This window comes from Heloderma suspectum, chromosome 4 (assembly GCF_057233095.1).
Source record: "Heloderma suspectum isolate Gila_16-S chromosome 4, 16-S_ref, whole genome shotgun sequence".
NCBI lineage: Eukaryota > Metazoa > Chordata > Lepidosauria > Squamata > Helodermatidae > Heloderma > Heloderma suspectum.
The window spans coordinates 191776277-191920455 of NC_139461.1; the positions used below are offsets into that span (position 1 = coordinate 191776277).

A 144179-nucleotide genomic window follows, 5' to 3' on the forward strand; every position below is an offset into this window, starting at 1 on the left:
ACAGGAGCACAATTTTGTTTCCAAACGAGGTGCACATTCCCACCACACCTTGTTTTCAAGGGAAAAAATGCCACTTCTGTGCCACAGTCAATTTTTGGTGGCAAATTCGGTAGCAGGGATGCAGCCTGCAATGCCCAGAGGTTGCCCACCCCTGATGTAGATGTACAAACCGATTTATGCAGACAAGTAGATGTTAAGCATTCAGCATATAAACTGCATGTGTTAACATTTCTGCCAGTTTCATTTTTATATGGATAATAAGTGTGCATTTAATATATGAATCAGTTGTTTTACACAAACAGTTCGGACATATAACTACTGCTTCACTAATCGTAAGCCGCAGCCATGTTGTATATATCAATACAACAGTATTAAATTAGGAAGTGTTAATGCTTCTAAATGAGATTAATTAGGGTTCTGTTTTTCCTTGAGTGGGAGAAAACTAGTGTTTACAGTAAAAAATCAGGGTGTCTTTTTTCATCTGATAAAATACACCCTGGTAATATCCTGCCAACTGTGAGATAGGATGAGTAGAAGCTCAGTTTGTGAATTGATTTAATAGGGAAGCATTTTGAGTCAAGTTGATGTGATGAAATAACCGTTTTGTCTGAGATGGCTCTTTCAGACACAGAAGGAACGAGTTGCTGCTCCAGTCATCAGGTCTTGGACACAAACGTTTTGATTACATGGCAAAGATAAAGACAATTTCCCATATGAACTCACCTAATCTTGAAGATCTGCTCCAGAAGCCGTATGTTGGAGCCTGGTGGAGTATCTCTACACCTGCCTAAAATCCTGCATTTAAAATGGGACTTTCTGCTTCCATTTTAAATGCAGGATCACAACAACTCCTTTTTTCACCCGCTTCCTTTCCCCCCCTCTCCTTTCCCCCTCCTTCTCCCCATATCTGAGCCTTCCATTATCTTTCGTTGATCTTGCTCCTCTTCTTGCCGCTTTTCCTCTTTTCACAGAGGGAACTCAAGTGGAACATAACAGGGTAATTTGATAGCTCATTATCTGTGATCTAAAAATGGAACAAAGGGCATTTAGTGCAGGAGACACCTTGGACGTTGATGGCATCATGTAAAGAGCCTGCAAACTTCCATGAAGGAGCAATCTCAATTGCAAGGATAAAACCTCCATGTGAAGAAAGCCATGGTGGCCAGATTCAGGGCTTTTTCAGTGGCAGTGTCCTGTCTGTGGAGCCTGCTGGGTGGATCTGTCAAGTGTGTTTCCACAGACTTCCTCCTTTTCTCACCTCCAAATCTGTTCCAAGCCAGTTCTGTGTGTGTTCTACCAGGGAAAAAAATCTGTATGTATTTTATGTACATTTTTTTTTCAAATGGATGCATTAATGGATGCATGCCCGATTGAACAAAGCATATTTGTGCACATTTTAGAAAAGCAGGGTGTATCACAAGCCCAGAAATGTATGGATTTCCAACTGCAAGTTGCATCCTTTTCCATGTTCAGTTCTGAGATGTGTGGAATGGTTAAATCTGTAAAACAACAACAACAACTTAATGAAAATTTCTTACCCATCCCTACTTCACAGGCAGATTCATGAGGTGCTGTCATTACCATACCAACTTTCATATAGCAGGTTAAGGCCTTTCTTTTCTTTTCAATTCTCCAATACTTGTAATGGCGTAGGGATGTACGAAAGTCACTTACCTTTTACGAAATTTCATTCGCGGTGGGGGGCAGGCACTCCGTCCCTCCCGCCGAAATTCTGGCCGGGGGGGCACCCCGTCCCTCCCTCCTGAAATTCTGGCCGGGGGGAGGCGCCCCATCCCTCCCGCCGCAAATCCTGGCCGGCCGGGTCTGCAAATGGCAGCGGCCATAGCTGCCGCCGTTTGCGTCCCTGCAGTCAGCCGTGATAGGCTATGTAAATGCTTACGTAGCCTATCATGGCTGAGTTAAAAAAAAAAAAAAACAGCGCGTACGCAAATGGCGGCGCCCATGGGAGTCGCCATTTGCGTTCCTTATTTTGGCACGTCTAGTCTACGTAAACATTTACATAGACTACAGCAAAAATAAGGGGAACACAAATAGCGTAGACGCTACGCTATTTGCGTATTTGCGTACGCGCGTGTTTTGTTTTGTTTTTTTACTCAGCCGTGATAGGCTACGTAAAGATTTACGTAGCCTATCATGGTATTTTTTAAAAATCTAGCCGTGATAGGCTACGTAAATCTTTACGTAGCCTATCACGTTTTTTGTGTGTGTTTTTTTAACTTGGAAATGGCGGCGGCGGCAGCCGGTCGGAAGACCGGCCGCTGCAGCCGCCACCGCCGAGCCGCTGCCGAACCACCGCCGGAGCCGCCGCCACCAGGGAGATTCACCCAAGGTAAGTCCCATCCGGGGAGGGCAGACTGTTTCGCTACTGATTTTGGGGGGCCGAATGCACTGGCATTCGGCCTCCCCGAGATTGGTGGCGAAATTCTCTGACATCCATCCCTAGTAATGGGCAAGCCATGCTTTTTATTTCATTACAGCCTGGTTTTAACTGGATTTCTTAACAGTTCTGCTGACTGTAGCAGGCCCCTGCCTGCGTTGATTCTATTTGTATGCTTTTTCTTTTTTGAAATGAGACCAAATTTATTTTAGCCTAAGCCATTTTGGATAGTATTAACAGAAAAATCGTATAATCAGCTTTTGAACAAATATATTAAAATATTCTCTTAGAAAAAACAGGTTTGTTTTATATATATTTTTAAAGGTTATATACCACCCTTCAGACTTGCTTCTAGGACAGTTTTACATAAAATCCGACAGAATTAAAAATGCAATGAGGAAAAGAAAAACCCAGTCCAAACAGAAATGCACAAAACGCAGCAGCAACTAAAACACCTCAGGTTCAAAGGCCTGGAAGGATAAACATCTTTGCCTCATGCCAAAAAGCGAACAATGTTGACATCCAGCAAGGCTGCCCCAGTGAGGGAATTCCACAGGTGGCTGGCTGCCCACCACTGAGAATGTTCTCTCTGGCTGCCACCTGCCTCAGCTCACGTGGCAGGGGCACTAGGAGGAGAGCCTTCGAAAATGATCTCAGCACATGGACAGGTTGATCTGGAGGAAGGGTTCCTTTTCTCCCTTCATCAGTAACCATTGTAAATGACTGAACATTGTAAACAAACAAACAAACAAACAAACTGCACAACATGAACGGTGAGCAGTAAAAGCTGCAATTTTGCCAGGTTTTCTTAAAGATCAACATACAACTGGAATCGGCAGCTGCACAAAGGCAAGAATATTTCCTACTCAGCTCTGTTTCCTGTATGAAGTTGATCTTCAGCCCTGTTTCCTGTGGTTAAAGTGAATGTTCCGTCCTAGATTCCAATTCAATCGGCAAAAGGCTACTCTGTTTTCTACCTTGACGCAATTAAAGCACCTTATTGCAGCATTTATTTGGGAAATAAAACACGCAATTTTATTTACAGCACAATTAAACACCGGTGCAATTACCAAACTGGGGGAAGAAAGTTTCTCATTGATACTAAATTATTCCTAATAGACTTTGTTAGTCAGTAAATTGTTGTTAAGTGGGCAATGCACTTCATTTCAATTGCCATGATATGTAGATGTTCTCCATCTTTAATGTCTAGCTTGCACATATTTTTATACCAATAAAACATCCTCATATTTTCTATATATACACTTTTTTGGAGTGGTCGTGGGAAGCTGCTCCATTACAACCATCCACCAGGAAATTCACAGAGTTGGTATGGTATAGTGGATAGACTAGGAAAGTGGAGACCTAAGTTCAAATTTCCACTTACATAAAACTCACTGGGTGACCTTGGGTCAGCCACTATCTCTTACCTCACAAGGCTGCCGTGCGGCTAAAATGGGGTAGGGTCATTTATGCTGACTTGGGTTTCTTGGAGTTATTTTACTGCATTTATATCCTGAGGCAGGATATAAATAAAACAATAAGTCTGCTTATATTAATTAAACTCCCCTAAAGCTGCTTAGAAAAGCTTTATCTGCAGGGTCCTCTGCATGTGTCTTGATTTCTGGTTTAGGTTCAAATAGGTGGCAGTTCTATGAATCAAAGTGTGCTAACTTGAAAGGGGCAAATCTGGATTCCTGCATTGAGCAGGGGGTTGGACTTGATGGCCTTGTAGGCCCCTTCCAACCCTACTGTTCTATGATTCTGGATAAGACTCTACCTTCACATCATAATTCCCTTTATAGACACTTAAGATTTCCTTTGTGGAGCCCTTATACCTCTAAAGGCTCAATAAGTGTTCTGGAAACCCAGCTTATAGGTATTATTGCCAATAATGAGTGTATACACACCATCTGGGTGATATAAATGAAGGCATTCTTGCACACCTACACTCTAAATTAATTATCATTTCATTGATCTTCCTTCTGTTCCAGTCCACTTCTCACAAATGCCTCCAACAAACCAAGCTTGAACAACATCTTGATATCTCCAAGATACTGATTAATCTGAGTTATGATGTCTATGAAATTTTCTCCCCCTCACCCAACCACTGCCATTGCACCAGTGTGTGTGTGTGTGTGTGTGTGTGAATGAAGTAACCGAGTTTAAGTACAGCTAATTTCTCATGATTCAAATCCTGCTTCTTTCATCATGAGTTGCTTTCAGTTCTTATCTACTCCTTACCTTGTCTTATTGAACAGCTAGGATGACTATTATTGCCATCTTGGCAGGGCTGATCCTACTATTAGTCAGAGTGAGGTGTTCACCTTGGGCAGTAGATGATAGGAGGCAGCAGCAGAGCTCTGCTCCATGTGGCCTGTTCTGAACCTGCTAAGCTAGTTCGCTGTCCGAGTGTGGTGGGGGATGCTCTCCCATTATCAGTTGGAGGAAGATTCAACTGCCAGTCCTATCAGCTTTTGTACCCAAAATGGGAGGGGGATGTCATCTTGTTCTTTGGCTCAGTCAGCAACATGTCTTTGGACAGCCCTGCAACCTTGGCCATGTGTCATGTGGTTATAGTGCATTTCCAGTAAAAGGAGAAGGTAAGTGTGCTATTCTTCTGTTCCAGTCATGTCCAGCATCTCCTATCTACACAGTGGAGGATAGGTAAAAGGATCTAGATGGAGCGTGTCAGTAAGGCTGAAGACTGGAGCATACTATTGGTAGGGACAGCCAAAAGCTACTGTCACATTATGGCATTCTTAGGGCCAGAATTAAGATATTATTTATCACAGGAATAACACCTAAAATGGCTTCTGTGTGGAGAGCCATAAGAAAATGACTAATCACCTGAATCTCTACCATCGTATTATGAGACTTCATACTTGTTTCTATTGTTGTCTTTTCTAGAACTGGGCTGAAATCCCCACTACTACTTATGCAAAGCTTTTTTTTCCCCTCTGCAAAATTGTGGGATTTTAAAATTCTAGCTCTTTTCAGGGGTGGGTGGGGGCAACCACCTTTCCCCCCAACAATGCCCTAGGAACAATGCTACATCATGACATAGCATTGACAGGAACATAGGAAGCTGCCTTATACTGAGTCAAACCATTGGGCCATCTAGCCTAGTACTATCGACATTGACTGGCAGGGTTTCAGGCAGGATCCTTTCCTAGCCCTGGAGATGCCAGGGATTGAAGCTGGGACCTTCTGCATGCCAAGTAGGGGCTCTACCACTGAGTTATAGTCCCTCCTCAGTGGTGTGTGTGTGTGTCTGTGTGTGTGCGCGTAAAGCAGGTGTGGGCAACTTGTAGGACAAAACATCTGAAGGGCAACAACTCCCATCATCCTTCACCAAAAGGTACGCTGGCTAGGGATGATGGGAGTTGTAGGCTAAAACATCTGAAGAGCCATAAGTTGCCTGCCCCAGTGTAAAAGAAGGCCTTCTCTTGTTGGAACAGTAAGCCTTCTGCCTACTAGAATTCACAATCACTAGAATTCACCCCCCTTGGAAATAATGCGGGTATTTTAGCACCACATTTTCAGAACACCCCTCCCGCCAAAAGCCACTGAAAAAGCCTGGGTAAATAAGCATGTCTTAACCTGGCATCTAAGGGCTTGTGAAGCAAGCAGTAGCGCTAGGCAGACCTCCAAATCCAAGGTGCTACCACAGAAAAAGCCCTCTCCTTTGTAGTTATATAGTGCATGTCTGAAGGAAGGCAGTTGGATAACTGAGACTCATGACAAAATCTTGCAGGGTTGAGTGCTCCCTGTTCAGGATTCCAGCAACTCCAATGCATCCCACCCCCTTTCAGGTTCCTGTCCAACCCACTGACCCACCACAACCAGCAGTAGTTGGTCAGTGTTCTGTCGACACTGAACACATTTTCCTCACCTTAGGGGTCCCCCAAAGATTTTCTTGTACTTTTGTAAATCTTGGGTTTCCACAAGTTTGCTGATATCTCCCAGTTGTGCATGGATGGTACCATTTTGCTACATGAGGAGTCACACGCTGAGAATAATGTTAAGCATGTGCACCCCACATCCCAGTGGTGAGACATTCAGGAGTTCCAGCACTTACTCAGAGTTGAGTTTACTTAAAAGGAGGTCATTGGAGACTTATAGTGTTGTGGTTTGCACATAATGTTAACCCCTAGTTTATTTAACCCATAGTTAACCCATAGTTTCCCCTTCATGGATCACTGCCTTGTTGTGGAGAAGGGGCTTGCGTAACTCAGTGAAGCCATAAGCTATGCCGTGCAGGGCCACCCAAGACGGACAGGTCATGGCAGAGAGTTCTGACAAAATGTGGTCCACTGGAGAAGGAAATGGCAACCCACTCCGGTATTCTTGCCCAGAAAACCCCATGGAACGTATCACAAGGCTAAAAGAGATGACACCGGAAGATGAGCCCCTCAGGTCGGAAGGTGTCCAATATGCTACTGGGGAAGAGCAGAGGGTATTTCCAAGTAGCGCCAGAAAGAGTGAAGTGGCTGGGCCAAACCCGAAAGGACACTCAGCTGTGGATGTGTCTGGTGGTGAAAAGAAAATCCGATGCTGTAAAGAACAATATTGTTTAGGAACCTGGAATGTCAGATCAATGAATCAAGGTAAGCTGGAGGTGGTCAAACATGAGATGGCAAGATTGAACATCGACATCTTGGGAATCAGTGAACTCAAATGGACAGGCATGGGCGAATTTAATTCAGGTGACCATCATATCTACTATTGTGGGCAAGAATCCCTTAGAAGAAATGGAGTAGCACTCATAGTCAACAAAAGGGTGGGAAAAGCAGTACTGGGGTACAATCTTAAAAATGATAGAATGATCTCAGTACGAATCCAAGGCAAACCATTCAACATCACAGTAATTCAGGTCTATGCCCCAACCACTGAGGCCGAAGAAGCTGAGGTTGATCGGTTCTATGAAGACCTACAACACCTTCTAGAACTAACACCAAAAAAAGATGTCCTCTTCATCATAGGGGATTGGAATGCTAAAGTAGGAAGTCAAGAAATCACCGGGATAACAGGCAGGCATGGCCTTGGTGTACAAAATGAAGCAGGACAAAAGCTAATAGAGTTTTGCCAAGAGAACATGCTGATCATAGCAAACACTCTTTTCCAACAGCACAAGAGGCGACTCTACACATGGACGTCACCAGATGGTCAATATCGAAATCAGATTGATTATGTCCTTTGCAACCAAAGATGGAGAAGCTCCATACAGTCAGTAAAAACAAGACCTGGAGCTGACTGTGGCTCAGATCATGAGCTGCTTCTTGCAAAATTTCGGCTTAAATTGAAGAACATCAGGAAAACCACTAAACCATTCAGGTATGACCTAAATCATATCCCTGATGAATATACAGTGGAGGTGAGGAATAGATTTCAGGGATTAGACCTGATAGACAGAGTGCCTGAGGAACTATGGACGGAGGTCCGTAACATTGTTCAGGAGGCAGCAACTCAATCCATCCCAAAGAAAAAGAAATGCAAGAAAGCCAAGTGGCTGTCTGAGGAGGCTTTACAAGTAGCTGAGGAAAGAAGGGAAGCGAAAAGCAAGGGAGAAAGGGGAAGATATACCCAACTGAATGCAGAGTTCCAGAGAATAGCAAGGAGAGACAAGAAGGCCTTCTTAAATGAACGATGCAAAGAAATCGAGGAAAACAACAGAATGGGAAAGACTAGAGATCTCTTCAAGAAAATTGGAGATCTCAAGGGAACGTTTTGTGCAAAGACGGGCATGATAAAGGACAAAGAAGGCAGGGACCTAACAGAAGCAGATGAGATTAAGAAGAGGTGGCAAGAATACACAGAAGAACTATACAGGAAAGATCTGAATGTCCCTGATAGCCATGATAGTGCGCTCACTGAACTTGAGCCGGACATCCTCGAGAGTGAAGTCAAGTGGGCCTTAGGAAGCATTAGTAACAACAAAGCTAGCGGAGATGACAGTATTCCAGCTGAGCTATTTAAAATCCTAAAAGATGATGCTGTTAAAGTGCTGCATTCAATATGCCAACAAATCTGGAACACTCAACAGTGGCCATAAGACTGGAAAAGGTCAGTTTACATTCCAATTCCAAAGAAGGGCAACACCAAAGAGTGTTCAAACTACCGCACAATTGCGCTCATTTCACATGCCAGCAAGGTGATGCTCAAAATCCTACAAGCTAGGCTTCAGCAGTATGCGAACCGAGAACTACCGGAAGTACAAGCTGGGTTTCGAAGAGGCAGAGGAACTAGAGATCAAATCGCCAACATTCGCTGCATCATGGAGAAAGCAAGAGAATTCCAGAAAAACGTCTATTTCTGCTTCATTGACTACGCTAAAGCCGTTGATTGTGTGGATCACAACAAACTGTGTCAAATTCTGAAAGTGATGGGACTACCAGACCACCTTACCTGTCTCCTGAGAAACCTGTACGAGGGTCAAGAAGCAACAGTAAGAACCAGACATGGAACAACCGATTGGTTCAAAATTGGGAAAGGAGTACGACAAGGCTGCATATTGTCACCCTGCTTATTTAACTTATATGCAGAGTACATCATGAGAAATGCCGGGTTGGATGAATCAGAGGTCGGAATTAAGATTGCTGGGAGAATTATCAACAACCTCCGATATGCAGATGATACCACCCTAATGGCAGAAAGCGAAGAGGATCTCAAGAGCCTCTTGTTGAGGGTGAAAGAGGAGAGTGCAAAAGCTGGTTTGAAACTCAACATTAAAAAAACGAAGATCATGGCATCTGGCCCCATCACTTCCTGGCATATAGAATGGGAAGAAATGGAAGCAGTGACAGATTTTACTTTCTTGGGCTCCAAGATCACCGCAGACAGTGACTGTAGCCATGAAATTAAAAGACGCTTGCTCCTTGGGAGGAAAGCTATGGCAAAGCTAGACAGCATAGTAAGAAGCAGAGACATCACCTTGCCGACAAAGGTCCGTCTAATCAAAGCTATGGTTTTCCCAGTAGTAATGTATGGCTGTGAGAGCTGGACTATAAGGAAGGCTGAGCGCCGAAGAATTGATGCTTTCGAACTGTGGTGCTGGAGAAGACTCTTACGAGTGCCCTGGACTGCAAGGAGGTCAAATCAGTACATCCTAAAGGAAATCAACCCTGAGTGCTCATTGGAAGGACAGATAATGAAGCTGAAGCTCCAATATTTTGGCCACCTAATGCGAAGAGAAAACTCCCTGGAAAAGACCCTGATGCTGGGAAAGACTGAAGGCAAAAGGAGAAGGGGACGGCAGGGGATGAGATGGCTAGATAGCATCACGGATGCAATGAATATGAACTTGAGCACGCTCCGGGAGAGAGCGCAGGACAGGAAGGCCTGGCGTGCTATGGTCCATGGGGTCACGAAGAGTTGGACACGACTGAACGACTGAACAACAACAACAACCCATAGTTTGTTGCCCTTCCCAGGTCTTGTCCAGCAGATGATCAAACAAGCCATGATTTGTTTTCTCAATCCCCAGGTTGTTTCTTTCTTCCTTTGCCCACTCCTTCCCTATATCCCAAATGTCTTTGTGGTGCTGTAGTACTGGCATGTAAAGCAGCTGGGTTGATTTTTTGCCACTCTTGCCCCCCGCCTCTGTAGCCTGGTGAAACAACCCATGAAAAACCCATGATTTAAACAACCCAGAGTTCACAACCCAACAATAAACCATGGGTTCTCTTTCTGAGTTGTTTGTAGTTAACAAACCATGGTTTGTTAGTGCCATGTTCACACATCACAACAACCCAGAATTCAACAACCCATACCATGGGTTAGTGTTATATGTGAACCCAACCAGTATTTCTGTGGTATAATGTTTGTTTACACATATACTCACGCTAAGCTTAAGATGAGGGTGCACAGTCTTAACATTCTAACAGATTGCTGCTTCCCATCAGCTGTCTAGGAACCCATAGTCCCATAGGATTTCCTGCAGAGAGCAAAGTCAGCTCTTTACTTCCTTTCCAATTCCAGTCACACAGCACAGACTCTCCCTCTCTCTCACACACACACACAGAGAACATTTAGCTTGCTTCTACTGTTTTCACCCTAGGCTCAATTTGTACATTCCTTCGGGAGGGGAAAAGAAAAAGGTAAGTCCCCTTCCAGAATAGTCTTATCTCTGGCCATCTCTGAAGACCACCCCTCAGCTAATCATCACATAAGGAATCTGCCAAGCTAAACTTTCCCAATTAGTTTGACCCATTCTACAACCTCTTTTAACAACCAGACTCACAGACTTGGGTAGGGGATCCTTGAGAGATCATTCAGACTAACCCAAACCCATACCCATAAGCTTTATATCCTCAGAATGATTAGAGACAATAAAGGCACAATCCTATGAGGATAGACAGCTGCCTCCGAACTCAGAAGTGACCGCCTATCCAATGCGGGGCAGGAGAAGCATGGAGGTGATCATCTCCTCTGCGCTTCTCCTGCCCTGCATTCGCGGCTAGATAGCCGATTTTGGCTGTCTAGCCACAGGAAGGAGGAGTGGAGGAGGAGGCTGCCGGACAACACATAGGATGTGTCGTACCAGCATTTCTACCTTCCCTGCCCCAGCCTGCCCCTAGGAATGCTCCTTTTACACCACTCTGCGCTGCTCTTATGAGCACAGAGTGCAGGGCCATTCTGCACTGCCTATGAGGCAGCACGGGGAAGGTCAGAGCTTAGGGAACGGACCTCGGAGCGCAGGCTCCGAGATAGGTTCCCGGAAACTGACATATCCTATGGCCATCTAGCTGACTAGCGGCCATAGGATTGCTCCCTCCATGTATAAGAGAACTAAGGAAAAATGCTAGGCCAAAAAGTTAGAGAAAAACTGGAAGCTGGACTAAAAAAAACTAGAACTGGGCTAAAGAAAGATACTAAACACACAGAAACAAAGGTTTTATTTTCCCAGGAAAGCTTTATAAGCAGAAGGCTCAAGGCTGATCAGTTAAAAGGGGCCCTCAAAGGAGGACTACTGGAAGAGTTCCTCAAAATGGGTGCCTCAGAAATGAACATGCCCTAGGACTCCTAACCAAAGAGTGGGGAAATTGGAAATTTTAGTGAAGTTCAAATATTTGCAAAAATGATTTAGACTCTACGCTGAGTTAAACTGAGACATTTGGGAAATGGTTCTGCAATCCTAGGGCAGGACTAGCAGAGACTTACTGTCAAGATTTAGCCTGTTATGGTGAACTGACTAGTATGGTGTATGTCCACAAAAATATGAAATATAAAAAGAATTACAAACATCTGTGGAACTGAATCAGTATTGTGCGCTTGGCACAATAAGGGAAAATGTATTCTATGCATCCTGTTTTGTTCCAGGAAATGTTCCAGTTAGAAAAGGGTTTGATGATGATGAAGAAGAAGCAGCAGCAGAAGAAGAAGAAGCAGAAGAAGAAGCAGAAGAAGAAGAAGATGGTAAAGTCTTCAGTCCTTACTACTGGCAGAGAAACCTTTTTTAAAAAAAGTTAAAACCCAGCATTTTTACCTATTAACCTTCAACAGTGCTGGGTGGCTTTTGATTTCAAAATAATGTCACTCACATAGCGAAGGCATCATTTTTAAAAAAGGGAAAAAAAAACACTGCATCAGTATAATTCCATTGTATACACTGTATAATTTGTACCTGTGCTTACTTGAGGTAACTCATTCCAAAACAAGCTGCGTGTCTCTTTGTCACACAGACATTTCCTTTTCCCCCCAGAAATATTCAAGGACAGAAAGAACAAACAGTCGGCATGGTTTCCCCATCTGTCTATTTCCTAATCAAAGATCTTTGAAGGTCCTTTTTTATTTGATTTTTCACTTTGAAAGAGTATGTAGGTCTGCGTGTGTGAGAAAGATCCCACTGGGTTTGCCTGCGGGGGGGGGGGACCCTTGTAAAATGCAGGTATGCCTTTCACAGCTGTACAACAAGGGAAAAAATGAGGAAAATTTGCTTTAGCTTGAGTTTTGTATTTGTATTTTATCCTTTGCAAATTGCTTTTGGGGCCTTTTTGTTTGAAAGGCCGAGGAATACATTTATAACAAAATATCACTTTGGCATGTGAGGTTTTGTCAGTATGAAGTTAGAATCATAGAGTTGGAGGGGGCTTTGTGGACCATCTAAGTCCAACCCCCTGCTCAGTGCAGGAAAGCCAGAGCTAGAACACCCCAAAAAGGTGGCTTTCCAGCCTCTTCTTGAAGACCTCCAGCAAGGGAGAGCTAGGTAACTGGTTCCATTGTCAAACGTAAGAAGTTGCTCCTAATGTTCAATTGAAATTTACCCTCCTGTAACCTAAGCCTCTCAAATCTTGTCTCGTCCTGTGGGGCAGTTCTTGCTCTCTTGTTTGTGACAGCTCTTCAGGTATTTGAAGGGCAGTGCTGGAGTGGCAAATTTTGAAGTGCAGGTGCTCATCATGACAGCCCCCATAGCCACACCCCCAAGGAGAGGCCAAAAATATAGACAACTGGGCAGATCCATATCAACAAACAAGTTCTAGCTATTTTTAACTCTACCAGGAGAAGGTATTTTATAAAGCAACTGGGTCTTAATTGCCCATTCAAGACCAAGGCCACCCCACAAAATATGGTGCATTGCAACCAGAAAAAATATATTGTTACTGGGAAAATTCATTTCCCCCCAGCTATTGTAAGAATTGCAGCTAAGCTCAGAGGGAAAAGGGAATTCTGAGAAGGGGTGACAGATGAAGTTAGCATCCCTGCTAATAAAGAAGTGCAGATGCTGTGTCCTGTGAGCCCTGACTCCACTACACCACCACTGAAGGATGCTATGATGTCCTCCCCAGTGTTTCTTTCCCCAGACAGACCCACTTCCTTCAATCTTTCCTCACAGGACTAGTTTCCATAACTCCGACCATCTTTGTTGTCCTCCTCCAAACCCATTCCAATTCATCTACACGTTGAACTACTCACATGACCATAATGTGAATCTCCACCACAAAGAAACAATCATATCATGGTAGGAAAACCACTGCTTGAATTACAGGTCTGTTTAAAATTTCAAGGGAGTGGGGCTTAAAGAAAGTGTGCACATCAAGATTTTCAGTTTTAGGAGGGTTTAGGTCAGATCTTGGATACAATCAAGTTTATATTGCAGAAAAAAAGTAGTATGTATTAAGATAATATGTTGTTTACTTTTAAAATTTCTCCTAATATCTACAGCCAGTTTTAGGCAAAAGGATTTGTACCTATGGCATGTAGAGCTAATACATAGGATCATTTAATTGTTCCCAGAAATAATTGCTCTGAGTTCAGAATCTCTCTGGAAATATAGTGCTTCTGGGGTGGGATGGGATGGGAGAATCACATCAGCTGACACACAAGTTATATACTCCTGCTGTCATTTTTACTAGAAACAGTTCCCTACTTTTTGGTTCCTGCCCTTGGTATATCACTGTCCCACTTTTGCCTCTGGGGAATGCCTTGTCAAAAAGTTGTTAAGAGGAGTTGGTAGAGTCATTATCCTTCAAGGTCCAGCTCCCTCTGCAAGGTCTCTAGAAGTTGAGTCTCAGGGGTAGGGGATGATACATCCTACATAACAAGAGTGTTATCCTCTATAACATCCTATATATAACCTGCAGCCCTCCATGTGTAGTTAGACTACAACTCCCATCTTCTGCCCATTGGCCACATTGGCTGGGGCTGATGGTAGTTGATGTCCAACTACATTAGGAGGGCCACAAGTTCCCCATCCCTGATTTATACCAACAGCAAGCACAATTTGAGTGTTGCTTACCCGTCTTTTAACGAAAATGGCACCTTACACACTCACATACACACACACACACACACACACACACGAGGTAGTGCACTAGCAGCAGGCTCAGGTGACCTGAGTGCAAAAATCTTTAGGGAAATACTGTAAGTGAGAGGGACCCCTAAAAGCCCAGTGAGAACTGAGCATGCTCTGTGGGCACAAAACACTAAGTCTCAGTTCGGGGCAGTTAAGCAACGGGTTGGGGGAAAGGGAATGGAATGGTATATCCTGGAAAGGGGTCTGGCTGGCTGGCTGGAACCCTGAACAGAACATTTTGCTGCAGGTCCTACTTGTCTCTTCCCTAGCGTGCATGCATGTAAATGGCATACGGATGAACACTAAAGGACTTTGTAGGGCACCAGCCATTCCCTAGTCTCATTTTGTAATTGTTTCTAGGACAACTATGTTTTTCTAGCATATCTTTAACCAAATGGACAAACACTGCCTTGGCTTTTCGAAGAGTGCATTTCAGGATATTGAAGAGCAAATCCATGCAGGCACCAGATGGAACGGAACCTTCACAACCTGTAATATGCTGGGGTGGGGGGAAGCAAGCCTATCTGGTACAAGAACAGACATGCTACAAGAATGTCATGATTTTCATCCATCAAGTGCTGGAGGGTATGACGTGGTTTTGGGCTTATAGTCTTCAAAGCAGGAGATGTCAGGGACTTAGTGAGAAATGCAGGTGACAGGAGAGAATCAAAAGAGAATTGTGTGGGGCAACCATCAGTGCTGGCCCAAGACATTTTGCTGCCTGAAGCAGAACCCAAATCACACACACACACACACACACACACACACACTGATAGGGCCAACACTACAAAAGGCCTTGCTGCACACAAAGATGCCAATTCCTGCCTTCATCTGTTCCTAAATTGGCCACTTACGTATCACCCAAAAGGAGGAAATGCATCACCAGAAAGGATAACACCAATTTGTAGGGATGTCAGAGAATTCCGCAATGGATCTCGGTGAGGCCGAATGCCAGTGCATTCGGCCCCCCAAAATCCATCGCGGAATGGCCTGCCACCCCCCTGCCCCCCGCGGATCCCCCCCGGGATGAGACTTACCTGGGGCAGATGTTCCAGACAGCGGCAGCTGCGGCGGCAGCTGGTCTTCCGACCGGCTGCCGCCGCCGCCATTTGCAGTCTGGTCTTTTTCTCCCCCCCCCCCCATAGACACGATAGGCTATGTAAAGACTTACGTAGCCTATCATGTCTGAGTTTAAAAAAAAACAACCCTGCGTATGCAAATGGCAGCGGCTATGGCCACCGCCATTTGCGTTCCTTATTTTTCACTGTCTTAGTCTACGTCAATATTTACGTAGACTACGACAAAGAAAGGAAAGGAGAACGCAAATAGCGCCCACTATGCTATTTGTGTTCCCCTTTCTTTTCTTCGTCTTAGTCTATGTAAATATTGACGTAGACTAAGACGGCGAAAAATAAGGAACGCAAATTGCGTATGCTTTTTTTTTTTTTTTTTACCCAGAGCCCTCCGCGGCCAGAAATCCAGCTGCGGACGGCCCTGGCCTGGGCCTGGCCAGGTGCTCCGTGGAGCTGCCGCGGAGCACAGCCGGCCGTCGAGGATTCTGGGGAGGAGGACCGGATTGCCTCCCCCCCCGTCGAAGATTCCGGGGGGTGGGACGGAACGCCTCCCCCCCCACCATGAACAGAATCCGCAAAAAGGTAAGTGACTTTCGTACATCCCTACCAATTTGCCTATGCAAATTTATATGTATGGGTGAACATTTGGAAATAATAACTATTATTTAAATAGAAATATAAGACATCTCACCATAGTGGAGAAGACTGATGGGGGGGGGGGGAATCTGCATGACAATGGAATGAAAAGCTCATTGGAGTATTATCCGGATTTTCATGGAATCAGTTTTGGTCTTTCAGAGGCAATACACGAAGCAAGAAAAGCCAAGTGTACCATACCTTAAAAATCCACTTTTCACGGGTCACATAGCACTTGAAAACAACATATTTCCAAATTGGGTGGAGGGAGTAGAACTGAGTGTTATCAACTGGCAGGTGCTGCTCAACCAGTAAGAGAGGGTTGTTTCCTGCCCTGTCCAGGCTCCGCAGCTACCATGTTATTATCCCCAACAGCATCTGAAGGCTCCCCATGAGAGCACCCCACCAGTGCAATTTCACCCCATTTCAGCCAACAGTCCAGGAAGTTAGAGTTCCTACCCCCTTTCTCCTTTTCCAGGGAGTAAATATGGTGATCTAGCTGCTTCACCCATTCTCAGTCTGAAGCCTCTGTTGCCTGCTTTCCCCCCACTGAGAATCCCTAGTGTCTTTTTCTCATTGAAAAAAATCAGAGCCATGCTGTTTCAAGTACTAGCTATCTAGCGAGAGGAGGCAGCCAGAGGAGCAAGAGCCTGCAGCACCAATATTTTGCTGTATCGATATTGGTGTATCTTGACAAGGGTCAAGATACACCAATATTTTGCTGTATCTTCTTGACTCTTGTCAAGCTGCTGCCCCCGTGTAGCTGGCCTGGAATGAGAAGGGGATACTGGAATGATCTATGGACACATAGACTTATACGCAAGATTCATGGCTCTATTTTGAGTATAAGTCTATGGGCACATCCTGCTGATTGCCATTTTTTAAAGAAAAATGGTGATCAGTGCAGAGGTGAACAGGTCCAGGTAAGCCTCCCTAAAGCCGAGTGGCTCCACGGAATCCTTGTAGAGCCGCCCGGCTTGAGGGAGGAGTATACACTACCTAAAAACCCACTCTCACAGGTCAGACTGCAATCTCTGCATTTGAAACTGCCTTACTTCGGTGTTGGGTGGGTGGAATCCCGCCAATAAAACTGAATGTATTCAACCACATAGATGCTGCTCAGCAAAAGGGAGAGGGTTGTTCCTACTGCTGTCCATGGTCCCCTGCTCAGGAAAGTTTAATGGAAGAGATGAATTATGCCTCTCCCCTTGCATCCACAGTTTCTCTTCATAAGTGTGCTCCACTTCTAGGATGGTTACATTGATATGAAGCTGTGCACTGCATAGTACAAAGTAAAAAATAAACAGCAGAGAAGTGCTCTATACCAAAAGCACACCACTATGAAGCAGTGAGAGAGTGAAACAGTGCTATTGTGAAATAGTACTACTGTAAAGTAGCACACGGTAAAAATAAACAGCAGAGAAAGGAGCAACAGGAGAAAGTGCCACGTGCCCTACATCCAAAGCACACCACTGCAGAGTAATGAGAAAGTGAAACAACGCTTTTCTGAAGCAGTTCAATTGTGGAATAGTGCTACTGTGATATAGTGCAAACTAAAACTAAACAGGAGAAGGAAAGGAGAGTGCCAGTGGTGAAAGAGTGAACTGGTACTATTGCGAAATAGCACTACTGCAATATAGTGCAAACTAAAAATAAACAGAGAAGGAAAGGGTAGGGATGTATGAAAGTCACTTACTTTTTCGACGGGGTGATTCACGGTGGGGGGAGGCACTCTGCACCTCCCCCTGAAATTCTGATCTGGCTGGCTCCGCTCCATGGAGATTCCATGGAGCCACCGGCTGGGGCCGCCCACAGACAGACATCCAGCCACTGGGCAGCCTTCCAGGGGGGAAAAAACGTGGACGCAAATGGCGGCGGCTACGGCAGCTGCCATTTGCGTTCCCTTTTTTCCACTGTTTTAGACTACGTAAATATTTACGCAAGCTATTACGGCGAAAAAAAGGGGAATGCAAATAGCGTAGTGGGTGCTATTTGCGTTCCTTTTTTTCCCGCCGTTTTAGCCTACGTAAATACTTACGTAGGCTAAAACAGAAAAAAAAAGGGAACGCAAATGGCGGCCGCCGTAGCCACCACCATTTGCGTACGCTGTTTTGTTGTTGTTGTTGATAGGCTACATAGCCATTTGCGTGGCTGCCTTTGCCGTGATAGGCTACGTAAATACTTACGTAGCCTATCATGGCAGCCTGGCCAGACGCAAATGACAGCCGCTATGGCAGCCGCCATTTGAGTCCGCAGCAGCCGGCCAAGAGGCCAGCTGCTGCCGCTGCCACCAGAGCCGCCGCCACCAGAATATCCGCCCCAGGTAAGCTTCAACCTGGGGGGGGATTCCGCGGGGGGGCGGGGGGTGAAAGGCCATTCCACCATGGGTTTCAGGGGGCCAAATGTCTGTGCATTCGGCCTCACTGAAATCCGTGGCAGAATTCTCCACCATCCCTAGGAAAGGGGAGTGCCAGTGGTGATAGAGTGAAACAGCTCTATTCAAAATAGTGCTACTGCGAATTAGTGCTAACTGGTGGGAAAAGAACCCTAAGCCTGTGTCCAAAAAGTGTGCTATGGCCAATGGTGGAAAAAAAGGAATGTGGGGGGGGGAGGATGGCCCCACCCCTTGACCAGATCACAGCCAGGTCACAGACACATCCTTAGGCATGCCCAGGATGTAGGATTTAATTTGGGGGAATGGGGTGCACTGCAGTGGAACCACTCAGGAGCCACATTTAAGGAAAATAAAGATGCAGAAAAGTGACTTTCTGAAGATGCGCCATTTTCAGGGGAAGCTGTGGGGTTGCTGCAGAGTGGCGACAATGCCGTGTGTCATGAACAACCCTGATGTGCTCTCACTCCACACTAAATCACCCATGTAGATTGGGTCATAGAGTTTCTTGCATTTATCATGTTGGGTATTACCACATCTGGTTGTACTTTCAAGACACGAATGGTCCCACGCCAGCTCGAGACTTGTACTTATACTTGCCACAGCAAGTTTAGTTTGGTGTACATGTACCTACATTTTTAGTATATAGAAGTATTCTTATCCTCAATTTTATCTGCTTTTTGCAACAATTGTGGGTCCATTGGGGGCACATCATATGGAGACAGAGACTCCACAGTCACAGAGGGCACAGCTACAGCTGGAATGGAAACCAATCTGAGATTGGCACGATCAACAGAGCAACAATTCTATGCATTACAGCTCTCTTTCAGATCAGTGGCCAAATGGAGACTAAATGGAGACATTTAGATAAATGGGAGGCAAAAGAAAAAAAATGCTGGTGGCAAAGACTGTTTCATCAATAAAACAAATGGCACATACATTTGAGCGTTGCAACCATTTATTCTTTTGAAGGATTCTAAATTCTTCCAAGTCACTCAGAAATGATTCAGGAAAGCCAGACCAAGGGGAGACTTTTCTCTAGCTTGAATTATAATTTAGAACCCTCATGGATCGCAACATACGGGTCTTCAGCATAGTTGCTAATCTGAAAATGAGCAGTGCCGTCAGCATGGACTTCGATTTTAATTCCACTGCAGATGTTATCCTCTTTCTTCCCAGAAATGACATCACAGTAAGTGCCTGCAGGAAGGCCAGTTTGCAAAGTTTCAGACATGTTCCTATTAAAAAGAAGTGTAAAAGCAATGCAAATTTAAATAGAGATCTTTTATGATAAAGTTTTAGCTGCTACACTAATTTGGCTTATCTAGGGCAGAGGTGCAGAACCTCAGGCCTGGGGGCTGATTATGGTCAACCTGGGGGCCAAATATGGTCCTCTGGAGTTCCCAAGATGGCCCTACCCCCTTTCCCTTGACCAGCCCCAACCAGTGGTGGTTTCCCGGCTTTTCTGCAGTTTTTTTCCCCCCACTCTAAAAGGCAAACATGCCTCTCCCAAGGCTCAGTTACTGACAGTAAGGGCATTAAGTGAAAATATGCTAGCATGTTTTGATATTTTAGCCCCTCCCCTTTTGCCTTCGGACCCACCCACCAATGCAATGCGGTCCCTGAGAGCTTCTCCAGAATGGAATTTTGCCCTCAGGCTGAAAGAGGTTCAACACCCCAGATCTAGGACTATCATTCAGCTATGCACTGCTCAATACCAACTACCTTTTGAAATTCTCCACTTTACTTGTGGCCCACAATTTGGGAGACAATTTCACTGAATTTCTCCGAGGGGAGGAGAAATTCTCAACAGTTTCTCCCAGGTAGGTCTCCCCATTGGCAGTGGTTGTAGCACAGCTCTTCCTTTTTCCCATGGGTTTTGGGGGGTCTCATGCTACAACAGCATCAGCTGTCTTGCAGGCTGGGCCCCAGTTTGCATCCACCGCAATGCAGGTGGGGGCAGTGTGGTGTCCAGCTCCAAGGATGAGGTGGAGTTAGTGCTCTGCCAAAATCAGTCCTCCAATTTCCTGAACGTTTTCTCCCCTCACCCCATTCAAGAGGCTTCCATTGTTCTGCCTCATTTAGGGTGTTTTATAATTTGTTTTTGTGGTGTTTTTGAGTTTACCTAATCACAGGTAGCCTCTCAGGCTGCCTCCACATCCTGATCTGAAAAAGCCCTGTGGGAGGAATTACCTCATGGTGCCTTAAACTGGGCTTTAATTGAAGCGTAGGAAGCTGAGGCTGCCAGAGAGATGATTGTACAAACCTCCTAAGTAAGGTAAGCCCAAGAAACCCAAACCCAACCCATGAGAATTCCTCTGAAATTTCTTCACCATTGAATTTCTTTTCACTGAAGCAATTCCTCTTCTATAAAGTTGAATGAGAATGGTCGAAAAAATGTAGGAGAAATTTTCAGCACAGCACTAATACCAACATGAGATTTCAGTTTCTGAAAGAATGTGAGCCTGTCGCAACCATCCTAGCCTTCTTAATCACAGAACTAATTATGCGAAAATAGTCACTGCTGCCTGTCTATGGAAGGTTCTGTGATGCTGTGCAGCATTGGTTAAACTGTTATGCTTGATACGATATAGCTTCAGGTTCCAGCTAGATCGATGTATCTGAAAAATCTCTGCCAACTTACCTGTCATCATTATTAAAGACAATGAATCCTTTGTTGCCACGTCCAAATGCCACTTGATTGCTGTTATTATCCCACCAATTGGTAAATGGCTCTCCAGCCACAACATTGCGGAAAATAACCATGTTCCTTTGAGGAGAAATTGGGTCGAAAGGTAATTAAAAAACTGTAGTATAAAGTCTAAGACTGACTAAAATTAGAGCTGTGCAGAAATAGCCTCTCCAAATTCTCCAGCCTATTTGTGGGCAGAGAAATGGGGGGGTGGGATTTCACCAAATTCCTCCTAAGGGAAGAGAAATTTTCCCACAGTTTCTCACAGATAGGGCTCAATAATAACAGGAGTTGTAGCACAGGTCCTTTCTTTTTTCCTAAGGGTTTTTGGTTTATTGCACTTCTTCTGTAGGTAGCAACAGCATCAACTGTGATGAGGCTTCCACTTTTCTGAGGTAGAATTTTAAATTTCTTTTGGTGGTATTTTTGAGCTTACCTGATCACTGCCAGGTGGTCAAGGGTGCTGTGTGCCTTTTGTCACTCTATTACGCATCTTCCCATCGCTCTGCAGCCTCCCAGGCCACCTGCACTTTTTGAACTGAAAAATCCCCATGGGAGGAAATGCCTCATGAGGTCTTCCTCATGATGGCCTTAAGTGAAGTGCGAGAAGCTGAGGAGGCTACAGGCTGCCACAGAGATGACAGACAGGACACTCATGCACACTTCTCAGCCACCTCACAAGTAAGTTAAGCACAAGAACTCCAAACACAACCCATGAGAATTTCTCTGAAATTTCTCCTCTTTTGAATTTCTTCTTGAAAGCAATTTATTTTCTATCAAAGTGAATGAGAATGAGAATGGTAAAAAAAAAAAAAAGTGGGAGAAATTTTCAGCACAGCACTAACTAAAATCCGATGAATAGCTAAGCATGATTAGGGATGGACGAAAGGGACTTACCTGGTCCCGCAGCTTGCTTCGCGGTGGGGGGGAGGCGCTTCAGTTCTCCCCCCGAAGTTCAGGCGAGGGGGGGAGGCGCCCAGCCTCGCCCGGCCGAAATTCAGGCCGGGGGGGAGGCGCCCCATCCCTCGCCGCCGAAATTCAGGCTGGGGAGGAGCGCCCCATCTACCCGGCCGCGAAAAAAAAAGTAAAGTAAAAAAACAACAACACACACCCATGATAGGCTACGTAACGATTTACATAGCCTATCACGGCTAGATTTCCAAAGTCAGCTGTGATAGGCTATGTAAATTGTCACGTAGCCTATCACGGGTGACTTTGAAAAAAAAAAGTGCGTACGCAAATGGCAGCGCACATGGGGCGCCGCCATTTGCGTTCCTTAGTTTGGCACGAGTAGTCTACGTAAAGATTTACGTAGACTACGGCGAAAATAAGGGAACGCTATTTGCGTTGTCCTTATTTTCGCCATAGTCTACGTAAATCTTTATGTAGACTAGACGTGCCAAACTAAGGAATGCAAATGGCGGCGCCCCATGGGCGTCGCCATTTGCGTACGCGCTTTTTTTTTTCCAAAGTCACCCGTGATAGGCTACGTGACGATTTATGTAGCCTATCACGGCTGACTTTGGAAATCTAGCTGTGATAGGCTACGTAAATCGTTACGTAGCCTATCACGGGTGTGGTGTGTTTTTTTTTTACTTTCCTTTTTTATTTTGCAATGGTGGCGGCGGCGGCAGCTGGTCAGAAGACCGGCCGCTGCCCCCGCCCCCACCGAAACGCCGCCGGGACCCGCCACCAAGAGGGACATTCGCATGAGGTAAGTCCCATCCCGGGGGGGGGGGGGGCGGCGGAGAATTTCACCACCAATTTCGGGGGGCCGAATGCGTTGGCATTCGGCCTCCCAAAGATTCGTGGAGAAATTCTCCGCCATCCCTAAGCATGATTAAGGCAACTAAATGTAGCTATCTTAAGCATGCTTATCTTGGGGTTGGACTGGAGCCATTAAGAATGTACACTTTCCAACCTTATTTGACGCCACCGATGCTCACAGACCCAGTCATTGCCACAGGTAGTGTCTGGATTAATCGTAACAGCTTTAGTTGACCCGTCATCATTACTTGGAGGTCCAACCCAATCGTTAACATCCTAGTTGTTAAACGTGAATTGGTAAAAACATAAATATTAGACTACAGAGGTGAAAAAAAAAAAGCTGTAAACATAACACATTTCTTGGAACGTATAAACTAGCCAATCTGATTGGGAATGTATTATCAGTGCTCACCCTAAGGCCTGGCCAATTCATGTGACAGAATGAGGTGAGAAGAGATAGTCAAGTCCTGAAGTGGTAGAATCTGAGTAGATGGTACCATTTCAGATTGCAGTTAAGAACGAAAGAAGAGCCCTGCTGGATCAGACCAAGGGTCCCCCTAGTCCAGCATTCTGTTCACAGCGGCCAACCAGCTGCCTGTGGGAAGCCCACAAGTAGGACATGAGTGCAATAGCAGGTGGAGGATGATATTATGAATGCTCCCCTATGCCCTGCAATGAGAAAACTAGCATAGCAAGGAAGTGTCTGGGCTAAAATCTCTCTGTAATATGCTAGGGGTTTTTAATTCAGGCAATTTTGTACATGCAAAAGCATTCACAGATGGCATGCCCCACATAAGTAGTACAGTTAGTGAGTGAGGGGTGGCCAGTGGCAGACCGGTTGTGTGGGATCTGTTCCAGCTTCTTCCTTCTGATGAAGTGGACAAGGTGCTTTCACCTTTAAGGCTGACCACCTGCTTACTTGATCCTTGCCTATCTTGGCTCATTATGAGCTGCAGGGAGAGACTCAGGAAAGGGATCAGGGTGGTGGTGAATGCCTCCCTCAAGGATGGAGTGATGCCTTCAGCCCTCTAGGAGGCGGTGATAAGACCACTGTTAAAGAAGCTCTCCTTGGATCCCCAAGACTTGAAAAACTTTCAGCCGGTCTCGAATCTGCCGTTTGGGGGCAAGGTGATTGAGCGGGTGGTGGCGATGCTGTTGAAGACACACTTGGAAGAAGCCGATTATCTAGATCCATTTCAGTCGGGCTTCAGGCCTGGGCATGGGACAGAAATGGCCTTAGTCACCTTGGTGGATGATATGAGGAGGGCTCTGGATAGGGGTGAATGCTCCTTCCTTGTTCTCCTCTCAGTGGCTTTTGATACCGTTGACCATAGGGATGTCACCAGCATCCGGTTGGGGGGCTCAAAGCCTGGTGAGAAGCTGCCAGTTTGGCCCCCTGGACACCAGTTCGTGGACCTCAGCTCTTGCCTGACTTGTGGCACGCTGAGTCAGGCAAGAGCTCGGGCGCCCGCTCCCTCAGCAAGGAGAGGGGAAGAAGGCAGCGCCTCTCCTCCTTCCCCCATCCTTGCTACAGCGGCAGTGGTGGAGGAAAGGCTTGTCATTTTCTGTGAGTTTTCCTGGCCTTACAGAAAACGACCAGCTTGTCCCTAGCCGCCACTGCTGTAGCAGGTGGGGACAGAGGGAACAAGGAGGCACCTATCCTCTTCTCTCTGCCCCCTCCTGCTGGAGGCCAGGCCGAGTGGCTGGGGGTGGCTGCGCCAAGTCCCCTCTTCCCCGCGCTGGCCTTTGAAGGCCAGTGTGCAGAAGAGGGGCAGCCCGCACAGCTCGCAGGCAGGTGAGGAGAGCAGGGAAGCTCAGTGAGCAGGCCTGGGCTGCGCAAGCTGTGAGGGGGTAGTTTGTCAAGCTCCTCGATCCTGGACGGAGATGGGCTCGTCTATCCCTAGTGACCAGGGTATCCTCCTGGACCATCTGGAGGGGTTGGGCATAGGGGACACTATATTACGGTTGTTCTGTTCCTTCATCTCTGGTAGGTACTAGAGGGTAGCTCTGGGGGAGGAGACTTCAGACCCTTGGCTGCTCACTTGTAGGATGCCACAGGGTTCTATTCTCTCCTCAGTGTTATTTAACATCTATGTGAAGCCGCTAGGGGATATCATCAGGAAGTCTGGGGTGCAGTGTCACCAGTATGCGGATGACATGCAACTCTACCTCTCATTTAAATCCTCACCAAGGGTGGCTGTAGAAGCCCTGCCCAAGTGCCTGGAGTCAGTGAGTGGCTGGATAGGAAGGAATAAGCTGAAACTGAACCCCGACAAAACCGAAGAACTTTTGGTGGGAGACAAGGGGAGGTTGGGGGAGGCTGACGTGGTATTGAATAGTATCGAATGGTGACTGGTATTGCATGGGGGTGTGGCTGCCCCTGAAGGACCAGGTCCACAGCCTGGGGGTCATTTTAGACTCCCAGCTGTCCATGGAGGCTCAGGTGTTGGCCACGAGCCGGGTGGCGCTGTACCGACTCCATCTGATACAGCGGCTGTGCCTCTACCTCCCTAACCATCTGCTCCCATCAGTAGTTCATGCCCTGGCCTCCTCTCACCTAGACTACTGTAATGCACTCTATGTGGGGTTACCCTTGAAGACGGTTCAGAAGTTGCAGCTGGAGCAGAATGCAGCAGCCCACCTGATTAAAGGCAGCTGTCGGTGAGATCTCATCACTCCAGTGCTGAAGGAGTTGCACTGGTTACCAGTCGTTTTCTGGGCCCATTTCAAGGTATTGACCTTTAAAACCCTATACAGTTCCAGCCCAGTCTATCTTAAGGAGCGCCTTCAGCAACACCAGGGATGCCACTCAACGAGATCGGCCTAGGCTGGTGAGGACTAGGGAGAGGGCCTTTTCTGTGGTGGCCCCCACTTTGTGGAATTCCCTCTCTAGTGACCTCTGCCATGCTCCCTCTTTGATGAGCTTCCACCAGGCTTTGAAAACCTGGCTGTTCAGGTGGGCATTTGGGGTGGGTTAGGTTTTTTTTTTAAAGCAATGTTGTTTTGTTTAGTTGACTATGTTGTATTTTATGTTATTCATATTGTACACCACCTAGAGCAGCCAAGTAGCCAGCCAGATGGGCAGCTAATAAATCTAATGAATAAATAAAACATAAATAAATACAGTCCACTCTGCCACCTGCCCTGTCATTCCATTGAACATGTAGACCAGGTACATAATTTGGCTCATTTCTGGTGAAGGAGTTTCACAACTGTGGTACCAGCACCACTTTAATGATGGCTGTGAGTCTCAGTCAGGAGCAGAGTTCACACTTGTCTTGCTCATTTCATTCAAATTAAGTAAATAATATTAAGCCTGAGCCCTTTAATGTTAGAAGTACTATTTAGAAAGGGCAAGGCATTGCCCTGATCCAACTGTGCTTCAGCCCACACATGATTATTCTTCAGAGGCACACATGTCTAGTGGTTATGAAATAATCACAAGAAAGGTGGTGTTAGAATACCGTGGTTCTTTTTGGAGTCTAACAGCATAATCCTATGCATGTCTACACAGAGGTAAGTCTCACTGAGCTCAATAAGACTCACTCTCAAGTAAGTGTATATAGGATTGTAACGTAAGATATTCAGCAGCAGGCCTTTGAAGCTCTCTGTGATTCTTGCCCCTCAGTCCCACCAAAAGTATCTCCCCCACCACCACCCAATTTACTGCAACCTGCAACAGCCCTCTGGTATAAAGATTGTGGGCCTCCTTGAACTTGTGCAGGATGGGATACACCTCTTTTATACTAAATAAATAATACATAATAACTACTTTTTCATGTTATGTTATTATTACACAATAGCAATTGACTGACCTTTCCATTTTCAAAACGCCTTGGCCAGCGGAAACTTGACATTACACGGGTAAAACCATATGGGTGAGCAAGCATGAAACCAACTCCCATTTTATAGAGCCTGAACATATACAGAAAAAGAAAAGGAAGGGAGAATCAGAAACCAAGATTTACACTTCTCTCAGTTAGAGGGGAGAGAGGAGGAGTCAGTCAGACCTTTAAATGCATTATTCCTCACCTGGCATCCCAGAAAGTCAAAATGGAAGCACCGCCAGCACCATGCCCTCTCTGGTTATCATGATTATCTACAAAGACAACGGCTTTATCAGAAGGCATAAAACTCCAGCCTTCTCCCCAGTTCCTAAAGAAAATGGAGAAAAGGGTCAAATTAACTGATCACTGTATTTCAAGATGTGCAGGAATCTAAGGTTTGGGTTGCGGGATTTTTTTAAGGTATCTAAAATAAAATTACTTCAAATAAGCCATCTTTTCTCCGTTCCACTTGCGAATGACGGTCCCTAGTTTTGAACCATATTTGAATTCAGTTACCCGGCCATTTCCAAAGTAGTCACTGGATTTAATTGACTCTCCACCCAGATCAATCACCTGGTGAAAATTTAAAAAATCCATTATAGTATAGTAACCTCCGGGTGGAAAAGAAGTTATATATACAGAGAGAGAGATAATCAGCTCTACATAGGAAAAGTTGTCTTTTGATGTAGGAAAGCAATGAAAGGACTCAGAGATAATTTATTTGAATTTGTGGAGCAGAATCATCCTCCACACATTAATTGTGTCCACTCTGTGCCTACAGGCTAAATTACACACACACACACACACACACACACACTTCAGTATTGGCTGGTTCACACATACATACCCATCGAGTGGTGACTTGCAAGCGTGAATTGCTGTCAAAGATCACAGAATTGTTTCACATCACCTCTAACCAAATGCCTTTCAATGGTGTCAGGTTCACACATTCAGCTGTGAGCCAGCAAGTGTTGACTAAAGAAGTCATCTGCATGCACATGTGAATTGACCCTGTGCTACAAGCAAATAGCAGGAGCAAACAAGGTGGGTTGTGGGGGTGCAGTATAATAGAAGGGCTGGCAGACAAGAAACAAAACAGCCTAAATGGTGTGAGTGTATAAAGCCATGCCATGCCGGTTGCTATCCAAAACAGTCAGGGGAAAAATCCCATGAGGCCTGTCATAACCTGTCAGAATGCTAAATGTTCCAGTATTCCTACCCAAAGGCAAGTACATCCATCCATTCATCTACCTGCCTGTCTACTACCTACTTACTACTGGACTTTTACCCAGTGGATGTAACTAGGTAATTCTGGACCCTGAATGGTCATATGGGGGTCCTTTAGATGGCCTTCTCTATTACTTCAGTTGTAAAGCACACAACTAACATTCATCTTCTCTTCCTCACCCTCTGTAACTCCTTCTACATTCCTGATATGTTAGAGCAAAACACCAAAAAGCGGATTGCCAACCTTGATTATTATTATTTTAAAAAATAATAATAATACTCCGAGCCTGTGCAATTTTGTATTTTTGACCCACTTATATCAAAGAACCAACATGACTACTGGAATAAAATGGAGGTTTTGCCTGCTGCCCCGATGCTAAATACATTACTTAGGAAAAAGCACCATTTTGTTGTAGGAAAAGATAATATGGATGTTTGGAAACACATTTCTACAGTGCCTGCATGAATGCCTAGGAGGCCATCTTCTTGACTATGTTATCATACAAAGTACCCCATCACCAACATTGTATGTCCAGCACATTCCCCCGCATGGAAAAGAATAAGGCTGCACCTGTTCACATTGAGATCTGAGTATGCACTGGAACCCCTACAAATTAAAGTATATGCATATGCAATGCCAACTCCAGGATCGGATGGCAAGCCCCCGCTCCCTGCCACAGGGCCCCCTTAGAGGTGGAGCATACAAATGGAGAATGATCTCATGTTGCCTCCAACCTTCTTGCTCCATGCGAAGTGGGAAAGGGGTGGTGAGTCTTTAGCCAGTAGAGGCTGGTGGCTCTGATTTCGATGGGGCTGTGAATCCATTCTGAGTTTCATTCAGAACCAGCCAGAACTCTAAAGGAGCCACCCAAAGTGCTAAACTCTATCCCCAAAATAGGTTCAGTGCCTTGGATAGCTCCTTTAGAGTTCTGGCTGATTTTGACTGAAACCCAGGAAGGATTTACAGCCCCACCAAAATCAGAGCCGCCGGCCTCCACTGTCTTTAGCTAGTCTTGGGGACACAGCAAATGGCCATCTTCTCAGGTGGCCTTGTATGTGCTTAACATTTATATTCAACATGATGGACAGACAGAAAGACAGACAGATGGACAGATTACCTCTTGGAAGATGAAGGGCCTTGTCCCTTCAGCAAACCATTCAGTGCTTAGATTTTTTAGCTTATTTAAAAATGCTTCCATGTCCCCAGGCCACATATGCTTGGATGCATCAATGCGGAATCCCGCTACTCCAACATCAATCAGGTGGTTCAGGTACTCTGCGACTTTGGAGCGCACATAGTCTTTCTCTAGGGCAAGGTCGAGAAGGCTGACGAGGCGACAGTCACGAACCTGTCGGAAAAGTGGATCTGGAGAAATCAGTGCCCCTTTTCATGCCCCCCAAATGCAACTATAGCTCAGTGGCAGCACATAAGTCGTACATGTGGAAGATCCCAGATCTGGGGTGCTTAATTGCAGCAGTGCCTCCTCTGAGGCCAGATAACCCCGCTGTGCCTCAGCACCACTTCTGGTACAGGAGAATGTAGGAGAATGACCTCGCCTCAGGGGTGGTGGATTTAAAACAGTAAATCATGCAGAGACACAGGGAGCAGCCTCCTCTATGGGTGTATACTGTTGACTAACAGGAGCCTTTAATATTCTTCATGAATGTATTTCCTCAACACCCTAGCAGTTCTCTGGCAGCACACCATTACAGAACTACTGGAGTAGACTGTACTAGTCTAAATGGACCAAAGTTCTGACACAATAGCCATGTTAGGATGACACATTAAACCAGGGATGGGGAATGCCTGGCCTACAGGAGGTCCCCATCTGGCCTGCGGGCTTCCCTGCTGCCATCATCCCTAATCAGTGATCAGAGATAAAGGCTATCCCCTCCTCCCTCCCATGCTTCAATGAGACTTTTAAAAAAGTCTCCATTGGTGCCCATGGAGACTTTTAAAATCCTCACTGCAACATGGGTGGGAGGCGTTTTCAGGGAGGGTTGCTACTGGGGAGGGGAAGGCTGATCTTCCCCTCCCCATTCCTCTGAATCCCCCCTCAAAATATTGCTCCTTCCCTGCTTCAGTCAGGATTTTTAAAAGACTCCGTTGGCACCAATGGAGGATTTTAGAAGCCTGATTACAGTGGGGAAGGATGGTGTGTGTGAGAGAGGGGGGGCGGTCTAGGCACTTGTGCTGAGGCTACATGCCAGCAGTGGGGTGGACCCACCCACTTTGGGGTTTGGCCCCATCCACTGCTGGCAAGTGGCCTGCAACATGCTGACCCAGAACTACTTCACCCCTGAGGTGAAGAAAGCTCCACATCCCTACACTAAACCAGAGTTTAGCGTGTCAAGAATGAACATAGACATGCCTCAGGCCTGTGCGCTTCCCCCTCCTTGACTCCAGTGTGGCCACAGGGAGGAGTTTGGAAGCTTTTTTTTCTGGTTACCATTTACCACAGTTTAATGGTACCTCCACGTTAGGCATAATTAGAAAAGGAATTGAGAATAAAACTGCAAATATCCTACTGCCCCTATACAAATCTATGGTGTGGCCACAGTTGGAATGCAGTGTCTGGCTCTGGTCACCACACTAAAAAAAGATATTGTAGAGCTGGAAAAAGTGCAGAAACGAGCAGCTAAAATGATCAAGGGGCTGGAGCATCTCCTCTGTGAGGGAAGGTTACAACAGCTGGGATTGTTTAGCTTGGAAAAAGGAGGGCAAGGGGAGACAAGATAGAGGTGTACAGAATTATGCATGATATGGAGAATGTGGATAGGGAGACTTTTTTCTCCCTCTCACATAATACTTGAACCCAAGGTCATCCCATAAAGCTGATTGGTGGGAGATTCAGGACAATAAAAGGAAGTGCTTCTTCACACAGTGCATAGTTAAACTATGGAACTCGCTACCACAGGATGTAGTGATGGCCACCAATTTGGATGGCTTTAAAAGCAGTTTAAACAAATTCCTGGAGGAAAAGGCTACCAATGGCTACTAGTCTTGATGGCTATGTGCTACCTCCAGTACCAGAGGTGGTATGCCTATGTACACCAGTTGCTGGGGAACATGGGCAGGAGGGTGCTGTTGCACTCATGTTCTGCTTATGGGTTCCTGGTCGACAGCTGGTTGGCCACTGTGTGAACAGAATGCTGGACTAGATGGATCCTTGGTCTGATCCAGCAGGGCTCTTATGTCCTTATATTCTAATGTTATGTCTGAACCCTAAACTGTGGTTAATATTAACTATGTTGACACCCCCCCCCCCAAGAAAACCCAAGCCAGCTTCCTAACTCATGGCTTGAAGATGAAGATGGCTTGTTTCAAAGAAATCATAGTTAAGATAGAAGACGGGTTGTTGGGTTCGGACAACACGACAAGCTGCAGCTAACCAGAAATGGAAGCAAAAGCTTCTGAACTCCTCTTGCAGCTGTGCCACAGGAGAAGAGGGGAGGGAGAAGCATGCAGGCCTGAGGATTCCCTAAATAACCCACAATTTCCTGCCGTGACATGCAAACCTGGTCACTGTCGATCTATTTTCAGAGAAGATAAATGAATGAAGGTTGGAAAAAGGAAAATACATAGTAGATTGTGCAATACCATCAAGGCCACTGATGGCCCCACCACTATGAGTCCTGGCAACAGGACAGGGGGGCACTGGGATTCCAGAAAGGTTATTGCTTATATCCCTGCGCATCTCACTGAATCAAACCCATCATCAGGTCAGAAAGCAATCTTGATAAATGTGAACAGTAGTTAATAAATTTGCATTTATTATTTTACCTAGCAGGTTGTGCTCCACTGTGCGCCATCTTCAGCATCAGGCCCAGATTAAGTGTGATGCCAGACATGTTACAAAACAAACACATGCATTACTTACACATGGTTCCATGTGCTCAGCATCATGTTTAAACTAGGTACTGGTACCAGTAAGTGAAATAGTAGCACATCAGTGTTGTGTATTCCAGGGCCATAGATCCCTGGTGAACTAATGTTACATGTGCAAGTGCCAGCAAGGTGGTTTAAACATGAAGCTGAGTGCAATGCAATCTCACACTGTTGTATTGGTAGTAGGAATGACTACAGGAATCAGCAGGCCTCAAAACACAACTGTTCTTTGTTCAGCACTAACAGAAGTGAGGGCTTGGCAGAAACTCCACCCACTGTTGCTGCTCCCAATTCTACAGGAGCTGCCAAGGTTCAAAAACAATAACTAACTCACAATATCCACTAGAATACATAACATTCCTTCCCCCTTAGCTATCATAGTCTTTCAACCAAGGAGGACGACCCCTTTCACAGCATGGTCTCTGCAGTTGACTAGTAGGTGTAGATCGCTCAGATGACTTCCTTTCAGTAACTGCTGTAGATAAGGCAGGAGTATTGCTCCCATTGCTTAGTGGTTCTGGCATTTCAACAGACAATGAGAGAAACTCATCAGTTCCAGATAGATCTTCAGCAGCTACCTCTGCTGATGACAACCCACTCTGGCCAGAAGGCCTTCTCAGCTGGTCAACATGGTGATGCCACACTGACCCATCTGCACACTGGACCTTGTATGACACATGTCCAGAGACTTCAGTGATAGAGGAAAGAACCCATCTTGGTCCAGCACCATAGGTCCAAGCAAACACCTGATCTTGTGGGGCAAATGGACAGAGAGTATGAGCTCAGAAATCAGCATCCAGAGCTTACTCTCATTTGCTTTATCAATCTTCAGCTAAGTCTGGGTGGAGATGGTCAAGGCAAGTTTTTAGATGCTGCCCCATAAGTAACTCTGCAGGACTGACTCCTGTTGTTGCACAAGGAGTGACTTGTTCAGCAATGAGAAATCAGCTGGCAAGGCATGTTGGCCAGTCTCCTCCCTTAATGCGCTTCAGGGCATCTTTTGTTGTCTGCACCATCCGTTCTGCTTGGCCATTTGCTCGAGGATGACGAGGTGCAATGGTGACAGACTGAATAAGGTTCTTGTCTGCAAACGTTTTAAATTCAGCAGATGTAAATGTAGTCCCATTGTCTGAGACCATAGTATCAGGCAGCCCATGGGTTGCAAATAAGTGATGCAGAGCTGTTTGTAGCAGGGGCTATTTGTGATGGTATTAAGACTACTTCAAGCCACATCGAGTAAGAATCTACCACAACCAAAAAATTGTTTTCCTTGAAATGGTCCTGCAAAATCCATATGAATTCTTGAACAAGGCTTCTTGGTCACTTCCCATGGAAAGATAGGTGCCCTTGATGGATTGTGCCTAGTGGTTTGACAAGTACTGCACTCATTTACAGTTTTTTTTTCAATATCTGAGTCAATACCAGCCACCAGACATAGGTTCTGGCTGATGCTTTAATACAAACAATCCCTGGATGAGCTGCATGCAGCGTGGTCAAGATGGTTTGATGACCCTTATCTAGAATAACAACATGGTACCCAAAGCAGAGATCCCTTATGGGCAGACATCTCATGCTGATGGTGTTTGAATGGCTTAAATTCCTCTGGCAGTTCCTCATCCAGCCATCTCCTCCATACCCACTTTAAAACATGAATCAGTACAAGATCTTGAGCAGTCAGCTTAGCAATTTGATCAGCCTGAAGAAGTGGGCCAGGAAGGGCTTCTAGCATCAAGACTTCCAGTGGAGGAGGTACAACAAAATCTGGAATTTGAAGTGGTACCTGACTCAATCCGTCAGCATTAGCTGTTGCCTTTCCTGGTTTGTAGACAAGTGTATAATCATAAACATGGAGCAGAATGCTCCAGCACTGCATACAAAGTGATAATATGCAGGGAGAAGGCTTACCAGGAGAGAAGATTCCTAGAAGAGGCTTGTGGTCCATGTGTATTTCAAAAGCATGGCCATAGAGATAGTTGTGGAGCTTCTCGACTCCTGCAGTAACAGCCAGGGCTTCTCTATCAATTTGTGCAAAGTTTCCTTCAGTGGATGACATAGTCCTTGAATAATAAGCAATTTGTACTTCTGTACCATCTGGGAATTTGTGGCTTAGCACAGCACCGACCCCGTAAGAAGAAACATCAGTGGTAAGGATTAGTGGCTTCTTTTCATCATAATGTACAAGCACAGAATTTGAACTCAACAAGTGTTTGACACTCTGGAAAGCATTCTCATGCTAGCTGGTCCATTTCCAAGGAACTCCTTTTCCCAGCAAGCAATGCAGTGGCTCAGCAATGGTAGCCTTTTGTGGAAGAAACACATGGTAGAAACTGAGAAGTCCCAAGAAGGCTTGAAGTTCCTGCTTTGTTTTTGGAGCAGGTGCATCGTGAATGGCACATATTTTGTCTTCAGTGGGGTGAATGCCAGAAGCATCAATACGAAAGGCCAACAGTGTTATGCTGGATGTTCCAATTTCACATTTCTCCTTTTTTACATGAATGCCAGATGTGTCATAATGATGCAGGACTTCTTCAAGTCATTCAGCAAGTTCTTCCTCTGTTGATCCCATGAGTAGGACATGGTCAAAATATAATACAACACTTGGAATTCCAGAAAGTAGGGTTTCCATGAATTGTTGGAATAGTCCGGCTGCAACAGAAATTCCAAATTGCAGATGCTTCACTTGGAATCCCCCTCGATGAGTGATTATTTGGGGGGCATCTGCTGTAGAATCATCAACGACCAACTGTTCATATGCTTGGGCCAGATCAAGTTTTGCAAAGACCGTCCCTCCACCAAGAACAGCGAGGAGTTGATTGACAGCAGGCACTGGATATGGATGCTACTTAGGTGCCTTATTCACAGTGCACTTGTAATCCCCACACAGTCTCACCTTCTCATTAGGCTTTAATACTGGCACAATGGGTCTGTGTAACTCGTTCTAGCACACCTTGCTTGATGAGATGCTCAAGCATTTCTTCATTCCCCCCCCCCCCATAATACGAAAGGCACGTTCCTGGCTTTTATGGAAATTGGTGCAAAAGATGGATCCGGATGGAATGACACTGGCTTCCCCTTGTATTTTCCCAATTCTTCAGAAAATACCCTTGGAAATTTATGAACAATCGCTGCAAGCTGACCTGCTGTAAAGGCATTAAGTCCTTGAACGGTAATCCCGATTGATGAGAACCAGTTTCTCTCTCCCCAAGAGGTTTTTCCTCTGCCCCTCCACAATTATAAGTGGAAGCTTCCCTTGGAAGGAGCCACACTGTACATCTTCAGTGCAGCATCCAACAATAGCAACCTAATTTGCATTGTAACCATGCAGTATGCATGATGGACTTGACAACTTTGGAGCAAGGGTCCCAGAAAATATGTGCTTAAAGGTGTCTCTGTTAATTATGGATAGCCCAGACCCTGAATCCACTTCCATTTTGCACTTCCAACCATTGATTAATACTGTTGCCTACAACACAGAATCATGAGGTTCCTTGCCACAGACCTGCTGAATGTGATATAGCTGTTGAGTTTCATCACCCTGTGGATAATCAACACCATGAGATGCTAGGTAGAGTGACTACTTGTTGTGGTTCCCTGGCCTCATGCTGACAGATTTTGAATGGCAGACTCGCTCAAGGTGACCCTTCTTGCAAAACCTGCACTCGGCATCCTTGAATCTGCACAGAGAGTGCTGATGTGTTCCACCACAGCCTGAGCAGGAATAAGTATGCCAGAGCCTATCTATAGATTTTATGGAGGGTGCATTTCTTGTGTTCAGTGGACCTTGCTGCCCAGAATTCTCAGCCTGCCTGCTCCGGATGGCATTTACATCATCTGCATCTCTCTTGAGTTGTGTGACATAGAGTGATGCCGTCTCACTGGGAACGCAAATGGCGGCAGCTACAGCGGCCGCCATTTGCGTTTGCTTTTTCACCGTGATAGGCTACATAAATATTTACGTAGCCTATCACAGCTAAAAAAAAGGGAACACAAATGGCGGCTGCCGTAGCCGCCACCATTTGCGTTCCCTTTTTTTTAGGGATGTTAGAGAATTCTGCCACGGATCCCAGGGGGGCCGAATGCCAGTGAATTCAGGCCCCCAGAATCTGTGGTGGAACGGAGCAACCCGTCCCACCACCTCACGAAAGCCCCGCGAAACGGAGCCTACCTGGCGGCGACTCCGGCTGCTCCTGGGCTGCTGCGGACGCAAATGGTGTCCTGAGTAGGGGACGCCATTTGCGTTCCTGTTTTAGCTGTCATAGACTACGTAAATATTTACGTAGCCTATCACAGAGAAAACGGGAACGCAAATGGCGTAGGGGATGTCATTTGCGTTCCCGCTTTAGCCGTGATAGGCTACGTAAATATTTACATAGGTCGGAAGATGGTCAAAATGCTACTGGGGAGGAGGAACAGAGGATAAATTCAACTAGCCCCAGATGTGATGACGCAGCTCGCTCAAAGCCGAAAGGACGGCTAGCAGCCGATGGTGCTGGTGGTGAACGACGAATCCGATGTTCTAAAGATCAACACACCATAGGAACCTGGAATGTAAGATCTATGAGCCAGGGCAAATTGGATGTGGTTACTGGGGAGATGTCAAGATTAAATATAGACATTTTGGGTGTCAGTGAACTGAAATGGACTGGAATGGGCCACTTCACATCAAATGGCCACCAGATCTACTACTGTGGACAAGAGGACCACAGAAGAAATGGAGTAATTAATAATAAAGTGGCTAAAGCAGTGCTTGGATACAATCCAAAAAATGACAGAATGATCTCAATTCGAATTCAGGGTAAGCCATTTAACATCACAGTGATCCAAATATATGCCCCAACCACAGATGCTGAAGAAGCAGAAGTAGATCAGTTCTATGAGGATCTGCAGCACCTACTGGATAGTACGCCAAACAAAGATGTTATTTTCATTACAGGAGACTGGAATGCTAAGGTGGGTAGTCAAACGACACCTGGAATTACAGGCAAGCATGGTCTGGGAGCCCCTTCATGGATCACTGCCTTGTTGTGGCGAAGGGGCTTGCGTAACTCAGTGAAGCCATAAGCTATGCCGTGCAGGGCCACCCAAGACGGACAGGTCATGGCAGAGAGTTCTGACAAAATGTGGTCCACTGGAGAAGGAAATGGCAACCCACTCCAGTATTCTTGCCAAGAAAACCCCATGGAACGTATCACAAGGCTAAAAGAGATGACGCCGGAAGATGAGCCCCTCAGGTCGGAAGGTGTCCAATATGCTACTGGGGAAGAGCAGAGGGTATTTCCAAGTAGCGCCAGAAAGAGTGAAGTGGCTAGGCCAAACCCGAAAGGACACTCAGCTGTGGATGTGTCTGGTGGTGAAAAGAAAATCCGATGCTGTAAAGAACAATATTGTTTAGGAACCTGGAATGTCAGATCAATGAATCAAGGTAAGCTGGAGGTGGTCAAACATGAGATGGCAAGATTGAACATCGACATCTTGGGAATCAGCGAACTAAAATGGACAGGCATGGGCGAATTTAATTCAGGTGACCATCATATCTACTACTGTGGGCAAGAATCCCTTAGAAGAAATGGAGTAGCACTCATAGTCAACAAAAGGGTGGGAAAAGCAGTACTGGGGTACAATCTTAAAAATGATAGAATGATCTCAGTACGAATCCAAGGCAAACCATTCAACATCACAGTAATTCAAGTCTATGCCCCAACCACTGAGGCCGAAGAAGCTGAGGTTGATCGGTTCTATGAAGACCTACAACACCTTCTAGAACTAACACCAAAAAAAGATGTCCTCTTCATCATAGGGGATTGGAATGCTAAAGTAGGAAGTCAAGAAATCACCGGGATAACAGGCAGGCATGGCCTTGGTGTACAAAATGAAGCAGGACAAAAGCTAATAGAGTTTTGCCAAGAGAACATGCTGATCATAGCAAACACTCTTTTCCAACAGCACAAGAGGCGACTCTACACATGGACCTCACCAGATGGTCAGTATCGAAATCAGATTGATTATGTCCTTTGCAGCCAAAGATGGAGAAGCTCCATACAGTCAGTAAAAACAAGACCTGGAGCTGACTGTGGCTCAGATCATGAGCTGCTTCTTGCAAAATTTCGGCTTAAATTGAAGAACGTCGGGAAAACCACTAAACCGTTCAGGTATGACCTAAATCATATCCCTGATGAATATACAGTGGAGGTGAGGAATAGATTTCAGGGATTAGACCTGATAGACAGAGTGCCTGAGGAACTATGGACGGAGGTCCGTAACATTGTTCAGGAGGCAGCAACGAAATCCGTCCCAAAGAAAAAGAAATGCAAGAAAGCCAAGTGGCTGTCTGATGAGGCTTTACAAGTAGCTGAGGAAAGAAGGGAAGCGAAAAGCAAGGGAGAAAGGGGAAGATATACCCAACTGAATGCAGAGTTCCAGAGAATAGCAAGGAGAGACAAGAAGGCCTTCTTAAATGAACAATGCAAAGAAATTGAGGAAAACAACAGAATGGGAAAGACTAGAGATCTCTTCAAGAAAATTGGAGATCTCAAGGGAACGTTTTGTGCAAAGATGGGCATGATAAAGGACAAAGAAGGCAGGGACCTAACAGAAGCAGATGAGATTAAGAAGAGGTGGCAAGAATACACAGAAGAACTATACAGGAAAGATCTGAATGTCCCTGATAGCCATGATAGTGCGGTCACTGAACTTGAGCCGGACATCCTAGAGAGTGAAGTCAAGTGGGCCTTAGGAAGCATTAGTAACAACAGTATTGTTACTAATACTGTTAGTATTACAAGATACAATAGTAATACAAGAGATGACAGTATTCCAGCTGAGCTATTTAAAATCCTAAAAGATGATGCTGTTAAAGTGCTGCATTCAATATGCCAACAAATCTGGAACACTCAACAGTGGCCACAAGACTGGAAAAGGTCAGTTTACATTCCAATTCCAAAGAAGGGCAACGCCAAAGAGTGTTCAAACTACCGCACAATTGCACTCATTTCACATGCCAGCAAGGTGATGCTCAAAATCCTACAAGCTAGGCTTCAGCAGTATGCGAACCGAGAACTACCAGAAGTACAAGCTGGGTTTCGAAGAGGCAGAGGAACTAGAGATCAAATCGCCAACATTCGCTGCATCATGGAGAAAGCAAGAGAATTCCAGAAAAACGTCTATTTCTGCTTCATTGACTACGCTAAAGCCTTTGATTGTGTGGATCACAACAAACTGTGGCAAATTCTGAAAGAGATGGGAGTACCAGACCACCTTACCTGTCTCCTGAGAAACCTGTACGAGGATCAAGAAGCAACAGTAAGAACCAGAGATGGAACAACCGATTGGTTCAAAATTGGGAAAGGAGTACGACAAGGCTGCATATTGTCACCCTGCTTATTTAACTTATATGCAGAGTACATCATGAGAAATGCCGGGTTGGATGAATCAGAGGTCGGAATTAAGATTGCCGGGAGAATTATCAACAACCTCCGATATGCAGACGATACCACCCTAATGGCAGAAAGCGAAGAGGATCTCAAGAGCCTCTTGTTGAGGGTGAAAGAGGAGAGTGCAAAAGCTGGTTTGAAACTCAACATTAAAAAAACGAAGATCATGTCATCTGGCCCTATCACCTCCTGGCATATAGAAGGGGAAGAAATGGAAGCAGTGACAGATTTTACTTTCTTGGGCTCCAAGATCACCGCAGACGGTGACTGTAGCCATGAAATTAAAAGACGCTTGCTCCTTGGGAGGAAAGCTATGGCCAACCTAGACAGCATAGTAAGAAGCAGAGACATCACCTTGCCGACAAAGGTCCGTCTAATCAAAGCTATGGTTTTCCCAGTAGTAATGTATGGCTGTGAGAGCTGGACTATAAGGAAGGCTGAGCGCCGAAGAATTGATGCTTTCGAACTGTGGTGCTGGAGAAGACTCTTACGAGTGCCCTGGACTGCAAGGAGGTCAAATCAGTCCATCCTAAAGGAAATCAACCCTGAGTGCTCATTGGAAGGACAGATAATGAAGCTGAAGCTCCAATATTTTGGCCACCTAATGCGAAGAGAAAACTCCCTGGAAAAGACCTTGATGCTGGGAAAGACTGAAGGCAAAAGGAGAAGGGGACGGCAGAGGATGAGATGGCTAGATAGCATCACGGATGCAATGAATATGAACTTGAGCACGCTCCGGGAGAGAGCGCAGGACAGGAAGGCCTGGCGTGCTATGGTCCATGGGGTCACGAAGAGTCGGACACGACTGAACGACTGAACAACAACAAATGGTCTGGGAGAACAAAATGAAGCAGGACATAGGCTGATAGAATTTTGCCAAGACAACTCACTGTGCATAACAACCTCTTCCAACAACCTAAGAGACGACTTTATACATGGACTTCACCAGACGGTCGACACCAAAATCAGATTAACTACATCCTTTGTAGCCAAAGGTGGCAAACATCTATGCAGTTGGTAAAAACAAGACCTGGAGCTGATTGTAGTTCAGATCACGAACTTCTTATTGCACAATTTAGAATCAGACTAAAGAGAATAGGGAAGACCCACAGATCAGTTAGATATGAGCTCACTAATATTCCTCATGAATATGCAGTGGAGGTGAAGAATAGATTTAAGGGACTAGATTTAGTAGATAGGCTCCCGGAAGAACTATGGACAGAAGTTCGCAACATTGCTCAGGAGGCGGCAACAAAAAATGTCCCAAACAAAAAGAAAAGCAAGAAGGCAAGATGGCTGTCTGCTGAGACACTGGAAGCAGCCCAAGAAAGAAGGAAAGCAAAAGGCAACAGTGATAGGGGGAGATATGCCCAATTAAATGCAAAATTCCAGAGGTTAGCCAGAAGAGATAAGGAATTATTTTTAAACAAGCAATGCGCATTAGCAGAAGAAGATAACAGAATAGGAAGGACAAGAGACCTCTTCCAGAAAATTAGAAACATCGGAGGTAAATTCCAGGCAAAAATGGGTATGATCAAAAACAAAGATGGCAAGGACCTAACAGAACCAGAAGAGATCAAGAAAAGGTGGCAAGAATATACAGAAGATCTGTATAGGAAGGATAATAATATCGGGGATAGATTTGACGGTGTGGTCAGTGAGCTAGAGCCAGACATCCTGAAGAGTGAGGTTGAATGGGCCTTAAGAAGCATTGCTAATAACAAGGCAGCAGGAGATGACGGTATCCCAGCTGAAGTGTTTAAAATGTTGCAAGATGATGCTGTCAAGGTGATGCATACCATATGCCAGCAAATCTGGAAAACACAAGAATGGCCACCAGATTGGAAAAAATCAACCTATATCCCCAAACCAAAAAAGGGAAGCACCAAAGAATGTTCCAACTATCGAACAGTGGCACTTCTTTCACATGCCAGTAAGGTAATGCTCAAGATCTTGTAAGGTAGACTCCAGCAATTCATGGAACGAGAATTGCCAGATGTACAAGCTGGGTTTAGAAAAGGCAGAGGAACTAGAGACCAAATTGCCAATATCCGCTGGATAATGGAGAAAGCCAGGGAGTTTCAGAAAAACATCTATTTCTGTTTTATTGACTATTCTAAAGCCTTTGGATCATAACAAATTGTGGCAAGTTCTTGGTGGTATGGGGATACCAAGTCATCTTGTCTGCCTCCTGAGGAATCTGTATTCCTCAGTATAACGACCAAGTAGCAACGGTAAGAACAGACCATGGAACAACGGACTGGTTTAAGGTTGGGAAAGAAGTACGGCAGGGTTGTATACTCTCACCCTACCTATTCAACCTGTACGCAGAACACATCATGCGACGTGCTGGGCTTGATGAAGCCAAGGCTGGAGTTAAAAATTGCTGGAAGAAACATTAACACTCTCCGATATGCAGATGATACCACTTTGAAGGCTGAAGGCGAGGAGGAGCTGAGGAACCTCATGATGAAGGTGAAAGAAGAAAGTGCAAAAGCTGGGTTGCAGTTGTTGTTGTTCAGTCGTTCAGTCGTGTCCGACTCTTCGTGACCCCATGGACCATAGCACGCCAGGCCTTCCTGTCCTGCGCTCTCTCCCGGAGCATGCTCAAGTTCATATTCATTGCATCCGTGATGCTATCTAGCCATCTCATCCTCTGCCGTCCCCTTCTCCTTTTGCCTTCAGTCTTTCCCAGCATCAGGGTCTTTTCCAGAGAGTTTTCTCTTCGCATTAGGTGGCCAAAATATTGGAGCTTCAGCTTCAGGATCTGTCCTTCCAATGAGCACTCAGGGTTGATTTCCTTTAGGATGGACTGATTTGACCTCCTTGCAGTCCAGGGGACTCGTAAGAATCTTCTCCAGCACCACAGTTCGAAAGCATCAATTCTTCGGCGCTCAGCCTTCCTTATAGTCCAGCTCTCACAGCCATACATTACTACTGGGAAAACCATAGCTTTGATTAGACGGACCTTTGTCGGCAAGGTGATGTCTCTGCTTCTTACTATGCTGTCTAGGTTGGCCATAGCTTTCCTCCCAAGGAGCAAGCGTCTTTTAATTTCATGGCTACAGTCACCGTCTGCGGTGATCTTGGAGCCCAAGAAAATAAAATCTGTCACTGCTTCCATTTCTTCCCCTTCTATATGCCAGGAAGTGATAGGGCCAGATGCCATGATCTTAGTTTTTTTAATGTTGAGTTTCAAACCAGCTTTTGCACTCTCCTCTTTCACCCTCAACAAGAGGCTCTTGAGATCCTCTTCGCTTTCTGCCATTAGGGTGGTATCGTCTGCATATCGGAGGTTGTTGATAATTCTCCCAGCTATCTTAATTCCGACCTCTGATTCATCCAACCCAGCATTTCTCATGATGTACTCTGCATAGAAGTTAAATAAGCAGGGTGACAATATGCAGCCTTGTCGTACTCCTTTCCCAATTTTGAACCAGTCGGTTGTTCCATCTCTGGTTCTTACTGTTGCTTCTTGACCCTCGTACAGGTTTCTCAGGAGACAGGTAAGGTGGTCTGGTACTCCCATCACTTTCAGAATTTGCCACAGTTTGTTGTGATCCACACAATCAAAGGCTTTAGCATAGTCAATGAAGCAGAAATAGACGTTTTTCTGGAATTCTCTTGCTTTCTCCATGATGCAGCGAATGTTGGCGATTTGATCTCTAGTTCCTCTGCCTCTTCTAAACCCAGCTTGTACTTCCGGTAGTTCTCGGTTCGCATACTGCTGAAGCCTAGCTTGTAGGATTTTGAGCATCACCTTGCTGGCATGTGAAATGAGCGCAATGGTGCGGTAGTTTGAACACTCTTTGGTGTTGCCCTTCTTTGGAATTGGAATGTAAACTAACCTATTCCAGTCTTGTGGCCACTGTTGAGTGTTCCAGATTTGTTGGCATATTGAATGCAGCACTTTAACAGCATCATCTTTTAGGATTTTAAATAGCTCGGCTGGAATACTGTCATCTCCGCTAGCTTTGTTGTTACTAATGCTTCCTAAGGCCCACTTGACTTCACTCTCGAGGATGTCCGGCTCAAGTTCAGTGACCGCACTATCATGGCTATCAGGGACATTCAGATCTTTCCTGTATAGTTCTTCTGTGTATTCTTGCCACCTCTTCTTAATCTCATCTGCTTCTGTTAGGTCCCTGCCTTCTTTGTCCTTTATCATGCCCGTCTTTGCACAAAACGTTCCCTTGAGATCTCCAATTTTCTTGAAGAGATCTCTAGTCTTTCCCATTCTGTTGTTTTCCTCGATTTCTTTGCATCGTTCATTTAAGAAGGCCTTCTTGTCTCTCCTTGCTATTCTCTGGAACTCTGCATTCAGTTGGGTATATCTTCCCCTTTCTCCCTTGCTTTTCGCTTCCCTTCTTTCCTCAGCTACTTGTAAAGCCTCCTCAGACAGCCACTTGGCTTACTTGCATTTCTTTTTCTTTGGGACGGATTTCATTGCTGCCTCCTGAACAATGTTACGGACCTCTGTCCATAGTTCCTCAGGCACTCTGTCTATCAGGTCTAATCCCTGAAATCTATTCCTCACCTCCACTGTATATTCATCAGGGATATGATTTAGGTCATACCTGAACGGTTTAGTGGTTTTCCCGACGTTCTTCAATTTAAGCCGAAATTTTGCAAGAAGCAGCTCATGATCTGAGCCACAGTCAGCTCCAGGTCTTGTTTTTACTGACTGTATGGAGCGCCGCCATTTGCATTCCTTATTTTGGCACATCTAGTCTACGTAAACATTTACATAGACTACGGCAAAAATAAGGGGAACGCAAATAGCGTAGATCACGGCTTACTGCAGGGACGCAACGGCCACCGCCATTTGCAGTCCCAGCAGGACAGGATTCGCGGCGGGAGGGACGGGGCGCCTCCTCCCCAGCCAGAATTTGGGGGGGAGGGACGGGACTCCTCTCCCCCAGCCAGAATTTCGGGGGGAGGGACGAAGTGCCTTCCCCCCCCCCACAAATCAAATTTCGTCACAGGTAAGTGACTTTCGTACATCCCTACTCTGTGGCCTGGCAGCGGAGCGAAGCCGGCCAGGCAGGATTCCGGGGGGGAGGAACAAATCACCTCCCTCCCATCGAGGATTTCGGGGGGAGGGACGGAGCGCCTCCCCCTCACCACGGATGTCCCTGGATGAAACCAGCTAAGTGTTTCATACATCCCTACTTTTTTTTTTGCTGTGATAGGCTACATAAATATTTATGTAGCCTATCACGGCTAAAGCGAGAATGCAAATGGCGTACGGGACACCATTTGCATACCTGCTTTAGCCATGATAGGCTACGTAAATATTTACGTAGCCTATTATGGGCCAGCGTAGGGACGCAAATGGCATCCCCTACAAAGGATGTCATTTGCGTCCGCAGCAGCCCAGCAGCGGCTGGAGGCCCTGCTGCGGGTTGGCCTGGCTGCAGAGCGGAGCCGGCTGGGCAGGATTCCAGGGGGGAGGAACGGATCGCCTCCCCCCATCGAGGTTTCTGGGGGGAGGAACAGATCGCCTCCCCCCACCTGTGGAACCCAGCGGAGCCAGGTAAGCGGGGTTTCGTACACCCCTATTCAGCACACACAGAAGTGAAGAACTTAGCAGAAGCTCCACCCACCATTGCTGCTCCCACCTCTACAGGAGCTGCCAAGGTTCAAAAACAATAACTAACCCACAGTACCCCTTAGAATATATAACACCCAGAGATACATTGTTTGAGCATGCCTGTTGTCACATTTAAGCCAGTCTCAAATAATACAAAGTAAAGGAGAGAGGAGACAGGAGAATGCCCAAACTTTACCTGGTAAGGGTCATTATAATTTTCAATCTCACCACTTGGAGTTCTACATTTCCCATCATTGAAATCCCAGCTTGAGAATGGGACAGCAGGAAAATCTTGGGTCCCTGCATTAAAATAGCTTCCACAAGTAGAATGGGTTCCAGATCCAGCAGCAGCTCCACACATGTGGTTGACTACTGCATCCACATAAATATGTACCTGAACAGAGGGAAAAAATGATCAGGTTATATCTGTAAAGCCATGTGAAGTGGGATCCTGCTTCTCACTCTAACATTAATAGAATATTCTCAGACAGACAGCGAGGTGTAGTGGTGAGAACGTTGGACTGGGAGCAGAGAGATCTGGGTTCTAGTCCCCCCTGGCCATGGAAGCTCACTGGGTGACTTTGGGCCAGTCACAGACTCTCAGCCCAACCTACCTCACAGGGTTGTTCTTGTTGTGAGATAAAATAGAGAGGAGCCACCTGGGGTTCCTTCCAAGAGGGAAAAGGGTGGGATATACATGCGATAAATAAATAAATAAATATCCTTTTTCTTTAGGAATGACATTGCAGACATTATACTGCTTCTGGTTGACCCACAGATGAAATTCCTGATCTGCTGAAATCAGAAGTGTGCCTGTGAAGGGGGTAAGAGGAGATCTCTGTTTAAATATTGCTGCACCCATAAATTCACCAGCTGGCAGCCTTAGTCCCCTGTCTATAATATGGGGATACTCATACTGTCCTACCTTAAAGGACTGTTGTAAGGACTGGTGAGATAATGTTGTGTGTGATATGCTTTGATTATGTGCTGTATAAATGTGAAGTGTTTTTATAATCTTTGATGGCTCCTTAGTCTCTTTGAAGCACAATTCAAGGCTCTGGCATTCAGACCTTAAACAGCTTAGGCTCAACCAACTGTTGAAGGTGCTTCCTCAGTGGGCTTCCATCACAATCGCTGAAATCCTCCGAGGACACCCTCATAATGATATCGCCTATGCATCAGGTTCCGTCACCAAGGGCATGAAGACAGACGTTCTTGGCGGCTGTCCCACCCTCTCGCCTTCTGCCACCAGTTATGGAACACCCTCCCATTGTAGATTTGCTTAAGTCCAACCTGAATACATTTTGGGTGAAATGGAAGACCTGCCTTTGGAATGGCCTTTGGGGCTCAGAGTTAAATTTGGAAAGGGTAGGGGAATTAATTAATTTAGGTGAAATCTTTTTCTATCTTGCTGGTGTTTGATTTGCTAACCATCCCAAATCTTAGCAATGGAACAGCCTAGAAAACTAAATAAAATAAAGCCTGCTGAAGGAGCAGGTTCATAGCTTGGTGATCCTCCTGGAGCCATCTTTGTCACTTGAGGCTCAGGCAGCCTCAGCGGCACAGAGTGCCTTCTACTAACTTCGGTTGGTGGCCCAGCTATGCCTCTACCCAGACAGGGATAACCTGGCATCAGTTGTCTATGCTCTGGTAACCTCCAAGTTAGAGTACTGCAATGCGCTTCCCGTGGGGCTGCCTTTGAAGATGGTTCAGAAGCTTCAGCTTATGCAAAATGTGACAGCCAGACTAATAATGGGAACCAGAAGGTCTGAACATAGAAGACTATTTCTGGCCCACTTGCATTGGCTGCCTATATGCTTCTGAGCCCAATTCAAAGTGCTGGTTTTGACCTATAAATTCCTACATGGCTTGGGACCACAGTACCTGACAGAATGCCTCTCCTGGCATGAACCAACCTACACACTAGTCTCTGCATCTAAGGCCCTCCTCTAGGAGTCACCTCGGAGGGCGGCAACAAGGGAGAGGGCCTTTTCGGTGGTGGCTCCCCATTTATGGAATAATTTCCCTGATGTGGCCTGCCTGGTGCCAACACTGTCATCTTTTCTGTGCCAGGTTAAAACTGCCCTCTTCTCTCAGGCATTTGGCAGCGTATAATGAGTCTCTTGATTGTCTCTGGCTGATTGTTTAGATACACATTGTTGTTGTCTAGGTTATTTATGGCATTATGTGAATGGTTTTTATATTTTATAGAATATATTTCAATGGTTTTTAATTTTTGTGAACCGCCCAGAGAGCTTCAGCTATGGGGCAGTATAGAAATATAATAAATGAAATGAAAAGAATGAAAGGACTTTGTATTAGTGAGGGATTTCATGGGTCCATCCCTCCGGAGACTGAGCCAGTCCTAGAACTTAATTGATTGATTTCTATCCCACCTTTCTTTTGCAGAGGAGACATAAGGCAGCTTACAACTTATGAAAACGAACATAACAATACACAATTTACAATTCAATTCAGCAGGGTTGTTGAACTTCTTTCAACCCAAGGGCCAAATTCCATTTCGGGGGAAGCTCTCAGAGGGCACATTCCAGTGGTGGGTGAGGCTGAAGGCAAAATGGGTGGGGCTCCCAGAGCTCCAGAATTCACAGGTGAATGTATGTTGTAGTGTCTGGAGCTGCCAGGACCACAGCAAATGTAATTTCCATGGCTCCTGACATCCCTGGATGCTATAAATAATGTTAACTACATTTCCCATAGCTTCTGATGGGCCTGGGTGATTCTGTACATGCTTATAGAAGCATCTAGGGTTAAGTTATGTAGTCCTACATGTAGCAAGAAGCTCCCCAATACCACTGCCCTAATTTGGTATCTTTGGGAAAGGGAAGAGGGAACTAGGGAGGCTCTAGAGAACTCTCAGTGATATCATTGGGAACATGACAGAGGTGACTTGGAATGGGGCTGATTTTAAAACTAGATTCATTTAGGGCATCCTCCAAATTAATCCAATCAAAATGGATCCATTCTGAATTGGATGTGGGGTGATCTTCCCATCACTAGTTTGTTCGGGTGACTGCAAACGTAACTGTACTGGAATTGGGGAGTGGGAGAGAGAGAGAACTGGTTCCCTAATGGAAGAACACATATCACAGGCTTTGAACCAGAGTTGTTCTGAACAGCACGTCCCAGTCATTGCTCTAGAGAGGCCTCCCAAAGCACTTACCCCAACTTTGTTGCATCTGGCCACCATGTCTTTAAATTCGGTCTCATTTCCGGATCGGGAACATAGGTCGTAGCTGATGGGCTGGTATCTTTCCCACCATGGCCTCCGTGGACTTGTAATGACAAGGTTTTCATTTGGTGGGGAGATCTACGAATTACATGATATCATAAAACACCACTAAATACAATTTTATCAGTTTAGGAGAGGGCTGAAGATGCTTCTTTATGTGCACCATGGGCTGCAGATGACATAGCCCAGTTCTGAGCAGAAAGAGCTGGTGCAAGTTCTCCTGCTGCCTGAGGTGGGGGAGCACATATGCTCCTCTGCTAGGTGCCATGTATTCCCACACACACCCTCCCCGCATCCCCCCATCCTTCCCACATCTTCCCCCACCATGTCTCCCTTCTGCTGCATCCCCCCACCACCACCACCCACGCCTCACGTCCACCACTCCATTGTTGCTGCTGCTGCTGCTGTTCCTGCTGCTGCTCTCTGAAGAGCTGTACCAGCCATTAAAAGCAGGTGGTGCAGCGCTGCAAAAAGGCCAGGCCCAAATGCCTGGCTCGGAGGAGTCCTCCCTCAGCACCAGGCATTGTGGGAGGGCGTGTCCCAGGAGATCGCCAGGCAATCTCCAGGCACACCCTATCCCACAATACCTAGCGCTGAGGAAACGATCCCTCAGAGGCAGGCATTTGGGCCTGGCAAGGCTGTGCCAGCCACTGTTTAAGATGGATGTGGCTCTTCGGAGAGACCGCCTGCTCACCCGCCCTCTGGATCACTGTGAGAGGATCCTCAGGCCGAGCCCGAGGGTGGGTGAGCGGATGCTCCACAGAGCCCTGCTTGTGACTCTCCCTCTGTGACACTTGCTGTGTAATTCGCCGCTGCTCCCACTCTGCCACCTGAGGTGGGGCCTCCACCCTGCTTCATTTGAGGGCTGTCTCTGTGTGTGAACAATACAAAATTAGTAACGGGTGTACTCTGCACAGCTCAGTTCGGAAAGCATTTGAGTTCTCCGGGGTTCCTCAAAGAATCCTCAAAAAGGGATGTTTGGGAAAACCAAAGGTGGAGATTGTCCCCACCCCTCTGTTTCAGGTTCCCTTCACCCAAAGAGCTTCAGCTTCACTGAAACCAGAACAGACTTGGCAGGACTCTTTAACTGGAAATGCCACTCAAGAACATAGCCAGTAGTGTCATTCCCTGCTGGTGTTGATGAGATTGGTAATGTTCCATGCCTCCAGATTCAAATGAATTGAACTGGGAAGTGTAGAATGCTACCACAAATCCCATGATTCCTGGCAGGAAATGAGTATCAGTTCCACAAAGGCCTGCAAGGTCTCTTCTGGCTCCACCAACAAACCCTCCATGCCACCAGTTCTCCCATTCTTCCAGAAGGGAACGTTTACTCAGAAATCATAGGGGAACTGGCCATTCGGGCTGATTAGCAGCAGGAGTGAGCCTCATTATAAGCTGGCCCTGAATTTGGAGGGGCTTGGGGCCATTTCATAATGGGATGTAGATGTCCAAAACTGGGTGAGTTCATATTGCAAACTCACCTCCATCCCTATACCAAAATGAGTGCAAAATCCAGCTGTTGTTGCCCACATGAGATCATTCTATCCCAACCTAACAGTATGTTTGCTGGTTCAATGGACAATATATTTATTTCTCCTGGGACCCAATACAATTGCAAGTTTGCAATACCCAGTACAGTTATGGGGAAGGGCAGTCATATGTTCAGGATACTTCTTGAGTTCCCTTCAATGCAATGCTGGCTCCAGGTTTTGGAAGGCCCTTGGGCAGGACACCTCTGACTGGACCCCCTCCCTCCGTGAGTCTACCCTCTCACCACTGTCGTCGGCTGCTACTATTGCTCCTCATCCCCTTTCTCATCATTGCTACCACTTGCTTGCTTGACAGACAGAGAGCCAGGGAGAAAGTAAGCCATGGCATCCACTGCTCCTCCTTCTCATCTCCACCCTTGTCTGGGCCAGAGCGAGAGGCAGGCAAACAAGCCAGTTGCAGTGGTGAAGAGGAGGAGCAGCTCCAGGGGGCTCTTGTCGGTGGGCCCCTGGCGGAGCGTGGGCCCTCAGCAGGCACCTGACCATGCCGACCTTTGACGCTGGCCCTGCTTCAATACAAATAGGAACTTGATCCAAGTCAGTCAGTTTAGAAAGACAAACATGATAAACTGTGCACTGAACACACTGGTGGTATATCCTCTACAGTCGGCTACAAAAACCAGTATGCCTGATTTACTTGAGAGTAAGTGTACGCAGCCCCAATTCAGACTGAGACCAGCATGCACCAGGAGGGGAGGATTAAGCCTTCACCCCCACCCATTTGTTTCCCAAAATACTGCTGCCCCCGTTAGGACTTTTTTTGTTAAAGAACAAATCCTTAATTGACTCCAACTGATATGTTTGTTCTTCTTTTAATTCCCATGCTAGGGGTGGAATCAGAATTATGGGATGCCAACAGGTATTGGTGGGGAGTTTAATCTTCCTTCCTTCCTTCCTTCCTTCCTTCCTTCCTTCCTTCCTGGTGTGTGCCGGTCTCAATCTGAATTGAGCCCACCTAGTCTCAAGTCTAAAAAAAGGGTGCTGCTTCACAATTAACATAACATGTAGTTTGACCCTTATAGCCTGTCCTGAAGGACTGATCCAAGTACACTGTCTCGTCTGCTTTTATTATTTCCAGTTGTTATTTCCATTGCACTCAGTCTTTGTTCTCTTTGTATTGGATAAACTGTGACAAGCATGTAGCAAATGTCTAGATACTGATATTCCCTTGAAAGTTGCCTACCTGAACTCCGCCATATCCATTAGGTGCCAAATAACGCTCACACTCAAGAGCAATGTCAGGCCAACGCCATTCAAAGAGGTGGACAATAGATGTCCTTCCGGGCTCTGTATTTGGGTTGTATTGAGCCCAACAAAGCTCCAGAGCCACTAGGAGAAGAAAAATCCTCATGCTGTCCTGGACAGTGGCCGTTAAAAGCTCCACTGCTGTTTTTGGTGACTATTTATATTCCTCCTACAGCTCAAAGTACACATCAGTCATGAGACATTCAACACAATTGGATATATTTCGCAAATTTCCTTTACTCAAAGGTCATTCCCTTGATGGTTTAAACAAATGTAACAGGTGAAGATAACACCAAATTCTCTGGCTAACAACTGCAAATGCATAGAACAGGATAAGATTTGGTGTGATTTTTCATGTCTGTCTTCTTAGCTAAATAGATTAGATACAGTAATACCTGAAAGGAACAGACTACTTAGAGTTCGGCAAGTTAAACCGACAGCACAGGCTGCCAGTGTAGATCTCTTCTTTACGCCAGCTTCCAAGATCAGAATCACAAGACAAGGCCCAGAACTTTGGCTGAGCACGAATGACACGGAACACTACTGCCTAGCAGTCGTAGGTATATAATCATTGCAATAGTTAGAGGTCTTTCTTAAGTTCTGTAGGTCTGTGAATTTAGTTTTTCAGGGGCTGGAGCCATGAACACCGTGGAGATGTGGCAGGCATCTATATGCATACAGAGATTTAGTATGGGCATACTTCCCTATTCCCTTTGGCAATAGCTTTGATTCTGACTCTTCCTCACCTAGCAGCAGCAACCATTCCATCAGGCTGCAGAAGATAGAGAAGTAGGGAAAAGGGTCAACTCTGCTCAGAGACCATTTCCTTTTGGTTCCTTCTCCCCGAGACATTCCCATCACAGCTGGTCTTTATCAGAGCTTTGTAGCTTTAAGAGTGGGCACCTAAGTTTGCTTCCCCCCCCCATCCCTTTTCCCTCTTGTGCCATGTCTTTTAGGTTGCAGAGCTGAAGAACTGGTGTGTCTTGATGTTTACTGACCAGTAAGCTGTGAGCCTTTTTGGCTGAAGAGTGGGGTAAAAAGTGTAGTGTGTTTTCATATTATATGCTTTTGTTTGATGACGTTTTAATAGTTACCAAAAACAAAAATGGTTTTGATTATGTTACTTTATCTGTATTTCATTCTTAGCTGCCTTGAGCAATATCTTTAGTGGAAAGACAGGATATACATTTAAGTGATGGGGGGAGCAATCCTATGGCCACTAGTGAGTGGCTAGACGGCCATAGGATATGTGGTTTTCCGGGAACCAACCTCAGAGCCCACGCTCCAAGGTTGGTTCCCAAAGAACCAACCTTCCCCCACCCCTTCCACATTGCCTTGCAACAAGTTGCCTTCCCCACTTGGAAGAGGAGCGTGGAGCAGCCAAAATGGGGCGTTCCGGGGCGAGGAAGGCGGAAATACTAGTACAACACATCCTATGTGTCTTCTGACAGGTTCCTCCCTCAGTCCACCTCCCATGGCTAGACAGCTGAAATCAGCTGTCTAGCTGCAAATGCAGACCAAGTGAAGCACAGAGGGAATGATCACCTCTGTGCTTCTCCTGCCCTGCATTGGATAGGCAGTCGCCTCCGAGTCTGGAGGCAGCCACCTATCCCCATAGGATTGTACCCTAAGGGTGCAATCCTATGCATGTTTAGACAGAAATAAATCCTACATTTCCCAGCATTACCCAGACAGCATAGCTGGCTGGAGGATGCTGGGAACTGTAGAACTTTTTTCTGTCAAAGCATGCATAGGATTGCACCTTAGATTTAAAAAAAAAACCTGAAATAATAAAAGGAGCAATTCTACATTTGCAAAGTGCAAATTACTGTATGCATGGAGTGCATATTAATTGGGATCTACTATTTATAAACAATATTAGTGCGAAGAGCCTGATTTTTAGCACGTGTAGTGAATCCTTTCCATATCATCTTCCAAGCACTGATGTTCCTATAATGCTTTTTTCACCATGCCACACAGGATCCCACACAATGCCAGTTTTCCCTCCTTTTTTCATAGGTTAACCCACTCCCGTGGATACCATGTGTCAGCACTCAAGGCTACACTGATTCAGGAAGTAGGAATAATAACTAATTCTAAAGATATGACTCAGATCTTAGAATAGCACCCATCATTTTTCCTTCAGGTAAATTTTAACCCCAAGGAGCTCCATGGTCAGTTTTGTCTCCCTTTGCTTCATGGCAGGGCTGGTCAACTTGTGTCCCCCCCACCCCATGTTTTCCACTACAACTACCTTGTGGGACTTGACCATCATTTTGTTAGAACAGACAAGATGATTTACATGCTCAATCAGAATGCTGTTACATGAAGAGTGTGATTCAGTAGTGCCTTGAACACATGGAATTGCTGCACATCTGCTACCATAGCACTTTTAGGGTGCAATCCTTTGCATGTTTAGACAGAGAAAAGGCCTACAACTCCCAGCATGCCCCAGCCAGCCCTTAATGTATGTTCTTTCTTGGACTCTGCCTGCAGCAATGTATAGCATGTCATGTATCCACACCAAATCCATCAGATTAGAGACATAATTTTGGCTGTATATGCACTTCAGACCATGAGACTGGCATTAGCTGAATGCCCCGGCAACTCATAGGGCAGAAAAAAGGTGGGATGAACCCAAAGTTGCCGCTGAAAATGGCACCTTGCTGTTTCCCTCCTTTGCTGCATAGTGCGTAGCTATAGAAATAATGACAGTTGCCTCATCTAGTAAAATACATCATACATTTAGACAACTCTCCTTTTCACTTTGAATTATTTATATCACATACATGAGATGTTTACTTGTTCATCATAGTGGATTCTTTTTTATAGTATTGTTATGCTCGCCCCACTTCTCCAAATGGTGAGAAATTCCAGAGGTGCAGTGCCTACCTGAGTTTGGTTTCCTCTGGATGGAGGTCACTGGAGGCTCACTGGCATTCTGTAATATTAGAGTTTATTTGCTAATATATGGGTTGGGCCTAAATGGAGGCACAGCTTAGACACTGAAATCCACATCTCCTCATAAGATCTCCACAGAGAGGGGCCAGCACCCCAATATGCTGTTATCTTACAAAGCCCCCAAACTCAGTTCTCTGTATCTCTTCCTCTGTGGTCCATTTGAAAACTGCACTCTGCCCTTTATTCCTTTTCACAGCCACCTAGATTAAATGATCCTTAGCTGTGTGGGGAGACTTTTCCCCATTCAGAAGATAAGGGAGTGTCCCTCTATCAAGAAGACAAACATTTAACAAATGAACTCCCATGGAGATGCAGTACCTGAATATCTTGGGCTATTAATCTGTAATTTCCCTAACAAAAGATGTGCCCAGAGACTTTACCAGGACTGTTAAGGAAGTCTCCAGCAGTATTTCTTGCTCCATTAACCCTCATCTGTCCAAACTCCCAAACTGACATTATATTCCAGAAACTTCATAGTACCATATACATTCAGTCAAATGTAGCAATCAAAACAAAACATTGGGAAGTCCGCCTCACTTCTACTGAGGAAACATGTAAACATTTTCATGGACTTGAGCAACAGGGAAATGGGTGCTACTTCATGAGAGAGATATGTAACTCTAACTCAGGGCTGGGGAACCTTTTTCAGCCCAAGGTCTGAATTGGTTCTGGGCAATGGGGGGGGGGGGCTGCATGCCAGTAGGGGGTGGGTCCACCGCACTGGTGACCTACGATCCCAACATGATTGCCCAGACCCCATTCTGCCCACACACTTATCACCACCACCACCCCGGAATCAGGCTTTTAAAAGCTTCAATTGGTGGCAATGCAGGTTTTTTAAAAGCCGATTGCAGCGAGGGAGGAGTAATTTGGGGGGGTCACAGCATTGAGGAGGGGTTAGCACTTCCCTCCCCAGCCGTGACGATCCCTGAAATGCTCCCCCCCCACTCTGTAATTATACTTTTTTAAAGCCTCCATTAGCACCAGTGGAGGCTCTCTTAAAGCCTAAAGTGAGCAGGGGAAGGTTGATTTTTGAGATTGGGGGGGTCACGGTTGGAGGCAGTTAAGGGCAGGGGCAGGATGGGGACCTGCCATAGGCTCCCCATCCCTGCTTTACATGTTCCAAAGTCAAGAATCCCCCTGCCCCTTGACCATAGTGAACCTTGGCTCAAATCTGTTAATGCTTCAGGGTCAGGGCTAAGTATTCTGTTTCCTCCTCAGTTCCCAGTCTGAGGGCTTCATCACATGGAGCTCTTATCCTGCGATTGAGATTGCTCCTTCATTGAAGTTTGCGGGCTCTTTACATGACGCCGTGACCCTCCTGCACTAAATGCCCTTTGTTCTGTTTTTAAATAGATTGCAGATAATGAGCTATCAAATTACCCTGTTGTGCTAAAGGGCAAGAAGAGGAGGGAGATCAATGAAAGATAACGGAAGACTCAGATATGGAGAGAAGGAGTGGGAGGAAGTGCATGTAAAGGGAGTCAGTGGTGATCCTGCATTTAAAACAGAAGCAGAAAGCCCCGTTTTAAATGTAGGATTTTAGGGTGGTGTAGAAATGCCCTGAAACAACAGAAAGTATCTTAACCACCTTTCACTGCTTTGCGATTACTAGTAGATTCAGGATAGACAAAATAAGGTACTTCACACGACACCAACTTTATTTATGAAATTCAGTGCTGCGAGACATAGTGCTGGCCACTGGCTTCAATGGCTTTAGTTGGGGGGTGGGGGGGCAGATTAGGAAAATTCACAGGCCGGCTGATTGAGAAATGGTTAGCCAGGACAGCTAAAGGAAGCCCCATGTTCAGAGATGGCATGCTTCTGAATATCATTTGTTGGGGGACAGGAAATAGGTAAAAGCTGTTGTCTTCATACCCTGCTTGTCAGCTTCCTTCCCACAGGCACCTGGCTGGCTAGTATTCGAAACATAATGCCGTACTACATGGGCTGCTGGTCTGGTCCAGCAGGACAATTCTTACAAGGGCAAATGGGATCGGGATTTTGACTAATTAATAAAACAAGCGGATCAAGTCACAAGTGAAATTTGTTCTTGAGCAGTTAATGTATGGGCTTTTACAGTTAGCTTTATAATACACAGAGAACAAAGCCTGCCAAACTAAACAAAACAAGAAAACTGAGCATTCCCTGCGGATTACAATTTGGCTTCAACGTGAACTGCAATGAACGGATCTTCAGCTTGGCTATTAATCTGAAAATCAGCAGTGCCATTCGTAGCAACGTGGATCTGGATTCCAGTGCAGAGGTTGCCTTCCTTTTGTCCTGAAATAATGTCACAGTAAATGCCAGGGGGAAGACCAGTTGGTAGGCTTCCCGACAAGTTCCTGTACAAAAGCAAAGATTGTTCTCCTTATTTATGCTATTTGATATATGGTGTTTAGATGGTGGTGTTACGTGGGTTGCTTCCCTGCACTTGTGCAAAATCTAGATCATGTGCTTCCCTGGATGCATTTAAACTAAGGCACCTGTTATATGACAACTGGTTTCTTACCTGACCATACTCGTTAACACATGTATTAACTGGACTTGCAATTAACACCATCTCTTGAAGTGGTTGAAATTACTTTATGGTAGCCTTCCCCAGCCTGGTGCCCTCCAGATGTGTTGAACTACAGCTTCCATCATCCCCAGCCAGCATGGCCATCAAGAGGGCATCAGGTTGAGGAAAGTTGCTTTAGGTCAATTTCTTAGAGGTTCCTGCATCTGTTCATCAAAGGCGTCTTAGGCAAAGAGAAATGAGCAGCAGTGCTGGTATACCACAATTCTATGGCCAATGTTTTGAAGGAATCTGCAAATTCCATCACTGGTAGCTATGCACATATGGAACTGTGATGCAATTGTTCTCATCTAGGACACGTGTTGACACATCGAATGGAACTTCTCTGAATCTTTCCCCCCCGATGTGCTCATTTTATATCTCCAGGGAGTTTTTAATGCAAAGAAGCATTAAAATGTAATTTTGCACTGAAAGTCCAGAGTAGTACAGTCCAGGAAAGACTCTACCATGTGATATGGAAACATGTGTATTCGGGATCTCAGTGTTCAAAGGCACATAAGACCTAGGCAACTGTAATTTGAATACTGTGTAGTCACTGACCAGTTTGACAGCTGGGTCCAGCTTGGCTTGGCAACAGGGTAGTGTATTATATGGTAAACCTGCAATAAGATCGAAGTACAAGCAACAAAGTTGGCACTGATATTTATTCCATGGAAAATGAATCTGTCATAGATTACTAAAATGGCCAACGAAGGGTTCCTGTGCATTTACAAGCTGCATGGTGGAGAGATGTGCAATGTGTCCTATTTCTCTTGTCTATGTCACAATGAAAGAAGAAGCTATATCTGCCAACCTTCTCCCTGCTATGCAATTACAGGTGTATCACAGGGGCATCCTTAAAGACCTAATATTGTAAGCTGAAAACTAATCACACTTTATATGGCAGAGGAATATGACTTTCACTGTGCATCTCTCAGTGAGTCCCATAATGTCTGAAAGAGAAAAGCATGCCTGTAAACAAAAGGATATGCTATGTAGAGGACACATGCTGAGGTGCCATAATTGCTATGGCATCCAGAGGGAGTTTACAGACATGTATCTCCCCTTCACTGTAATGAATGATCATCAGTAAACGCTGTAGACAAGCAGCAAAATTAATTGGCTAAATGAAGAGTGTATTAGCTTTGAACATATTCTGGGGCACCATTGCCTGTCCGAAGACGCAGAAGAAATTATTTTGACTTGATACATGCTACATATATTTTCTGAACTCCTTCATCCCTACATAAACATACCTGTCATCATTATTAAACACAATAAATCCTTTGCCGTCCCGTCCAAATGCCACCTGATTGTTACTGTTGTCCCACCACTTTGTAATTGGCTGGCCATATACAACATTTCGGAATGTCACCATGTTCCTAGAAATGAAACCAGTGAATCAGCATGATTAATTAAAGCATATCCACCTTCTCATGAAAATGGCTTTAGTCGTTTGAATCTATAATAATAAACGAGGACGTGTGTCTGTTTGTACGTCGCTGCCATAGCGCCAAGACCATGCAACCTAGGCTGGATCTACACTTAGCGCCTTTTTTCACTTCCAATGAGGTTTCACCACCCGCCTTTCACACTACGCAGTACCCGCCTCGAATTGGAACTGGAATTTTCCACTTCCGTGCTCCCGTTTTCAATACCCTAATATCCCGGTATTTCCCCTTAATGTGCTCTGATTTTCCGCCTTCGTTATCGTATCTGGTCGTAGTCCCCTCCCCCGCCTGTCCATATGCAGCGGTGTTTGTATTTCCCTCCTGTCCAATCACAGCTCTCGACGGCCCCATGTCTTCTTCCGGCTACTGATCGCATAGCTTCCTCAGCAGCCCCCGTTTCCTCAACAACAAGCAAAGGGCTGGATGTGCGTGCGCTTGTCTGATCTCGGAAGCTAAGCGGGGTCGGCCCCGGTCAGTAGTTGGATGGGCAACCACCTGGGAATCAGGCTTCCTGCACTGAGCAGGGGATTATTCTATCCCTTCAAATGAGACTGAGTTTTACCCCCTCCTATCCCCCGCTCCGGATGGGGTTTTTTTACATTAAGGCATTATCCTCGCAGAATTGGGGCTTCTCCGTGATTTTTTTTTTTCTAATTCAGGCATGATCTTCGAAGGTTCCAAGTTGTGAAGCTTCACAACTTCAAATCTTCGAAGATCATGCCTGAATTAGGAAAAAAAAAACATCGCGGAGAAGCCCTGATTCTGTGAGGATAACGCCTTAACTTAAAAAAAAAACACATCCAGAGCGGGGGATAGGAGGGGGTAAAACTTAGTCTCATTTGAGGGGAATAAACATCCCTCTGCTCAGTGCAGGAAGCCTAATTCCCAGGCGGCCGTCCATCCAACTACTGACCGGGGCCAACCCTGCTTAGCATCTGAGATCAGACAAGCGCGCGCAGGAAAACAGCAGGAAAACAGCACACTGCTCCAGTGTGAACCGAGCTTGTGCATTCAATGAAGCACTGCAATGGGGAAAATGGGTGAGTGTGAATAATCATGTTTTAATGTGGGAGCGTTTAACCCGACAGGACACCGAATTCATTGCAATGGCGGGCACAATGTAGATCAGCCCCTAGACACCTGAAACTTGCCATGTATACTAAGGGGTGTGCACCTCAGGGTTATTTTGTTTTTTAAATGCATTAATTAATTTGAATTAATTTGAATGTGTCCATGTGGTTGAAGCCTGCAGTAGAAGCTTCAGCCACCAGGGGTAGACTTCCCTAACTGGCACAGAGTCTATATGGACTATGGAGGTCATAGCTTGAAGCCAGGGTAAATTAGTAGAATGAGGGACAAGAGTTATATTCTTTCATTCTCCCCACTACTGTGGGGCAGTCCCCCTTCAGGAGAATGGAGGAAGAACACCTCTCCCTCAGTGGGGCTATAAGGGTGCACCATGCCAAAGGCCTTGCCTAGTGGTCCCTTTATGCACAGTTTCAGCAAAGACAGCTATGCAGTTTCCTTGCAACTTTTGCTGTATCAATATATGGGCTACTCCCACCCATGTGAAGCCAGGTCCATTCACTAGTCCTCAATATTTAGAAAAGCAGAATTGCTCTCAAGAAGGCTCTAGCAGTGTCAGAACATATAAGGTAGTACCTTTTGCACTTACCTAATTTGACCCCAACGATGTTCGCAGACCCAGTCATTGCCACAAGTGCCATTCGGGTTAATCATAACTGGTTTAATTGATCCATCACTATTGCTCGGTGGTCCAACCCAGTCATTCAAGTCCTTGTTTATGAAACATGACATTTAACGTGATTAGACAATAAGAAATGGGATGACAACATGGCCAATTCAATTTTCATCTCAGCATAAATTCTGGCTTACACAACTTCCTAGAAAGGGTGGTCCTAGGTATTGGAAAGGCCCACTGGTTTTGTACCAGTGTTGCAGGGAAATTTAGCCAGAATTTGAGATTCAGTGAAACTGTATAAAAATCTGATGTATAAATTACTCTTCCAGATTACCCATAGGACTGCATTGTGTGACCTGATATATGGGGAGGGGGCAGCCCCATGAAGTCAGACCTGTAGAACTCCCCTTGTTAGAATATGCCAGAGTCTGTGCCTGAACTTCTTGTGGAAGCCACTTAAGGGTGCAATCCTATGCAAGTTTAGACAGAAAAAAGGCCTATCCTGGCTGGGTCATGCTGGGAATTGTAGGCCTTTTTTCCATCTAAACTTGCATAGGGTTGCACCCTGGGAGTTCTTTCGTATGAGGTCTGGGAGGGATTCCTGGCAGTTAGTGGCCTCAATCCAGAGAAAATTGGTCATGATTAAGTCACACTGAAATAAAAGGACTTGAGTTAGTTGCAACTAACATGAATTACAAATTTCAATACAACTTAAGCACAACTAACTTTGTCTGGGGCAAATATATGTCTTTATATTCAGTCTGTTTTCAGAAAGTTGATACTGTCCCTTAAGATAGGATGGCTTGTAAAGAGAATCAACCATGAACCCACAGCTTCTGAGCCAGCAGAAAAGTTACCTTTCCATTCTGGATATCTCTCGGCCACCTGTAGCTTGACATTATTCGTGTAAATCCATAGGGATGAGCAAGCATAAAGCTAACTGCCATCTTATAGAGTCTGTAAAATGTATAAGGGAGGTGCTTGTTTATTAAATGTGTATCAGAGAGCAGAAAATAAGCAGGCACAAGAATTTATATTACTTAGAGCCATATTCTGGGCTGTATGATGGAAAGGAACACATCTACAGTACAAATATATACCAGTTTTAGACTAGATTAAGGCAACAATCCTATGCCCACATATCCGGGAGCAAGCCCCACTGAACTCGATGGGACTTACTTCTGAGTAGACATGTATAGGATTGTGCTGTAATGCCATCATGGCTTCCCCTAAAGAATCTTGGGAATTGTATTTTGGTGGGTAACCTGAACATTCTCCTTTAAAGCATCTGCCCTCCACCATCAATAATACAGTTATCAGGGCAGGTATCTTTTAAACAAGTGTACATTTTTATTTCCAAGGAAACCTGAATTCTTCACTAACAGAAAAGGAACTAGCAGAAACTATGGTAATAATTCACTTCAGGTAAATTATGCAGTACTGCATGAATACGAGGTCATTATGTGAATGTCTGCCCCTTTTCCTTTTCTATTTCTGAACATTGTTTAGCTCATTAATATGAGTTAACATTTAGAGAAAAATACAGATAAGATTTTACTGAAGTAAGAAATAGCTCTTCAGCAGGAAGATCATTAAAGTGGAGATTAGATACATCATGGCCCTCCTCCAGATGTAGTCATGCACAACAAAGTGGTACAGGGGAGTGGTGGTCCAGGACAGCAGATGGGATGCAAGAGAGATGGGAAGGCGCATCCCTATCAAAACCATGCATTTTGGACAGGGGTCATGCTGGCTGCCTATGCTCATTCACATCTAACCTGAGACAGGTATTTTCAGTTCAACAAGATCTGCACAAACTCCACTTGTGCATGGGAAGACACAAGTGTGGTCATCATTCTCAAAATTGGACAGAAAAGCAGATGGTAAGGGAAATGCAATCTTGCCCTCAACTCCATCTAGCCCCCTTTTTAATCTTGAAGGTAGAATGCCTTCTCTCTTAACTCCTCCCTGAGTTGTATTCTTTGAGAGTTTGGGGAAAAATTAGTTAATCCTCTACATTTATCAATTGATCCCCATTTTCCTGGGGTAGCTGCCTCTGGGATCACACAGTAGGACCATATGACCCTTTCTCTTTGAACTGCTTGTCCCAGATTTGGGGCAGGAATGAGGGCTGCTAGAAAAAACATCTGGAACTCTATATTTTCCCCTCAATCACCACGAGACTCTTGGTAAGACTTTGAATACATTGTTCTTGACTTGGAGAGGTCTATTGTGACATGCCTGGAAATTTAGACTTCAGGAACCATAGCAGCTTTGTTTGATGGGGAAAAAGGGTATGTGTGTTATACCTGGGGTTCCAGAAAGTGAGAATGGAGGCCCCACCAGCACCATGTCCCCTCTGGTTGTCATGGTTATCTACAAAGACAATGGCTTTGTCAGAAGGCATCAGACTCCAATTTTCTCCCCAGCTCCTAAATTATGAAAAAATAATTAGAACTTGATTTACAATAAATTTAAATGTACACTATTTTAGCAACTAAATTTAAAAAGCAGGGAAGTGGGTGCTCCAGCACTACTGATTATGGGCTGAGAAGCATAAGTTGCGGAGTTTGGTGTCCAAACATCATGCTTGTTGCGGGCCGTAGGGGACAGGGTTATCTCCTGTGGGGAGGGAGCACCTGCAACATCTGGGTTCCACTTGGACATACAGAGGCATCTGCAACCTGCCTTCTGCACATGGACCTCTGGGAATGGAAGATGTCCAAAGTCAATTACTTCAAATTTGCCATCTTTTCACCATTCCACTTGTGAAGGACAGTCCCAAGTTGTGCGCCATATTTGAATTCAGTCACATGACCATTTTGGAAGTATTCGGGACTTTGGACTGCTTCACCACCCAGGTCAATTACCTGGAAAAAGCCAGAAGACAGACAGAGAAAGGATAACAATATCGATTTCAACTTGTTGCCAAACAGGTGTCACCAATAGTAAGATTTTTTTTTCCAGAAATAACCAGCGCACTGAATTGAGACATGAATATCTTGCTGTATTTACTTGATCACATGTAGTTCTATCCATTTCAACTGATCTCCAATGTGACTATAAGTGGTGTCAACTATTATGGCCATAATTTCAGGAATGGGTTTCCTCTGGGCTCTGCCATCTCACATGTTTGAAGTAATGCACTGGACCAATGGTAAAAACAAAGGGTGTGATCCAACTAACTTGATGCACTTCTAGGTCTCATTTATCTCAATGGACTTAACATTCCTTATCTCAATGGACTTAACATTCCCACTGAAATTAATGGGTCTTAAAATGCTTGACTTGGAAGGGCTTGCACCTTCTGATCTCAGTGTTTGCATCAACACACCAGCTCTGTACACATACATCAGTTCTTCCAGTCATTTAAACAGTACCTTAAGGTTGATTTGGAAAAAGAGAATAAGAATTACTTTTCTGGATTAGACGAAGGGTCCATCTTGCCCAGCATTCTAAATCACTAAGGCTGCAATCCTATACCAACTTACCTGGGAGTAAGTCTCACTGAACTCAGTGGGGCTTATTTCAGAGTAGGCATTCATAGGATTGCACTGACTTGCCTGAGGCAAATCATTATCCCTCTCAGCTTCTGTTTCCCCATCTGCAATGTGGTATAAAAGAATAATGACATCTTACAGATTATAAGGATTACAATGATATCATGCATGTGAAGCACTTAAACACAGTATACAGATGTTCAAAATTATTTATTATTATTTACCTCTTGATAGATGAAAGGTCGCGAACGTTTGGTGAACCATCGTGGGTTTAGATTATTTACTTTACTTAAAATAGCATTTATGTCCACAGGCCATATGTGCTTGGAAGCATCAATTCGGAACCCTGCAACCCCAATATCAATCAGGTGGTTCATATATTCAGCTATTTTTGAACGCACATCGTCTCTCCTTTGTGCAAGGTCAACAAGACCAGAGAGGCGACAGTTACGAACCTGTACATACAAGGAGAATTCTTATTGATTCAGTTGCCAAAACATAAATATCCAATCCTCAAAGCTGCCCTCAAACCAACAAAACCACTTAGATTCCACTGCCCCCCATTTGATTTGATTTGATTTTAAAAAACCCTAAAATACATTTTGAAACACTATTTTAAATCAACAGAAGTCTAAGAGCCAATAAGACCTTTGTCAAGGATTTAAAAAGAATAGCTTGATTGGAATTGTTGGGAAGGCTATTCAGAAATTGTTAACTAAACTCCCACCCACCCCCATATATAGCATGTTATCAAATGCCAAGTAAAGGACAACTGAAAATGCTTAATTGTGAAAAGGTTTAATGATAAATATTAAACAATTTGAAAATGTAAATAAGTAAAAAGTACCACTTATATTCAGGCAAGATACACACAGATATAACCAGGTTCACAATGAATTCTGGGTAACCAGCATAAAAACACAATTGGCAAGATGACCTGGAAGGTATCCAGAGAAAGAGTACAGGATTGTAAAGCCACATGAGATGAAAAAAGAACAGATGTGAGACTGTATTATTCATGATCAAAACAGTACTTACGTTTTTGCTCATCACTTAGTGAGAAATATTATATAAAGTATACACATCAAAAAAGCTTGATATACAGATGTCTAGTAGAACTAATAGACTTAGGTTATTAGCAAATTTTGAGTAAGGAATCGCCTTCTCAAAGGTATGATTTAGAATTGATCTTATCTAGCCTGAAAGATATATGTTTAAGCCTTTTTTGTATGTTTCAGTTTTTTAGGAATGTTTAGTAGCAATTAGATAATTAAGACTGTGAGCCTTAATTTATGGGACAGTAGATAAAATTAGCTATGAAACAATCTCTACACAGAAACTTTATCAGTATGTTCCAGTTTTGGAATATGCTAGCTTCTTAACAACTAGAACAGGGGTGTTTGTTTGCGATCCTTATCTGCAACTGCAAATATGTAGGTCTTGTTTCAGAGAACTGGAAAATCATGTACATCTATGGCATCCCTAAAAGCCACCACATGGAACAATAATACTTGACCCCAGAATTGAAGGCCAAAGTATCAATATTGTAAAGTTTACCTGAATAGGATCACTGTAATTTTCAATGTCTCCACTGGGTGTTTGGCATATTCTGTCATTGAAATCAAAGGTAGAGTATCGGACAGCAGGGAAATATCGGATCCCTGCATTGAAATAGCTCCCACAGATCCCACCGTAGCCAGAGCCAGCCCCAGAGCTACACATATGGTTGATTACAGCATCCACGTAAATATGTACCTGTTAAAAATACAAGCGGTGGAGTTACATGGGGAAAAAAATTGATGCAAAGCACTGCTGTGTTACCTTATCTCAGTGCTACCCCCATCTTCTTTGACACTAGGCATTTCTTTGTACTTAACAAGTTTGAATTAATTGCCTAAAGCACAGGTGTGGAACCAGATTGTGGTGGGGGGCCAAATTGCCCCCACTAGGCCCTCTGTGGGTCAGATGACATCAGTGGGCATAGGCGAACCCAATGACATCATCACCACGCCCATTTTGCAAGCCCCCTCCCCCCTTGGAGGAACCCAAGAAGGTTCTGCAGGCTGGATGTAGAACTTCAGCAGGCTGAAGTTTCTTCTTGCCCTGAATGTAAATATTTGTGTGTGTTTTTAATTACTGATAGCAGACTCTGTGACGGGTGGGTGGGGGTGACCAGATGAACAGAATGAATATGAAAACAATGGGATTTCAATTAGGAGACAATCCAGTCCTCTTTTGCATTCTTTTCTCTTCCTCTTATGCATGGTCCTCCAAAAAGGGGGTTATTCAGCCACTGACCACCTCACCTGTCAGCCTCCCTCCCACACATGAGAGGGCTGAGAGGGCCCATAGCTGCACACAGGGGATAGATTGGATGATCCCTTGGTGTTTAGATTTCCCTATAAAACCATTTACTGTTGGCTTGAAGGGACTGCTACAGCTGACAGAGGAGGATTTAAGAACAGAAGGCAATGCCAACAGGGTACCCAACCAACCTGCTGATTCTCTTCTACCTTGCCAATTCCTGTCTGTAAGTGGCATCCACCACTTCCAGAATGGAGATTTAGTGCTACCAAGAGCTAGAGGAAATGAACGAAAATGCTCATCTCTGGAATGGGGCAGGTTGGTGGACCTTGCATAAGGGACATCCACCGATCTGTCCTGATCCAGAAACAATAGTTTCTGTTCATTTCTGAGTTACCTCTAGAAAGCATTACATCTCTGTTGCATAAGCGGTGGGTCCTGCTTGAGCAACGGAATTGGTGGGACCTACCACTTGAGCAACAGAATTGACAAGGGCATAAGTGCCCTGTTGGATGCTGCCCAGAATTCCCAGCATTGTGAACTCTGCTCCAATTCATATATTACCATGTCGGTATGGGAGCCACTTCCCCAGTCCAGGCCAATGCCACCCCATTAACATATGTACAAAGGAACCATGTGGAGAGAAAAAATGATAAGCATTCACTTCCGTGCCCTCATAGCCCTCCATGGGTGTCTAGGCAATGTTTACATGGAAACAGACTGTGGCATTTCCCTTGCTGATGTGTTTTCTCCATGCACGTTACCGGATCAGCATGGGATGGAACCACAGGAAAGAAGCTCCTTCCACAGCATGTATAAGCCAGACTTCTGTTTCTTTCAGTGGAGTATCAGTAATACTGTTTCTTCCATGTGGCCAAAAATAGGCTTAGAATGTCCCAAACACTAGATTAACCCAGGATTGATCTCAAGCTTTGAAGAGTAAATCAGCCACACAGCTAATACATGTCAAAATGATGATCGGGGGGAAAAATCTGATTCTTAATAGAAAAATACAAGCTCAATAAAGTGTGAAGATAATAATATGCAATATGAAGATCAAATAAAAGGAGTCCTGAAACACACACAATCCTTAATGCAGCATATGGCAGACAAATGAACATGGAAAGATTTCTAGCTGTTGGAATTTAGAATATGCCCCCACCCCTGCTTTGAACTTGGCCCAGCCTATAGAAATTCGCCAGATGTAACCAGAAAATTCCTTTCAAGCAAACTATTCTATTTATTTTGCTTTTATAAGGACATTTGAAGAGCTAGAATCTTGTGTTACATGGAATACGTATGTGATCTTGACATGCATATAAAGAAGCATTTGCTCTAGAGAACTGGGTGAACCAAATGGCTCATCAGAGATGGATGAATAAAAATAAAAATTTCCCCTCATGCAACAAGTGGTTACCTTTGACCTGAAATCTCTTGCCCCATCCCAGGCTATTGCCAGAAAAGGCATTGAAAGCCACTTACTCCAACATTGTTGCATCTGGTCACCATATCTCTAAATTCATTTTCGTTTCCAGAACGTGAACATAACTTGTAACTGATTGGCTGGTATCTTTCCCACCACGGTCTCCAAGGATTCATAATTACAAGGTTCTCATTTGGAGGAGAAACCTAGATATTCAGAAAGAGAGTGAGCAAGTAGGGGATAAAACATCACTGAACCAGACTTTACTAGTCCGATCAATCCCAATTAAGCCATAGTTAAACAAAAAGAATGAGATGGATTTCAAAAAGACTGTTAAAATGTAAAACTATGCAACCACATTAAGGATTGTTGTTGATGGTAAGTAGGTACAGTTATACAAAGGATTGGATCCAGAGAAAAACTGTGGAAGGGGGTGGACAGAAGATGACTTTCCCACCACCAGCATCCCTCACAAACGCCTCTCCCAAAGGTTGGGGAACCCTGCCGAACTGGGTGGGCTGTGGCATGGGGGGCTGAAGGGGAAGGTGTAGGCATCTCCCATGAGCTCTGCAGGGAGTGTGGCAGGTTTTGCCCCCCATGCACTCCTTTTAGAATTAAGTTTATTTATTTTTTTATTTACAAGATTTGTATACTGCTCCATATCCAGAACAGATTTAAGAGTGGTGAACACAAGAGATAAAACAGTAAAAGGATAAAAAGTTTAAAACACCAGATTAAAATTATGCTATTTTTAAAAACAGAATACCAATGGAAACCGTGACTGGACGATTAAGGAATGCCTCCTGGAACAGTGCTGTTTTCAGGAGGTGCCGGAAGCAGCACAGTGTTGGTGCTTGCCTGACCTTTAGGGTCAGGGAGTTCCAAAGAAAGGGGGCCACCACACTGAAGGCTCTTCTCTTTGTGGACTCCAATCAGGCCATAGGTCCATGGAGAGCCACCAGGAACATGCCCTCCAATTACCTCAGTGACCAGGCAGGTTGGTAAGGGAGAAGGCGCTGTATAGCACACATCTGGTTTGTCCCCAAGAGTCTCAGTTTTCATTATTTCTTTTAAGAAGCAAATGTCTAGCTCTTGTAATTGCAGAGGGTAGGCTTCTTGGGATGTGGGCTATTCTTGCCAAAATCTTAGGAATCATGGGTGGGGGAGGGGTTTGTGGAGCAGGGTTTCCATTGCTTATGGTGTGAGGCTTCAGTAACCTGCCTAGCTCTTTGTTATTTTCCCCACCATTCTGCAGAACCAGAATAAGTGATTAAAATGTATTTATTTATTATGTTGAATCCTATCAATCCTCCAAAAAGTTCAGGGTGGTATACAGTGCTCTCCCCCCCCCCCAGCCTTGTCAGGTAGGTTTGGCTAAGAGGTTGACTGGTCTTGGGTCAGCCATTGGTGGTTAGAGGAAAAGGGGTGGGGGCAGGGAAAGGGGGTGGTCATCTGGGGAACCCTGGAAGGCCAGATTTGCCCCCCTGGCAGGCCAGATTTGCCCCCCTGGCCTGAGGTTCCCCACCCCTGGTCTATCAGGTACTAATTTTGCTATCACCAAACAGGAGAGAATACTGACCTGAACACCCGCAAATCCATTTGGTGCCAAATAACGCTCACATTCAAGAGCAATGTCAATCCACCGCCATTCAAAGAGGTGGACAATAGATGACCTTACAGGTTTCATATTCGACTTGTACTGGGTCCAGCAGAGTCCAAAGGCTGCTAGAAGCAGCAGCAACAAATTCCTCATGTTATCTTTGGCACTTGGGGTCATTCTTCTCAATAGCCTTTTGCATTCCTGTTGGAGAGCAAAGCACATTTTACCAATTGCATGCCTGATTTCCCCCCCCCCCCCGGTTCATTCATAGCATGCTTCTTTAAAGAAACACAATGCGGGGAAGATGCATTGCAGGCTGCCCACAATAGCATAAATGTTAAGAAGATGGAAGACGCAGCTTTGGTTTGTTTAATGCAGTCAATAGTTCAGAGGTCTGGAGTGAGGCTCCATTTGCAATTGCAGGCTGTGGTCATGTGTAGCCTTACCCAAATCTAAGCCTGGAGGATGTGTAGACAACTCACCATCCATGAGCTCAAATAGAGAAGGCCTGTTGACCAGACAAGGGCAGATGGCAGGGCTCTTAGTATTTACTCAGTCCTGACCAGTGGGGAGGCTGATGTTGCATACCATAAGGCATGCAACCATAAGGAACACACAACCCATGATAGCTCATTAGACTTGGTTGCCTGCCTCAGTCTATGAGATTCTTGTTTAAACTCTGGTGTCCCTAACACATCCCAACTGAATAGGTCACAGACAGATACTGAGCATAAATGTGCACTGAGTTATGGCCATTACATAACCCTAGCCGAAGAAACTGCATTGGCTTTCATTTTGGGAACTCCTTTGGATGGCACAAATTTTGGCAACAGTTTGAGGCCCAGCTCTCAGGCCCACTGCTAAGATGGATCAAGGTGGTGTACCAGGGAGAGGGCCTTGTCAGTGGTGGCCCCACACTTGAGGAATCCTGTCGCTGCTTGGCCCCCTCCTTTGCAGCCTTTAAACAGACACTAATAATGGATTTTATTGCTGGCCTCCTGAATTCATTTTTAATTGGTGCTGGTTTTATTTTATGTTCAAATATTTTAAAATTTTTATTGTCAACCATCTTGTGGGGCCTTACTCAAAAAGGTGGAGCAGAAATAAAATAATAATAATAAAAAGATAATAACATTAAGAGAGCTTTGGCTATGGGGCAGTATAAATGTGAGTGAAGGAAGGCAGGCAGGCAGGCAGGCTGTGGTCATTTCCTGCAAAAATTCTGGCATGAATTTCAGTTGGAAAACCAACATAAACTTGCTCAAGTTTCTTCAGAATTAAAATCCTTCATTTTGATCTCAGGTGGGGGAGACGGATATGAGGTGAGATTTCTCCCTGGCTTGGATTTGCTGTTGTACATGTTTTAGATTTCGTATTTTAGCTATTAGCTTTACATACATTATTACCTCACACTGAGCCCTCAGGGTAAGACTAGTGAGAGAAAGAGAGAAAATTTGCATGTTGCTTCAGACAGCACTTTTTTTGGCCGAGAAATAAAAACGTAGCAAATATAAATAAATCCATCCTACTGTTCAGACATTGTTATAAGCTGGAACCAGAGCAGAGCTTTGCTGTCTTGGGGATGTGCATGTGGGCACCTGCACTCCTGACAACAGGAGGATCAAATCCAGGATGCAAAATGTGGTTCTTAAGCCAACACAGCTGCCTTTGACTGGGCCTTCCGGGATCTTGCTGACCTGCCTATTATTGGTGTGTTCTTGGCTGAACTCGCTAAAGAGCAGGGATGGACCAAGCTAGGGGTTCAGCTTTCGTGAATGATGCAGAGCTCTAAGTTCTGCAAACATCTCCTGCAGCACACCTGCTCTCTCCTTGTGGCACAGATCTGTAGCAGTCCAAAAGGTCAATGGTCCAACCTTTCAGTATAATGGCTTTTTGTACAAACATATATGGGGTTCTTTCTTGGATCAGACCAAAATCCACCTAGCCAGCATCCTGTTGGAAAAAAGGAGCCCCACCATTTCTCTCCGCCTAAGCAAGCCCTCTACCATTTTACCTAATCCTCCCCCCACCCTCCAATTTAGGAAGGTATAAGCTATGCTATCCCTGTGAGCAAGACTTGTCTGGATTTTGAACCTGTGACATCTGTCCGCCAAAGCAAGAATCATACCTGTAGACCAACCTCCCCCAACCTGGACCCTCCCAGATGTTTCTGATGACAACACCCATCATCCCCAGCCAGAGTTGGGGGTTGATGGGAGTTGTAGTCCAACACATCTTGGGAGTGCCAGATTGGGAAAGGCTGCTTTAAACTGTATTTTTCTTTCCCTAAACCAACTTGGGCAATGGAAAAAAGAAAATAGGAATGGCATGAAATACCTCAGAGAAAGGAGCTGGTGTTCTAGTTTTCACCAAATGTGGCCAATTCATTCCTCGTAATGCGCCTGAGATTGCTTCAGCATCCATTGTAGGCTGCTAGGAACCTGATTTTGCAAAGTGAATTTTAGAGTAGAATCAGGTAGGCTATGAAGAGTCCCCTCGCCCCCTTCTAAAATGTTACAGGCTATTAAACTACTATACCTACATGCATAAATAGGTATACTCATCCATCAGCTTTGCAGCTGATAAGAAGCAGGCAGGCAGGCAGGCAGGCAGGCAGAAAGAAAGAAAGAAAAAGAAAGAAGCGGACCAATTTCGGATAGAGCTAGTGATTGAAATAAGTCCTGCCTGGTCTACAATCAGTTCTAATAGGAAGGAAAAGCTTCATTCTTCAAATGAAGCCATGCCTTAGCCAATAAGAGGCACTGGATGGAGGGCTCTGAAGTTCGAAAACGACTAGACTCCACTCCAACAAAATGCACATGAGGCACATGGAGCCCTTCAAAATGCAAAACAAAAAATTGTATCCAATCTTAGTCCTACATAGAGTAGACCCATTGAAAGGAATGGGACCTAAGTTACACCAACATTGTATCCAACCCATAATCTGAGCTTCTAACAATTAGCTTTCCATTCCAAAAAGCTGTTGGGTGGTATTTCATCAACAACCCCCCTCCCCCTTGAACTCCACACATACAGTCTTGGCTGTTAGATCAGGAATAGGAAGCACATGCACAGGATTTGTTTATGCATGTGGTTTCTCATTCAGCAATAGATCCTCATACAAAAGCCTCCTTCCATACTTGAATGCCCCTTAGCTAGATGGGGCTGATTATCAATCACAGGTTGTTCAAAGCCCTCACCCTACTGTTGCTTCAAATACAAAGCCCAGAGGGAGAAACGAATTCTGTCTGAGAGCTGATGTACTCTTCTGGAACCTCTTTCATTGCAGAGCATGCCAGTTTATATTGTGCAGGTTGCCAGATACAGTTGCCACCAGCTGTCACTGTATTTCAGTCATCACTGGAAGCAGTACTTGGAACAAACAAATCTGACATTGCCCTATTTCGTTGAGGAAATCAAGTTTTGGAACTGTGGTAGACCTGGCTGAATGGTGACAAAACAGCAGCTTATGAACTGTTTAATGAGCTCTGCCCTCTGTAAAGTTGAGCCAACATAATTAATTTTTTTTCCTGTAAGATTAGGATGCCTTTTATGCATTCCCATGGGAAAGTGGAAGTTGTTTGCCAAATTAGGCAAAGAGAGGACATTAGTTGGAAACAAAACCCATTTCGGGCTGTTTGTGTCACGTGTGACTTTAAGGACAGCCTCTCAAACAAGCCCATGAAAGTTACCAGCTCACAAAAATGTTAACTCATCCATCCACACATACCTATATCAACCATTTGTGGCATATCAAAGGCCTAAAATTAAATAAGAACCAACTCCCTTCCAATTTGCTAAAGCTTTTCTGGTTGCTCACCTGGAAACAATTTTGACTCCCCAGAGGCAAGCAGGAAAGTGGCTATTTACAGCCTGCTTTAGGGTATATCTGCACCAGCTAATTTCGACATAATCTGTACCAGAAAATACTGGGAATAAAGTCTGAGGCCCATTCCCACTTTTGCTCCACTTCTGTGTTTTTTAGAGGGGAGGTTCCTAAAACAGAAATTAACCTTAAAGCCCCAAAGTTTATAATATTAAGGGTGCAAGCCTATGGTCCTTGGACAGCATCCCAGGAACTATAGGATTTTTAAAATTCTCCCTCCTGAAACTAGACACTGCTACGACAGGAAGGGGACTCCCAAATCCAGTATTTCCACTCACACCCGCCCCCTCACAAGCCTCCACAAAAAGAACTGCAGCACCTGCTTTCCAAGGTCACCAGAGTGGCCTTGGAGGACCTCGTAGAGGTCTAAAAGGGGGCATTCCAGTGGGTGGGGAGGGGAGGGGAGGGGAGAGGCCAGGACACCAAAAATCCTATGGCTTCTCCAGCCCCCCTCACCACTCCCAGCCACGTGCCTCTTTTAGACAGGCTCACAGGTCTCCGGGGAAAATGAGGACAAGGGAGGACAAGGAGGTGAAAATTGCCTCCGTTGCTCTTTCCACCATGCTGGCAGCAGCCTAACAGGGCACTGGATACTCAGAAGCCTCCAAGTTCAGAGGCTTTCTTCTAACAGGAGTGCAACCCATAGGGTTACACCCTGAATTGCATATCCTGCCCATAATTTAGACAAAGAAACGTGATGACATATCAAAGAGTGGAGAAAACATCATTGCAACTTGGTTCTATACTCCCTGTTCCAGCAAATTATTAAGGAAATCCATTTTCTTTTGGACTGTCTTCCGATTGTCTACTTTTTATGCCCTAATAAAAGTTTGTCAATTGCTCCATTCCTCTTACATGCTGTAGGTAAACTGTCCACCCTTTGATCAATGCACTAAGTTCTCCAATGTAAGTTTCATTGAAGTGAATGGAAGCTGAGCAGGAACACAGCCCATATTACAGCTGTCAACTGAGATTAAGGGCATCGCTACACCAGCCTAAAATCCTGCGTTTAAAACGGGGCTTTCCGCTTCCCTTTTAAATGCAGGATCACAACTGATTCCCTTTACACGCGCTTCCTTCTCTGTAGATGGCCATTCCCATAGCGTTATGTTTCCGTGAAGAGGCGTTACACATGCTCCAGGTTCAGCGATACTTGCTCCTGGGTTCCTGCCCCTTTCCATCCCCTTGCACATTAGTGTTGGATGGGGACTGACATGCAGACAGCCCCCCTGTATCTCCCCGGGCCTCGCCTCCCTCTTCCATGCTTTTGGCCAGTCCCTGCCACTCAGCCCCTCTGCTGCTGCTCCTCCGCTCTGCCACGCCCCCCTCGCTGCCACTCTGCCACTCTGTTTTGAACAGGCAGGCTGAAAATGATGAGGAGCCAAAATGGCGTAGGAGCGGGAAGGCTAAACCTCCATCAGACCTTCATCACCACCTTCGACATCATGGCCACGCCCCCAACAACCACATTCAGTGCTCCATTCACACTAGGGGAGAAATACACGGGGAGGACATGGCACTCCATTTGCGCATATCTGGAAAAATACTCCATTTTTTTCTGTTTGAGGAAAACATGGGATAGGTGGGAGGAAATAGTGGAATAACGACTGAACGACGATGTCATGTAATGGACCCTCACAATTCAGTGAGTGAGCAACCATGAATGCGCAATGAACTTGAGGTGTAGAGATCCTCTAAAACTTTGCTGGGCAAGACTGATCCCCAAAGCAGCAGCCTGCATCACCAAATGCATGGCATACAGCCCTGGAAAAGACAGATCCATCCCCAAATTCACCTTGTTGCAATGGCCACTATATTCTCCTTCTGCAGAGACAAGACTATCTTTGGCTCCAAATATATAGGAATTATGTGGACATATCACTTGGTTCCCAGGGCATCATGATCAGAATTTGCAACAAGCGCCAGTATTCCTAAGGGCGCAATCCTATGCAGGTTTAGACAGAAAAAAGTCCAACAACTCCCAGCATTCCCCAGCCAGAAGCTGGCTGGGAAATGCTGGGAGCTGTAGGACTTTTTTCTGTCTAAACCTGCATAGGATTGCGCCCTAAAGCTCTTATAGCCAAACAAGACAAGACATCAGAGATGCATGAATCAATGCATGCATATGCTAAAAGCAGCCATGCAGGGGAGGTACTACTCCTTCATATTACTAGGACCACGGGTCATCTACGAAGCTGATTGGTAGGAGATTCAGGACAGATAAAAGGAAGGACGTCTTCACACAGTGCATAGTTAAGCTATGGCATTCGCTACCACAGCATGTGGTGACGGCCATCAATTTGGATGGCTTGAAAAGGGGGTTAGATAAATACCTGGGGGAAAAGGCTATCAGTGGCTCCTAGTCCTGATGGCTATGTGCCACCTCCAGTACAGAGGCAGTAAGCTTATGTACACCAGTTGCGGAGGAACATGGGCAGGAGGGTGCTGATGAGCTCATGTCCTGCTTGTGGGTTCCTGGTCGACAGCTGGTCGGCCGCTGTGTGAACAGAATGCTGGATTACATGGACCCTTGGTCTGACCAGCATGGCTCTTCTTATGTTCTTAGGTATTGGGGGGGGGGGCTGTTTTAACCCTGCCATCGCAAAATCCCTCCCTCCCAGAGCAGCTATTAGCCATCAAGAGGAAATATGTAGTATATAAGATGCACATCCAATGCTGGAAGATAGACACATGCATCTCTTGACGTCACATCTAGCTTGGCCCTTATTTTGACATTCATGGGGAAGTAAAAGAGAAGCAGTTAAGTAGGTCTGATTCTATTTTCCTGGAGGGGATGGAGAGGCATGTGGGCAGGGCTGCCTGAACCCTCCCTGTCCAGGCCTGGATTAAAGACCTGTACTTAATCTACACATAGCAGTTTTACCGTTATCATGCTGCAGTGATAACTATTGGTACCCACTGGTGCCATGCACACCAATAGTTATCACTGAAGTATGAAAATGGTAAAACTGGTATGCGTTGACTCAGCCCTGGAGACTCAGGCTGCTGTAACACCCGTGTGAAAGCGATCCCAGTCCTAATGCTTACTTGGCTCTACTAAAACAGCAACGATGATCAGAACTGATTTTACAGAACTAGAGAGCTCGATTTTGTTATTCGTCAAGATTTGCAGGGCCATAGAAGTGAAGCCAGGATGACTAACTGGGGTGGAGTGGGGAGTGCCTTTATCGAAAGGGACTTTCATTCTTGCCAAACAGTTGTTGCTCCAGTCACTGCACCACGGGCAGCTGGACTACCACTCCCGGACAGGAAACGAATTGATTTTAGTTGGCATTTTACTGAGTACAGCCTTTCCCCTCCCCTCCACTGGGGTTGTGAATGGTATACATACGTGCTTGGCTGCTTAACACACTGCATGGCGTCCACTGCTGTTCTCCTGATGCATTCCCTATTTGCCAACATACTGCTGCAACTCGAAGCCAGACAGATTGTGACCAATCCTTGAAAGGGTCAGGAATGACGTCCCTTCTCTGCAAAGGAGCTCTATGGCTAAAATGCCTTCCTCTCCGTCTTCAATATTTTCCAAGCCTTTCAGCATGCATTAGCATTTGGTTGCTGCACTCTAGTGTTCATCCTTTCAACTTGCACCACATCGTCCTCTTGCAGGTGTTGATTTCCACCACCACCCCATTCCTCTTGTAGTAAGTGGAATCCCACCTGCTTAGGATGCAATCCTATGCATGTTTAGACACACACAAAAGTCCTACAACTCCCAGCAGTCCCCAACAAGCTTCACTGGCAGATTTCTACAGAAAGGCACAAAAGCAGGCCAGGCTGGTTTTCAGCTGGTCAGGTGGGAACTCCTAACTCTTTTTCAGGCTAAATTTTGTGCTGACTGGTGCTGTGCCAAAAATTTCTCCCACTTTTTTTCGACCATTCTCATTCAATTTTATAGAAAAGAAATGAATTTTGAAAAGAAATTCAAAGGTGGAGAAATTCAGAGAAATTCTCATGGGTTGGGTTTGGGGTTCTTGGGCTTACCTTACTTATGAGGTGGCTGGGGAGTGTGCATAAGTGTCCTGTCTGTCATTGTGCAGTAATCTCTGTAGCAGCCTGCAGCCTTCTCAGCTTCCTGCACTTCAGTGAAGCCATCATGAGGAAGAATCGTGAGGCAATTCTTCCCAAGGGGCTTTTTCATTTCAGGACGTACAGGTGGCCTGGGAGTAGGGATGTACGAAACACCTACCTGGCTCCGTGCGGGGCAATCCGCGGTGGGGGAGGAGTCACTTCATCCCTCCCCCCAGAATCCACCCTGGCTGGCTCCGCTCCGCAGCGACTCCGTGGAGCCGCCGGCCGGGGCCGCCTGCAGCAGGAGATCCGGCCGCTGGGCTGCACAGGGACGCAAATGGCAGCCGCCGTATCTGCCGCCATTTGCGTCCATGGCTTTAGCTGTGATAGGCTATGTGTATATGTAGCCTATCACGGCTAAAGCCACGGACGCAAAATGGCGGTGGCTATGGCAGCCACCATTTGCGTTTCTTCCTATTGCCATGATAGGCTACGTATATATTTACGTAGCCTATCACGGCAAAAGACAGGGGCGCAAATGGTGGCCACTACGCCATTTGCGCCCCTGTCTTTTGCCATGAGAGGCTATGTAAATATATATGTAGCCTATCATGGCTAAAGACACGGATGCAAATGGCGGCAGCTATGCCATTTGCGTCCCTGCCATGTGCCATGATAGGCTACATAGATACTTATGTAGCCTATCACGGTTTGCCAGGGATGCAAATGGCGGCTGGCGTAGCGGCTGCCATTTGCAGCCACAGCCCGGCAGAGGCTGGAGCTGCCGCTGGAGCCGCTGCTCCCACTGCCGGGGCCGCAGCCAAGTAGGCTCCATTTCGCGGGGCTTTCACAGGGTGGTGGGATGGGTTGCTCCATTCCGCCATGGATTCCGGGGGGCCGAATTCACTGGAATTCGGCCTCCCTGGGATCCATGGCAAAATTCTCTAACATCCCTACCTGGGAGGCTGAAGAGCAATGGAGAGATGTGTAATAGGAAGAGAAAACACACACAGCACCCTCGGCCACCTGGCAGTGATCAGGTAAGCTCAAAAATACCACCAAAAGAAATGCAAAATTCTGCCTCAGAAAAGTGGAAGCCTCAACACAGTTGATGCTGTTGCCACCTACAGAAGCAGTGCAATAAACCCAAAACCTTTACGAAGAAAGAAAGAACCTGTGCTACAACCCCTGCCAATAGTGAGCCCTATCTGTGAGAACCTGCTGGAGAATTTCTCCTCCCCTAGGAAAAATTTGGTGAAATTGTCCCCCCAATTGCTCTGCCCACAAATAGGCTGGAGAATTTGGAGAGGCCGTTTGTTCACAGCTCTAATGCTGACCGTCCCAAGGAGCATATACTGAAATATGATCATGGGCTTGTGCAGAGTCCTTCCAAGTCAGCATCATGAGCTCAGTCAATCACTTTTCCTCTCTGCCTCTCCTCTGTGAGGTCACCTTTACATTGCTGGCAGGTAGACAAGGTCATCACAGCTGCCTGCTTCAATGTACGCATTTCTAACTGATCTAGGGACAAGTAGGAAAAATGCTCAGTTTCTGATGTATTATGTAGGCAAAGCGTTATATGAGGTAAGAATCCAGATATAATTCTATCTTGGAGAATATCTACTGTATACTAATAGTATGTAAAGGCTAGTTTTTTAGTAGGGAAGGCAGAAGAAAGTTTGGTCATTAGGAAGCAAAACCACTCTTAATTTGTTTTGTTTTGAAATTTAGATCATACCGCCAGAGGTTGGAGAAGAAAGAAGTTGAACATGAGGTTACTGAGACTGAGAGATCAAACCAAAATCAATCAATCCATTGTGGAAGCAAAATCTGAAGTCACGAAAGAAAAATGGAATATAAGCTTTTGGAGGAGAGAATTCTAAAGAAAAAAAGTAGAGAACTGTTTGATGAATGTTGAAATGTGATGTTCTCTATTGGACTGTGTTAAACTCTTATTTCCTCCTTCCACAGATTCTGTTGAGGCATCTTTTTCTTATTTTGTTCTGCTAGCCACTTTTTCCTCCAACTCTTTCGTGATCTTTTCCCAAATCCTGTCATTTATTCTCTCCTTCTCCTTTCCTACTTGACTTCCATACTTTACCTTCATACATGGCTTGTGCCTATCCCCCCCCCCAAACCCCTACCAGGCTAAAAATTTTGCTGATTCCCCACTCCCCAACAGATACTGGGATATCACAAAAGGCATATGCAATGACCCTCTAAGTCACCATAATCAAACAAATTACCATAATCAAAAGGCCAATTACCTTTCTTCTCTGTCTTTCTTCTGTGAGGTCACACTCAGGAATGCTGGCAGGTAGATGAGGTCATCACAGTAGCTGCTTGAACAAACTCATTTCTAAGTGACCTTTCAAGGAGCTGAGTATGGTAGTTATTGGATTTATAGCATTTTATGTGCTTTGACATAAAACCTTGTACAAGGTAAGAGCCCAAATATAATTCTATTTTATAGCATATTTTCTCTGTACTAATGGTGTGTAAATGCTATTTTTGTGACCGGGGGGCAGGGGGGACCAAATATTTTGTGCTTCTTGATAAACTTGTAAAGAATCACCCACCTGGTTGTAACCAGTTAGCATTACCTCAAGCCCAACAAGCAAGAATGATGGAAGGAAGTTTGGTCTTTAGGAAACAAAACCACTCTGTTTTTTTTTATTTAAAATATCTGACCCTTCGCAGGAGCAGATATTGAGATATGATCACAAAAGCCATATGCAAGGCCCCTCTAAGTTACCAGCACCAGCTCAGCCAATCACTTTTATTCTGTCTGTCCTCTGTGAGGTCATCCTTACTCAACAATGCTGTCATCACAGTTGCTGCTTGAATGCACTCATTTCTAACTGACCTGGGTGAGCACAGGTGGAAATACTGGGTTTAGGGTTTCTTATGTATTACGCAGGCAAAGCCTTGCATGAGGTAAGAATACAGACATAATTCTATTTTGTAGCATATTTACCTGTACTAATGGTACATAAATGCTACTTCTGGGTGGAAAACATTTTGGACTTGTGAAGAGTCACCTGCCTTGTGACAAGTTAGCATTGCCTTGAGTCCAACAAGCAGGGAAGATGGAAGAAAGTTTGGTCTTGAGGCAGCAAAAGCACTCTTGTGTTTTTTGTTTGTTTGTTTTAAATCTCTCTCATATTCCCCACTGTGAATTTTGAAACTGAGTTTTCTTCAAATATTCCAAAATCCTAATCTGAGCCCTAAAGAGAAGGATAAACTAAGTGAGGATGCTGAAAACTTGACACTGAACATAGAACAGGAAACACAAAAGCTGTCTCTCACACAAAATGACCTCAAGATGCAAACAGAGCGGGCCTTTTCACTAGGGATGTCAGAGAATTCAGCGACAGATCTTGGTGAGGCCGAATGCCAGTGCATTTGGCCCCCCGAAATCTGACGCGGAATGAAGCCCCTGCCACCCCACCCCACGAAAGGCACGCGGGACGAAGTCTCCGCCACCCCCACCCCACGAAAGGTACGCAAAACAGAGCACTTACCTGCTCCCATCCACGCTGCTTTGTGAATGGCGGCCGTCCTGCTGCCGCCATTCGCTTTGTCTTCCTAGCCGTGATAGGCTACGTAACTACTTGCGTAGCCTATCACGGCTAATGCAGGGATGCCATTTGCGTTCCTGCGAAGGCCGTGATAGGCTATGTAAGTATTTACGTAGCCTGTCACGGCGGGGGGGGGGAAACCCAGCAAACGCAAATGGCGGCAGCTACCGCCATTTGCATACGCTGGGATTTTTTCCCCCTACCGTGATAGGCTGCGTAAGTATTTATGTACACTATCATGGCAGGGGGGGAAAAACCCAGCGTACGCAAATGGCGGCGGCTACCATTTGCGTACGCTGGGGTTTTTCCCCCTGCTGTGATAAGCTACGTAAATATTTACGTAGCCTATCACGGCTCAATACAGGGACGCAAATGGCAGCGGCTACGACAGCCGCCATTTGCGTCCCTGCAGTGCTGCCCAGCGGCCGGATGTCCGGCTGCAGGCGGCCGGAGCCGGCCGGTGGCTCTGCGGCTTGGCCGCGGAGCGGAGCCGGCTGGGCAGGATGCCGGGGGGGAGGACCGGATCACCTCCCCCCCCGTCAAGGATTCCGGGACGAGGGACAGAGCGCCTCCCCCTCCCACGGATTGCCTGGCGCGGAGCCAGGTAGGTGTTTCGTACATCCCTACTTTTCACACGCCACACTAACCCATGCTGGGTGTAGGGATGTACGAAAGGCACTTACCTTTCGCAGATTATGTTTATGGTTGGGGGGGAGGCGTTCCGTCCCTCCCCCTGGAATCCTCGCCGGGGTGGGGAAGGCGCTCCGTTCCTCCCCCCCTGGAATCCTGGCCGGCCGGCTGTGCTCTGCAGGGATTCTGCGGAACCCCAGGCCGGCTCCGCCAGCAGCCGGACATCCGGCCGCTGGCTAGCAGGGACACAAATGGCGGCGGCCGTAGCTGCCGCTGTTTGCATCCCTGCAGTCAGCCATGATAGGCTACGTAAATGTTTACGGAGCCTATCACGGCTGGCTTAAAAAAACAACAAAAAACGCGCATACTCAAATGGCAGCGGCCACGGCCGCCATTTGCGTTCCTTATTTTGGCACGTCTTAGTCTACGTAAACATTTACGTAGACTAAGACGGCAAAAATAAGGGGAACGCAAATAGCATAGTGTATGCGCATTTTTTTTTTTTTTAAGTCACCCGTGATAGGCTACATAAACATTTACGTAGCCTATCACAGCTGACTGCAGGGACGCAAACGGCGGTGGCTACAGCCGCCGCCATTTGCATCCCTGCTAGCCAGCGGCCAGAGCCGTCCAGGATTTTTTTTTTTTAAAGTCAGACATGATAGGCTATGTAAACATTTATGTAGCCTATCACGTTTTTTTTTTTAAACCTAGCCGTGATAGGCTACATAAATCTTTGTGTAGCCTATCATGTTTTGTTTTTGTTTTTTTTAAACTGGAAATGGTGGCGGCGGCAGCCGGTCAGAAGACCGGCCGCCACCGCCGAACCGCCGCCGGAGGCGCCGCCACCAGGAAGATCCGCCCAAGGTAAGTCTCATCCCGGGGGGGGGCAGGGGGCAGGCCGTTCCGCCACCGACTTCGGGGGGCCGAATGCGCTGGCATTCGGCCTCCCCGAGATCCGTGGCGGAATTTTCGTACATCCCTAGCTGGGTGATAAGCTATGCAGAGTAGATTGTTTTGCAAACAACCTACTATTCTCCGGTCAGGCACTCAGGCAAACAAGCAACACAGCATAAAAGTAAGGGCTTCTTCACACAGCACATAAACTATGGAATTCGCTACCACAGCATGTAGTGATGGCCACCAATTTGGATGGCTTGAAAAGGGGGTTGGACAAATTCCTGGAGGAGAAGGCTATCTATCGCTAGGCTTGATGGCTGTGTGCTACCTCCAGCACCAGAGGCAGTGAGCATCTGTACACCAGTTGCTGGGGAACATGTGTGGGAGGGTACTGTTGCACTCATGCCCTGCTTTTGGGCTCCTGGTCGACAGCTGGTTGGCCACTGTGTGAACAGAATGCTGGACTAGATGGACCCTTGGTCTGATCCAGCATAGCTCTTCTTATGTTCTTATGTTCATAGTTTATTTCACTCCCCCCTCCTCCTGTAGTCCTCCTGCCCAGCCAGGCAGGTATCCCAGCTTCCTTTGCAGTGGAAACCATATCCTACCATCCCTAATACTGCCGGTACATCAGCAGCCTGCCTACGATTGGTCTGCTTCGCACTAGGGGCATCTTCTTCTGTCTCCCAACAGCTCCCCCAGTTCCCAACCCAGTGTCGATCTTTACCCACTACTCTGTACCCCCACTGCCCCACCCCACATCGCCCTGATTTCAAGGCCTTCCTGCCCACTCCTATCCCTTCCTTCCCACCTACCACCCCACTTTCCAAGCTGGATTTCCAAGCCTTTTCCAAGTCCCCTATCTCTGCCGATGTGCAACAAAACTCCCTGAAGCTTTGCAGAAATGGGACAAAATTAATGCACACGTTACCCTTATGGGGTGCAGCATTGCTGGATAAATGAGTGACTTTGCTTTGTCATGGAAGAGTGAGGATTCATCCACACGTGAAACAAACCATTTGCTTCCCTTCCCACTCCTACCCCCTCTTTCCCAGTCCTTATTCCTTACCTGCCTCCCCAGTTTCCAAACCTTTGCTGGCTCCCCCCCCTCACCAGCAACAAACTAACAATGCAGGATAAGAAGAAACTTTTTATTGTTGTACAAAGTGGCTTATTTGGTGTGCTTGATACTGGGCTTGTTTAATACTGCTTTGAAGCTACTAAGGCACTATTTGGTATCATTTCTGGGTTGGGGGTGGGTTGGACAGCTAGCTTGGGGTGAGGTTTCGCCACAGCCCTCCTCCTGGGTATCCATGCTTAGGGATCCAAGGGCTGTCTTGCACTCTCCAAGTCCCCTGGAATATTATGACATCGAAGTCCCTGAGAACTGGCTGTGGGAAACCCGAGACCTAACAAAGGGTCTAGGGGAGCATTGTGTCAGGAGAGCCTTGGCAGCCTCTCTCAGTAGATTCCAATAGCCAACTCAAGACACAGATGAAAGGAATTCTTTTCAAAGCTTTAATCCTTTTAAAACTTAATGACTCTTTCAGATACTAATCACCAGTGACTAAAGCAAGGAACAGCAGAGTGGCCTAAGCTTCAAGTAGGCAGGTGATCCCCGTTTGAAAGAGAGTCACATGAAGACCCAGAACTTATGGGCTAGGGAGAGATCCTCCCTCTTTCCCTTGGGTCCATGGGAGGCGGCTGTTGCTTGCGTGCCAAACGGGCGCTACACCTCCTTTCCGTGCCCTCCATCGCTCATCACTCTTTGCATCTGCGTCGAGCATCTAAGAAGCCCCCCTCCCGCACTCCCTCACTACCAGGGTCACTATCTATCTCAGGAATGCTGGCAGGAGGAATGTCTGCCAGGTGCTGAGCCTGTGAGGGATGAGCTGGCTCCTCTCCCACGGATTGCTGTTCCTCCTCAGAATCAGAACTGCTGTGGCGTTCTATCGGCTCAGTTTTCACCCTTTCACATTGCACCAAAAAGGGGTGGGGTGGGGTGGGACCTGGTCTCCAACTCCTTGAAACTTTGCAGAAGGGGGATAAAATTTCATATACAGGTTCCCCTTATGGGGAGCCACCACACAAACCACTGGATAATTGTGCGATTTTGCTTTGTCATGGAAAAGTGAGGATTTAACTACAGTTGGAAACTGTTTGGGAACTGGGGGGGAGGGAGAGATGATTTGGAGTCAGAGACATAGCTGAATGTGGCAGGAAAACAAGTTTTCTCAAGGTTGCTCCGCTGATTAGACACACGTGTAAGTGAAAGCAACTTCGCAGGGTGCATCACTGAAGGCTGGGGAGGGAGGAGCTGGGCAGCGAAAGGATTTGATTTCTGCCTAGGGATGTTGGAGAATTCCGCCATGGACCCGAGTGAGAATTCCGCCCTGGACTCCAGTCCAGGGAGTCTGTGGCAGAACGAGGCAACCCCCCCGCCACCCCGCAGAATCCCCCCCTACCTGGCGGCAGCAGCGGCGGTGGCTCCGTGGGCTCTGGGTGGTCTTCTGGCCACTGCCGGGCTGCAGACTCAAATGGTGTCCACTACGCCGGCCGCCATTTGCGTCCCTGCCAAGCCATGATAGGCTACGTAAGTATCTATGTAGCCTATCATGGCTAACGCAGGGACGCCATTTGCGTCCCTGTCTTTTGCCATAAGCTATGTATATATTTACGTAGCCTATCACAGCTACCGCAGGACGCAAATGGCGACCGCTACACCATTTGTGTCCCTGCGGTAGCCGTGACAGGCTACGTATATACTTATGTAGCCTATCACGGCGAAAGGCAGGGACACAAATGGCGTAGCAGCCACTGTTTGCGTCCTTGCCCTTTGCTGTGATAGGCTACGTAAATATATACATAGCCTATCACGGCTACGGCAGGGATGCAAATGGCGGCTGCTATGGCGGCCGCCATTTGAGGCTGCAGCCCAGCAGTGGACGGAGGTCCGGCTGTGGGTGGCCCCGGCCGGTGGCTCTGCGGAGATGCCGCGGAGCAGAGCTAGCCGGAGCGGAGCGCCTCCCCCCCACTGTGGATGGTCCCAGCAGAACCAGGTGTTTCTTACACCCCTATTTCTGCCAGTCTCCCCAATACTCCCCTCCTCACAACCTGGGGGTCTCCAGTTCCTACCTCTGAGCCACAGCCCTTCATTTATAGGCAGTTCTACTTGCCTATCAGCCAGTAACTAAATCTAGGGGTTCATCACAAGGAGCTTTTATCCTGCTATTTGAGATGGCTCTGTCACAGAAGTTTGCGGGCTCTTTAGCCGTTACCCCCCAGGGTGTTTCCCGCAATTTTCCCCAGCTGATCCAGTGTTTTCCCCAAATGCAATAAATGTGGTATTTTTTCCACCCTATGGAACAGGGGCGGCATGATCTCCCCATGAAATTCTCCAATAGTGGGAGAAACAGCTCTACCTGCTGTGGGTATTTGTTTTCAGTTGCTGGGGGCGTGTGTGGTCAGGATGACAAAGGCATTGCGGATGGGAGAGGGGCATGCAGGAGCAGATTTGACAGGTGCGAGGGCAAGAATCGCCTTTTGATTGCAACTCCTGCGTCTGCTCAAGTCTTGTTGAGGAAGGACTTTCCTCAATTCCCAGGTGTCTGCCATGTAAATGCTTGAGCACATTTCTCAGCTGGAGGGAGAAGAGAGTAAAATGCCGCACAGCAATGAAAGGAGACACATCTGATCCCCCACCCCACCAAGCTCAGAAGCAACATCCTCTGTTGATTCAGAGCACCCCATTAAGTTCAATGGGGCTTACTCCCAAGTAAGTATGCCAAGGTTTTCAGACTTACAGGGCAATCTTATGCCTACTCAGAAGTAAGTCAGAGGTTTCCTGCAACAAAAGAGTACAGCAGAAGTTAAGCTATGGAAACCACAACGCACCCCCACCCCCACCCAGCTCCTTTGTACGCATGCCAGGGAGGGAGGGAGGCATGTGGCTGCCATGTAAAGGAACCCTTCCTAATCCCACAAAAAAACCAAAAGCAGGAAGCTCCAGAAAGGATGTGGATTTTTGCAGGTTTTTTGCTTAATGTAGAAACACCCCTACTCTGTTTAAAGTTACGTATTTCCTCATGGGGTGTTCAAACCCTACCAACATAGGTTCCTGGACCTTTCTCAAAACAGGAACAGGGTTTATTTTACAAATAGCAGGATCACAATGTTTGGGGTGAATAAGGAATATGAAAACAACCGAACAGCAACTCATAGCCAAATCCATTCTGTAGTTTCCAAATCCCCCAAACCTCTCACCACTTCTACCTCAATAGTCAGCCTTAACCAACATAACTCCCCCTCCCCTGCATTTTTTCCTGCCACCCTGGTAGCCAACCACCAGACCCATTCCACTCCTTCCCAACTGGACACTCCCACCTAAGGTTTGCTGCACCACCTGCCCAGTTAATGGGAACGCATACCCACATTCCTCTTTAGTCCATGCAAAAGTCCTGTAACTATGCAGGCATCCTCCAATACCTTGTAGCTCAAAACAGTACGTAGGTTTATTTCAGGAGCATCATTACTGGCATTGTGGGATGGAGTGGGTAACTGTATTGAAGACAGAGCTTCAGAAGCATCTTGTTTTTCCCCTTGGTTGAAAACATCAGAACACTAACAGGGCCTGTTGGGCTCTTTAACGATGAGGCTCCAACTGTCATTGATCTAATTTAAATTCTGTGATTTGAACCACATTCCAGGTTGATCTCACTGGGGTATAGTTCCCCCTCTTGGCCTGGCATTGTAACACAGGCTTGTATCTTTCTGATTCACCCATACACCAGTGTCAAGAGTTTGTCCTGACACTGTCTGTGATGTCAAGTGTCAAATTAGCAACCTGGATAGTTACTGTCATACCCTTGGTTAATGGATCTCCCAATCAACACTTTCGCTTGTAAGGTTGGGTAGACCTCCAACAGCCTCACTGTCTCAGCTGAGAGGTCTCCCTTCCAATTTCCCCTCACCAGTATTTCTGTCCTTGGAGAAACGACCAGGGTTTGCAAGAGTACCACCAGCAACGCTCCAGGTATGGGTTGGATCATTCTCAAAGGAAACTTTTGGCCCACAATTACCAGTGGCAAAACTAACTTCAGCTTCATATTTCTTAAGAAAGTCTGTTCCTAATGAAGCAGTTAGTATAGCCCCAGGAGCGATCACAAATTCCTGGCTAAAATGCAAACCACCCAAATTCAGAATTACTTGAGCAATACCTTTCATGGGTAGCAGAATGATATTACAAGGTGGAATGTTCTTTGCCACTCCTTTAATTATCTTCTGCCATACCTGAAAATGGAGGACTAACACTTGTGTCTATCAGAAACTTATATGGTACATCTTTCACCCACCCACCCTTCAAGAGAATACCCAGATCCTGTCAGTCCCTTCACCAGAACTTCAAGCAAGGGACCTGCTGTTCCATAGGCACCCCAGGGCCGCACACCTCAGCTGTCAGAATTCGTTTCCCTGACGCTTTTGCCCTTGATACTGGGCACATTCTCTCCTGAAATGCCCTAGCTGGCCATATCTCCAACAGCTTCTTCCTCGAGTGCTAATCTCCTTTGCTCACTTCCCAAAGTGATCACTCTGCCACTGAAAGGGTATCCCAGTACACACGTGAACATTTTTAAAATAGTTACAACTGTTTGCCACTCTCTCAACACTATCTGTACAGTATGGGGGCTCGGCTCCCACATTAGAATGGCCTCTTTCTTCCATTTTCAGAGATGGCACCTGAGCCACAGACTCTCTCCTGCTGGTGGCCACCATCTTCCCAACTTCTGTTGATTTGCCAGTGCCATTGCCTCCTCCAGATTTTTGGTTTATTCATCTAAAAGATTTCTATCCTGCTCTTCCATCAAAAGACTGCCAGAGCAGCTTACAAGAACCAACCATCAGGCACTTCCTGCCCTTTGGCTCACAATCTAAAAAGACAAAAGACACAGGGAAAGGTATTGGGAGGGAGGGGGGAAGCATGATAGTGAGGCTTGATTCAGTTGCCCAGATGGATGGGAATATATCAACTGAACTCAGGTTTGCATTGCGTTTATTGCCCTCCTAGGCTGGCCTGGTCTTTACTGGCCTGTTCTTCTTCTCTTTCTTCTCTTCCGCAGTTTCTCTTATTTTGAGTTCAAACCTAATCTCTTTCTTTTCCCATCCCCTCAGGGCAAGATGTTTCCTCAGACACCCTTCTGGTGGCAGTTGGGGTAGGGAGGGGCAACCACTGGGAGCTAGATGGTGGCACCACACCAAGCTGTGTTTGTGTCTTCTCCCATTCCCTCAAGGCAAGATGTTTAGGCAAACAGAGCTGCCTTCTTATGATGCGCTCAATTAAATATTTTATGAAAACATCCTGCACATCAGAGGGCAGATTTGAGTAGGCTCCCATTCCCAATTGCCTCAAAGCCACAAATAAGCTTCGCGAGCTTTCCCTTGCAAGGAAAAGCCCAAGGATTTTGCTTTGATAGTGTCAGTCTAGCCGTTTATATCATCTACCATTTCAAACTGTTCCCACCAATCAGTTCACTCCTGCCCCTCATCATGACAGGGTGAAGGATTAAATATAGGCCAACCGACTGTCACTGGGGCTGAAGCTCTTCCATCCTCAGAAATACCAGGTTCTGTGTGATTCAAAGTGCTTAAGTACTTATCAGTAACAGAATATGGACTAAAGACAGAATATCTGGATTGATATTCTAGCAGTTTGGCACCAAATTCTAAAGTTAAATTTTCCTCATCGGGTGTTCAAACTCAACCAACATGGGTCCTGCCCAGAAAACAGTACACTCCTGGATTTTTCTCAGAAACAGGAATAGGGTTTATTTTCCAAATAACAGGATCAGAATATTTTGGGTGAACAAGGAATATGAAAACAACCCAGTATAAGAACAGCAGCACAAATAAGTCATGTGATCATAGCAAAATCTGTTCTAGTGTCCAATTCTCCCAAACTAGTCATCACTTTCCTGACCTCTGCCTCAACTGTCCACCTTCACTGACCTAACTCCTGCTCCCTGCTTTCTCTCCTGTCACCCCGGTAACCAACCACACCCATTCCATCCCCTCCCTGCTGGCCACTCCCATCAAAGGTTCAGTTCACCTGTCTTAAGAGGGCAGGGCTCAAGAGTAAGCCTGAGGAGTCCTACCAAGTTTTAGGTAGGACTTCCTGGGTGAGTGGGCAGAGCTCCTGTGCCTTTAATAGCTGCATGTAGACAGAGGTACTGCAGGTGCAGCTTCTCTCATTCCCTCACCTGTGGTGTTTCTGTCTGTCTTGCAGCTGTTAGACTAGGCATAGGAACCTAAAAAATAAATAGATGACAGTCACCTGGCCACCATAGTACAGTTCAGAGCTTGTAATATAAAACCTTCATTAGGGCCGAAGTTCCCAATGTAGCATGCAAGTTTTCCAGCTGCATAAAACATATTTTGAACTGGTGGCCTTGTGGTCTTGCCCCTCAATTGGGATGACATTTTGTACCAACCTTCCTTTCCATGACCATGGGACACTGGAGTATGGAAATCTTTTGTTCAAGGTGAGATTGCTGTATAAGTATGCTGTATGCAAATGTGGATTGCATGTGCACACAGATTGCAATAGAGTAAATCTGGTGTATGTAGGCAATGCACTTATCAGTTATTACAATCACATTATTACTTGCTGGCGTAATAACCAGAAGCTGCATACTTTGAACAAGAGCTGTTGATTCTCAAGTTTTGGATCATTAGTAATCACCATGTGCACCAAAAAGGGGGTGGCACAAATAAACCCTTGGGGGTTTGCAGGATCGGGACAAAACCCTCAGTTGTGCATTTCCCCCCATAGCCATTACTGGCATAGATGCCTTTGTCATCAAAATTGACAACAATGAAGTGGAGCTGCACATTTCACACTCCCCTCAGACATGGCTGGCAAAGCCACTTCTGTTTGCTAAAGCCCTAAAGCGAAATTGAGCCAAAGGCCCCCCTCCTTAGCCATTGCTGGCATAAAGCCTGCATTCTCTCAAAATTGCTAAAGCGCTATAGCACTTTAGCGATACAGTAGAGTGGCACATTTCACCCCCTCCCACATATTGCTGGCAAAGCCGCTTCTGTTTGCTATAGCAAAATTGTGCAAAAGGAAAGTTGCACATCCCACTCCACCCCCGCCATTTTGCTTCTTCATGGAAAAGTGACCAGAGAAGGGGGAAAAAAACGGGGTGGGAGAGCTATAACTCCCTGATGGTTTGCTGGAATGGGGCAAAATTGCACCATGGGGTGGGGTGCCTTCATGGGGAGCCTCCAGATATTGTAGTAGATTATTGTAGAACTGCACTTCTTCATGGAAAGGTTAGCAGTTCTTTCCCTATTCCCTTATTTTCTACTATTTTCCAAGTTGCGTAGTTTCAAAGTAGCGATCAGGGATGCCTGTCATCGTGTAACTTTACTGTACCAGGGTAGCACAAGGCTGTCATTGTATTTGGAGAAACCTGTCATTTTGTAACTGTAGTGTGGTATCAGGGAAGGCTGTGCTTGTTGGGCTGTAGTTGTCCTTGGGCCACTTGTCAGATATCGGAAAAAGGGCTCTGCAGGCTGGAGAAGAGCAGCGCCAGTAGTTTTGGCTGCTATTGCCAGGCGACTCTGTAGGCGATCTGAATAAGCCACGCTGAGCGCCAGACGACATGATAACCCACAGTAGGTTAAATAACCCTTACTGGAGACCATGGGTTATTAGAATGGCTTATTTTGGCCAAATAAGCCATCGTGGATTAAAAAATTCCTGACAAATATACGATAACCAACAATGGGTTAAATAAGCCATGGTGGCTTATTTAACCCATCGTGGGTTATTGTGATGTCTCAAGGCTACAGCTTCCAACAATGCACAGCCATTCAACTATTCATAGGAAACTGTTCATATGTACAGTACTGTGCAAAAGTCTTAGGCCACCACCAGCTTTGTTGTTTTAGCAAAGTTTTAATGACCATCCATAATTATTTTTAGGTCTCTGTATTAAGATACAAACAGAAAATACAGGAAATATGTAGAGACAAAAGTCAGTATTAAGTGTGACCTCCCTTGGCTCTAAGCACATCTTGAACTCTTTTGGGGAGACTGTTCTGAAGTTTTCTGAAGTAATCTTCTGGTATATTATACCAGGCTTCTTTCAGCACTTCCCAGAGTTCTTCTTTAGATGTAGGTTGTCTTTTATTTCTTTCTCTGTCCAGGTGATCCCATACTGCCCCTATAATATTCAGGTCTGGACTCTTTGGAGGCCAGTCCATGACTGTCAGTGTTTTATCAGCTGTTTTCCTTGCTAAATATGATTTCACTGCATTAGCAGAGTGCTTGGGATCGTTATCATGCTGAAAAATGAAACCATTCCCAATCAGGCACATTCCAGAAGGAATGGCATGATGAATTAAAACCTGTCTGTACTTTTCAGCATTCATGATCCCATCAATACGGACAAGATCGCCAACACCACTGGCAGAAATGCAGCCTCAAATCAGGACACACCCTGCACCATGTTTCGCTGAAGGCCGCAAGCATTCATTCGTCCATCTCTCTCCAACTCTTCTTCTCACATATTGTCGACGATTGGACCCCAAAATTTCAAACTTGGATTCATCACTCCATAATACTCTTTTCCACTGATCCTCATTCCAATCTTTGTGAGCTTTAGCATATCTTAGCCTTTTCACCCTGTTCCCCTTCCACAAAAGTGGTTTCTTGGCTGCTACCCTTCCACGGACCATTCCTGGCCAGGCGCCTGCTGTTACTCTAGTGTAAAGGGAGGTCACACTAAATACTTGCCACTTTAGCCTATGGAAGCTGTTTTTTCTGATTTTTTTTCTATTGTTGAATACCGCATACAAATTTCCTGTATTTTCTGGTTGTATTCTAATGAAGAGACTGAGAAATAATTATATATGGTCATTATACCATTGCTAAAACAACAAATCTAATGGTAGCCTAAGACTTTTGCACAATACTGTATATACTGGAATAGGAAAAGTTCATGCAAGTTGGAAACATAGGATAGTTCAGTGGTTGTGTCATGTTTTGTAGTTTAGCATGTGAAAACAGAAATGCTTTCTCAAAGAAAATAAGCATAAGCCAATGCAAAAGTGAATAATTTATTAGATCTTTAATTGAAACATTTTTCACATGTGCTGTGTGACAGATTGGAAGGCCTTCATTGTTTAAAAGCACATATGCACTTAAGGTTAACAGAGAACTGTGTTGTATTTTAAGCACATTTACGCACTGTTCAACAGTCCAGATGACCATGCATCTTCTTCCCAGAGCTTGAACACACTTGAAAGACATGGAACTCAAAACGAACCTGGAATGATTTAAAGGAGCATTAAAAACACACACATTTCTCAACTGGAAAGCTGAAAGCTTTGGATAATAAGGCTTGGATCCAAAGTTCCTGTGAGTAGAACTCTACTTACAGGATGCTCCAACTGGGGGAAAGGAGGGGGAGTGATTTTGCCAATTTCACCTTCCCCCACAAATCTTTTCCAGAGGGTTGGATGATCCTCCAAAACAGTATGAGAGGTGGTGCCTGGGAGAAAAGTGGGGGAAAGGGGAATTGGCAACCATCACCTCCTCCACTAGAAGCTTCTTCTGGATTGCACTCCCTTCCACACGTGGATGGAGTGCTTCTATTTGTAGAAGAGCAACTCTAAAAGCATGTCTGGAACTGCTAAATGTTCCTGTATTGAGTACAGAATAGAGCACCAGTCTGAGGACCAAACTGGGAAGAAACAGGATTGTTACCTTCTGGGTTGGCCAATTTAGTTTGCTGTTTATAAAAATGTCCTAACTGTAGGTCCCCTGCTCAAGAGACGCAGTATATTATTTTACAACATAGATTTCATTTTTCTCTTGTGAACTCTATGATACTGGAGGACTGTATGCCGTAATATAATTTCAATATATAGTTGAGGCCAGGCCTTCAGTAAGTATACAGGATTTAAACTCTACCGACGTAAGCAGAGCAGTTCACACCTGCTGAAGGTCTGGAGGCCAGAATTGTGCTGCTTAATATATATATAAAAATTAAAGTTATTTTAAGGCTAGAAACTTCCATGGATACCCTGCTAAATAAAAGGGGCTTGGCTCACTAACCTTATATCAAATTGTGTTAGTAAAGATCTAGTTTACTGCCTAATGCAATGCTAGAAAAGAATGTCAGGACTTTTTTCCAGGAAAAAAAAATACACAAAAAAAGGATACAACAAGAAAGGATACACTTTGCATGACACAGTTTTACTGCAGTATTTACGCAGGAATGTTTCTAAAGAAGAACAGCAGAATGTGGTTTAATCCTTTTATTCTCTGTTACAGTTCTCATTCTTTAGACTGCATTCTTTAAAAATGTGTTTATTTTTTAATCTTCTGACCCAACACAACAGGAACAAATGTGCACACAGTTCTGAATCCACAACAGATTAATAGAGGTTTAACTATTTTATCTATACAATGCCAGAGCACATACCACAACTCTAGCTTTACACTATCTTCAAAAACTATTTCTCTCTCCAGTGCAGTCTTCCAAGGTGGCAGTCTCCAGCAGAAGCTGCCTAACACCACCACATATTTGTGCAAGAATGTGTTAGTATGCTCCAGCTCAACTTTGCTGCCTAGCCAGCTATACTGAATATATATCGATTCAAAACATTTTTAGTGAAATGATACATTAGCAAGCCACTAATCTCAGGATGGTATTTATTTCCTACTTTGCACTTCTTTTTTTAGCATAAACACAGAGATACAAATTAAAGGGAACAATTTTCCTAACGTTCATCCTCCTTGGCACTGCAGTGGCTTCAACCCCTTTGAGTGTGGTACAAAGGCACTATGCCATAGGCAGGGGATAAAACTGTACTCATCGCTTTGCTTCTGGCAAGCCCATTTTTAAAAATCCTGGTGAGATCTGCTTCTTGGGGGCAGGGAGCCAGAGGATCTCCCTGACGTTGCACCAGGCCCTGGAGAGGGACACGCCTGGACCTGGGGAAGAGAGTACAGAATTGCCTCTACCATTGTGGAGGGTGGTGGAGGTGCTTGGAGTTGCTCTGAAGCTCAACAGGAAGTCACAGTCAAGACCATGTCCCTTCCTTTTGGGAGAAGGGAAGGGTTGATGGCAAGTACACATTTTGGCTGGGTACCAGTGCCCTAGAACCCTGGTAACAGGACATATCCATCTTAATAAGATACCATAATGCTTTGATCCAATGTTGCCAACCATATGTATTTTCCTTGATGAATAGAAAGCAACACTGCTAACATTTATATAATCATTTTAACATGAGATAAAGCTACGGAGGTCACAACACAGCAAAATGCAATATGATTTACAAATGTCACACTTGAACAGGATCTTCAATCTGTGCTGATCTAGTTTCCCATATATGGTTTTACCTCACAGACTTGTATATAAAGACAATATTTTCATTACTGGAAAGACTTGAGAAAAACATTCAAACTAGGACGATGCTGGATTATTCTTCGGACAATTTCACAGCAGTATTCAAGTGCATCACCCTAAACCACACCTGACAGTGATTACATTTAATGGGAATAAGATTTGGTTAAGAACCATCAAGTCAGTGGATTTTTAAACAGCTTGAACCAATTAAACCTGGCTTTCCCCGCCTCTAGTATTGGATCCAGACTAAGCTAGTCATGCTTTAATCCTATTGAAATGGGACTAAAGGACAGAGCACTCTGCTTTGCAAACCTGATCAGCTTCCATACTGGGCAGCAAAGCAGGGACAGGGTGCTCAGCTTCACCAGCCCCATATAGTAAATTGGGCTGGCAAAGCAGCTTCCTCTTCGCCGCTGCTCAGCTGTTCCCTTAGCAGGAACGGTTTAAGCCTCTCCTCAGGAAACAGCCATGAAGAGGGAGGTGTGAGTGTGTGAGTGAAAGTGTGAGCATGCATGTATGAGAGAAAAAGTGGGGGTGATGGCCCCAGCCACTTTTAAAATTTGGCCCTGCACACCTAAGGCCCTGGAAGGCAACCCGCTGGCTCAAAAAGGTTCCCCGCCCCCGACTTAAGAGGAAGACAGACTGAGCATTCCTTTAGCATCCACAAAAAGAAATCCATACTGAGGGTTTTGGCAAAGTAAGTGTCAGATTATTAGTTAACTAGAACATTCTTAATCAGTTGGAATGCATTAGTTAATTTTACTGGATACTTTAAAGAAACTAGATGACAAATGCAATCTCCTGCAGATTTAGGAAACCAAGCTGATTTTATTAAAAAAAAAATGTCTTAAGAGAGTGTAAGTTGTGTGTTTCGGCAATATAAATTTAGGGGAATTAATTTTAGAAGAATTTATATTTAGAGGTGATTTGGGGAAATTGGTTTGCCTTTCTAGGAAATGGGTGTTTTGCTGGAGCAGAAAAGTGGGGGGTTCAAAGAAGTGTATATGTCTTCTAGCCTCACAAGTTTGCTTTTCTATGAATGGGTGTTTTGTTGCAATAGTGAATTTTGTGATTGCCCACACCCCACCACAGCCATATTTTTACTTCGCCACCCCCATGGCAGCTATTGCATAATGTTGCCCACAATACTTTCTCAGAAATCCAAATGTGTCCACAGGCCCAAAAAGATTGGAGACCCCTGTCATAAATTATAGAAGAGCAACAGTCAAGCAGCACTTAAATAATTACAAGATTTAAGAAGCCTCTCTCTGCCTGCTGCTGAAAAGATAACAAAGTAGGTGCCAGGTGAACCTTTCAGGGAGGGAGGGAATTCCAAAGGTAAGGCCACATGGTAAGGCCTCCAACCACATCTATATCAGCGCCAGAGATTCTACAGTTCTAGTAGAACAGTGAAAGACATACACAAGGCACTGATCTATTTATGATCTCGCATTCTAACTGATGAAATAATACATAAAATATTACAAACCCCCACCCCCATCAGATATAAAATGTGTTGCTATGTTGATCCAACAGAAGTTGAAAATCTTTTAATAAACCAACTACTAATCACATTAAGACCAAGGCCTAAGGCTCAGTTGGAATCCTTCTCCACAATATCCAGTTTTCTATGTGAAGCATTTTTTAAAAAAAAATATGGAAGAGCACTGAATCTGGTGAGGCCCCACCACCAGTACGAAGTTGTATAGTCTAGACACAGGTTTATCACCTCAGTAGTAACAAAGCCATAGTCTGTGCAATTGTAAAAAATGCTGCAGACAAAATGGGATAAGAGAGAGTGACTTACCTTCAGATTTTTCTCCCTCTATCTTTTCTCTTCTCTTCTTTGGAATCTGGCTTTGGTCTTGCTGATCGAGCAAATTGCTGGGATTTTATTAAGGAACAGAAGTCTAATGGTAAGTGTTAGCAAAAATAATTCATAAGCAGCAGAAAATCTGCAAGTAATAAAGATTATGTAACATGTTTGTGTTCAAAGATTATGACACTTCAGTTTCTATTTATAGCCATTTATGATTTAAAAAAAAAATCAGTTATTGAACAAATTGATCTGGAGATGCACAGAATCTACTACATTTTGATCTGTTAATGCTGCGATGGAAAATTAAAATTACAAAAACTCGCTATGTTAATACAAATGAAAAACAGAAGAGGAACTAAAATTTCTGCTTTAGTATAAGAATAATGTTATTTTGAAGATTTTGGTTAGTTTAAGTAACTTCTAAATACTATTATCTGTATGTGAAGACGCTCTTGAATTTTGTGCATGCCACTTCTTAAAAAGTTTTGTGGTCATTTGTTAATATGCAAAACACATAATGCACTCCTAATTAAATATTCATTTATGTTCTGTAATGTATACTATTACAAGTAAATATGAGTGGGACTACTTTCTAAAGTGTTAACTACACACACTACACCTAAAATATTAATTTATATTTTATAAATTAATAAAATATTAATTTTATAAATTATAAACATAAAATAAATTATTTTATGCGTATATTTTATCAGAATATAAACAAGAAAAAGTTTATGAAGCATTGTTAAACTCACATAACCAATCACCAATAGCCTCAACAACAGGATAAGCAATTAGGTAGTGCATATGGAGTTTGTGGACCTATCTTGGGACATCTTCAACTTCTGCCATGTCTGACTATTTGGCTGTTACACAAAGAGGCACATTGCATGGCCATTTTAATACCCTTCCCTACTTACATATGTAAGAGCCAACTAAATGTTTACAGGCTGTTCACAAGATTTACTACCTCATAACAAGACCCTTGTTTGACGTTAACACTGGTGAAAACTGGGAAATTGAATCCCATATCAAAACTTACCACTACAGAGAGAAGCCTTTGTTTTCATATACTCGGTGGTACTAAGTTGATGCAAGGTATGACTTTCACATGGGTATGCTTTCAAAGAAGGGACTCTCCAATATGGATAATGAGGGGATACAGACCTATGAGAACTTGGGCCACTGACAGAGAGGAACGTCTGAATTGGCCTTACACTTAAAAGGAGATAAACAACATGGAAAGAAACTTCACCACGCACTGAGCATGTAAAAGACCAAAAGCAAGATTCTGAAAACAGGATTAATATTTAACTAAAACAAAGCAAAAAGCTTTTGAAAAGGATACAACCACCATGGGCTTGTCAAACAAAGCATATCCATTTACTTCTTTCAAAGCTTTCGCAGCTGCTTTTTCATTAGGAAGCCCAATAAAAGCTTGTCCTTTCATGCGGCCTTCTTTCATTAAGCGTATATCAAACCTAGTCAAGAGACAGAAATGTTTCATCTTCTTATCTGTCCAGTGTATATTGCAATAGACAATTAGGATAAGGAAGGAGCAGTGATGGTTTATTAAATAATCCTCTCTGATCATAGAATAGTAGGGTTGGAAGGGCCCTAAGACCATCGAGTCCAACCCCCTGTTCAATGCAGGAATTCAAGTCAGAGCATCCCTGACAGATGGCTGTCTAGCCTCATCTTGAATGCCTCCAGTGTGGGACAGCCTACTACCTCCCTGGTAATCGGTTCCATTGTCATATTGCTCTAACAGTCAGGAAGTTTTTCCTGATGTTCAGCCGGAATCTGGCTTCCTGCAACTTGAGCCCATTATTCCGTGTCCTGCATTCTGGGATGACAGAGAAGAGATCCTGGCCTTCCTCTCTATGACAACCTTTCAAGTACTTGAAGAGCGCTATCATATCTCCCCTCAGTCTTCTCTTCTCAAGGCTAAACATGCCCAGTTCTTTCAGTCTCTCTTCATAGGGCTTTGTTTCCAGTCCCCTGATCATCTTTGTTGACCTCCTCTAAACCCTCTCCAGCCTGTCTGCATCCTTCTTAAAGTGTGGTGCCCAGAACTGGACACAGTACTCCAGATGAGGCCTAACCAGTTCTGAGTAGAGGGGAACTAGTACTTCCCGGGATTTGGAAGCTATGCTTCTATTAATCCAGCCCAAAAGAGCATTTGCCTTTTTTGCAGCCACGTCACGTTGTTGGCTCATATTCAGCTTGTGATCTACAACAATTCCAAGTTCCTTCTCACTTGTAGTGTTGTTGAGCCATGTGTCCCGCATCTTGTCACTGTGCATTTGGGTTCTTTTTCCTAGGTAAAGAACTTGGCATTTATCCCTATTAAATTTCATTCTGTTGTTTGCTGCCCAGCGCTCCAGTCTATCAAGATCACTTTGCATTTTGTTTCTGTCTTCCAAGGTCTTAGCTATCCCGCCCAATTTTGTGTCATCTGCAAATATGATCAGCATTCCCTGCACCTCCTCCTCCAAGTCATTAATAAAAATGTTGAAAAGCACTGGGCTCAGGACTGAGCCCTGCGGTACCCCGCTCGTTACCTCTCCCCAGTTTGAGAAGATCCCATGGATAAGCGCTCTTTGAGTCTGATTCTGTAGCCAACTGTGGATCCACCGGATCGTTGTTTCATCTAGCCCACTTTGAGCTAGTTTGCTCATCAGGGTATCATGGGGCACTTTGTCGAAAGCTTTGCTGAAGTCGAGGTATATGATGTCCACAGCATTCCCGAAGTCTACAAGGGAGGTGACCTGATCAAAAAATGAGATCAGATTTGTCTGGCAGGATTTGTTCTTGACAAATCCATGTTGGCTTCGAGTAATCACTGCATTGTTTTCAAGGTGCTTCCAGATGGATTGCTTTATCATCTGCTCCAGAGTTTTCCCAGGGATTGATGTCAGACTGAGTGGTTTGTAGTTCCCAGGTTCCTCCTTTTTTCCCTTTTTGAAGACAGGGACAACATTAGCCCACCTTCACTCATCTCATCTGGCACTTCACCCGTCCTCCATGATTTCTCAAAGATAACAGACAGTGGTTCTGAAAACTCTTCTGCCAGTTCCTTTATTACTCTAGGATGCAGTTCATCTGGCCCTGGAGAGCTGAACTCATTCAAAGTAATTAGGTGTTCCTTGACCATATGCCTATCAATCTCAAGCTGCAATCCTGCCCCTTCAGCCTGTACTTTGCCTTTGCCAGGGGGGTCATAGACCCTCTTTTGGGAGAAAACTGAGCCAAAGTAGGAATTGAGCACCTCTGCCTTTTCTTTGTCCTCTGTTATCATTTTGCCATCCTTATTTAATAGCTAAACCGCCATTTCTTTCCGCTTTCTTTTACTATGAATGTAGCTGAAGAAAGCCTTTTTGTTGCTTTTAGCATCCCCCTCTAGCCTCAGCTCGTTCTCAGCTTTAGCCTTCCTGACGCCATCCCTGCAATTTTGTGCTACCTGCCTGTACTCTTCCTTTGTTGCTTGGCCTTCTTTCCACTTCCTGTATGTGTCCTTTTTTGTTTTTAGGTCATCTCTAAGCTTTTTGTGAAGCCACATTAGTTCTTCTGTTGTCTTCCACCCTTTTTTCTTGTTAGAATTGTTTGTAATCATGCCTTCAGAATTTCCTTTTTTAAAAACTCCCACCCATCTTGGGCTCCTTTTCTCGTTAGAGCCGCTTGCCATGGGACCTTACTGATCACTGTTCTGAGTTTATTAAAATCGTCTTTCCTTAATCCAGGGTACGTGTTTGGCTACACTCGGCTTTTGCTTCCTTTAGAACCAAGAACTCAAGTACAACACGGTCGCTTTCCCCCAGAGTTCCTGTAACTGCTACTTTATCCACTAAGTCATCTCTGTTGGTTAGGATCAAGTCAAGGATAGCTGATCCTCTAGTTTCTTCCTCTACTTTCTGTAGGAGGAAGTTATCTGCCACACAAGTCAGGAATATCTTGGAGGGGCCATGTTTTGCAGAATTTGTCTCCCAAGAAATATCGGGGAAATTGAAGTCCCCCATTACTACTACATCATGCTTCCTTGAAACACTGGCTATTTGCTTTTCAAAAGTTTCATCCTCATCTTCTCCTTGCTTGGATGGCTGGTAGTAGCCTCCAACCACCATGCTCCTTTTATTCTTTGCTCCATTTATTTTAACCGACATGCTCTCGATGGGGCTACCAAGCACATCCTCCTGTATTGCTGTGCAGAGATATGTATTTTTCACATATAGAGCAATCCCACCTCCCTTTCTGTTCCTCCTGTTCTTTTTGAACAAGTTATATCCTTCAATTGCTGTATTCCAGTCATGGGAGTCATCCCACCAAGTCTCAGTTACACCTATCCAGTCATAATTTCCCGCCTGTATTAAGAGTTCAAGTTCGTTCTGTTTGTTTCCCATACTCTGGGCATTAGTATATAGGCATCGAAGACCAAGTGCTTCATAGTCTGGCTTTCTTCCTACATGTTTCTGAAGACTACCATTGGGCGCTATTAGAGCTGTTCTCTCCGTTGCGGTGCATGACCCTTTGTCCATTGTTACCCCCAACTTTACGTCTCCCTCCCCTGTGGGATTCAGTTTAAACCCCTCCTGATGAAGTTCTTCATGCTGTGGCCAAACACTTCCTTCCCAGCCTTTGTGAGGTGCAACCCGTCCCTTGCCAACAGTCCATCTTCCTGGAAGTATAGCCCGTGGTCCCAGAATCCAAATCTCTCTCGTCAGCACCACCTTCGTAGCCAGTCTTTCAGCTGGTGTATTTTTCTTTCCCTTTCTATCCCTCTTCTAACTACTGGAAAGATGGATGAGAAAACTGGGCCCCAAACTTCTTGAGTTTCCTTCCCAACGCTTCAAAGTCTGACATGATTTCTTCGTAGCTCCGCTTGGCGGTATCATTTGTTCCCACATGGATGAGAAGAAAGGGATACCTGTCAGTGGACTTTATGAGTGCAGGTAACCCTTCAGTCACGTCTCTAAATCTGTCGTCCTGGGAGACAGCATACCTGGCGAGTCCATGGGTCTTCGCGACATACTTGGGTTTCGATCCCACACAGCAAGGAGTCTCCCACTACTGCTACTCTTCTCATTGTTGTAGGCCTTGGTTTCATCGCCTCTGCTTGACTGACCTTCAGCTTCTTGCTCACTCTCATGCAGGTTCCCCCGTGATTCTTCCTCTGCAGGATGTCCTCCAGTCTCAGCCTCAAGTACCTGGAAACGGTTCCATAGCTCCACTGCTTCCACTGGTACAGAGTGGCTTCTAGTTCTTCTGCTCCTAACTGTCACCCTTTTCCAAGGAGTATCCTCTACTTCCTTTTTCCTCACCTCAGCATTTTCCTCTTCTGCCTCAGCTTGCTGTTGGTCTTCTTGCTTCTGTTCTTCACTTTGCTGCTGTAGTTCCACCATTCTGTCCAAGAACTCTTCGTGTTCTCTTATTCCCTGGAGGGTCGACAGTCGCTGCTCCAGTCCTCTTACTTTTTCTTCCAGCAGCGTGATCAACTTGCACTTGTTGCAACTTGCTCTTATCATATATCATAGGAAGCTGCCTTATACCGAGTCAGACCACTGGTCCATCCAGCCCGGTATTATCTAAGAACATAAGAACCATGCTGGATCAGGCCAAGGGTCCATCTAGTCCAGCATTCTGTTCACACAGTGGCCAAGCAGCTGCCCACAGGAAACCCACAAGCAGGACATGAGTGCAACAGCACCCTTCTGCCCATGTTCTCCAGCAACTGGTGTACAGAGGCAGTCAGCTACACTGACTGGCAGGGGTTCCCCCAGGATTCCAAGGAGGATTCTTTCCAGGCCCTACCTGGAGATGCCAGGGACTGAACCCGGGACTTTCTGCATGCAAAGTATATGCTCTACTACTGAGCCACCAAGAACGAACAGAACTTCCTTCTACGGAAGAAATGAACTACTTGTCGCACTGCCACCTAGAAAAGCCCTAGTGCAGGGGCACACATCAGCAACTTTTTCTAATTAAAAAATACCCCAATTTGTATGCCAGTTGCCTCCCCGGTCCCAGGTTCCAGCAAGGTTCTGACAAAATAGGGGTGTGATTTTACATTCTACTGAAACAGGAGAAGCAGTATCTTTTTTTGCACACACACACCCATTCTCACTATCCATTGCAATTTCCCAAGTAGTGGAACTCACAGAATAAAATGTCAGCTCTGTTGATACATAGCATTCTTGAGCTGATCCACTGGCTGTCTACTTTCCCCCCAAGTGCCTCTAGTTTCCAACATCCATGCTTTTATCTTTAGCTGTTTCCCCCATTCTTCTAATTCTTCTATTCACTGTATTGCTGTTCTTACTACTTCCATGACCTATGTTTTCCCAGTGTGCAGTTTTCCCTTCCAACAACCTCACTTTCTCTGCCACCTCTCTTCTACTCCAACCTCTCCCTTCATACTTCAGTGGCTTTCTTTTATCCTTCCATTGCCATGAGTTATTCCTGCAGTATGCTGCCTTCCACCTACCCACTCTGCTGCTTTTCAACCCATATATTTCAGTATCCTCTCTGACCATCACTAGATCCTTAACCAGCTGGGTGGTGGGGTGGTGGTGGTAAGGGGTGGGAATGTACGAGGTTCATGGATGTATAATTTGGCTCACCCAGCCAAGAGTACCCCAACCCATGAAAGAAGCCATCCAGCCATCACTTACATTATACGTTCAGTTTCTGATGAAAAGTCAACATATCTTCCAAAAATAAACTTCAAGTCCTGGGATTAAAATAAAAGCTCATCAAAGCAAGTTAGCAACCATGGGCAAAGCAACCAAAAAACACTCCACTCAGTACTCACTTACCTTTTCCTGAACTTGTTTCGACAGATTCTTCACGTAAATTCTACAATTTGGATCACCGGGCTCATAATTTTTGAACACAGAGAGCATTTCCATTTCTTGAGCAGAGAAAGAGAAAAAGTTATTTAAGATATGCATTTTAGGATGACTTCCTTTCTTAAATCTTTAAATCAAATTCTCAACAGAATGTATGCATTATGTTGTTGTTGTTCAATTGTTAAGTCGTGTCCGACTCTTCGTGACCCCATGGACCACAGCACGCCAGGCCTTCCTGTCCTCCGCTCTCTCCCGGAGCATGCTCAAGTTCATGTATGCATTATGTCAAACACCAAAAAGTGAATAACATCAAATGAGCAACATGTCCAAAATAAGATAACAAAAACTAGCATTTACACTGCATCCTATAAAAGCTTTTTAACAGTTACAAATCACCTCTTTTAGAGACTCTGCCTTTTTCCAGCTCTCTTTTAGAAACAAATTCTGAAGGTATTTCATCTTCTTCTTCTTCTTCCATCTCCTCTTTATGATTGGAACTGAGAGCAGGGAAGATTTTTCCAAATCCTGCATTAGATATTTCATCAACTGCTGCATAACCATCTAAGAAAAGAGATCCAAAACATTTAATTGGGATGTGATCCTGAGGCAGAAGACATCCCAGCAAAATTAAATCAGAAATATTTACCACATCCAGTGAAAATTTAAGCATACTTAAACCCAATGGATTTTCAATAGATTTAAATATGCTGTGGCCACTATCAGTAACATATTGAATGAAGCACTGCAAAATGATAGAAGCAGAAGGTTATAATGCTAAAACATATGAGAAGTTTCAGTGTTGAACAGAAAAAGGAATTTATATTTGCTGACTAAAAAAAAATCACACCTACTGAACTATGAATGGCAATATCCCATTTTAGAATGTTTAAAGTATTTCAAATACAATTATACTTTATCTTGCAACAGTCTTGCAACAGCCATCAGTATTATTTCCTCCATGTTGCAGATAATGGCTGAGTGACTTGCCTAAGGCCAACTAGTGAGTTCACAGAAAAATGGTAAGACTGAGGACTTCCTGACTTACAGCTCAGTCTCTCAGCCGCTACATCACACCTGCTTCCAACTACAACACTAGCTTGTAAGTCGTGCATAAGTACATGCTCATAGCATACCATTGTTGTGCTCCAGGCTTTTCTGAAGAGTGGCAGGTGTGTCTGCAGAAATGTGAAATTCAATTTTTTTGAGACCTACAGGCTGCGGCTGCTCGAACACGTCTGAAGGCAACAATGCTGGGTGCAAATTACTGTTTAAAATACAATGTTAAATTCATTTAAAGTTTCTTTACTGAATTTTTCCACATAAATATTTATTCCTGAACTATTTTACATTTATTTTAAGATTTTTTATTCAAACTGCCTTTTAAGGATCTTTTGTTTTGAAAAACACAATAGTAGGTAGTCCAAAAGCAATCTAACTTTTTACAATGTTTGGGGTGCAATCCTATGCATGTTTAGACAGAAAAAAATCCTACAACTCCAAGCATTCCCCAGCCAGTCATGCTAGCTGTGGAATGCTGGGGGTTATAGGGCCTTTTCTGTCCAAACCTGTATAGGATTGCGCCCTTAATAACTTTTAATAGAGCTTGTTTTTTAAAAACATTCATTATGCATGATTAAATATTGGGGTATCATTGCTCAGTGAATCTTATAAGGAATGCAAGGTCACATGTTCAGATAAAATCCAAATCCCAAGATTTCAACTTTTTAAAATACAAAAATTGAGTAATATAATGTATGTATGTATTGTTTATTACAGTCACTGACCAATATGATTTTCTGTACAAAGAACAAATACAACTTAACAAACAGATAAAGACAAATGGGTTTTAAGAGGAGGCCAACATATTTTTTCCCTAATTGGCAAATCATATAAGAACATAAGAAGAGCCATGCTGGATCAGACCAAGGGTTCATCTAGTTCAGCATTCTGCTCTCCCCCACTCATGCACGACAAGCCAGGGGTTGTTTAAATCATGGGTTGTAGTTAAGTGTGAACCAAGTCTAAAAGTGATGACATGAAAAGAAAAAAAAAAAGCAATTTACATACCTTTAAGCACATAAGGTTAAAATAATATTTTGGTTTTAGATGTTTAGGCCATCTCAGTTTTCTAAAAATTTTGTCCTGTCAAGTTTAGGAAGAGGTATTGGCCTTGATCCACATGGCAGTATCCAATCCTGCAGCGCCACTAGTGGAAATGACTGCAGCTCAACTGGTAGTCTAGCTCAAACTGATGCCTCCAGAATGGAGAAAGCAGTGGAGCTCGCAGAAAGGTGCCCCGCTGACTTGCCCTGTTCCAGAAGCGCTAGATGGAGCTCGCTACTGGGGTTGCGCTATGAAGCTTCTCACTGCACTAGTGGTGCTTCCTGCTAGCACAACATAATTGGTGCTGGCAGACTGTAAGCACTGGATACGACCTTTGATATGAAAGGATATCATAGCACAGATTTGTTCATATGCAGTAGCGGGCTGCACAGATGAGCAAATCTAAGAATATATATGCACTTGAGCTAAGATACTGGCTCAAACAATCCACCCTCACTACCAACAGGAGACTTTACATTGTCAAAACTGATTAGTACTGCAATCCTACACTCACTTACCTGGGAGTAAGCCCCATTGAACTCAGTGGGACTTACCTCTGAGTCAACACGGCTAGGACTGCACGGTAAATCAACTATCTGTTAAGAGCTGCACACAAGGACTGGAACCAGAAAGCACCATTGCATAAGCACCCTAGGGGGCTGGATGGGATATTTTTCTATCCCGTGAAGCACTCTTTGCGGAGTGTGGATGGTGTCCAGTAATGAGAGATCTGCCGGCAAAAGACTGTTTTCATGCTTGGATTGCCCTTGCTGCTGTCCTTCCCAGCTTTGGGAGGGCATCTTATAAATAGCAAGGGCACTCTACATGCACCCCCATCTAAGGTAGTTATTACATGGCAACATCCAGTAAGAAATACTTATGCCTGCATCTGAGATGAGCCTTTACAGCATTACAATGAGAGACAATTCCCTCGCGAGCTGTGGGGGATACCACAAAATTTGGTACAAAGCAAGACACTGTGGAGCCGGAAGACTGGAGACCTTACCTCAGTGTTGCTACCTGTCTGTACTGAGGTATCAGCAGAGAATTATCACTACATTGGGAAACAGCAGAGATTTTGATTTCAACTCATCTCTCTCAATCTGAAGGGATGACACTATTACAAAAGCAGGTTGCTAAATTTGTTGCAGCTAAGATACACAAGCAATATATTTCCAAGATTATTGCTCCTTGCTATGACAGTGGTTTGGTTCACGTGCAATGGTAATCCAGTTTTTTGTTTCTTTTTAAAGCGTGGGTTACTGTGGGCAAGCCAACGTGCTAGCTCAATCGCTTCCGCTTGGCTTCTGCCAGTGGGAGCAGCTGAACAAGCCAAGGACGCTCCATCCTTGGCTTGGTTAGCGTTATGTCCAAACCTGGAACTCTGGCTTGTTTCTCCCCAAACAAGCCAGAGTTGTAACTGAAGAGCAAGCCCAACAAATATATCATTCTTTCAACCGATATCTAGAAGAAAATGCAAACTGAGGCAGTCATTACATGGCAATGTTCTATTAAATCCTTGTGTTGATACCTGTGGGGAGGAGGTAGGGAGACATTTAATAAGTCTTTTATCTTTCTCCTTTTTCTTGCACGATGCTGCTTTGTTGGTATCTGCCGTTTTGGTTGAAGGGTTGCTAATTCCATCAGTTTTGTAAATCTGAATATTAACACATTGAATACAGAGTTACTTTTTCCATTATTGTTTCTGATGAGAAAGTATGGAATGTTCAGTCAAAATTGTTAACACAATCATTCTTCCCACCCCTCGGGATTTTTAGTACTTAAAAAAAAGAAGAGGAGGAATCGCTCTAGATACCTAGTGCCTACAAACTAAAATGATGTTGGTCCCGTTGCATTTTCTCCTCCCTCACCCAAAGCAAGGCTTCAAGGTGGTAGAAAGTGATTTGTCAAGCATTCCACTGCCTTAAGAAGATAAGGGTAAACTATAAAGAAGCAATAAAGAGACCAGCTGCTTTCTTTGGTTTCATTTTCTATAAAGAATCATGCAACAATGCTCAGTGAAACTTAAAACTACCAAACACACCCAGGATGGACAGTTCTTCCTTACTGAAATCTGAAATTGCAATAAGGAAGATCAGGTATTCCTGTATGTTCCTGCCTATACCTAAGGTTGGTTGAAGAGGCCCTTCTCTGTATCCCGACGCGGATGGATGCTAGGTTAGTCAAGATGCATGAGAGGATCTTTGCTGTAGCTGCTCCCAGTTGTGAAACTTTCCCCCACGGGACATTTGTTTGGCTCCATTTCTTTTTAACAACCACCACCAGGAGAAGAGAATTTTGTTCAGGCAAGTTTTCTATTAATTTTGGTATTTTAAGCTGTCTGTTTTATTTGCATACTATGATGCTTCTGTTTTTTTGGCTTTTAATTGGGTTCTATTGTGTTTTGCCGAGTGCTACTTTGATTAAATAAGGGCAGAATTCTACGTTGATAGTCAGGAGGCTACCAAGTATTCTAATGCAGGGCGGCTGCAGCATAGAGGTAATCCTTGCCTCCATGCTCCAGCTACCCTGCATTTTTGCTAGATGGGCAATTTCACCCGTCTAACCATGGTGCTTCAGAGTGCGAGGGAAGGAGGCTGGGGTGAGCATAGGAAGCTGTGTAAGGCAGCTTCCCTGGTCTCCTCCCCTCCCTGCCCCCACAACCGCCCCCTTTTCCCCATTTCTTCACTCAAGTTTCTGAGCACAGAGAGGTTGATGGTGTGGTTCTCTCCATGCCGGCTACAAGGGGGAGCATGAAGGGAGCACAGTTTACTGGCTCCAAGTCTGGAGCCCTGCCTCCGACCTCAGAGCCAGTAAACTGAACAATCCTACAGCCCCCTAGACAATACCTAGGGGCCATAGGATTGCTCTCTAGAAAGATGAGATATAAATTGTTCAAACAAATATTCAGTGCTCTGGGCTTGGAACTGGAGGTTTGTAACTGGGGATTCATAGACCAAGTAAACCTCCATCAATTTAAGGATGGGGTAAGCATTTGCTACCCATTCTCTTCTTTGAATTAAACCCACTGATTCCATGCTGTGCAGAGCCTCAAAGGCAAGAAGAAACATTCTGGAGATATTTATTGGATACCAGATGCCATTACTGGGTAGAAAAGTCGTATGAGGGCAACTTGCAGTTTCAAAAACCACAGCAACAAACGCATCCAAGTTTAATAGGAGTGTTAATATGGTATGCATACAGTGGAAAGGAGGGTTGATATCAACATGTGGATATTGTACTTGAACTATTTTACAATACAACAAATTAAAATGAGGTTCTTAGGCACTTCATATCACTGTCACACTATTTAAAACATCAAAACTATTAAATATATTATTGAGAAACCTAGTTCTGTTTAAAACATTTACTTAAAATGTATTTGCCTATGATTAAAATTACATTTAACAAGATATTTAATGTTTGACTAAACTAATCTGGTAGTCTCTCCACAGCTGGTATTTGACTATCAAAAGCAGGAGGGGGAGAGGATCTATATTCCCATGTTCTGCACCAGCTGCAAAAAATATAAGCACACAGAACTTTTATTACTTAGGTACCAGTCCTTCCACATCATAGCAGAGGGCCAGAGAGAGGGACAGCATTACACCATGATTCTAAAAGCATATATTTGAAAGATCCTTCTGATTTCACTTACTTTCAAGGTTGAATAACGCTGCTTTAGCTTCTAAGGACCCTAATCTCGAAGCTTTACCAAGACCAAGAGAAACAAGGATGCCAAGTCCTACAGAGAGTGGGTTCCTGCAGACTATCACCAACCTTTCTTTTTCTGCTTCATCTGCACTTTCATATTCTGACTCATCTTTGCTTGAGTCTTGACTGTCCTCTTCTTCAGGCAAAGGAGGCTCCTCAGGAGGCAACGGTGGAATAGGAGGTGGCAAAGGGATATATTCTTCATACTGAACAAAGAACACATAAAGCCCTCTTTGACATCCAAGTCATACATTCAATAGTTCAAATGTAAGAATTCTCAAAGTATATATATATTCTACATGAACATACAGTATTCAACAACCAAGTGTTTTGCATCATGATCTACTGATTGGCATTAACTGTCACATACCGTCTTGCATGTAGTGAAATGGAAGAGTTCAGTCCAAAGGCCATATGTTTGGTCTGTAAGGCCACAAAGCTAGTCTGCACTTCATGGCGACTAATCATGGGTTAATTAACCCAAGATTCGCTGGGACGCATGCAACCTGCTTCGGGTTTTCATCAATAACCTAATACCCCGTTCGCAGCTTGTTAACACGATGTCCAAACCTGGTCACTCTGGGTTGTTTAACCCATAAACAACCCAGAGTTAATCTAGCAACAAACTGCAGATTAACTCTGGGTTGTTTAACCCATAAAGAACCCAGAGTTTATGGGTTTGAATGTCACACTAACAACCTATGAATGGGGTGTTCATAGGTTGTTTATGAAAACTGGAAGCGGCTCATGTGCAGCATGCATCCCCACAAATCTTGTGTTAATTAACCCACAATTTGCCACCGTGCTGTGTGAACCAGGTCACTGTATAACTTTTGGATTATATTCAGGAAACTTAGCTCATTCATCTAAGCAAGTTTAGAAAGGAATAGGGACAAGGAAAGAAAGTCTATATGCCATTTATCCCACTACTATAGCAACAGGAGGCCAGATCACCACTAGGTGAAGTGCAGATTTAGCTGTGGTGAGCGGATGAGAACATGGCAGCTCTCGAGTACAGAATTTGACTACATTCAAATTGTTGCAGCACTCATCCTCTAGAAGACTTTACCAATTGATACTGAACAGGCCCCAACAATTCTAACGTTCAGGTGTCTTCTTAACAGAGGCTTTCCCTGAAGTGTGATCCAGCCAGCTATGGGTTGTAGAACACTGTGGTATGTTCAGTTTTATTGCTGATTAATTGTATTGTGCTGTTTTTATTGTTATATTCATGATATTTTTATGCAACTGAATTTCATCTTCACTGCTTTGATACGTTTGTGGAAAACAGTAAATAAATCTGAATACTAAAATAATACATCTGTTATAAATCCCATTATTTATTTTGGATTGTTTAGAGAAGTTGTCATTACATAACTCAACATCCTAACTTATCTTCCATCACTGTCAGGAAATTCCCATTTTATTTCTCAAAGCAAACCTTCTCTGGAACGTTAGTCCCGTACAATGACACTGCTAGTCCTCTTGACAAAGAAGGGCAGGATCCAAAGATCTACAGGCCAAAAGCGGGTTTATACTTTGAACTGTTTTGAAAACAGTTTGTGATATGGCATGGAAATCAGTTGTTCAAGAAAAAAAAGTCCAAAATTCCTCTAGACTCATGCAACTACTTGAGTGAGATCAAACAGCTCTTTGGTTCCTGACCACAGACTCTGAGGGCAAGAGCACCTTTATGCTACATATACAATGTTGCTTTTATTTATAATACATTCAATGACAGGTTCATACCATGGGAGGTCGAGCAGTAATTGGTCCAAAGGGAGGTGGAAGATTCATTTTGTTCATAAGATGCAAAACCTGAAGCATAACAATAGCAATTTAGTATTCATATAGGATTTCTCTATTAAATAAGTACTGCAACATTTCACATAATTATGCTAGCAATCCTAACAGCCACTCGTTATGGTAGACCAGTAATATAACCCATATTTTACAACTGCCTTGAGAAATTCCTTGCCATGCAACTTCACCACACTTACCAAATTATGCTACAGATGTCTATAACTGTTTCACGCTTCCTATAACTAATGAATACAAAACTGCATCTGAAGAGCAAATTCTAGGACCAGAAGAATGTAGGGAAGGTAACAGTGGAATAAATAATGCCACCCTGGCAAAATGGCATTTATATATCTTTCAAATGGAGCTTTATTTATAGAACCTTTTTCTCAAAGAGAGATGGGGTAAATCTTAGGATAAGATTATTTGATAATACAAGGGATAATTGAACTACAAGATTTATCACCTAAGACACAGATTCTACAACTATTAGAACTTGTAGTTTTGATAGTTAAAAAGATTTTCTTCCCAGAAAATAAAAACCTTATTGTGAAAAGCGAAAATATAACTCCTACTCAAAGTCTACTTAAGGTGCAATCCTATGCATGTTTAGACAGAGAAAGTCCTATAACTCCCAATATCCCTTCAGCCAGCCATCCTGGCTGGGGAATGGTGGGAGTTGTAGAACTTTTCTCTGCCTAAATAAGCGCAGGACTGGGCCCTTAAATTCCTTTGCAATTACTCATCTCCATGTTCATTGTAGTCACTCCAAAATAAAAAGAGAGCTTTAGTATAGCCTAAGGTTGCAATGTTTAGGGTGCAAACCTATGCATGTTTAGACAGGAAAAAGTTTTGCAACTCCTAGCGTTCCCCAGCCATCATGGCTGGCTGGAGAATGCTGGGAGTTGTAGGACTTCTGTCTAAATATGCATAGGATTGTAACCTTAGTCAATCAGTCAATAACACCTGGTTAAAATCCATTTTTATTTAATAAAGAGGTACACCGGTTAATCAGCAAATTTTAACACATTAATTCTTAATAAAAGCACTGATAAAAGCTGTAGAGGACAGGCACCCTCAAGAGAAGCGTTCCTGTGCAATAAATAATGGAGAAAATCATGCTCACTGTACCACCTATGCATTGACTAAAAGTATGCTTCTCTTTAGAACGATTATTTTTTCTCATACACAAATTAATGCAGATTTAGGCTGCAGTCTTAATACCCACTTACCTGGCAGTAAGAGAGTATAGGATTAAGCTGTCAGCTGACTGGCTGATCAAAACATATGTTGATTATATCATATCATATGCTTTCCTTAACCAAGCAACAACCCTAATATAGCTTTCTTCGGGACATTAACCCAATAAATATCTTTGCAATATTGATTGGCCTCTAAACAATTATTTGTGAACAGGTCCAACAAACTGCATAATTCAGGTATGAAAGATAACGTAACGATGGACTGAAATATATTTATTTAACTTGAAGCAGAAAAGGAAGTGTTATCAGGTCAGTGAAACTACATGCATTCCCTTTCACTAAATTCTTTCAGTGACAATGCAGTAGTGGAAGAAATCTAAGCAATTAAACCTTTGGAATAATAACTGCTATATACATAGTGGTACAGCTATACAATGTCAGCAAGGACAGGTTTATGCCTTGAATTCAAAAGACAGAGGGTATCTTCACTTACCTGCACATAAAACTTAGGCACACTTGCCAAGGCATTTGCTATATTGGCTAAGATTGTACTCGAAGGTGGGGGATATAGATATTTAAGACAAGAATTTATAGGAAAAGTTAACCTGTGAGGAAAAACAAATGAAGGAGTTTAGATTGAAAGAGACAGAAACAATGCAGGCATACAAAAAGTTTGACTAAGCAGAAGTTTAAATATTTAGAGCAGGGCTGGGGAACTTTTGGCCCTCCAGATGTTTTGGACTACAATTCCCATCAGCACCACCCAGCATGGTCAATGATCAGGGATGATGGGAGTTGTCGTCCATCATCTGGAGGGCAAGGTCCCCAACCCTGATTTAGAATTTAACAGCACTGAACAAACTGTTAGCTCACAAACAAGCCATTCTAACATACTCTGGACCACCCCTGTAAAATCTTAGGATCCATATATTTATCTGCTTGTTCAATATTATGTATCTACCTCCTTTTATTTCATTCTTAAGCCCTGCTGAACCCACCACTAGGAGCACGACTTTCAGGATGCAAACAACCATACAAGTAGTTCCACTAGGCCTATGAGTACTGTGTTTGCCTTTCTTGAATAGTAGCTGATGCTACATGGCAAGCCACTTTTAAAACTAAGGGTTTTTCAAAAACTAAGACATGGTGATATGCTGTTCCAAGACAAATATTTCATTGGGCATTTGCAAGCCCTTACACACCCCCTTAGTAGCTTCTTATATCCCAGCCGATGTGCACTGACAAATACTGGCAGTGAACATTTTGAAGATATACAAGAACCTGCACAGTCTAATACATCTCTGCAGACAGAAGTTTGGGGGCATCAAGAAATACAAAGGGGAGGTCAATACGGTATGGCAACCTTTTCAGTATGTCACAGTCTGCTCTGTCGCTTACTAAATTCCATATCCAATCCAAGACTTCAAGTTTTAGTTAGTGGAAGACAAAAGAACCCTTGCAAAATTTAATAAAGGAGTATGGCGGGTAATGATATAATTATAAGAGCACAGAGGATGTGACCCACTCTGAGAAGCTATATTAAGCAAATATTACTGGTTTCCAGTTTATTTGTCTAAACCTGTGTGCAAGCACTTTAAGACTAAGATCCAACATAAGAATTTTGGCTTGTATTATCAGAATCCAATTACTAACCCATGGCTAGGCGCAATTCCAGTTTCAATTTTGAGACAGCTTAGATCTTTCCGTTCCTTCTCTTCTTTCACTGGTTCTTCAAGACTTAAAAAAGCAAACACATAAGAGCAATTTGCTACATGAAAAAGTCATGCAGCACATGGAAGTCACCCTAATTGTAATATGACATAGGCTGTGTTTTTGAAAGCCCATTGACCAAGTCACATTTCTAAGTTATTCATTGGATCTGTGTGATTTACAATCTATTTGAAAAAATATACCAAGTGGAAAACAATAGAGGTAGAATCTATATATTTAAAAATCTGTACGTATAACTCTGCTTGGTTCTCTTCCCTTCCCACTATGCTTGCTGAGCAAAGTATCCAATAAAATTGTCTGTGGCAAAAAAAACCCTACTAGCTTCTTCATTCTCAGTCCCTGACAATTTGCATAAAATTTACCTTTGAATATGTAAAGGTCACTCCAGTACCAAGGCCATAAGAATATCTGCTGTGAAACTGCAGTGACTCACTAAATCTAAAATTGTAATACAGATGGGATTTGGAGATACAATCTGGATAAGTCCATATTTACCACAGAAAGGTTTAGAGAAGGTTTAAGAAGAAGGCTTCTTAAGTACTGAGAGTTTTTCCTCAAGAGTTTATAAACCTACTGAATCTGATAGTACAGCAATATCCACATACCTTTTGTCCTTTTCAGATAGAGAAGACTGGCTAATTGCACGAACACTGTCTTGGTCCTTGGCATATTCAACTACCAGAGTGTGGCCTAGAAGGTGCAGCTGATGCAATCTTGATAAAGCCTTCAATTGAGCACAACACTCAGCTAAATCAACATTTAAATGCATTTCAAAACAGACTGACCCATTAATATTTTTTAATCCCTTCCTTCTCCCCACTTCTAATTCAGTTTGCTAGAATTGGCCATCATAGGGGGAAAAAACCTTACTGGGGTAGTTCAACAACTTTGCTTTCCATTTAAACTCTGTTAGGGCACAATCCTATGCATGTTTAGACAGAAAAAAGGCCTACAACTCCCAGAATGCCCCAGCCAGCCATGCCGGCTGACAAGTCAAGCAGGCCTATTTGAACATTAGGTTCTACATACTTATGTCAGTAATAAACTCTGCTATCTCTTTACTAACAAGGTTTGTTTACTAAAGCAGAAGTGGGAAAATGTTTTCAGCCCAAGGGCTGCATTCTCTTGTGACTAACCTTCTGGAGACCACATGTCAGTGATTAACAGGACCAAAGCCAAAAGGGGGCCTTCATTCACACACATACATGCCCATCCAGACTCTCACCCCCACCAAGCACTTTGGCTTAAATAAAGCCTTCCTTTGGCTCCAAGAGGATGCTTTTTTCAAGCGTAATTGTCAGGTAAGGGTGTGTGTGTGTGTGTGGGGGGGGGGGTGTTCACAGCATACAAGAAAGGTTACTCCTTCCCTCTCCAGCTTTAAGCCCACCCACCAGCCCAAAATACCCCCCGCCCAGCAATTAGGCTTTTAAAACTTACAAAACAAACAAACACAAGTCTAACTGTTGCGCAGGAGTAGGCCAAGAAGCAGGAGGCCTCTGGGCCAGAAGATCACGAGCCTGTATGTCTGTGAAAACAGTGTCTTCACTGTTTTCTAGCAACACTAACATATGTAACATTTTATAGAAGAATCCTTCAGATGCTTGTTCTCCAAGTATGCAAATGACTGCAGCCCTAGGCTTTCTTTCAATACAAAAACAAAAGTATTAAAGAGTATATTGACAACAAACCAAAAGAGTTCAATAAAAGCTCCAATACACACCTGAGCGGCTGTGTTTTCATTGGAAAAAGTAGCGAAAGCTGTGTGTTTCTATAAAACAAGCCAGACACAGATTTGAGAGCACATTAATATGTAAAATATCCAGGGTATTGTAGCATTTTTTAGTAGTAGCAGCAGGCGTGCAGCAGGGAACAACCCACGTTACTGTTGTACACCAGTTCTCTCTATTCATGTGTCATGAGACAAATTCTTCACGCTAACGTTTAAAGGCAATGAGGTGCAATTCCCATTATTTCTGCCCTGCCTTCCTCACAAATCTTGGGAGACATACTCTAAGATCATATGGATGAAATCAGTTACCCATTAATGCCCTCAAGCCACCCTGTTCTATTCATAATCAAGATGAATGGAGAGCAGAAAAAAAATAGTGGATTTATTTCTCCACTCCATTTATTTGTAAATGCATATCTACAAATGATGTCATAGAATCAAATAGTTAGAAGGACCTTGTAGACTATCCAATTTAATTCAATTTAGTTTATGAGTCACCCTATAGCCGAAGCTCTCAGTTACATGATAAAAGCAAAAACAATACAACCAATGATAGTCACATCTAGTCCTGCTTTATGGAGGAAATCTAGAGACAGAGCACCTCCAACAGATGGTTATCCAATCCCTGCTTTAAGATCTCCAACCAGGGAGAGTGCACCAGACCCTAGGTTGTTGGTTCCATTGTTGAATTGCTCTTACTGTCAAGAGGTTTCTCTTGATTTTCAACCCAAATCCCCCTCCCATAACTTAAACTTGTATGCTGTAGTCTTGCTCTTTGGAGCACTGGAGAACAAGTCTTTGGTCTCTTCATTGTGACAGTCCTTCAACGATCTGAGGAGTGCTATCATGTCACTGCCCCACCTATCTTCTTCTCCAGGCTAAACATACTCAGATCCATCAACCTTTCCTCATAAGGTTTGTTTTCTATAACCCCATATATCTTAATTGCCTTCCTATAACACATTCTAATTTGTCTATGTCCTAAGTGTGGCACCCAGAACTGCATGAAATACTCCAGATGAAGTCTGCCTAGTATGGGATGAAGTGGAACAATTACTTCTCTTGAGTTGGAAATTATTATTTATATTAATGTATCCAAAATCACATTAGCCTTTTTCACAGCCGCATCACACTGCTGACTCTCATTCATCTTGTGATCCAATTCAAACCTCAAGATCCTTTTTATGTCTGCTGCTGCCAAGCCCGGTATCCCCCATCCAGTGCATCTGATTCTTTTCTTTTTGCTTAAATCAGAACTTTGCATTTGTCACCACTGAATTTCCTTTTGTTGGTTTAGGGCTAGTTTTCCATTCTAACAAGGTCAATTTGAATTTTATTCCTCTCTCAAGTGTTAGCTATCCCGCAGTTCTGTGCCATCCACAAATCTGATAAGGATTTCCTTCATCCCTTCATCTAAGTCATTGATAAAAATGTTGAAGAGTACTGGTCCCAAGACTGAGCCCTCTGGCACACCACTCAAAACCTCTGTCCAGTTTGATCAGGAACCACTGATGGCCACTTTTTGAGTGTGGTTTTCCAACTGAATCCACCTGACAGTATTATCATGTAGCCTGCATTTAACCAGCCTGCATTTAACCAGCTTGCCAACCAAGATATCTCAGGGGACCTTGTCAAATATTTTGCTGAAGTCAAGATAAATTACATCCACAGCAATCCACTAAATCAGTAACCAATTTTAAAAAGTGAATATTGTCTTTCAAGCGACAAATAGTACAAATCCCAAAGCAGCCATTATTTCAAGTGAACTGGTGCCATTCTGTGGTCAGGCTACTACTATGCAGCAGTTCCTCTTCCTGTTTTCCTACACAAGTGTACATAAAGTTGCCACTTTTTTATTAGTTACATTTTGGTGCCCAAAGGTCTTACAAGGCAAGAAGAGGCATTTGCTTCTGGCAAAGGATTTCAGGCAACAATGAGACTCAGCCCAGAGACACAGAGATCTGACGCAGGGAACACAACCTACGTGAACTGTGCTCCGTGCTAATTGAGGAAAAGGGAATGTCATTTGGATTTTCAGCCTCAGGCAGAAAAAAAATGTCCTCGGTTTTGCTTGTGCCTTGTAACAGCCACATACCGGGAAGGAATGGAACAGGTGCAGCTTCTCTCCCGCCGCCAGCATGGAGAGGCAGTGGTAAGGAGATGCTTCACCTACTGAATCTCAGCCTACCATGGGGCTGTCTGAAAGCACAAGAGCCCAGCCACGAAGGGAAAGCGGCCACTCCAGGTGTGCTGCGTCTAATCCCCTCAGCCCCGCAACTGCAGGAGACAAGGCGTGAATTCCCACAGCCTCGCTCTTCCCTCCACAGACGAGGAGAGGATCTCTACCACTCCTGCAAAGGCTCCACTCGCCTAAACCGGACAAAGCCGCTTCTTTCCTACCAGCCTCCCGTGGTCCGAGAGGACCCGCACGGACGAAGCCCCAAAGTGCCTCAGCAAATCCTCCTTCTCCGATGCCGTCAACACGGCGGGCAGGTGTCGCACCAGCAGTACCCGGCTGGTTTTCCCTGGCTGCAGCCGCCTGCCAGGCTCCTCCGAGCTGGGCGCCGCCATGTTGTTATCGCCGTGGAAGGAGGCCGCCACATTAGTGCGCATGCGCCCCCGTCCACCAGCTGCTCAGAGGAAAGCTTGGAAGACGCACATAAAGGTGCACTTCGGGAAGGAAGGGAGAGTCTCGCGAGAGTGGGCGACTTTGGGGAGAGTGCCGCGGCGCCTCAGCCCAAAGAGGCACAGTCCAAGTGCCGTCTCACCGCCACGTGTGGTAGTAATTGAACTGGGGGGGGGACGAGACCTCAACGAAGACAGGGCACTTGCACCTTTAATAGCTGTGTAGAAGAAGAGGGATTTCAGTAGGCGGAGCTTGTATGGCAAGAGCTTCTGCTGCCCTCTTTTGCATTTCACCATCCTGAACTGAAGTGTTTTGTTACTCTTCTCCTGTCTCTATAGGCACATCAGAGTCTGTCTCTCATTTAATAACAGACATTTTAAAAGGTTCATGGGACATAGGCTATCGATGGAGTGTTATAATGGTAGCTTTCAGTTTCGTTCTGGGAGTAGGCTGGTTCTCTACCTGTACAGTCTTAGTCAGAGCTGAGCACTTTGGGCTTATGGAGCCGTGTAAGGACCTGTTGACTGTGCCTGCTCCAGAGGGGGTAGAAGTGGGTATAGGAGTAGTGTCCTTGGAAGTATTGGTGATAAGTAGCCTGAGTAGGGGTGTACAAAACCCCACCTGGCTCTACTGGGTCTGCAGGTGGGGAGAGGTGATCCATTCCTCCCCCCCGGAATCCTGCCCGGCCGGCTCTGCTCTACGGCCAGTCTGCAGAGCCGCCAGCCGGGCCGATCCGCAGCAGGGCCTCCACCCGCTGCCAGGCTGCTGCGGCCGCAAATGGCGTCCTGCGTAGGGGACGCCATTTGCGTCCATACGCTAGCCCATGATAGGCTACGTAAATATTGACGTAGCCTATCACGGGCAAGTGTAGGGACTCAAATGGCGGCCGCTACGACGGCCACCATTTGCGGCCGCAGCAGCCACAGCCGCCGCTTCATCCGCTGCCAGAGCTGCCGCCACCGCATCCGCCACCAGGTAGGTCCATCCCAGGGGGATTCCGCGGGGTGGCCGGGGATTCCGCGGGGGGCAGATTCTAAAGAATCCGGCCTCACTGGAGTCCGTGGCGGAATTCTCTGACATCCCTAAGCCTGAGCCGTTTCAGGATTCCTTCCACAACACGAAGCAGACTGCCCCTTTCTCCACCTTGTCCACGAAAACTGATATCAAAATACACATGTCAAATAAAACCTTTAAGGTGCCACAAGACTCTTTGTGATAGAATCAGCAGAGAGCTTCACAAGCTATGAGCCTTGTTCTTTATGTTTTGTAGATAGGCTAGAAGTCCTTGCAGCAATTCCTCTTACTGGAATTAAAAAAACAAAAACTTAAGGTGCAAATCCTATGCTAGTTTAGACAGAAAGCCCTACAACTCCCAGCATTCCCCAGCCAGCCATGCAAAGGATTGCGCTTATGGCAGATCTCAATGAATTAATCATATGAGTTTTAATTAATGCCTTGTTTAAATCGGCGTGGTGTAAAAGCTGGAATGGAATCGGCTGTAACGGCCCCTTTATTTATTTATTTAAAAACCCATGCCAAACACTATGGCATGTGTCAGAGACACCTGAGAACAATATTTTAGGACAGAAACCCTTGAAATATTATTATTAGGCTGCAATCCTATGGCCACTAGTCAGCGGCTAGATGGCCATAGGACTGGTTGGTTCCCGGGAACCAACCTCGGAGCACATGCTCTGAAGTCGGTTCTCAGAGAACCAACCTCCACCCCCTCCCACGTCATCTTATAGGCAGTGTGGATCAAAAGAGCAGTGCGGAGCGCGTGAAATGGGGCATTCCTGGGGACGGGGAAGTTGGAAGTGCCGGTACGGCACTTCCTATGCGTCAACCAGCCTCCCCACCCCATGCTGTGAGCTCCTGTGGCTAGAAAGCTGAAATCGGCTGTCTAGCCGCGAAAACAGGGTGGTGGGAGCACAGAGGAGAGGCGCACCTCACCACTCCTCCCACCCTGCAGCGGATAGGCTGTCGCTAGGGATGTACGAAAGTCACTTACCTTTTCGCGGATTGATTCGCGGTGGGGGGGGGGAAGCGCTCCGTCCCTCCCCCCGGAATCCTCGACGGGGAGGGGAGGCAATCCGGTCCTCCCCCCCGGAATCCTGCCCAGCTGGCTCCTCTCTGCGGCAGCTCCACGGAGCAGCTGGCCAGGGCCGTCCGCAGCCAGAGTTCCGGCTGTGGACTGGCTGGTGCAGACGCAAATGGCGGCCATTTGCGTATGCTGTTTGTTTGGGTTTTTTTGCTTGGCTTGCCGTGATAGGCTATGTAAATACTTACGTAGCCTATCACGGCAAAGACCAGGATGCAAATGGTGGCTGCGGCAGCTGGTCGAAAGACCAGCCGCCGCTGCCGGAGCCGCCGCCACCGGAACATGTGCCCCAGGTAAGGTCCATCCTATGCGGGGAATCCGTGGGGGGGCGGGGGGTGGGAGGCTGTTCCACCACAGATTTCGGGGGGCCGAATGCCAGTACATTTGGCCTCACTGAAATCCGTGGTGGAATTCTCCGCCATCCCTAGCTGTTGCCCCCGGAGTCAGAGGCGATGGTTGATCCCTGTAGGATTGCTCCCTCCACCCCTTAATGGCCAGAATATAGAGCAGAACGGAGTGGCCCAGAACATCCACTTCCAAATAAGCCAAAACAGCCAAATTCATCAGTCACACAGCTAGATGGAACTGATGCAATAAACCACAAAACTTCCACAGAAATCATCCCTACCCATGCTTCCCATTTTCCCCAAAAGGCAAGCTGTTGCAGTGTAAATTGCAGGCATAGCAAAAAGGGTTAAAGCCCCCTACCCACCAGTCTAGGGTCCTGATCCATATAAAGTTCCATGAGCTTACTTTTGATTAAAAAAAGCAAGAAAACCTACCTATATCTTTACAGTAAGATGAAGATGGACCCTCGGATAATTTGGGAGGGGTGAGGATGGAATGCACAGATGGGGAGAGCAGAAGGATCAGGACATCACACCACCTTTCTGAAAGCAGAAATGCAGTACAGGGGCCCCTATCCTTGCTCTTACTCGGTATGGTAAGGAAAGGACATGCAAGGACCATATCTCACACTATATTCACGTGTTACACTGAACATTTATTTTATATGTATTCATTCATTCATTCATTTACAATATTTATATACCACTCCATATCAAAAGATTTTGGAGTGGTGAACAACAAAGATAAAAGAATAAAACACCATATTAAAACAAAACATTTTAAAAGAAACTAATTCTGAACTTAGTAAACCGTGGCTAGTCACTCAAGGAAGGCCTCTTGAAATAACAATGTCTTCAGGAGGCGCCAAAAGCAACACAGCCTTGGTGCCTGCCCAACTTCCAAAAGCAGGAAGTTCCACAGGAAGGGGGACATCACACCAAAGGCTTTTTTCCTGGTGGACTCCTGCCGTGCCATAGGTAGGGATGTTGCGAGAGCCGGGAAGGGGGTGGAGTCCGTCAGACTCCCCCTCACTCACGTACCCCAGGCTGTTTCTCCAAGGCTATGTGTGCACCCGGAACCGCTCGCCAAGCAGCCCTGTGCCTGGCGAGCAGGTCCCAGCATGTTCTCCCCTCCTTGCAAGGAGCGGAGAACAAGCAGGAGGCACGACTCCTACCCTACCCTGGCAATACTTGCAAGGCGGTGGAGACAGGAGTCGCCTTTAACCCCTTGTTCTCCCCGACGGGGACTCTGGCAGCCCGAGCTCTGGATCTTCTGTATTTTTAATGTTGTGTAATTGGTGGCCATAATAGCACCATTTACCCAACATTAAAAATATGGAAGTTCTGGAGCCACCATTGTTTCACCCAATGGTGGATTGCTACAAGGGTGGGCGGCCCCGCAGCTTCTTCAGGCGCTCGCTGGGGCCATTTAGAAGCTCGCACGGCTCCACAAGCAGAGGTGGGCACTGGCAGCGGCTCCACGAGCACCCAAGGAAGCAGGGCACTGCTGAGTCCGCCCATCCCTAGCCATGGGTCCATGTGGAACCACCAGGAACATGCCCTCTGATGACCTCAATGATCAGTATCTCAGGTATCCTGGTCCCAAGTTGTATAGGGCTTTGTACACTAGTACTAATACCTTAAACCTGGTCCGGTAGGGAATAGGCTACCTTGTAGGCCTTGTAGGCCCCTTCCAACCCTACTACTCTAGGCTTCTAGATTCTAAGCTGAAAAGGGGCAGCTCCTGACAACAGTCGAGCTACTGCATTCTGCACTAACTCCAACTGCCGGACCAGCCTCAAGGGCAGCCCTACATACAGTGCATTGCAGTAATTCAGTCTTGAGGTTACTAATGCCTGTACCACCGTGACCAAGCTATCCCTGTCCCACAGAGGCCTTAGCTGGCGAACCAGCCAAAGCTAGTAAAAGGCACTCCGAGCCACCCCGGCTACTTGGGCCTCCAGTGACAAATGATGGATCTAGGAGTACCCCCAGACTGCGAACCTGATCTTTCAGAGGGAGTGCAACCCCATCCAGAACAGGCAATGAGCCTATCTCCCGTACTCGGGAACCACAGGGCTTTTGTCTTGCCAGGATTCAGCTTCAGTTTATTGGCCCTCACCCAGCCCATTACTGAGTCTAAGCACTCATCCAGGACTTGCATAGCTTCTTCTGATTCAGATGTCACAGGAAGATAGAGCTGCATGTCATCAGCATACTAATGACATTTAGCTCCAAATCTCCCAGTGGCTTCATATAGATGTTAAAACAACATTGGGGACAAGATGGTACCCTGCGGTGCCCCACAGCTCAATTGCCAAGGGGCTGAGGAATAGTCACCCAAGACTTCCGGTTGGAGCCAATGTCGCCCTGGCAGCATTCCGCGGAGTCTCCACGGGACGCTATCTCAAACAGCTTTTTAAAAGGTTGAAAAACCTTTTTATCTCTCCCCTGGATTTAAAAGGGGAGGCAAAGAGCGCATCTGGATGAAGTCTTGGAAGGTTAGTCCACTCCACAAAGCAGTGGGGAGAGGGGCTGGATTCTGAAACCAGCCTGCCAGAGCTTAATCATTGCTCAAAGTTGTTTTTGAAACTCCTATCTAATTAGGAGAAATCAGGGCTGACGTGCTCCATTGTAGTTTATGGATTAAGAAATACCAAGAATATCGAGGAATGGTTTAAGAAATATTAACAATATTTGAGTACCTGCAAGATCTGTTTGAAGAGAAGGATGGCTACATCAAGGAGAAAAAAAATAACTGGATCTCCGCCTACTCCCCCTGTAACTCCTGTGGCAAAGGTTTCAAGAACAGAAGATATAGGGGAATTACTTGCTCTGATAAAAACTTTATCTTCGCAATTTGCTGAACAAGCTAAGAGGTTGGATGCAATTCATAATTCCATCACCGCCCTGCAAGGAGCTGTGGATTTAATCAACACTTCTTGCCAAAAAATGGAGGCCAAGGTTAATGAGCTGGAAGATCGAATTGTAACGAATGAAACTGTATACAAGCTTATTTCAACAATTTCTCTGTCAGAATTTCCCAAGTGGAGGCTTTTATGCGCAGGGCAAATGCACGTATCATTAGTATTAAAGATTTACCTAGTGATGTAAATTTGTCTACTTTTGTAGATAAGCTTTTGCATGAGATACTCCCTGTGCCATCTGATTATTTACTTGATATTGAGCAGGCATTCTATGTGCCAAATGCCAAAGGGACTGGTTATACAATTATAGTCCAATTTGAAAGAATCTCCACAAAAAATTATATCCTGAGTTTGGCAAGAGGGCACGGAAATCTTTTTTGGAAACAAGATAAAGTTATGTTATTTCCAGATTACACCAAAGAAGTTGCTGATAAAAGAAGGCAATTCAAGGCGAAAAATCTGGCAAAACAAATGAACTTACAATATCATTTAAAATATCCTGCTACATTTTGTATTATTTCTGAAGTTTCTAAATCACGAAATGGCGGAGGCGTGGCTAAATGGAAAAATGAGTGAGATTTCTGTCCCAGCCCCATGAACTGGAATTTACAATCATGTTTTATTAACTGGCCATGTTTAGTCTATAAGATTTAAGCTAGGCCAGAGATAATTGCTCATATATAGATCCATCTTTTTTCTCTTATCTTTTTTTTCTCCTCTTTTTTTAAAATCCCTTCTCTCTAAAATGGATATGATATATTAAATCTACTGTTTGAGGATATGTAGAAATGTGCACACTCATTTATATATCTAGTACAAAGTACATTAGTGATTGCTGTAAGGTTGTTTTTATTATATGATATTATAAAATTTATTAGTGATTTGTTATTATTTATCCCTTTTTATTACTATTATTATCATTATTATGAAACTGGTTAGTAAGATTTTTGGCTGGTTAAATTGTTAAACTTTATAATTATATGTTAATTGAAGGGCAACATATGGTTACTGAAAATGAATTGTAGGCCTGCTTCCTTGCTATAAGATTGATGAATATTGCCAATGTTATAGGTATAATTCTTAAGGAGAATGGGATTTGAAGTTGGTGTGTAATAATTTTTTCCCCTTTTCCTTCTTCTGTTTTCTGTTTTTTTTCTTTCTTTTTCTCCTTTTTGTTATTGCTGTGCCCTCCTAAGAATATTGTATTGTTGGGAAACTGTAGTTACTGATTAGCTTGTGGGTACTGTTTACTTCATTTAAAAAGATAAAAATAGAATAAAAAGTATTAAAAAAAAAGGGGGGGGGAATAGCCACCCAATATTACCCTCTGAAATCAGCCCTGTAGGTATGACCGGAACTGCTGTAACATAGTGCCTCCTATACCCATCCCACAGAGTCAATCCAGGAGGATACCATGGTCAATGGTATCAAAAGCCGATGAGAAGTCGAGCAGAATTGAGAGGGTTGCACTCTCCCATTCCTTTCCTGATAAAGGTCACCCATCAGGGCCACCAAGGCTGATTCAGTCATGTAACCAGACTGAAATGGGTGTAGATTATCAGTATCCCCCAAGAGCGCCAACATGCATTCACACTCTATGTATGCCCACTTCATTTCACTTCATGCACCCACACATTTCCTTGGTCAGCAAAAATGCCCCCATGTTGGGGGACTATATTGCTTTATGAAGCATCTAGTGTTACTGCAAAAACAGGTGTCCCTCTCATTGTTTAGCCCATCCTGCCAGCTACTGATGTAGCTAACAAACAGGCCTGGCTCAACTCACAGGAGGATTCCTCTAGCAATAGCCTAAGGCTCAGATGCTTCATAAGGCAATACAGGACCAGGACAATGCAGAGCATCTTTGCTGGTCCCAGACACTCCATCCTCCTCATATGGATTTGGGCCTGAAAGACCTAAGAGAAATCTGGACACATGAAGGGTAAGCTGTAAGCAAGTATAATTCATGACGCTGTACGACTTCATCACTGATCACGGGGCATGTCAGTTAAGGCACCAGACGTTGCTTCCAATTTCCTGGATTTGTGGACCTTGAGCAAACATGAGCTTTAAGTCTAGTCTTAAACCAGCAGGCTTTTTAAAATCACTGAATATGAATTATGCCGGTTTAACAATAGACAAATTTAATTTGATGATGTCAAATGTTACTTGGTATGGCTAAAAGCTAAGGACATACATCAGTCATTTTTGAGGTGGGTTTGATTCTGTTATATTACTATATTACACATTAAAGATGGCTTTTAATTCTAATATTGAGTGGCAGTATTTGTTTATAGCTAATTGTATCACTCCCACCTAGTCATGTGTGACTAGTGAGTTTGGTTGATTTGCCTTGCTTGGAAATTTCTTTTCTGGGCCATTTTACAAAATGCAGACTGTTGCCTGAAACAGGTACTGGAACATGTTTTTTTATGGCAGTTTTGTAACTTGTTATATTACTCCCATGCAGTTATGTCTGGCTGACACATTTGGTTAATTTGGCTCACTTGGAAGTTGCTGTTCCAGGCCATTTTCTGGCATATGGACTATTTATTGCCTGGAAAAGGTATCCGAACATGGTTTCTGTGGACATTTTGTGGCTTATTGCATGCCTCCTATGTAGTTAGGTCTGACTGGAGAATTTGGTTGAGTTGGCTCATGTGGAAGCTGCCGTTCCAGGCCATTTTTTGAGAACATCGACTATTGCCCGGAACCAGTATCCGAACATGGTTTCTGTAGAGATTTTGTTGCTTGTTGCATCCCTCCCATACAGTCATGTGTGACTGGCAAATTTGGTTGATTTGGCTCACTAGGAAGGGGCCGTTCTGAGCCATTTTTCAAGAATGCGGACTATTGCCCGGAGTGGTTACGTGAATGTGTTTTCTTTGTAGGTTTTGTGGCTTATTGCATCAGTCCCATGTACTTACGTGTGACTGGCAAATTTGGTTGATTTGGCTCATTTGGATATGGCTGTCCTGGGCCGTTCCGTTCTGTTGTGGGCCGTTACAGCCCCCATTCCACTCCAGCTTTTACGCTGTCCCAGTTAAATCTGCATACATTTGCATATGAACAGAGCTTTGAAAGGGGTAAACCATATTGCCTTTTGTTTTAAGATGATGCACATGTGTCTCAGCAGACGCCATCTTGGAAGGGACATTCTCACCTTCTAATACAGCACCTACCAGAGAGTCAACGTCTCTCTCTAGGAGTTTGCAGATAGCTCCGAAAGATCCCTTATTTGAATGAAGGTTGTTGTTTTTCTGAACCAGAGGATATTTTCAATCGAAATGAGCATCTAAGGGTGGAATGCTATGCATGTTTAGACGGGGGGGGGGGAATACTACAACTCCCAGCATTCCCCAGCCAGCATGGGGAATGCTGGGAGCTGCAGAACTTTTTCTGTGGGTTTCGCCGCTTTGAGGAATAAAATGGAGGGTTCTGCTATCTGGTCATTCAGCGAATGCACACTGAAACACTATCAAAAATATCTACTTTTCATGGCAATTTTATGAAGAAATATAGATAATTATGGCATATATTCCTTCGCCATTGCTGTTCAGGGAAAAGAAAGCAAATTAAACATTTGTGTGTGTTGTTGTTGTTTTTCTCTGAGCTAAATTTCTTCTGTAAAAATATTTTATTTATTTATTTATTTATTTCATTTCTATACTGCCCAATAGCCGACGCTCTCTGGGCAGTTCACAAAAATTAAAACCAAACAGCACACAATAAAACAATTTAAAATATATAGAACATTCAAACCACAATATAGCAATACAACCACAATAAAACCTAGCAGCAGTTGTTGTTGTTGTTCAGTTGTTCAGTCGTGTCCGACTCTTCGTGACCCCATGGACCATAGCACGCCAGGCCTTCCTGTCCTGCGCTCTCTCCCGGAGCGTGCTCAAGTCCATATTCATTGCATCCGTGATGCTATCTAGCCATCTCATCCTCTGCCGTCCCCTTCTCCTTTGGCCTTCAGTCTTTCCCAGCATCAGGGTCTTTTCCAGGGAGTTTTCTCTTCGCATTAGGTGGCCAAAATATTGGAGCTTCAGCTTCATTATCTGTCCTTCCAATGAGCACTCAGGGTTGATTTCCTTTAGGATGGACTGATTGGACCTCCTTGCAGTCCAGGGGACTCGTAAGAGTCTTCTCCAGCACCACAGTTCGAAAGCATCAATTCTTCGGCGCTCAGCCTTCCTTATAGTCCAGCTCTCACAGCCATACATTACTACTGGGAAAACCATAGCTTTGATTAGACGGACCTTTGTCGGCAAGGTGATGTCTCTGCTTCTTACTACGCTGTCTAGGTTGGCCATAGCTTTCCTCCCAAGGAGCAAGCATCTTTTAATTTCATGGCTACAGTCACCGTCTGCGGTGATCTTGGAGCCCAAGAAAGTAAAATCTGTCACTGCTTCCATTTCTTCCCCTTCTATATGCCAGGAAGTGATGGGGCCAGATGCCATGATCTTCATTTTTTTAATGTTGAGTTTCAAACCAGCTTTTGCACTCTCCTCTTTCACCCTCAACAAGAGGCTCTTGAGATCCTCTTCGCTTTCTGCCATTAGGGTGGTATCGTCTGCATATCGGAGGTTGTTGATAATTCTCCCAGCAATCTTAATTCCGACCTCTGATTCATCCAACCCGGCATTTCTCATGATGTACTCTGCATATAAGTTAAATAAGCAGGGTGACAATATGCAGCCTTGTCGTACTCCTTTCCCAATTTTGAACCAATCGGTTGTTCCATGTCTGGTTCTTACTGTTGCTTCTTGACCCTCGTACAGGTTTCTCAGGAGACAGGTAAGGTGGTCTGGTAGTCCCATCACTTTCAGAATTTGCCACAGTTTGTTGTGATCCACACAATCAAAGGCTTTAGCGTAGTCAATGAAGCAGAAATAGACGTTTTTCTGGAATTCTCTTGCTTTCTCCATGATGCAGCGAATGTTGGCGATTTGATCTCTAGTTCCTCTGCCTCTTCGAAACCCAGCTTGTACTTCCGGTAGTTCTCGGTTCGCATACTGCTGAAGCCTAGCTTGTAGGATTTTGAGCATCACCTTGCTGGCAGGAGTTTAAAATACAGATTTAAAACAGCAAAGCTAAAAGTTTAGAATGCTAAAATGCCTGGGAAAATAAAAAGGTCTTCACCTGGCGTGGCGCTGAAAGGAATACAATGTAGGTGCCAGGCAAACCTCACCAGGGAGCTCATTCCACAGCTGGGGTGCCACAGCAGAAAAAGCCCTCCTCCTAGTAGCCACCCGCCTCACTTCCTTTGGCAGGGGCTCACGGAGAAGGGCCGCTGACGATGATCTTAAGGTCCGGGCAGGCACATATGGGAGGAGGCGATCCTTCAGATAACCTGGCCCCAAGCCGTTAAGGTCTTTAAATGTTGATACCAGCACTTTGAATCGGGCCCGGAAATGGACTGGCAGCCAGTGCAGCTGGAAAAGTACTGGCATAATATGAGGTCGTTGGCCAGTCCCTGTTAACAATCTTGCTGCCCTATTTTGGACCAGCTGAAGTTTCTGGACCGTTTTCAAAGGCAGCCCCACGTATAATGCATTGCAGTAATCCAGACGAGAAGTTATCAGAGCATGGATAACTGTAGCTAGGCTATCTCTGTCCAGATAAGGGCGTAGTTGGTATACCAGCCTAAGCTGTTAAAAAGTGCTCCGTGCCACTGAGTTCACCTGTGCCTCAAGTGACAGTTCTGGATCCAAGAGCACCCCCAAACTATGAACGTGATCCTTTAGGGGGAGTGCAGCCCCCTCCAGAACAGGTTGAATATCACCTAGCCAGGCAGACGAACCACCCACTAATCGTTTAACCAATGCCCTGAATTGTGCCTTATGTGTGAAGAAATAAACTTACAAGATTCTTTAAAAGATGAATTATAACAGCAAAGGCAAAATTCTATCCAGTTTGAAGTCCTTCAGGACAACATGCTAATCTTCACTAACTGACTTTGATAAATAAAAAGCTGAAGTGACCTTGACGTTTTGTAAATCCATTAAAATGTACCATCCGCCCTTGGGATATCAGACTTCATTTCATTTTCAGCTTTTCTTTTCTTTTTTACATTAGGCAATAACAGGTATTTTCTGATCAACTGAACCTGAAGCTGATGCCTGATGGAATAAATAAGAAAAAACAGTTTAGCATATCTTTAAACTGATCCTTGATAGCCATTTCACACAACCAAGTTAGACAAATGGAGTAGTTCACATGAGAAATAACAGATGGTTGTCAGAGTTAACTCTTCAGATGGTTTCCCAGAAAATAATTTATTCAGGGTAGGGAATGACTGAGTAACTTTTTGAAGGAATCCAAAATGCAGTTAGGCAATACCTTTATTAGGATCAACCAAAATGTCACAAAAGACTGAGCAAGGTTTCCAGAACTCGTCATCAGGCTATGTGGTATAAGAGGCCGGAGATGTGGGGAAGAAACACAGAAGTTCAAGAATTATTTAAGATCTTGCAGCCATCAGGTCTGCAGTATATAAGTTCAAAAATGGTGGTTGCAGACTGAATGAGTCACTGGTAGGTTTTGCAGGCATCAGATAACACCTAGCCTTTGGGGACAGGGAGCAGCAGTAGCTGCTCTCCATTTCTGAAAACACGAAGGCTGGCTATAACTCAGATCTGTCTCTTGCCCTGGCTGAAACACACAGGCCCCTGTGTGAGCTGAGAGGAGAAATAAAGGGAAACATGACAGTCTTTATATTAGAAGAATAATAGTTCTGGGTGGTAAAAAAAAAAAAGTCAATTGAAGCCAAATTTTGTAGTATTACCTAGTGGTTGGAGGGTATGGATTTTGGATTTTTTTTTTACCCAGGGACCAGTGAGGCTATCTTTGTTTCTTTTGTAAGGAGGCACACATAGGAATGCTACATTCCCAATGGCTCAAGTTTTCTGAAGTTTTTTGAGAGCTCTAGTGCAGAAGTCCATTGCAGTTTTGCTTCCTCTGCTTTCTGAGGCAATGGCATGTTTGCCTTCTTCGTGACATTATATAGAGCTATTTGTAGCCACAAGATAAAATTCGGTGGTGGTAGTAATGGTAGGCACTATGACCCGTGCAACTTCTGGGCAAAGAAAGTGGAAAAACAAAACCTTGACATATTGGGTAGATGCAAAGGCAGTAACATCTAAATCAGTCTTTCCCCAACGTGGTACTTTCTAGATACGTTGGATTACAATTCTTATCATCCCCAGTGATGAGGGGACTTGTATTCCAACACAATTGGAGAGCACCAGGTTGGGGAAGACTGATCTAAGTGGTCAAAAAGTGTGCACAAGCTGAGACAGAACTATATTCTCATGAATTCTTAACAATACCGTGATAGCCATTTAGTATGTCAGAAATTTAAAACAACCAGAGGGGAAATGGATGTGATAAAAGTGTTTAGAATCCAAATGTAATGAACTAAATTTCTTACTTAGGGCACAATCCTATGCATGTTTAGACAGAAAAAAAGGCCTACAACATGGCTGGCTGGGGCATGCTGGGAGTTGTAGGCCTTTTTTCTATCTAAACATGCATAGGATTGCACCCTTATTTACTTAATTTATATCCTGCCCTTCCAATATTCAGGGCAGCACACACACACACAAATACAACCCAACAATTAAAACGATAACAATGAAAAATATAAAAAGTCTAGCACACAATAATGAAAACAAATATTTCAATTGAGAAAATTAATGTTAAATTCAAAACCAGTATTTTGCACATTCTAGGCCTTTCTGGCTTTTGAGTTAAGGACCCTCCCCTTCCTTTATTTTGCCCCCTACAAACCGATGCATTTGTTTGCTTCAAGAAACCCACACCAGATGTAGTTTCCACAGCCATTTGATTGGATCTATATTTGAAGTCAATTAGAATTGAGTCTTTGTTGCAATAAAGGGTTGTATCCAATGTTACTGCAGCTTAGAGGAGACCCACTGAAATGAATGGGACTTAGGGCTCAATCCTATGGGGATAGTTGGCCGCCTCCGAATTTGTGGCTAGATGGCCCATTTCAGCTCTCTAGCCGGAGCAGCTCAGAGCGGGGAGCGGGGGGGGGGGACAAGACACGGCACATAGAAAGCATCATACTGGTTTGAGCACAAACCGTGCCACCTACAAGGTGGCGGGGGAGGGGAGACAGTTTTCTGGGAACTGACCTTGGAGCGCCCTTACTTAAGTTAGACTAACATTGGATACAACCCATTCGATAAACCCAATATGTTTTTGTTTTAGCTATAATATTTCTTATTCATCATCACAACATTGCTATTCATGGTTAAATATTGAGAACTGAGAATGGCTTTCTCAAGGCTTCCCAGTTAGTCTGTGACCAAAGTTTGATGTGAAATCAAGTCTGTGCTGCCTGTGTGTATGTGTGTGCTGGGAATTGTAGTCCAACACCTCTGGAGGGCACCAGGTTGTGGAAGGCTGCTCTAGTTCAACATCCATTAAATGGCATGGACTGCTTTTTTAGCAGACAGGTTTCAAATGTTTTAGGGAAAAGGGACAGACCAATACTTTTTCAACCTCCACGTAGGGCTTTTCTACACAAGGCATTAATCAGGCACTCATCATTCCCTACTCATGGTTATTTATGGGCTGTTTAGATGACACTGTGACCCTCCTGTTTCACTTTTGTGTTTAACCAGCACTTTCTGCGAGTTTTTTTAGAGCAGGGAAAATGCTGTATTTAACTGTGAAAGTGAAATAAAGCACCATTTTCTCTTGTGTATTTGTGCTATTCTGCAACACTTCAGTGCCACCTAGAGGTTATGTAGTGGAAAAGCAGCAAAAGAAATGCTGTTCATGTTGTGTTCAAATCTCAGTTCTGCGACAAAACCGAAAGTAGATACAGCGGATTAACAGTCTCGTGCAAAAAAGCTCAAAGTGAATGGCTTTCTGGCTGGTTGGATCATTCTGTATTCTTGCAAGCTGCTGTAAATTGCATTTGTGCTAATGTATCCTTATCCTTTACTGCAGAAGTGCCAAGAAATTTGAAAATGTTCCCTTTACGCTCTCTCGTGGCAAAATATGTGTGCTGTAGTTTCATTAGAAACGCATGTGGTTTACTGCATAATACAAAGTGTACCTTATTGCTGGTAAGTGTTTTTGAAAATCAAAGAACATAATTTATTTTTTAACGAGTTCTGGCAGAACAAAATATTGATCGATTGAGCTTTGCTTTGCTCTATAGGTGAGAGGAGCACAACAACTGTGATTACAAAATAGGTGTTACAATTTTTTATCCTGACAAAATCCAGAACCTAGGGAGAAACTGTACAGAGTAGAGCAGGCTTGCTCAACTTAGTGCCCTCCAGATGTTTTGGACCCCAAGTCCCATCAGCCCCAGCCAGCATGGGTGATGTTCTGGGATAATGGTAGACCAAAATATCTGGAGAGCACCATATCGGGCAAGGATACATTTGAATTTAGTATGACCTAGTTTCCTAGTCCATGTCCAGTGGACATCTTTCATAGGACATCTGCCATAGCTAACATGAAGTAAAAGAAAGAGGAATTTAGCAGCTTATGATGGGGAAATTTGCCATAAATGTAGCAGACAGATGTGCTACTCCATCATTCACAAATAAAATAAAGGAGTCAAAACCTCCCACAGGTCTAAAATGTGCTTTATTACGGTACTCTGTGAATGAAACACCACCTCTGCCAGGAGAGTTTTTCAAGTTTAATGTTGGTTAGATGACCCTTCAACTCTCTCTTAATTCCTCTAGACCCTGATGACGCTATTGAAATATTAGCTTAGGAAATGCAGTTATTCCCCAGATCCATGTTCCTCTAGGAAAGTGTGTATGCTACATCATCCCTTTGTACGAGCTGCCCACTCCTTCCTGTACATCTGGCCAGACTCCTTGCTGGGCGGTTTTGCAGCTGGATCACAAAAGGGAATGGTTTCTGAGAAGCTATGTTGAGCCTTGCCAAATAATAGTATGGAGAGAAAAGGGACCACATTACAAGGTAGAAGATTTACACTCTTATTTCTTTCTTCACACATGTCCTACACCAGTTTGGTCTGGATTGTCATGCTGTTTCCAATTAAATGTGTCAAGGCACAATATCCTGGCAAATGTGAATGAATTATAAATGAAAGTAAGAACATAAGAAGAGCCATGCTGAATCAGACCAAAGGCTCATGTAGCCCAGCGTTCTGTTCACACAGTGGCCAACCAACTCCATGCGGGAAGACCACTAGTAAGACATGTGTGCAATAGCATCCCCCAGGAGGGTGTCTCCACTAGTGATTTACTCCGACCTGGCTGCATTTGGAGATTGTTAGGGATACATGATGTCGTGGCCGTCCTGCAGCCACGCCGGAGCTTATCGTGGAAAAACATGATTTCCTGAGATGCTTATAGTCCGATTCTTTCCCTAAAATCAGGTTCTCCCTGGTATATTTGCTGTATGTCCCAAGCCCTGCATTTACCTCGAGTATCCTAGCCCTGCCCAGGGATGTGCATTTCACTGTGAACCCGGTCAAGGGGTGTTTCCTGTTCCTGTGTTTCCCAGCACAAACATATGTGTGTCTACTCAGAAGTAACTCCCATTGTGGTCATTGAGGCTTGTCCCCTGAATGCGCACTTTGAAATTTACAGAGATCCGCCTCAATTGAAATAGCACATTTTAAAGTACTAATTCCCTAAAGGCTGTATAGCATGAGCTCAATGCTGAGATTCTCTGTTGTTTGGTTTATGGCCATTCAGAAGTAACTACTTCGCACCTTTGATCCTGCGATCCTGTGTAGCATTGGGTTAGAAAGGGGGCTGGTTTCTCATCCCTTTGATTCCCCTCCCTCTTTCCCAGCACAAACATCTGTGTGTCTACTCAGAAGTAACTCCCACTGTGGTCAATGAGGCTTGTTCCTGGAATGCGCACTCCTGAAGTTACTGAGATTCCAAAAGTAACGCATTTAAGAGCCTTAATGTCAAAGCTTCGAAGCTTCGACTGATCACAGCAGGGCAGGGAGAACACTGTTCCTGTTATGATTGTTGTTTTAAGTAAGTAATTAATGCGGGCGGGAGAGAGAGAGAGAGAGAGATAGAAGGAGATTGTTCGCAGCTTTGGCAGGTTCAAGCCAGGGAGAATACTGTGTTATGGTGAAGAGTGTTGCTTTAAGGAAGTAATTAATGTGGCGGGGGAGAGAAGGAGAGTGATTTGTGTCAAGACATAGGAGGAAACCTCCCAGGATTTTATTGAAGGAGAAAGGGGGGGAGAGCCTGAATGGGGGGGGGGAAGTCTCTCTCACTGGTTGAGCAGCCCCTGCCAGTCAGATGAAATTCACTCCAACTCCCCCACCCCACCAGGAACTATGTTCTGTGAAGTAACTTATACTGGTGCAGCGCACTCACTCATGGAGCCCTGCGCAGACCAAAGCACACCAAAGCCGATCCCTTGAAAAAATCCAGGTAATCCTCCTTTCGTTTCTTCTTTTGTTGTCGTGGAGAAAAACCCCAGGTTGTGTTCCCCACCAAGTGGTACTCAGAGGCATGCTGCCTCTGATACTGGAGGTAATATATAGCCATCATGACTAATAGCCATTGATAGCTTTCTCCTCCATGAATTTGTGTAATCCACTTTCAAAGCTATCCAAGTTGGTGGCCATCACTCCATCTTGTGGTAATGAATTCCATAGTTTAACTATGCGCTGTGTGAAGAAGTCCTTCCTTTTATCTGTCCTGAATCTCCCACCATTCAGGTTTGTTGGATGACCCTGGGTTCCAGAATTATGAGAGAGGAAAAGTAGGGTGGGCAAGATGTTGAGGGCTCAGTACAATTACTAGATGGACTGTCACTTGGCTCCATTTCAGTTTAGGGATGTCAGAGAATTCTGCCACGGATCTCGGTGAGGCCGAATGCCAGTGCATTTGGCCCCCCAAAATCCGTGGCGGAATGAAGCCCCCGCCCCCCTAACCCACGAAAGGCACGCGAAACGGAGCACTTGCCTGCTGCCGTCCGTGCTGACTTGCGAATGGCGGCCGCTCTGCGGCAGCCATTCGCTTCATCATAGCTGTGATAGGTTACATAAATACTTACATAGCCTATCACGGAGTAAGTATTTACATAGCCTATCACGGCAAGCCAAAAAACACACAACAGCATACGCAAATGGCAGCTACGGCGGCCGCCATTTGCGTTCCCTATTTTTAGGCGTTTTAGCCTATGTAAATATTTATGTCGGCTACTGCGGAAAAAACAAGGGGAACGCAAATAGCGTAGTGGGCGCTATTTGCGTTCCATTTTTTTCACCGTAATAGCCTGCGTAAATATTTACATAGGCTAAAACGGGGGGGGGGGGGAAGGAACGCAAATGGTGCCCACTATGCTATTTGCGTTCCCCTTGTTTTTCGACGTAATAGCCTACGTAAATATTTACGTAGGCTAAAACGGCGAAAAATAGTGTATGCAAATGGCGGCCGTCATAGCCGCCGCCATTTGCATACGCTTTTTTTTTTGGCTTGCCGTGATAGTAAATACTTACGTAGCCTATCACGGCAGCTTCGCAGGACGCAAATGGCGGCCACTATGGCAGCCGCCATTTGCGTCCGCAGCAGCCCATTCGCGGCCGGAACTCCGGCTGCGGATGGCCCTGGCCAGCAGCTCTGCGGAGCCGGCCCAGGGGGGATTCCGGGGGGAGGGACGGAGCGCCTCCCCCGCACCGCGAATCCAAGCTTCGCAAAGGTAAGTGACTTTCGTACATCCCTATTTCAGTTACAGTAATTTAACTTGCAGGGTCAATAAAAAAATTGTAAAGTACTTTGCCTATTAAAAAGTACTCATTAATGCTGACTCATTAAATCGCCTCTGTACTTGTAGAATTTTAACAGAAGAATGTGATAGTCTTTATAGCAGAAGTGAACTTGCAAGGTCTCAGTGGTGCAGCCAGGACTGAACCTTGGGACTAAACTCCAGGGACCCGCAGCCCAGGACACCTCAAATGACCCACCCAGAGAGTAGCAGGTGATGAGGGCAGCAGAAGCAAACTTCATTTTATTCATACAGTCCTGGGGTCTCCAGTGTGGTAACCATGGGTATGTCTCCTAGTGCCTGCCAGGCTTTCTGCCCCTCTTAATTTTTATTTTATTTCTTTTAAGAGGTTTTAAATTAATCATTTTTAACCGGGATGCAGCTGGCATTCTGCATAGCAAAGTGCTGCCTCCAGCACCATTTTATTTGGGTTCCAAAGAGTGGTTTTGTGTTCTGGAGCTCAGACTCCACCGTTGCCTTGTTCTGAGGTTCTTGGGAAGGTTACTCTTGTTTTTAGCCTCACCAGTTTGCCTTCTGGGAAATGAGTGCTTTGTGACTGGCCACACCCAATATGGCAGCAATTTTATGAATAGGCAACCTATCCCCCATGGCAACCATTTTGTGAGGAGTGTCCACAATACATCTCAATGCTCCAAATGTGTGCACTGGCCCCCAAAAGGTTGGGGACCCCTGTGATCATGGTGCTACTAGGACTGGAGTGAGTAAAAATGCAAAACTGAACATGCTCAGAGCTGTTGTTGTTGTTTTAAAAAAACAGGGTTGGCAAATTGTTGGTGTATCATATCAAGAATATAGAAACAATAGTAAAGCATGGAATGGCGAGCAGAGAGGGAAGAGAAATGTTAGGTGTGTGCTTCATAACTGAAGTAATACACATGACCATCTAAAGAGGGGCCCATAGGACCATTAAATCCAGGGTCTAAAATTGCCTAGCAGGATCACTGTGAGGTGTGTTTTGATTTCAACCCTGAGGTCCACCAACTGGAGCCAGAAGCAAATAGTGGATTGTTCATCCATCTATCCATTTATTACATTTCTATAAGAATTAAGGAACAGGTTGCCTCTGAGCACATGCTTCGCTGCAGAATTCGTAATCCAGGTTCACAGGTCCTTTCACACAAGAATGCACTCCTGGTTCCACCCCCCACTCCTGGTTCCACCCCCTGGTTCCACCCCCTCTTTTGTAGCAACCTGATTTAGTGTGTGTGAGTGGGAGCTTTTTAGGGGTTTTTTGCAGTTATTAGACCACGGAGGGAGCAATCCTATGGCCGCTAGACAGAGGCTAGATGGCCATAGGATATGCTGTTTTCCAGGAACTGACCTCAGAGCCTGCACTCTGAGGTCGGTCCGCAGAGAACCGACCTCCCCCCACTTCCGCGCTGCCTCAGAGGCAGCATGGAACAGCCCTGTACTCCGCACTCGCAAGAGGAGTGCTGAGCGGCCAAAAAGGGGCATGGCTGGGGGTGAGCGTAACTGCCTGTACAACACATCTCATATGTCGTACAGCAGCCTCCTTCCCCGCTCTGTCCTCCTGCGGCTAGACAGCCACAGTCAGCTGTCTAGTGTCAGGAGCGCCCTAGCTGCCTCTTGCAGTCCCCTCCAATAGCCAACTCAGGACTCAGACGACGAGGATTCTTTCTTTATTCCTTTATTACTTTATGACTCTTTCAGATACTAATCACTAGCGCCAAAGCAAGGAACAGCACTGGGGAAAGATAGCAGAGTAGCCTAAGCTCCAGGTAAGGCAGTTGGTCCCCGTTTGAAGGGGAACCACGGGAAGACTCTGAACTTATGGGCTATGAAGAGATCCTCCCTCTTTCCCTTGGGTCCTTGGGACGCAACCATTGTTTGCAGGCCAAACGAGCCAGGGTCACTATTTCTCCCAGGAATGCTGGCAGGAGGAATCTCTGCCAGCTGCTGTGCTTGTGAGAGATGAGCACGCTCCTCTCCCACGGATTGCTGTTCCTCCTCAGAATCAGAACTGCTCTGGAGCTCTATGGGCTCAGTTGCCACCCTGATCTAGCTGAAAAAGCAGGGCAGGAGAAGTGCGGAGGGAACTCCATGCTTCTCCTGCCCTGCTTTGGATAGGTGGCTGCCTCCGAGTTTGGAGGTGCCGCCTATCTCGATAGGATTGCACCCTAAGAGTCAGAAAACCTTGTTAATCTTCTGCAAATCATCCAGAGATCTACCAGCAGATCCTGATCTATCTTCTATCCACCCCTGGTTTACAGGAATAGCTTACATCACTGAAAAATTGTTATAAGAAGTCTATGTTAAAGATGTACCTCTACTTTATAGAACCCCCTAAAACATGTCTATTTTCCAAACCAGAGTTTAACAAGTATTCTGGTGTCTACTAACACATGAATTATTTTAGTTCAGATTGCTTTGGGGATAGAAAGCTTGCCCCTGACACTTCAGCCACAAAGTTTCAACTCTAAATATACTTGACTCTTTCATTTTTTCCCCCTTCTCGTAAGCATTCATAAAGAACATATTGTAGCAAGTGGGATCGTTTATAAGTCTTTCCTGTATGATAGATTTCTCTCCAGAGATGCTGACACGGCTTCTGTGGATAATTTTGTATGTCGTGACCACCTGGGATGCAGCTGTCAGACTATAAATTTGTCCAAACGAGAGATGTGGTTTTATGTTGGTAAAATGTTGCGTAAACCTACAAGGCTAGACTAGGCAATTTCAATTGTCAACATATAATTGTAGATAGCAATTTTAGGTGACAAATGGCAGGCTCCTTGTAGCAGGTGTGTGTGTGTGTGTGTGTGTGTGTGGGTGGGTGCTAAACATCTCCACTGTAGCTATATATGAGCAATACTAATTGCCAGTTGACTGTGTTTTTTCCAAGTCCAGTTCATTCTTTTGGGAAATAAATAATAGGATGGCCATGAGACCTCTTTTGAAAGTGGATAATCCTCTTTTTGAAGGACTGCCAGAGGACCATCCTCTATTTGAAGGCATCCTCTATTTGAAAGGTTGTCCAGTCCCATCCCAGCATAAAGATAAAGAACCATCAGACAGAAGAGCTGGGCCTCGAAGCTGCCCATCGACAGCATCTGGACAGCAGACTGAGCAAGGTCACCTGGTCAGTCTTCCACGCTATGGATGATATCCAATTTATTTATTTATTTTAAACATTTTAATTTAAAACATTTCCTGGCTGCCTTTCAGGGCAGAAGCCCTCCCAAGGCAGCTTACAGCAATAAAAGATATAAAAACAGTTAAAATATTAAAAGTGATAAAAACATAAACAAAATTAAATGGCAGTAAAAACAACAATAAAAGCAGCAACAACAACAGCAGCAGTAACAGCAACAACAGCAGTGATATCAAGAGAAGACCACGGTAAAGTAATACGTTTTCAAGGCCTTCTTAAAAGCCTGCAACGACGGAGCATGGCAGACCTCCGATGGCAACTTGTTCCAAAGATGTGGGGCCACTACAGAGAAGGCCCTCTCATGTATGGTCACCCACCCAGTGTTAGTTCTATTTATAGTATTCCCATTAAAATGAATAGGACTTCAGTTTGTTGTTGTTGTTGTTCAGTCGTTCAGTCGTGTCCGACTCTTCGTGACCCCATGGACCATAGCACGCCAGGCCTTCCTGTCCTGCGCTCTCTCCCGGAGCGTGCTCAAGTTCATATTCATTGCATCCGTGATGCTATCTAGCCATCTCATCCTCTGTCGTCCCCTTCTCCTTTTGCCTTCAGTCTTTCCCAGCATCAGGGTCTTTTCCAGGGAGTTTTCTCTTCGCATTAGGTGGCCAAAATATTGGAGCTTCAGCTTCATTATCTGTCCTTCCAATGAGCACTCAGGGTTGATTTCCTTTAGGATGGACTGATTTGACCTCCTTGCAGTCCAGGGGACTCGTAAGAGTCTTCTCCAGCACCACAGTTAGTCATGACTTAATCCTCATTCATTTCAGTGGGTCTAATCTAAGTAGGACTAACATTGGATACAACCCTATTTTGGTGATACATAAGCAGCCACCCTGGCAATCATGCCTTAAGCAAGTCCATGCAGTCTAGGGTGGGTGTTGAGAGGCCTCTGGGTTCATACTAAAATCTGCCACCAAACTATTATGTGCTATGTCTTGTAAATTCGATCCTGTTTAACTTTGGAACCTACACCAAATGGGTCTGAAGCACCGCGGTGGGTAACCAAGCTAATCTCAACAAACAAAATATCACTACAGACAAAATTGTAAATTGAAAACTATTTAAAGCTTTATTTCAGAAAAATACAAAATATAAAGGAAGTGGCATGGTGGTTATATGTGAATTAGAAACTTTATAATTACAGGGAAATAGAATGCAAACAAAAAGAGAAGATTAAAGGAATTGCAATTGCCAAAGCTGGTATTATGAATTTGATTAATAGGATAATTAGCTTGAGCTTCTAACATTGTTATGACTCCTCCTTCCAACTTTCTCCTGTTTAAAGCTGAACGAAAACAAAACTAAACTCAACTAAAACATAGGTGTTAACTCTCCCATTACTTCCTCCTGCACCTTGAATATATAAAAGCTACGCTAAAGCATCATTACGTTCCTCTAGGCATGTGAAGAATAGAGGCAGAAGTTAGAGTGACAGGGAAAACCGAAGACTTGGAAATAATTCTTAAGTCCCTTCTTCAGAAATAACTCTAAGACCCAAGCTCAGAAATAATTCTAAACTCAGAAATAACTGTCGAGTTCCACTTTAAAAAAATACGCTAAGTCCTAATGTCAGAAAATGTTCTAAGTTCCAAAGTCGAATCTAAAGAGAGCCATAGTTACCCAAATCCTTGGGTCTGGTGGCGAGGCAGAAAGAGTGAAGTGATGGACCAGCAGCAGGAACAGCAGCAGCAGAAATGAGCTCTCATCATTACCTGTGCTTTTATACACTTGCTGTGGTCAAAGATGGGGCCCCAAATGAGTAATGAGACAACCATCTTCCAATCAAAATGAGGTGTGTGTGTGTGTGGTTAGACCACCTGCTCACCAATGAGAAGTAAGATGTCTCATCTATCTCCCACAATCTCATGTGTTTGGGGAACATCTCTGGCACTACTACGAACGGGTTACTTTGAAATGTCCTAAAACGTGGCCCGAAGTCTGCCATCTGGGCACGTTATCTTGATCGACGTATTTCTCCTGGTATGTCTTCTTTGAACTCATAGTCATCTTTGGCCATCTCCACCCAAACACCTCTTCCCAGTCGTCGCTCGTGCTCAGGGCTACAGCTTCCGCACCCAACTAGCATTGAGTAAGGACATTCTCTTATCAGCAGGTGTATACCACGAGATGTCAAAACAGTACTTTTCCCCCTCTTGGTAGGCATCTGAGTATGCTCAGTTCTTCTGTTCCTCTCACTTAGACACTTTGCCATCACACCACAGCCTTGAACAAGCTCTGTGAAGCCGCTTGTAAAGACAGCTGCATTTTCCTCCTTTTCCCAGTCCTACAAAAACTTAGAGTCTCAGTTAGTGAAATAATGTCAATCAGCACAGAATCAAAACATCAAGGTCTTCTCGCCCAGGGATCAAGAGTCTGGAATATAAGACTGATTCCTAAATATGAGTCTGGGGTCTTTTAGGGGGTCTTCTTGTAAGTCACCCCAAAACCCTCATTCAGGTCAATCAACCACTCCAGATCAAATTGGCCATCTTCAGTCTTTGTTAGTAACATTATTTAACCCTTTTAGAAGCAGATTAACATGTCTAACATGGTGTGTCTTAGGCCTCTTTGGGGGGTCTTGTTTTGCTGGTGGCATGACAGCCACTGCATGTCAGGGCGCAGCTTCTGCACTGCAGTGGGCCTTGTAGGTTATAGCCAGGATTTGACTGGAAGTAGCCTGGAAGGGCTTGGGCCTATTCAGTCTCTGGAATGCCAGAGTCTGTGTAAGCTTATATCTGTCAATGTTCTCAGAGCAGAGCCAGGGGGAGTCACCCAACTCCCTGTCCGCCTGCTGGTCTGGCCTTGGTGGGCAGGGAGGCTGGAAGCTGTCCATGAGAACCTGACAGAGGTGGGATGCGGTTTGCAGAAGGGCCACCCAGCTTGAAGTGTCATTGCTGGAGGGCTGAGCAGTGGCTCCCTGTTTAGACAGGGGCCTTGCTGAAAGGCCACAATCACGCCTTCCCTTTTAAGCTGATGCAAAGGCGAAGAGCCTTTGCTAGGAACATCTTGTCTTCATTGCCTGAAGCCGTCTCTGTTTCGATCAGTCATCATCTGGGCTTTTGGAGGCACTCTGCACATGGACTGGAACTTTGGATTGTTAAGGACTTGCCATGAAAAGTACTGTGAGGCTTTTCGTAGATTTGAACTCCCGTTGCTGTTGATTGTGTGTCTGTGTTTGTAGTCAGCTCAGTGTACAGCAGGCTGGGTTTGATCTATGACTTTTGGACTTCCCTCTGCCAGAACTCATGCAGCGTGGAGTAACCAATGTGAAAGCGGTGGCCTGGAACTCCTTGCGTGTGTGGGTATGCCCTTCGCTTGATCTTGGTGGGCCTTGACCATGTAGCCTAGAGTTATCAACAAAAGATTCAAAGTTGGACTCTCTATGGGTGTGGGTTGTTAGGCCTTTCAAGAAGTTATCCCCTGATTGCCTGATAGGTTCATTCCAGGAATCATTCCCTTTCCATGTCTGGGGTTGGAGCCCCGTGAAAGGATTGTCTGGGTTAGGTACCCAGGAATCCAGAGTCCCTTCCCTTGTGTTCAGAATGGTGGAGATGGCAACAGAGAAACCATGTTGAGGATGTCAGTCACGGTAGTAGTGTTTAGCTTTGGACTGTTCTGGAATTACATAGATCCTATAGCTACTGACCATCAGCTACATGATTTCTGAAGAGTGTAAGCATTACTCTTTTGCCATAGGATTCCCTGCAATAAAGAAATCTCACTGATTTGGGTGTCCAGTGTCAGATTGTCTGAGTGTGTGCACTGGAGGGATCGGAAAACCTGACAGTGCAATAGAGCACCTTCTTGTGCGCTCAAGGTAATGAGATGAGGCTGTACTGTAGCTCAGGTCCATGCCAGCATTGCCCCAGTTTCTAGGATGGGCAAAGCTTAGGGATGGCGGAGAATTCCTCCACGGAGCCCAGTGAAACCGGATTCAAAAGAATCCGGCCTCCGGAGTCCATGGAGGAACGGAGTACTTACCTTTGCCTCCCATCGAAGTCCTCGCTGGCCGGATCCTTCTCCGGAGCGCCAGCGATATGGCCGCCATTGCCATATCACTGGCTGATGCTGACTCCACTCCAGACACAAATGGCATCCAGTACGCCGTTTGCGGCCATAAAGGTCTTAGATTAAGCTAAATGCAGCCTCAAATGGCTGCATTTAGCTTAAACTAAGGGCTTTACAACCGCAAATGGCGGCCTGTGGGTTTTCACGCGATAGGCTAGGCATTTGGCAGCATATAAGGAGTCTGGCTGATTGTTTTAAATTGTTTTAGATATATGTTGTTGTGTGTGCTATTTGTTCTATGTCACTACGTGAATGGTTTTATACTTTATATAACATATTTCAATGGTTTTTCAAATTTTTGTGAACTGTCCAGAGAGCTTTGGCTATGGGGCGGTATAGAAATATAATACATGAAATGAAAGTGCAAGTGGACACTGCCTGATGGGGAATGTGGCAGCAGCCTCGGCACACTCCCGTGGTGCTTTCATGGGCCCAACAGGGAGCCAGCCATGTTGGAACTGAACCTTAGATATATTAGCATTAGATAATTGATTACGCACAAGTAAGTTATGGAAATTTGCTGTGATTCCCTGACTGTCACTGTTGAAAGAGTTGCCCACCCCAATTTTGGGTGTCAGCTATTTTGGAAAGTCAGTTGAAAACATGACATGTGCTGAATATGTTAGACAAATCATGTTAATAAAAGCAAGAACATACCTTTATTATTTAAATGATTTTCTTGTATGTTGGATAATAATGTACCACTCTGTTTACAGCTGTGTAGGACTTAATTGAATAAGCAAGTTAAACAAATTACTTTTAACAAGCTGCGAAATGGATGAGAGCCATATGGTTACACAGTGCTGCTTTGTAGCATTTACACTGTGCAGAACCATTTGAATTTGTGATGTAAAACCCAGGAAGTCACAGGAAAGAAACCACATAACTCTGGAGACTGTAATAAAAGCTTCAGAAAAGACACAGCTGAATGTAAGTTTATGCCAAATAGCTCACTCAGGTCTCATTGCACAATATATTTCAGTCCCACCCCTCCCCTCAGGCTCCCCCTATGCATCCTCTTAGATGCAGTTAGCTAGGAATGATTACAGAAGAGCCATTGAAGTTCATTTTACATGAGAGGGAATACACTTTCAATTAGAAAGGCCTAAAAATGAGTTTAGGTACAAATGTAAATCGCCTAGTCACCTATGGTGAATACAAATCTATAGGTGACCAGGCAGAAAAGGTTTAGGAAGTTATTTCTTTTAGGCAACAAATTACTAACGTATAGACAGGCAGGCTACTAAAAGAAATCGGATATTAATTTCTGTGGATTTTGGTGGCATACTTACTGGGAAGTAGGCGCCACACATATGATACAATTCTGTGGTGACCTAGAGGCTTTTTTCCACCATCTACAGTGCAAGGAATACTTCCATCATGATACTAACCAGTGCTCCGGCAAACAACTACCATCTTCTTAGCACACCACTGGACAGTGCAAGGACAAACAACAAACTTCCTTCCAATGGTACAGGAAGAATTCTCCGTGGACCCCTCCAG

General features: G+C 44.8%; 3 protein-coding genes across 8 annotated transcripts; all 3 read right to left on the reverse strand.

Moving 5' to 3' along the window:
* Window positions 1-19227: 19227 nt before the first annotated feature.
* Window positions 19228-50894, reverse strand: LOC146347877 (pancreatic alpha-amylase-like). The gene is made up of 10 exons (XM_084851662.1): window positions 50699-50894; window positions 47897-48043; window positions 44912-45109; window positions 28922-29152; window positions 27016-27149; window positions 26782-26904; window positions 26565-26664; window positions 22904-23025; window positions 20935-21060; window positions 19228-19528 (listed from the first exon to the last, which is right to left on the reverse strand). The coding sequence occupies exons 1-10, from the start codon at window positions 50864-50866 to the stop codon at window positions 19339-19341; spliced, it is 1539 nt and encodes a 512-aa protein (XP_084707788.1). The 5' UTR covers window positions 50867-50894; the 3' UTR covers window positions 19228-19338.
* A 4462-nt stretch (window positions 50895-55356) lies between these two features.
* On the reverse strand, window positions 55357-75580 carry LOC146347878 (pancreatic alpha-amylase-like). 4 transcript variants are annotated; one of them, XM_084851658.1, is made up of 12 exons: window positions 75497-75580; window positions 70596-70699; window positions 68238-68459; window positions 66718-66864; window positions 64489-64686; window positions 63156-63386; window positions 62168-62301; window positions 61741-61863; window positions 60289-60388; window positions 59405-59526; window positions 57535-57660; window positions 55357-56066 (listed from the first exon to the last, which is right to left on the reverse strand). In XM_084851658.1, exons 2-12 carry the CDS (start codon window positions 70680-70682, stop codon window positions 55877-55879), a joined length of 1680 nt encoding a protein of 559 aa, XP_084707784.1. In that variant the 5' UTR covers window positions 70683-70699; window positions 75497-75580; the 3' UTR covers window positions 55357-55876. The 4 variants fall into 4 exon arrangements, with proteins under 4 accessions (XP_084707784.1, XP_084707786.1, XP_084707787.1 ...); XM_084851660.1 differs by having other exon boundaries at window positions 55358-56004; XM_084851661.1 differs by lacking the exon at window positions 70596-70699 and having other exon boundaries at window positions 55358-56004.
* A 15804-nt stretch (window positions 75581-91384) lies between these two features.
* RNPC3 (RNA binding region (RNP1, RRM) containing 3) lies at window positions 91385-117330 on the reverse strand. 3 transcript variants are annotated; one of them, XM_084851665.1, is made up of 15 exons: window positions 117047-117330; window positions 114638-114685; window positions 113523-113641; window positions 112840-112923; window positions 111680-111791; window positions 109934-110002; window positions 108251-108390; window positions 106002-106127; window positions 103501-103631; window positions 102764-102928; window positions 102335-102429; window positions 102191-102249; window positions 96871-97003; window positions 95511-95587; window positions 91385-92572 (listed from the first exon to the last, which is right to left on the reverse strand). In XM_084851665.1, exons 1-14 carry the CDS (start codon window positions 117257-117259, stop codon window positions 95513-95515), a joined length of 1569 nt encoding a protein of 522 aa, XP_084707791.1. In that variant the 5' UTR covers window positions 117260-117330; the 3' UTR covers window positions 91385-92572; window positions 95511-95512. The 3 variants fall into 3 exon arrangements, 2 of the variants coding, with proteins under 2 accessions (XP_084707791.1, XP_084707790.1); XM_084851664.1 differs by having other exon boundaries at window positions 91385-91612; window positions 117047-117327; XR_014790463.1 differs by lacking the exons at window positions 91385-92572; window positions 102191-102249 and having other exon boundaries at window positions 95552-95587; window positions 117047-117296.
* Window positions 117331-144179: the final 26849 nt, after the last annotated feature.

Coding starts and splice junctions, on each gene's coding strand:
- LOC146347877 (XM_084851662.1), bottom strand. CDS start 50,866: ATGAGGATTTTTCTTCTCCTAGTGGCTCTGGAGCTTTGTTGGGCTCAA. Junction 27,150..28,921: donor GGCCCTTCATCTTCCAAGAG/GTAATCTGTCCA, acceptor AATTTTCACCAG/GTGATTGATCTGGGTGGAGA. Junction 21,061..22,903: donor CATCGGTGGCGTCAAATAAG/GTTGGAAAGTGT, acceptor TTCTCCTCAAAG/GAACATGGTTATTTTCCGCA.
- LOC146347878 (XM_084851658.1), bottom strand. CDS start 70,682: ATGGATGCTGAAGCAATCTCAGGCGCATTACGAGGAATGAATTGGCCA. Junction 68,460..70,595: donor CACCAGCTCCTTTCTCTGAG/GTATTTCATGCC, acceptor GCTCTCCAACAG/GAATGCAAAAGGCTATTGAG. Junction 60,389..61,740: donor CTCACTTTCTGGAACCCCAG/GTATAACACACA, acceptor TACATTTTACAG/ACTCTATAAGATGGCAGTTA.
- RNPC3 (XM_084851665.1), bottom strand. CDS start 117,259: ATGCGCACTAATGTGGCGGCCTCCTTCCACGGCGATAACAACATGGCG. Junction 102,250..102,334: donor CGAAACAAGTTCAGGAAAAG/GTAAGTGAGTAC, acceptor TTTTAATCCCAG/GACTTGAAGTTTATTTTTGG. Junction 97,004..102,190: donor TCAGAAACTGAACGTATAAT/GTAAGTGATGGC, acceptor TCTCTTGACTAG/GTTTGATATACGCTTAATGA.